General features: G+C 37.4%; 9 protein-coding genes across 11 annotated transcripts in view; 7 read left to right on the forward strand and 2 right to left on the reverse strand.

The window, feature by feature from the left end:
• LOC133520015 (uncharacterized) overlaps nt 1–2,431 on the reverse strand; it is a 6,890-nt gene extending 4,459 nt beyond the window's left edge. The window contains exons 1-2 of the mRNA XM_061854257.1: nt 1,772–2,431; nt 1,286–1,507 (exon numbers count right to left, since the gene is read on the reverse strand). Of these exons, the coding sequence (XP_061710241.1) occupies nt 1,286–1,507; nt 1,772–2,020 (471 nt within the window). The 5' untranslated portion in view covers nt 2,021–2,431. The remainder of the gene's footprint in view (nt 1–1,285; nt 1,508–1,771) is intronic.
• Nucleotides 2,432–2,628: 197 nt separating this feature from the next.
• LOC133520021 (integrator complex subunit 12-like) lies at nt 2,629–5,080 on the forward strand. The gene is made up of 2 exons (XM_061854270.1): nt 2,629–3,198; nt 4,535–5,080. Exons 1-2 carry the CDS (start codon nt 2,770–2,772, stop codon nt 4,814–4,816), a joined length of 711 nt encoding a protein of 236 aa, XP_061710254.1. The 5' UTR covers nt 2,629–2,769; the 3' UTR covers nt 4,817–5,080.
• A 3,986-nt stretch (nt 5,081–9,066) lies between these two features.
• LOC133520020 (doublesex- and mab-3-related transcription factor dmd-4-like) lies at nt 9,067–16,688 on the forward strand. Its single transcript, XM_061854269.1, has 5 exons — nt 9,067–9,823; nt 13,819–13,989; nt 14,331–14,428; nt 15,115–15,280; nt 15,970–16,688. The coding sequence occupies exons 1-5, from the start codon at nt 9,650–9,652 to the stop codon at nt 16,249–16,251; spliced, it is 891 nt and encodes a 296-aa protein (XP_061710253.1). The 5' UTR covers nt 9,067–9,649; the 3' UTR covers nt 16,252–16,688.
• A 6,225-nt stretch (nt 16,689–22,913) lies between these two features.
• On the forward strand, nt 22,914–24,612 carry LOC133519455 (protein THEM6-like). The gene is made up of 3 exons (XM_061853461.1): nt 22,914–23,256; nt 23,645–23,859; nt 24,359–24,612. The coding sequence occupies exons 1-3, from the start codon at nt 23,118–23,120 to the stop codon at nt 24,593–24,595; spliced, it is 591 nt and encodes a 196-aa protein (XP_061709445.1). The 5' UTR covers nt 22,914–23,117; the 3' UTR covers nt 24,596–24,612.
• A 3,057-nt stretch (nt 24,613–27,669) lies between these two features.
• On the forward strand, nt 27,670–30,530 carry LOC133519457 (protein THEM6-like). Its single transcript, XM_061853462.1, has 3 exons — nt 27,670–28,000; nt 29,135–29,349; nt 30,246–30,530. Exons 1-3 carry the CDS (start codon nt 27,859–27,861, stop codon nt 30,474–30,476), a joined length of 588 nt encoding a protein of 195 aa, XP_061709446.1. The 5' UTR covers nt 27,670–27,858; the 3' UTR covers nt 30,477–30,530.
• A 6,207-nt stretch (nt 30,531–36,737) lies between these two features.
• Nucleotides 36,738–46,689, forward strand: LOC133520012 (glutamate receptor ionotropic, delta-2-like). The gene is made up of 9 exons (XM_061854253.1): nt 36,738–37,856; nt 38,412–38,539; nt 38,640–38,733; nt 39,225–39,381; nt 40,038–40,259; nt 40,470–40,578; nt 40,804–40,988; nt 41,829–41,933; nt 43,332–46,689. Exons 1-9 carry the CDS (start codon nt 37,147–37,149, stop codon nt 43,428–43,430), a joined length of 1,809 nt encoding a protein of 602 aa, XP_061710237.1. The 5' UTR covers nt 36,738–37,146; the 3' UTR covers nt 43,431–46,689.
• A 100-nt stretch (nt 46,690–46,789) lies between these two features.
• Nucleotides 46,790–58,419, forward strand: LOC133520013 (glutamate receptor ionotropic, delta-2-like). 2 transcript variants are annotated; one of them, XM_061854254.1, is made up of 9 exons: nt 46,792–47,800; nt 48,260–48,384; nt 48,753–48,846; nt 50,583–50,739; nt 54,604–54,825; nt 55,723–55,831; nt 56,081–56,265; nt 56,905–57,009; nt 58,004–58,419. In XM_061854254.1, exons 1-9 carry the CDS (start codon nt 47,103–47,105, stop codon nt 58,100–58,102), a joined length of 1,794 nt encoding a protein of 597 aa, XP_061710238.1. In that variant the 5' UTR covers nt 46,792–47,102; the 3' UTR covers nt 58,103–58,419. The 2 variants fall into 2 exon arrangements, with proteins under 2 accessions (XP_061710239.1, XP_061710238.1); XM_061854255.1 differs by lacking the exon at nt 54,604–54,825 and having other exon boundaries at nt 46,790–47,800.
• A 1,309-nt stretch (nt 58,420–59,728) lies between these two features.
• On the forward strand, nt 59,729–83,063 carry LOC133520014 (carboxypeptidase E-like). The gene is made up of 8 exons (XM_061854256.1): nt 59,729–60,116; nt 60,193–60,389; nt 60,749–60,904; nt 62,002–62,168; nt 62,292–62,446; nt 77,346–77,606; nt 78,185–78,327; nt 80,566–83,063. The coding sequence occupies exons 1-8, from the start codon at nt 59,897–59,899 to the stop codon at nt 80,707–80,709; spliced, it is 1,443 nt and encodes a 480-aa protein (XP_061710240.1). The 5' UTR covers nt 59,729–59,896; the 3' UTR covers nt 80,710–83,063.
• Nucleotides 83,064–83,948: 885 nt separating this feature from the next.
• Nucleotides 83,949–119,933, reverse strand: LOC133520017 (uncharacterized). 2 transcript variants are annotated; one of them, XM_061854262.1, is made up of 12 exons: nt 119,773–119,933; nt 94,533–94,654; nt 93,528–93,636; nt 92,760–92,875; nt 91,273–91,385; nt 90,126–90,204; nt 89,558–89,688; nt 88,204–88,320; nt 87,593–87,738; nt 87,093–87,169; nt 86,221–86,311; nt 83,949–85,904 (listed from the first exon to the last, which is right to left on the reverse strand). In XM_061854262.1, exons 1-11 carry the CDS (start codon nt 119,830–119,832, stop codon nt 86,224–86,226), a joined length of 1,158 nt encoding a protein of 385 aa, XP_061710246.1. In that variant the 5' UTR covers nt 119,833–119,933; the 3' UTR covers nt 83,949–85,904; nt 86,221–86,223. The 2 variants fall into 2 exon arrangements, with proteins under 2 accessions (XP_061710246.1, XP_061710245.1); XM_061854261.1 differs by having other exon boundaries at nt 87,063–87,169.
• Between the last annotated feature and the right edge of the window lie 1,963 nt (nt 119,934–121,896).

Here is a 121,896-nt window from a genome sequence, read left to right on the forward strand (position 1 = left end):
TTATAAAAAAATATAAATAATTTTTTTTTAAATAAAATAAGCTTTATACATACAAAGGTACATATACATATATGTATAGTAGTGTCTGATCGAAGGATGTTTTTTTCCGAAACCGAAAGTTCGGTTTTGGTTATAGTTTCGGCCGAAACCGAAACTTTTATAAACGTATTAAAATTGCGGAGTAAAATATCAATGGACCATTAGACCTTTCTTTTTAGGCGTATGCACAATGAAATATCTATAATTCGCGTAGATGGTACAAAATAAAGCAATTTATTTATATTTATTTATTTAAACTTTATTGCACACATACAGAAAAATTTACAAATGGTGAACTTAATGCCAAAAGGCATTCTCTACCAGTCAACCATTGGGTCACACAGAGACATTTGTGTATGTTGGTGCAGGAAAAAATAACAAATAACAACACTACAACAATTTCAATTACACAATTTAAGTAAAAATACGTCAAATAAAATGAATTATGAGTTTAATCTTAACTATCTTAAGAGATCACAAAATTTACTAAGCGGACACTCATACTTACACCTCTTTTAACCCTTTTCCAGGCATAGTACTACAATTTCAGCTTTAGCATTGCGATTTAAGGTTCAAATTAGATTACACTTTCACGATATGTTACTTGTCTTCAAATGAATCATCAAAGCTGGATTAATTGGAATATATTTGGATTTTTTGGGAAAACCTTGTAGATTGGTGCGGCCTAGAAAAGGGTTAATCTGCTAATTTAAAACAATTGTTGTATAGCTCACTACTACTGCTACATATTTGTTCCCTAATAGTCAAATATTTTACTCAATGGACCGAATTGATTTGGAACATTGCATGTTAGCTGTGCAATCATAGTGCACACTGCACAGGCAAGTATTAACTGCAAAAAATCGTAAATATGTTCAAATTCTCCAAGTCAAACGTGAATCAAATAATAATAAAATATTTAGATAGCATCGTAAGATTGAAGATTTTTCAAAATACCGGCACAGAAGCGACCCGGCTAATCCACAAATCGAAGTATTCTCATGTGGCTATTAAAATCGAAATCAAAATTCACAAGAAAGCAGGCGTTAGCATAGCGTAGGCACACTTTGAAATTGATTTTAATTGTGACATTGTCACGCAAAAGGTCACTTACCATAAGGACGAAATTTGCTCGTATTCTTTATATGAATAACCTTTCAGAGCATCCTTATGGCAAACGACAATGTGGTACCTTTTGCTTCAGAACAAATAAGTTTGTAAGAAATCTAGAAGGTCATAATATTACCTTATATTCCACCAAATAAAATTGGATGTAATCATTCCACGCCATAACTATTCTTTCGGAAACACTAGGCTTGTAAATGGCATTCTCCACATATCCCACTGATCGACGGAATATTTCCTCAGATAGACCTACATTTGGATTTAGGTAATCATTTAAAGTGGTCCATTGACTCTCGTCAAATCGCATTTGAACTGAAACTTCAACTGAGTTGTCTTCATTTTTCTGTAAAAAATTGTATCTAAATTAAATAAGGGTTCCGGTTTTTGCCATTTGGCTACGGAACCCTAAAAAGCATGTATGGCAACAAAACCTTACTTTGAGGCTAAACAAGTAATGTAAACACTCAACAGAGTCAAATGTTAGGCATGCTTTACAGAACAATATAACCTTGTATTTAAAAAAGTAGAGGAGTGATAAGTTTAATATTCCAGAAGTCCTTTTGCAGTGTTATGTACATTACGCTTTAACAGAAAAGTTACTGCTTACTTTATATTGCCCTCCTTTTAATATAATGGCTAGCATTCGTTTAAAGAACCAGTCTCTCATCCCTGTACTTGCGGATTCTGTAGGCCTAACCTGAGGCAAAGACATCCTTAGATCAGGTGTAACATCAATATTCTCATTTTGTTGAAGTATTGCGTCATTTTTATTGTGCCAAGGGTCTGGTCCTTCTTGCTGTACAGTTTCAAGTGGGTAACAACACATACAAATCGTTACTAACAATGGTATCTTCATTTTTAGTTAGAAGAGTATAAACAAGCGATTCTGTTCTAATAAATAAGATGTGATGTGAATGAGTTTATTTTTGAAATGACGTTTGTTTAGTTTACTGACATCTGACTGACATATGTTCGTTTTGTGGATATCCGGGCTATAACCGCGAAAATCGAAGTTAATCAATTATGGGCATTTATCTCTGTCACTCAATCAGAGTCTTAGTGAGAGTAAAAGAGAAAGATCCCCACAATTTGCGAATTTCGGTTTTCGCGGTAGGCCCCCTGTTCCTTGCCTCTACTTCCATATTTTAGTTGTGTACGCAACATGTACGCAATGACGCAAATAGATCGAAAGTATTTAAGGTACACCTCACGCCGCTTTGTGGCTTTCTTTGGTAATTTATTGAATAAATTGCACGTTAGGTAGATCGGATAATAGTGAAAAACAAAATCAACTTCACCCTTGGTATACCCATATATATTCCTAAAATATTTAACTTATAATTTTCCCCCACGTTTTATAAAGATGCTTAAATATAATAGAATGTCTCTTTTGACGTTTTACTTACTGTTAAGGTGACATTGTCAAATTTGACAATTTAATTTAAAAATATATACTAGCCGTGCTTATCCAACCTCGACATTGGCAGAATCATCAACACCTTGATGGAGCCATAACACGAAAAATTTATTGGATTGAGCTGCAGAGAGGCAACATTTATTATTATTTATTATCCATATAAGTACAATACAAGAGTTTCAGACGAAATGTCTTCAATTGATTTTGATCCATCTATAAAACTGTGCTTAAAGCACTTACACTCCAGTGCCTCAGATTCGACTGAGCAACTCCGGCTAACCCTCGATGATATCATTCGTCAGACGTATGGCAGCGCAAAAACCTTAGCCAATACATTGCCTAAGAAGTATTTGAATGAGGAAAAATTAGAATCGCCTCGGATGGCGAAGCATAAGAGCGAGAAAGCGTCGAGTTCGAAGACGGTACCTATACCGCAGCAGAGTCCGCAGCAGCTGCAGATTCCGGAGCGGGAGAACGACGACGGGTCGGTGATGGACGGGGAGCTGGCTTTCGACCTGCTGGAGGAGGACCTCACGTGCGCGGTGTGCCGGCAGATCGCCGTGCAGGCGGGGAACAGGCTGGTGGAGTGTGAGGCTTGCCATGCACTCTATCATCAGGTAATTTTAAAATATTTCGCTATGAAAACCAGTGGCGGATTTACCCTAAGGCTCAGTAAGCCAGTTATTAAGGACAGCAGTCTATAATGATAGGTGCTGAGAAAAAGGTGGTTAGTACTTAGTACATGGCCTGGGGCCTACAACCAAGTCTGCAAATGTTAGTACTTAGTACAGGGCCTGGGGCCTACAACCAAGTCTGCAAATCTGCCACTGATGACAACCTTATTTGATTATCTTAAAGCCTCTTGTATTTTCCACTCCAATCCAATTAGCCTTTATTCACTGACTCGTTTATCATTCTGTTATGTTACTTTGGCACTATTTTTAGTTGTCACTAGTCAGGTTGTGTGTATGTTAACATTAAGTATGAGTAATAACTTTGAAATAAAAATTCTAATAATTACTCAAACGGGCATATCAAATGTTAGAATGCACCTTGAGTTTTCAAAATGAAGTGCATTGGTTAAATATTTTGTTTATTAGGATCACCAACAGAAGATACAATTCACATACTATAATTTACATACTAAAAGAGCACATTTATAATTGATCCCCAACTTAAAGGCAATCACAGCATGCATTATTTAAGTTAAGATTCAGAATAAGAGCTTAATATAAATATAAATCTATTTCAAAGATTTCTAGAGAACATCAAGCTTTATTCACCTAAACCTACCAACATAAACAAGTGTCTGTCACTCCGACTAGTTTACATACATAGAGATACAGTATTGGACCCGGGTACATCCTTAAACTACGCCCAAAAGAGAGGTACGGGCATTGAGAATGTCATCTTGCTGTGTGTGATAGAGCACAGTGTAGCGGATGTCATTCCAGATATAGATCGGAGCCCAACTGGGGAAGTACCTCTACACACAGTACAGAAAACCGCAGCCAAATAACACTAGACCCTACTCATAGTGTTGTGTTCCTGCCGGTGAGTAAGATTGCCAGAGCTCAACGAGGGGCGGGGGCTGCTAGGGTTGGCAATGTGTGTGTAACTTCTCTGGAGTTGCAGGCGTACATAGGCTATGGAGACTGCTTACCATCAGGTATGCTTGCTTGCCACTGATGTAGTATAAAAAAATACAGTCGGGATGACAGAATGAGGGGTTCTTATGGAACTTTCAGTAAGAGCTCACCTTTTTCTTAATTCCCCACCATGACGTTAGTATGGTTTATGGTGGGTAACAAATAACCAGACTGAATTACATAGGTTATGTATGGTACGTTGTCAGGAATCTTAAAACGTGTTGTATGTACTTTCATATCTTTACAGATAATGACTACATATCAGCCACTAAAGTACCATAATCATGTTATGAATTTGTTCCAGGATTGCCATAAACCCGTAATCAGTGATAATGATGTCAGCGCAAGTTGGCAGTGTGCATCCTGCCTCGCGTCCCAAGGCTTTGTCACTAGCTACACCAAGATATCATCAGCCTCTAAATCACCCACCCATGTTTCGGGATCCACTACTCCAGTTAAGATCTCTTCTGGAAGCTCGTCATCTAAGGTTGTTACACCTAATATTAATATAATCTCGGCTGACAAAAGACTGCAGATTATGAAGAAGAAAGCAGCAAAGCAACATGAGAAGAAGAAACATAAGTGAAACAGTTTGATTTAGATTTTAGCTGAATGCATGTAAGATATTGTTTCCTTAATTATTGTAGACATACAAGTAAATATGATTCTTAACTCATTATAAAATGTCAATTTATGATTGCAAAAACAATTGTATTTAACTTTACGGCATCTGAATAGGTTAACAATTGCAATAGTTGCCATCATCCACCATCTCTAATTGAGTTACATATAATGTTTATCACGCAATTGATATAATTAAACAGACAATAAATCAATTATGAATTATGAATTATGAATTAAAGTAAATGAAGTAGTTGCAATATAAAAATTTACCTGACCTACTTTCTCCCTTCAGTCACATCTAAGAGCTGTGTTAAAACATGCCCATAATTTAATCCTATTTTGCATTTGCAAAAGAAACTAAACTCTAGTCTAAAGTCTGAATATTCTGAATTAACACATTCAGTGCCAGCGCGAGCTCTGTGCTACGAGCGTAGCTACGTAAACACGGGTAAAACCTGTTAATTTTCCAAAAAAAGGAAACAATAGTATTTTCTGCCCTCCGGGCGGATAGCGTCAAATTTGTTCCCGCTGCGCTAAACTAAGTTACCGCTTTCCGCCTCCGTCGAGCAGAAAAATAATATGCACACCACGGGAGGAAACGTAAATAGGACATTCCATCCCGCGTCGTGTTTGCAGACGCCGCAGATGAGTATACATTATATGTAAAATTTGAGTTCTAGGGGTGGGGGGCTGCCTGTACCTGCCTACGTCCATGTTTGTAATGGTTAATTTTCAATATGGTCAATTCTAATTAACGTTCGGCCAGCACTGGTATATAATACTTTTTCAACGAGTCATCTAAAATAATCCTTTCTTTTCTATGAAATATAAATAATTCATGAAAATTGGTATAATATACATAAACCAAACCTTACCGATCGATTTAGATAGGTACCTACTATACCTTAATTATGAACTCAAGTCTGCGAATTTAGGATCCAATCTTTCTAATCTCATGTAGAGAAGAATGAATTCAGCTTGGAAAATGGAGTAGTTATTGGACTTGCTTGTTTAACAAAAAAAATCAGATATTTTTTGTAGGTATAGCAATCTGTCAGATTTATATAATGTACCTATATATTCTCATTTCATTATTTATTTTATTTTTCTTTTCCTTTTGTAAGAATTCGATATGTTTTCTGAAAGAGCTACGTATGATTTGATATGAATGACATATACAGGTATACATATATATTTTATAAAATTTCTATAAAGAAAAGTAGCTGTTGTATGTAATTGCATGATTTCTATAGTAATCTAAACTGTATTTTTTTTTCTTATTTAATACATGTTATTATATTATAAGATGTAATGTGTTGAAAAGATGTGTCCCGCCGAGTTTCTTGCCGGTCCATATTGGGATAAGTACCCTCCTCCAATCGAGGGTGGATTTAAATCTTCTCGGGTCAGAGGTGTAGGGTTAGAGCCGATGTACATTTATTTGACGTTCATAAGCACATTGTAATATGCTTATTTGAATAATAAACTATATTTTCACCACACCAACTGGTAAAGGCCCTCTTGATTGTTCAAAAACGAATGAGAAAGTTGCATTTTATCCACATGTGGGGCAAAGTAATCAGATGCAAATTTTGAGTTGTTTCCTTATATTAGCTAGTAGAATTGACTTTTAAATGATGATTTTGAATGATTATTTTTTTATTACGTTCATTTGGATTTGATTTCATTTGAATTTTTTGGTATTTCATAGTTAGTAGTTTCATCGTGTTGGTGTGGTGAAACATTTTGTGTTTCACTCGGAGGCAAAGTTTGTTTAACCCTCGTGCATTGAAACCCTCGCAACGCTCAAGATTCCACTTCTCGAACCACTCGCTACGCTCGTGGTTCAATTTTGGAATCTTTCGCTTGCTCGGGTATCAATATTAGCACGAGCGGTTAAACAACAACTTTGCCCCCTTGTAAAACAATTAACTATAAAACAAAGTTGTTGTTTAACCCGTCGTGCTAATATTGATACCCGAAAAGGCGTAATAAAATAAATAAATAAATATTATAGGACATTATTACACAAATTGACTAAGTCCCATAGTAAGCTCAATAAGGCTTGTGTTGAGGGTACTTAGACAACGATATACTTAAATACATAGAAAACACCCATGACTCAGGAACAAATATCCATGCTCATCACACGAATAAATGCCCTTACCAGGATTTGAACCCGGGACCATCAGCTTCGTACGCAGGGTCACTACCCACTAGGCCAAACCGGTCGTCAAAAATGCGAAGATTCCAAAGAACAAACGTAGCGAGTGGTTTTAAAAGTGAAATCTTGAGCGTTGCTAGGGTTTTAAGACACGAGTATTAAACAAACTAATATAACTTATATCTGCGGCTGTAGTACGGTAGCATTTTATCACTTGTCACTATTAAATTATATTATAATTTATTTCAGACATAATACACGTGTAGCCCATGTATGTGTTAGTAACTTACATAACTATGCCTGATGTCACGTGTCACGTTCTAACGAGTATGTAAGTGCGAAAGTGACAGGCATATTGACAAGTGATAAAAATGCGACCGTACTACAGCCGCAGATATAAGTTATATTAGTTTATTTAATACTCGTGTCTTAAAACCCTCGCAACGCTCAAGATTTCACTTTTAGAACCACTCGCTACGTTTGTTCTTTGGAATCTTCGTATTATGGAACTCTGCTTGACTGGGCTTCCCTTTGACCGGCAGCGGCAAAGACGTCAACTGACGCGCGCGGCTACCTTTGCATCCGACATGGTTTACGATGGCCTACCGCACACAATACCGTCTTCGGGCCCCATCCTTAGGGGGCCTCGAAGGACAGACAGTAACAGTATATTTGATTACCCATGAGAAATACGAGTATAATTCATATGTGCCCAATAGCTCCAGTATAGTGTAAGACGGCCTTGACCGCACACCGTGAGCTCTAGAATAACCTCTTTCAAGGAATAGGTCGAATTACCAGTCGCCCTGTATGTATAGATATGGCGGATGCTTGGCGCGATGTCCTATCCTATCGATACTAGGTATTGTAGCTAACTGTTTAAGCCGTGGGCTCGAGTAACCCGACAGATTTTAAGAACGCATTCCTGAGGTCATATTCAGGAGCAAAAAAATGTTATATGTAACTTTTGTTCAAATCCGTTATTTCTTTTAACATCTTGGCGGAAAATAAACATTACAACTAATGTTTTTTCTTTATTTATAACTAAATTTTGCGAGTTTCCTATAAAACTTTAATGTCTGTCAGTAGGTGCTTATGTCTAAATCAAGTCACACAGTGGCAGCGTCGCACCCAAAAGGAATTTTTCACGGTGAAGTATTACTTATTACAGAAACAAATTTTCAAAAGAACATTATCTCTAAAACAAGACCATTATCGGAAAACTTGGTATATTTTAGTCTATAAATGCGGCTAAGAATACATCTTTAATATCTGTCGGGTTATTCGAGCCCACGATGTATATACCTACGGTGTGTACAAAGTGTAGGCGTATAGTACGTATAAACTTCATTTATTTCAATGATAAATTGCAGTATAAATTATTCTTATGTTAATCTACATATGAATTTATATCATGATCGTCAATAATTTGGCATGCAAACATATGATTAGTTATATAGTAGCAAATACGTATTAGGTACCCTACCCTAGACACGGACTAAATATTTCCTCCGTTGGAGCTTTTAGCGAAAAGCTAATGATGAAAAGAAAACAAGGTTGAGTGAATGTTTTTTTATTTTTATTTAAACAATATCACATCACGTTTACGATGAAACTTAATCCAAAAGAAACAGCTTCCCCTATTACGTGCGTCCAATCTCAAAAATACGTAGACCCCATTGGCTGTTTCTCAGATGGGCGGGTCGGGATGCTGTAACATGTCATGTGTTTGAGACTTCAGTTTTGTTACAGTGCGTTAAGGTTCATATTCATTTGTTACATTTTGGAAACAAGGAGATAAATTGCTACGCCTCCTGTGTTCTCTTTTTTTTAGGAAACACTTTTAGAGAGATCTCTGTGAAGATATTAGTTTCGGGGCGGAGTGTCGTGGGCGCGGGTTTCAGCTCAATAGTTCTGTTGTAATAAAACATTTGCAACAATAGGAGTAAGTGTCTAAATTCGTCATAAACAGGATTGTAAGCGCGATTAGTTACTTTAAGTAGGCACCTAATTAGTGAAAATTAGATCGTCATTTGTGATTTCTTGTGATACGAGTACGCTAGTTTGACGGTAAGTTAATTTTAATTTTGTACATGGTTTAAGTAACTTGATAACAATACCTACGTTTCATATAAAATATCATAGAAATGTTACAAAAGTGTTTGGTATCCAGTGGCTGGGCCAGGCCCGCTGGGCTGCCCTATGTAATAAACACAACACATGAGATTTTTTGTTCTCGGCGCCTTCTAGAAACGTGGGGCCTGCGCTGCCCTTCGCAGCCTGCCCCCCCGGGCCATGGCCCCCTTGGCCCTAGGATAAATACGTCCCTATTTGTATCCAATAGGAACCTACCTACTCATTGTTTACTTATAAAGAAATTAATTATGCTCTAAACCTTAATTACAAAATTAGTCTTTAAAAAAGCATTCGGACCGTTCAGCCTTAAGAGGAAACTATTAGGCTTAGAGATGAGATCGGCTCTTCACGATGTTTTTATTCTTAACAGAGCTGCTTACTGTTAGGTAGGTCAGGACCTACTCAATTAGATAGCCTACCTTACCTACCTAAAAACCTCTAAGAAGCATGACAAACTAACTAGTCTCTTTTTAACTAGCATTCTAATTAATAAATATGAAACCAGGGATGCTAAGCGGCGGACGGGCGAGGGTGCCAAAATGTGCCCGGTGCCGCAACCACGGGCTCATATCCAGCCTTCGAGGACACAAGAAGGCTTGCCGCTACCGCACCTGCCAGTGCCCGAAGTGCGGACTCATCAAGGAGCGGCAGCGTATCATGGCGGCTCAGGTAATGTACCGCATCAAATCAATATCAAGCCTTCGAGGACACAAAAAGGCCTACCTATACCTACTGACGTTGCACGAGGCGGCTATGCTTTTGCTTTTGACGCGAACAATTTACACTACTTACTTAAAACTTACAATACAGCAGAATTTTGTAAATTATGAGTATTTCATTATTGATCTGTTTCATCTGGAGACTCGCCTTAACGGTGGCCTTCACTATTCCCAACAGCGGTGAACTTTTATGAGGCTTAGCATTCGCTATTGGCATAGATACTTATATCGTAGAGTCGGGTCTCGACTTGAAGTTGCAAATGCATTGACAGGTTGGTGCGTATGGGGTTCAGGGTATCCGCAACATGCGCGTCCAGTATCATACCTACCCCGAATGCGTCAATCTTTTTCCACTCGCGAGACATAATGAATATAATGATCCACGTCTCTGTATCATAAAGGAGGATGTATAATACCAGGACCCACATCAACTGCATTTAAATGTCAATAGATATCCTTCTTCCTTATTTTATTTAGGCGAGTCATAGCGTCCTTGGCCATCCCAATGCATCTCTTTATTTCTAGTGCACAACTGCTGCTGGTTCACTAGTGCATCCAGGTAGATGTAGTGATGCACAGTTTCCACGCCCGGAATGTTCCCCGTCTGAGGCATGTGTTTATTGAAATTGAAATCATTTATTGCATATCACATAACAGGTACAGGTGTTCTTAACTATAAGGCTGTTCATGTGACGCCCTGTTAGGGCACAGCAACATAGTTCCACATAGGGCTACATACTAATCTATTTAGCACGACCTTTGTGTATTCCTGTGATACTCAATATTCGTCAAGCTAAGGCTACTATCAGAGTCCTGAGATGGAAAGCAATCATCAGTATCTGATAGGACTCTGATAGTAGCCTTAGCTTGACGAAAATTGAGTATCTGATCCCTTTGGCCCTTACTGTTTACATATTCTGCCTGTTCCTCTGGGATCTGGTGATAGAGATGGTGGCAGAGCAGTTCATTGATGATATGCGAAAGGATCTTTTGCATACGAAATCACGGCGATGGTTATGTAATTTCCGAAATCCTTGGTGGAGGTTCTTTTTTATGGAATGGAATGAAATTAACACTGATTCTTCACTGATCCTTGGTCATTTTCGTGACCTGTAGACATAGTTCACTAGGTTTCATACATCCAAGAGTACTGATGTTCCTTTGTGCCCCAGATTTTTCAACAGTTCTCCTAGAATACCATCTTTTGCCAGTGACTTTACACTTTTCAGCGATTTGATAGCGCGTTCTGTGTTCTACCTATGAGAGCAAAATATCCAGCTCGTTAGTTGTTCATTGCAATTCTTTGGCGGTTGATTCAATGCTATAATAATTATAATGGTACCATTAAACCATTCACCCATAGCATTTACCATTTCATATATGGTAAAGATACCTACTAGTAAAGCTTCCAAGCTTCCATCTCTTTAAATTCTACAGCAGACATCTGCCGTCTCAACGATTAAGATAGACATGTAGATAGATTTGTTGAATCTCACAATGTTAGCTAGTCGTAGAATAGGTTTTAACTTAAATTGCATGTACCTACTTAGAATTATAAGATTCAATTTGGGTTAGCTTAAGCTCCAACTTATCGCCGCTTATTAAACCAATTCATTATAGGTAAGTACATAGTAGTTTGGTGTGTGATAAACTTATTATTATATTTTTTATAAAAAGGATCAACTCGATACTCGTGCAGCAAGAACATATTGGTACGCGCTTTAATTTATGTTTTAATTGTTTTACCTTGTTTAATAAATTTCCCGAAATTTCGAGATTTACAGGGACTTTGATCGCCAGTTCCGATACCGGATGAAAGTGCTCATTCCCGGGGAAAACCAGTGTCGGGAATTCCCGGGTACATGCCCTAGGCAGGCCGCCCAAGTCAGCAAACCCTCCATACAAAAACCTCAAAAATATTCGCTTAATTCCGTAAAATAAATTAAATTTTCTGCAATAAATTAATTGCTGCGTTGCTTATTTTATGCAAGGTGCATTGGGGTAACTTCGGAAGCGGGATAATTTATAAAACCTCAACAATCGACTAAATCAGAAGTGCCTCATACTTTGGCAACACTTGTTTAAACGCTATTGCAATGCTTGTATCAAGATTTCTTCCTTGCTTAGGTATTGTTACGTGCGTGATATTGGCAAGTTTCTAAATTCCCCGTTTTTGTTATCCCAAATGCACCTTGTAAATTAATTATTAACTGTATCCAATTCTAGCACAAACATTCCCATTCCGTCATATATACGGAAACATTACGTTAAAAGGTATCGATATCCGGTACAAGAATACGTCCGATAAAAATAACACCCAATTCTAAGGCGTTAATGCGTTTTAATGTAGTGAAATTGAGAACAGCTAATGCGCCGTCAGTTTATTTGAACAAGTGGCACATGTTTACCGGAGGAGACAGGGATATCGATCTTCCCCATATCGGTTTAACACTTGACTTACAGCCGAATCAACACCGATTAAACATTATAATACTAGTTTAAACATTTGCGTGTATAGGTATTGTAAATGTGAACGATATGACAATGACATGACGTGATTTTGTAGAATCTAGGTGGAACACTAGGTACCCCAACCAGTGGTGGGTCGTTGACGGTTTTCGCTTCAACGGAACGAAACGTTAACTTAGAAAACGTCAACTAGTTGAAAAACTAGTTAATTTCGTCAACTAAGTTTTTGGCGTTTTTGCTTTAACTGAAGAGTAAAAGGCTTTCGCGTCAACGGAATCTAGTCAGTTGAATTGTCGATCAACGAAGTATCTTTCAACCAACGTCGACTAATTCCATCTCGTTTTCGAGCTCTTGCTGTTACGTCTTTGCTTCTCGCTCGCACTGGCGTCAAAGGAATCGGGTTGAGCTGAATCAATAAATGAAAGGAATGTTGATCTCAACTATACTGCAATGCCATTAGCTTAGCGTTCCATTTCGATTACGTTTGTACGTTAAAATCGTCAACTAGTTGAGTCTGTTACACTAAACGTTTCGTTCGTTGACGAACGAAGAACGTTTTATCAACTAGTTCGTTGAATCAACGACCACCACTAACCCCAACCTAATCTATGTATAGCGGACAGTGCACCATGTCAGTCTCGAACGATCTCTCTGAATAGGATCAGTTCAAGCTAAATCCGCACCAACTTGGTAAGCGTCAGAGTGTGGAAGTCCCACCTTGCCCATAAAATTCACGTGTCCGTCAGATCTGCCTGGCAGGTGTGTGTTACCGACATCTCTGGCAATGGATTGGATGGACACTGGCGCGAATTCTGATGTGTTAATTAATTACCTAGTTACACTTAGTTACAGTCATATTACTCACACAAATTGATTATATTTCTTACCAAATTGTTATTTGTCACAAATTGTTTACAGTTTACCAGTAAATGTACCTACCTGTTACCAGATAGAATCTAACCTAACCAGATTTACTCGAGCTTGATTCCGAAATGCGATAGTGAACGCATATGGTATTCCAGAGGCGTCCAGTTATTTGATTAGCGCGGATCGAGTTCTGTTTGCGGCCGACATCGGCTCCCGAGGGGTCACCGCGCAAACATTTATGTTTGTCATTGATTTTCCGCTAAATTAATTTATCAACGAGCCGGGATTCTAATCGAATTTCATCGGTAGGGATTCATGGTGAAATATCTCGTGCGTAATAGTAGCCGAGTAAGCAGTTGTTTATTTATTCTTTCACAAGTCGGTTTTCGCACGAGATTAATAATTACAGAGTGTACACATTCTGAAAGCGTAGTAATTATATAGTAACGCAACTTGTTAGTCAGTTAATAAGAACCAGGAAAACTATACTCATCCCTTTCTTTTGGGTGCTAGTACTAGCGTAAGACGAAGACAGTATGATTATTTCTGTCTTTGTTTGTGGGCCAAACTATACCATCTAATCTAATCGATCTCTGTTCTTTCTGACAGGTAGCCTTAAAGAGGCAGCAGGCAGCGGAAGACAAAATAGCCCTGCATCTGGCCTCCGTTGAAAGCGGGACTGCGCTGGAGGCGCTGCCCCCTGGCCGCATATACGGCATGAGGGTCACCGGGCCATGTCCAAGCCCTGACCAGCCCGATTCAGCGGCCGATGACCACACGGTAAGGTTCCGTCCCTGTCAGTAGGTCGATCCGAGACCTGGACAGCTAAACGTCGCCGAAATTGGGCGACATGGTTTTACGAAGTCACTGGTCGCCAAGCAAAAAGCCGTTAGAATCCTCGCTTAGAAAAGAAAGAAAGAAATACTTCGATATTTACTTAAGCGAGGTTTAGACTAGTAAGACCTTGCATGCAACTTTCATTACATACTTACTTTTCAATACATAGCGGTATCTGATCAAACTTTTGAATGCAATTTACTTTAGTCCAAGTATCTACTTCTAGAAGTGTGTGTACGAATAATCATCGTATGCACTTAATTTACGTATTATATTGTCCGTAGCCTATACACATCGACAGCGAGACGAGCGATTCTCTGCCCGACTGCTGCGCGGCTTCTCCGGATTCCTGCGGCAACACCTCAACCTCTCCGAGGCCACGGTACGATTTCGACTTTTTCTTACAATACCTAAAATGAAAAGATTTTTTACAAGCTTTTATTAAATGTGTCGTGTTATCAGACTTTTATACAAATTGGTAGGTTTGAAGAGCTCGTCATTCTGGATGGATTAAACACGAAATCCAAATTTGGGACAACTAAATGTAGTTATGTAAATTCCCGTTAATAGCGTAACTAACTGAAATATTTTGGAGGACAATTATGGTGCGCTTACGTTGTACAGAATAGAGAACCAACTATCTATCCACCAAATTTTATCAAAATCTTAGACCTTATATAATGCCTTAAGGCATTAACTCCACCATGTGTACCTAATGTTTTATGTGCAATAAAGTATAAAATAAATAAATAAAAATGAAAAAACGACAACCAAATAAAAAAAATAGTCCATTTAGCACATGTGGGTAAAATATTGCAAGCGACATTTTGCGCCATTGAGCTGATGTGATGATGGACACCGGTATTGGCCATAGGAACTCGTAATACGTACATGCTCTTTAGGGTCATCTCGATCGAAATTATATGTTTTTTTTTTACAAAAAACATGAATATAGTTTCTTAAGTTTCTATAGCCGCATTATCAGAAATGAATATTCCAATCTGTCCCGTATATACCAGCTCAATCACACGTTTTAGCGCCTCGCACTACCTATTATATTTTATACAGTGTTAGTGGCAGCGAAGAAGCCGAGGCAGAAGCTTCCGTGAGCACAGCAGGTCTCGAGATGCTGAGCAAGTTGTTCCCGGGCAAGAAGCGCTCAGTGCTGGAGCTAGTTCTACGTCGGTGCAATCACGATCTGCTGCGTGCTGTTGAGCATTGCAATGTGCAACATGTAAGTGACTGTGTTCATGTTACAAATTTCTACCCGCTATTTCTATGTTTATACTACTTGGGCCACAAATTGGCTCATCCTACAACGCCATAGGGTTGGTCTTTGACCCTTATACTCAACATAACTTTAATTCTGTGAAAATTAAGTCCGTACTTATATACTTACCTATATATATATATATATATATATGTATCATTGTCATTAATGAAGCGGGTATTTAGGGTTCTCAAGGGTCGGCAACGTTTAAGGGGGAAGAATAGCTTTTGAAATCGAACGAAATAACGGTAATTTTTCTATGTAATTCTATTTTGGGAGAAAACGTTTTCCACTTATAAAATTGATTTTGATGTCGATCGCTTCAGCATAATATATTCTAGGTTTATAGGTATCGCTTTTTTGAACAAAAGGGTTTTTGTTTGTAGATTTGCAAATTTTGAAAAATAGGAGAACCTATAAACCTAGTTTTTCATTGTGTCAATAACATACTTGAAAATATTTGAAAGCCGAAAAACGTTTTCTCCCGAAATAGAAGTCCTTCTAAAGTGGCTCCTATGATGTTGCTTATGTCGACGAGCGACGTTGACCGCTTTCCATCAGGCTCGTCTGCTCGTTTGCTGTCTAAACTGTAACATAACATTAAGAAAAATGTTGCTATTTATTCTCATAAACTTACAATCGCTTAATTTCAGGCCCAAACCGACAAAACATTACTGGCCAGCGCCGGTGCAAGCACCAGCTACGATTCCGTATCGAGCTCCGAAGAGCGCTGGTCAGCTTTTAGACCAGTCGGGCCGCGGCCATTGCTACAGCAACTACCTGCGTTAGTCATGGGCCGGGTCTGTGGTTCAGAGTGGTTGGTGCCCCTGCCTGCGCTGCCGGCGCTGTCTGGACCTCTGCTACTGCCATTGCAGCATCAACCTCCGGTGTGCAACCCCTGCACGCCTGACTGTAGGCAATGTAATCGACACTAAATTGGATAAGTTGTAAAGAGGAAGCTAATTGTCTGTATTTATCGGGAACCGACTGTTTTCCGGCCTGTCGGACCACGGCCATTGCTGCAACCACTAGTACCTGCGCTAGTCATGGGTTGAGTGACTCGAGTGTGCTGCTATGAGGTAGTGTTACCTACCTCTGCCTGCGCTGCCGGCGCTGTCCGGACCCTTACTGCTGCCGTTTGCGTTTGCCTGTTTGCAACCCCTGCCACCAGCCTGCCACAGAATAAATTATAGTACTCCTGCGGCAATGTTATTTAATCGACATTAAATTTGATAAATTTTAAGTACTTAATTGAATTCAAATTTAATTTTAATTATTAAGATAAGATAATTATTAAGGTTATATATTTAGGCTTATTGATTATTTTTAATGCCAAAGAAAATTGCCAAATATTAGTTATGTATGTACTATAATTAAGGAACTACTATAGGAATATAATCTTGTTTTACAGTATAAGTATTAACCTGTATTTTAATAACATTTATCGGTTATGCAATTTATTACAGCTTAATTAAATGTATTAGATGTTACCTGTGTTGTTTTTACTAATATAAATCCTTTAATTTTAACAGTATCCTATACTATAATTAAATAAAAATCTATTACTATAAATACAGGGTGGGCAAATAAGAGCGATACACTTTGTTATTAAATTTTAATTACATTAAGTGCAAAATGTATTACTTAAATGTTTTTTCATAAATATTTATTATTCAAGGTTGGCAATTATATGTATAAGGAAAATAATTTCTGCCAAACGTCTACCTCTAGCAGCAAGCAATTTTTTCTCAAATGTTTGTGTTGTTTAAAACACGGTTTTGTGCTCGATTATTTTCGGGAAAAAGTGACAGTAATTGGCACCCAAATTCCCCAAATTTTGCAGCTCCTGACTTATTTCTATGAGGAAAATTACGCGTCTATGCTAACAAGACGATGAAATTTAAACAAATAAAACCGACTATCTGACACAAATTTAGTAAGATAACGCCGAAAATATGCTGAAAATTACGATAAGGCCTACATTTGCCTGCTGTTAGAGGTGGACATACTCGTATGTCAGACATTATGTTCCGCATGTATTTGCCAATTGCCAACCCTGAATAATATATTTTTAAAACAATACTTAATAATCTTTGAATTTGATATAGTTAAAATTTAAAAACAAATTGTATACTTACTTGTTATTTGCTCACCCTGTATAGATACGTCTGTTCTACCGTTCTATATCTGAAGGCAATAAAACGGAAAAAAATATCGTTATTCGAGACGTATACTTATAATTATACTTAATTATAATTAAACGTACCTACGCCAATCTACAGAGGGCTACCGTGAATATGCCCGCAATTTGCGAACGTCGGTGTAGTGTTCGTGGTAGGCCCTCTGATGTGCAAGTTGCGGAGTTTCCAAAAAAATTGAGTAGTTATCGATTTTTCAGAAATATGATATTATGCAAATAGTTTGTAAATAATGTAATATAGGCTAAAACTAAATATAATTTACATGCCTAGATTATTGGCTAAATGTGCTGAACTCTTAAAATTGTATGTTAACATTAACACCTTATTTCTGCACCTCCTATGTTAACGGCACCAATTATGAGACATTTAAGAGAAAATTTGGAGTCTTTTTGATATTTCACCGACATCTGTAAAATTTCTACCGCTTTATGCTTTAAAAGTTGAATGTCCAATTCGTCCTTTATGTTTTCTATGTATTGAATGAAAGCTACTGCAATTGGTTTCAATATTATTAACAAATTAAAACTATTCTTTTTTGCTCCAGTCATGGGATGTATGGCGCCATTAATTTTCAAACTAACAAATATCAATGAAATATTAAACTTAAGCAGCTCTTGTTTATGGTAAAATGTTGCCAGCGATTAAAAACTGATGGTAAATACTTGTTTTACACGATTTGCCCAAACCATCCCATTACTGGTGCCTGTTCCATTATAGGGGTATTTACATTTATTATATATTTCTAGCAAATAAAATAAAAACAGGAAACAAAGCAAACTTTCATTTTGAAAATAGAATATTTATATTTCAATTAAATTAAATTACGCAATTGTAGTAACTTCCCTATCCACGCTATAAGCTGCCGTCGTCATGATCCGTCGTCAGAGGTTGTTGGTGATCCAACGGCGTCCAACCGACTTCATCCATTTTAGTTTTAGTAAATAATATTTACAGAAATGAACCGAAAATACCGCTAAACCAAATCGTATTACGTGAAATACATCAGCAGTGTAAACAGCTAATAAATACAAGTTAGTAGTGCAAACTATATCCCCTCGCGCCGGCGGCGGACAGTAACAAATCCGTGACAATAATCCAAATGGAGAAAGATCCCCTTAAGTTTTCTTAGTGTCAGGACCACACCAAGAAAACTTGTCACCAGTTTATAGGTGTGGGTAACTTAATAATGTTAGTCGAAATCTAAAGCGTCATATTAAGAAGTCGCTTGATTGCATTTTTAGGTAGGTGGGCACGCTTGTAGTTTTGTCTTTAATCAAATAGATATAAAAAGTCGAAAGATATTGCATGTCTTTCTAGCTGTAAATTATATTTAACCTGAGAAAAAATAAATTTCACACCATACAAAAAGCTCACTCCGTCACATTTTTTGGGGATAAAAAACAAGACAATGAAAAGAATTTTGATCCAGGTAACTTTCTAACTTTGAGTCTCATTGTGACTAGCTGTAGCTATCATGGTTTGTTATCGTAGGTAGGAAGGTAAGTGGGTATGACATCAATCTCAACACACACTGATTGAAAAACTTCGCCGTAAATACTATGGTACTTATTTAGGACAAGAAGATCAGCGGCGTAGCGTATGTGTTTGCCGCCCGGGGCCGATCAGAAATTTGCCGCCACAATTTATGATCAACATCACTTAGTCAGGTCATAAGTTCTGTCACAAAGATTTTTACTGATAAAAAAGATATAGATACAGTTTTGCATTAAATATTCATTTTTTTATACTACGTCGGTGGCAAACAAGCATATGGCCCGCCTGATGGTAAGCAGTCTCCGTAGCCTATGTACGTCTGCAACTCTAGAGGAGTTACATGCGCGTTGACGACCCTGACACTCCGCACCCTCACTGAGCTCTGCCAACCTTACTCACCGGCAGGAACACAACACTATGAGTAGGGTCTAGTCTTATTTGGTTGCGGTTTTCTGTAAGGTGGAGGTACTTCCCCAGTTGGGCTCTGCTCTAGATCTGGAATGTCATCCGCTGTTCTGTGCCCTACCACACAGAGCGAGATGACTTTCACAATGCCCATACCTCTCTTTTGGACGTAGTTTAAGGACGGATCCGGGTTCAAACATATGTAATATTCGAAAAAGAAGTTATATTTTATTTTATTTCGCGTGTATTCGCATCTAACGACAATCCCAAAGTAAACAAGTAGTAAATAAAGACGAGCTTTACATAAAAAAAAATGCATTTTTATCAGTATAAAATAAGCTTTCAAATCATGTCCAACTTTTTTTATTAAAAGCTTTGTATAACATTTTATTTGTAAAACTTGTGACCTCACTAAGTAGTTAATAGACAAGACAAAGTTAGTTGGAAAAGGTAAAATACAAAAAATATCTTCAAAAACTAAAACTCGACTACTGAAAATTTGGCTCTTAAACTTATGAAAAAAGAAAAAAAAACATCTGAAATAATCACACAGAAAATAGCGTATATTTAATTCTTTTACATAAAGAAATGCAATGTGACATAATTTATTGAATTACGTTCATACAGTGTATACAATTACACTGTATGAACGAGAAACCCGTCAGATTTTAACCACGTATTCCTGTCTTAAGGAGCAAAAAAAATTATTTGTATTTTGATCAAATTCGGCAAAAAAAAAGTGTGTGTATGTGTTTTCTGCACACGACACGTTATTTATTTTTACATGTTGGCAAAAAAAAAACTTTACACCGAATAAATAGTAGTTTTTTTTTATTTGCACAAAAATTTTGCGAGTTTCCTTTAAAACTTTAATGTGTCTTAGTAAGGCCACATAGTGCTGGCGTTGTCGCAGCCATAAAGGCGTTTTTCACTGAGTTATTACAAAAACGAATTTTCACAAGAATTGTCATTATCTTTAACAAGACCGATTTTAGAAAACTTTGTATGACATTTTAGTTTCTAAACATGCGACAAGACCGATTTTAGAAAACTTTGTACTTATGACATTTTAGTTTCTAAACATGCGGTCAATAGTACACTTTTAACATCGGTCGGATTCCCATTGTGTATATTCAATATTCACAAAAATATTCAAAGGATTGGTCGTGGTCGTTTGCTACGGTCATAAGCTTTAAGAGGGAAGTATAAAGCACATGATCGTCCATACAAAAAGATAAAACGTTTTTCCACTTCTAAATATTTTCCATTCTCCAGGATTTTGTAGTATGTTATTGAGACAATGAAAAAACTAAATTAATAGGTTTTCCTTTTTTCAAAATTTGATAACAATAAGTAAATAATTCTTTAAAAAAAAAACGAAACCTATAAACCTATAATAAATTATGCTGAAGCAATGGACATCAAAATCAAAGTGATTTGTTAAGATTTAGTTAGTGGAAAACGTTTTCTCTCGAAATGTAATTTCATAGAAAAAAATACCGCTATTTTTCCCTTCAGGTAAAGGTTCAGATGAGAATGTTTTCTTATTACATACGTTTTAGAGTGCGATTTTCAGTAGTCTGCCTTACATTGAATTATTAATTATGGGGTTATAATTTCGTATTTAATTATTTTCTGCCCTCCGGGCGGAAAGCGTCAACTTTTCTCTCGCTGCGCTAAACGAAGTTGCCGCTTCTCGCCTCCAGCAAAAAATAGACAAATTTAAATTAAATTAAAGTCATTTTACATTATTTTTGTCGCAGGGCGCCTTCTGTACAGCAGCAAAGCGCCCAATGCATCAGGTTACGCCCGATGCTTTTGCATGAGGGCGCCGAAAGCGCCCGCAGCGCGACACGTACGCGTACGTCGAGCTACGCCCGACACTTTCAATATGACGGCACCGAAAGGCGCCCGGCATTGAATCGCGCGTATCGCGCCACGTTTATCGGGCTACGCCCAACTATTTTTGAACGAATGATGGCACCGAGGGCGCCCGGCTGTAGATCGCTCGCAGAAGGCGCTGTGTTAAATTTGATGTGACAACATATAGGGTTATAGGCGTGTTATAGGTTATACCTATAACCAGCGGACAAGCGTGTAAGCTCGTCGGTGATTTGGAACGCACTCCGGTAGCGATTGGCCGCCCCCGCACACCCGCCCCGCGCCGTTCGCTTCCGGTGCGTTACTTCGTTTCGTGGCTTGATTTGAAAATATTGATTTCTTAATTTTATATTTTTTTAAATACCGTTTTTTGCCGCCCCCTCTTATGTGCCGCCCGGGGCCGTGGCCCCCCTAGCCCCCCCCTCGCTACGCCTCTGAAGAAGATATTACGTAGTTTCCCGAACGCTGTCCATTCGATTGGAGAATTTGGACAGAATTTTTAACCATACCAGCCGGGAATGATATATACTTCAAACACTGATGAGAAAGTTGCATTTTATCCACAGGAGTGGCAAAGCAATTGTATATGCAATTTGTTTGCACCGCACCGCTTGCCGTCGGCAGGGTGTTCATGCTCACACCCTAGAATCTAAATAGTCGCGCACACGCACACTGTGCGGTTTAAGAGGAACTTCCTCCCGCGGACACTCCGGCTGTGGAATAAGCTATCTGCCAAGGTTTTCCCGAGGGTCTACCTCTACAGTATGAGGTTCTTCAAAAAAGGAGTGTACAGTGTTTTAAAGGGTAGGCAACGCGCATGTAACACCGTTGGAGTTGCAGGCGTCCATATAGGCTACGGTGACTGTTTACCATCAGGCGGGCCGTATGCTTGTTTGCCACCGTCGTGGTATAAAAAAATTGTGTTCTTTCCTCATTTTGTCTGGTGGAATTGGCTGTTAAGTGATGATTTTGAATGATAAATATATATAACAGAGTTCATTAATTTGGATTTGATTTGCAATGTTTTACAGATTTCCTTGCGTTGCATGATGTGGAGAAAAATGTTGTGTTTCACTTACAATAAGTGGCAAAGTTTGTTTAACTCTCGTGCTTTGAAATCCTAGCAATCGCAACGCTCACGATCCCATTTTCGAACCACTCGCTAAGCTCGTGGTTTAATTTTGAAATCTTTTGCTTGCTTGGGTATCAATGAGGGGTTGTCGTTGTACCACAACTGCCGTCTGTTGTGTTGTTTCTCAGCAACTAATAGTGCTATATGATATAAATGATGATAATTACTATAAATCTTTTTTGTATATAACGTCGATGAAAAACAAGCATACGGCACGCCTGATAGTAAGTAGTAGCCTATAGACGCCTGCAACACCAGATATATTACAAGCGCGTTGATAACCCTTTAAAAACCTGTACACTCCTTTATTGAAGAACCCCATAGGCTCATACTGTAGCCCCTCGGGGAATCTAATCTTGCGCGGCTAATTTAATAAAGAAAATAAAATAAGTAACTACTTATAATGTATAAAGTTTGCACCGGCACATGTAAAAAAAAAAACAGTAAAAAATATAGATATAGGTAGTTAACAATAATACCAATTGTCTTAATACAACATCTAACGACAGTCGTAATGACTACTTAGTTTTTCGTGTTGGTTTTTATGAAAGTTTAAACAAAGATCAATGCCGATCGGCATTTCCATGCGTTTTACATAATTCATTAACCCACCGCTTGTAGTAATGTCTGGACTCGTTTGAAGTCAAAGTGTACACATAATTGGACACTGTTTACGTAATTTAGTAAAATGTGGTTCTTGTGTTTGCTTTATATTTTTTTCATGGTAGTTTGTGACGCTAACTATTTTATTCGCGCGTATTTTACCGTGATCGGCAGCAGATTGTTTAACAGCAAAATAAGTATCAAAGATACTGCCACTATTTATGGTGAGTATTTTCCTGTTTAATTATTGGTTAAAGTAGCCCTTAGCCCGATAGCCATAGTAGGTAATTGTACCATCTGAAAGAGGGGCATGTTTATCCCGAGAAAGCGTCAAAAGACATTTCTATTTGTTGTCGTAATAAGTGTCCGTGTCATGCCACGGCAGAACTCTCTTTCAAGACGACATATTAAGGCGAGTGCGAGTGCCGAGTGCATAGCATCAGATTAGGTCACTTACGGTGACCCTCCTTAAACCGCCAAAGATACACCCTTAAATAGGACCACTAGTCGACTGAGATACCTACGAATAACTGGCACATAAATCACATAATAGATAGGGCCCCAAATTACTAATTAAAATTACTTAAACTGCTTCTCTTTTCTATGTTTAAGGCATTTGCACACTACAAGATTGCGACATCACTTTCACTAGTATTCGCCTAGCCAGACTAGTGAGAGACCTGGACTTTGCCCGCTACCAGTTCTATGACCGCACGGGCATATACCAGCGAAGCCGGCAGCTGCGTATCAAGTCGTTGCAGGGATGCACACTCACTGTTACTTCACAACCTGTGCCGCTGTTTCAAATATACAAAATAGATACGAAGGTAGAGAAGGATTTTGTAAAAAGCTACATTTTATACTTTCTAATTTTTTCTCACTATACCGGATGCCACAGGTAAATCCCGAATTTAATAACTTAGCTCTCCTTTCTCCTTCTGAAATGAATGGTTTCTACAAGACTAAAGTATGTATCTAGTTAAGCTGACGGGTTTTGATATAATTATGGTAGTGACGACATAGAGGCTATACAAATTTTAAATGCCCGTCCGCATATGAAAAAACGCAATATGGGTAAGTACCTATCAAATGAAAGCTAGGGAAAAGACATAAAAAAATTATAAAAGGTACAAGCAGTTGGGTTTTTGTGTATATAATAATAATTCCTTTTGTTTAATCAATGGGTAGATTGGCGCCTGTCATTTTAGTAGTTACTAAATTTTTTTAACGATTTAAAAGTTGTACATTGTATAGAGGTGACACCTGTCATTCTATTCAAGTAAAAAAACAAAAAAGAATAATTATGCGCTCTTCTTTTGTTTTCAGCTCGTATACTGGGATGACCGTTCTCTGTTCTTTGAACATAAAGTCATCACCACAGGTGACGGCAAAGTTCGGTCGTTTCTCGTCTCCCGGCAGCACGCTATCGGGGAGAAAGGACATTCCACTGAGGCCCTTCTCGAGGGTCTGAGGGAATCCGAGGCGAGACCGACGTGTCCTGATTACATTCAGCTCTGGCTGAAAAGTATGGAGACATCTAGTAAAAAGTTAAGAGCTTATTAAGTATATTATGTTACTCATTTAATTTGTTTTTTTTTTTATCCGATCAAGTCCTACCTGCCAAATGGCAAAAAACGGAACCCTTATGTATTCGTCATGTCCGTCTGCCTGTCCGTTCACAGCCACTTTTTTCTGAAACTATAAGAACTATATACTGTTCAAACTTGGCAAGTAGATGATTAAGATTTTCACACAAAAATATAAAAAAAAACCTATAAATTTTGGGGGTTCCCCATACTTAGAACTGAAACTAACCAATTTTTTTTTCATCAAACCCATACGCGTGTGGTATCTATGGATAGGTCTTCAACAATGATATTGAGGTTTCTAATATAATTTTTTTCTAAACTGAATAGTTTGCGCGAGAGACATTTCCAAAGTGTAACTTCTAAAATAAGAGAATGATACAACTAAAAAAAATATATGATGTACATTACCATGCAAACTTCCACTGAAAATTGGTTTGAACGAGATCTAGTAAGTAGTTTTTTTTAATACGTCATAAATGGTACGGAACCCTTCATGGGCGAGTCCGACTCGCACTTGGCTGCTTTTTCTCCTTGTTGAAGAAACTTCTCCGAAAGATAGAAAGAAAACGAATAATTTCTAACGGGATGGAATTTGGCTCCAACAGCGTGAAAGCAGTAAAGTAGTAACCTTCTTACGACATTGACAATTACGGTATAAACTTAAAATAACTTGAAACGAACATTTACTAGAATCGCGACTTTAAGGTCGTAGGGTACTAATCAAATTAACAAATGACTAATTTAAATGGAATTGTATTTATTGACAATAACAATATACATAATGAATATATACAGATGATTACTATAACTAGCTTATATCTAAAATAGGCCCTTGAGGCATTGTACCAAGGATGCTGGCGGCATTTCCTCGTTGTATCGCAATACTGATACGTTGTGCGAGGAAGCCGCCAGCTCTTCGGTCACCAGTTACGTCAACCAGACGTTTCGCGATTTCTTCAAAAAACTTGTGCGCGCTGGGACCCCATGGACCTAGAGTTTCAACGCCAAAAGGTACAAAATGGTACTCTCTACCGAGGCTCTTATATTTATTACGTTTCAAAATTTCGGCGCTTTCCGCCGCTGCGCCCGCTTTTACATTAGTCCGTTGGAGGTGGGACGGTGCCAGTGTGTCTACGCAGGTAGCATCCCACACTAACATCCGTCCCAAGCTCCAAGGAACCAAGGACACCCCATCAGGCCTCTTGCCATCATCCCTGATAATGCCAGTTGGCTCAAGAAGAGCAGGCACATTGATGGTGGCAAGAGATCGACGAATTATGTCATTAAGCGACGCATGTCTTGAAAAACGACCTGCACTTTTTTGACAAGATAATTCGTGGTGTCCCAGTCGGTCCACGTCCGTGCCACAAGAGCATATATGTGGCGTACATACCGAAACCCCGAGTCGCAAACCAGTCGCCAGTCTTAGGGAGGTCGGATCCAAGAAAGTACCAGTATTAGGTGAAGGATGGGCATGTAGCCAGTAGCCGGCTTCCCGGGCTCCGACCGCCAAAAGTCTCGCGTGATCTGGACCTGTACAGTTGTTTAGAAGAGTATTGTAAGTTAAATCACAGTAAATATTATCCCAGCTCCTTTGTGATTTTGGGTTGTCTGGAAATTGTTTGCCCGGGTAAGCAATTTTAAAAGCATTTTTAGCATCCTCAAAGCCCGTAATCTCATAGTTTGTGGGCAAAGCCCTTAAGATATTTCCTATGAGACCAGACGTGCTATTAATGGATGCCAAAAAGGCTGGGGAAGCCACACTGGAAATTTTGCGAATTCCTAAACCTCCGAACCGAATAGGGAGGGACGCTTGAGACCAGGAAGGCTCACTCAGTTGAATGTTTAGAATCGTCTCTAAACTAATTTTGATCAAATCGTCTATAGGCGACAATAAATTTTGATGTTTCCAAAAAGGACAGCAGCGGAGCACATATGTAAATTTAGGGACAAAAAGACAGAATTTCAGAATCACAAGAGCATAATGAGGGCTAATTTCGAGTAAACTATTCGTGTGACTTTTGAATTTAGATATAGAGTTAGAAACATAATCAGGAAAAGATTCTTCAAATATAGGAGAACCCAGGAGGCAAAGAGAATCCTTGTCTACCAATTTTATATTAGGAGCCAGATCGTCAAATTTGGGTTTTAAGTCGGTCAAAGTACAAGAAGATTTGTGAATAAAGAGTTCGCATTTGCTGAAATTCAAATCTAAACCAATATTTTCGAAACTGCTCCTAACAAAAGACAAATCCGAGAGCACAGTATTCACGTCGCCTCCTAGGGTTCCGTCGTCTAAGTACCAGACGTTGAATTTTGATTTTAAATTTTTAATAATTGGATTTATAGCCAAACTAAAAATTGCTGGCCCGAGAGGGTCACCCTGCTGACAACCAACCTCAGAAGATAATTCATGTGATTTGTACATTAATTTAGACGAGTCTGAATAACAAAAGAAAAGGTAATTGTACAGTTCCGGAATTTTGTCCTTAACTTCTGTCAGCAAAGTGTCCCTATTAACCGAATTAAAAGCATTTTTAACGTCAATTTTGACTACAATTTCACAATCATCGAATGAAAGGTAGGTCCTTAGGGCATGGACGGCTGCCTCGCACCCACCTTTCGTGCCAAAACCTAGCTGTACTGGTTCAAAAAGTGACTGCAATTTTGATCTAAAAATGACTAATTTACTTAATTATAGCTGGTAACCATAATTAAACTTGTGGAATTTTCCGATTTTAATTTATGCAAACGTATCTGTTTATACACATACCTACCTACCAGCAACACATAAAAATGTTATCGGTAAAGTAGGTACATTTACATATATATATATATATACCATACCATAGTATATACGATATATAACATCATTAAAACTATTAGTCAGTCAAGGGCTAGGTCCCGTTACGTCGAATCTGCGCCTAACTTCATGCATGGGTCCAACCGGTTCAACGATCTTGCTGCCACTTCACTGTTGTTGCGTCTTCACTTATTCCTCAGAACCAAAAGAACGCAAGAAGATATACACTTAAAGTGATTGGTAGACCTTATTGTATGGAGCTAAGGTCCAATAGTTGGTTGCGTGAGTTAATATACATAGTTGGTGCGTTGTTCTTTTAGCATTCCACCTGCTTACACTACACTTTAGCCGGCGTTCGCATACCGAGCTTGCTATTTCTGCTAATCAAACGTCACGTTCCAATAAACAATTACTTTTTGTACTTTTAATTTAAAATGTTGTGTGTGATAACAGTTCTCATAGCTCTAGCGTATATGTTCTGGGATGTGAACTACTTTCTTCGTATCGCTTTTACCATCGGAATTGGGAGGCTCTTCCAAAAGAAGTGTGGCGTAAATGATACAACTACAATTTACGGTAAGATTCCCTTGTTACTACTTACTTTAAATATGCATAAGTATTACAAGTTAGCTTACTTAAGACTTGTATGTTTACTTAGTCAAGAATGACTAGCATTTTTCATAGGAATTATGACAAAAAATACATTTAACGGCTGATCTTGCTATATACTAGTAGATGGACGATTATAATATACCGGTTTTCATAGTCAACTATGTTGTTTTATTTCATTTCATATTATATTTGTACATCAGGTTAGGTACCAACCTATTAGACATTTAGGACTCATTGCTAACAAGAATATTGGTTTATGTGAATATTAATGATCGTGTTATAATGAAAATATTAGAAATAATTATTTTAATTATTTTGTGTTATAATGTAAGTTTTCTTTCAAGCGGATGTTACGTGAGCATTTACTAAAACAAGAGCTCGGATAATATCCATCATTATTATATTTATATTTATAGTATTTATTCTATAAATATCTGGTAGTTTATATATTGTTATTATTTATTTATGTAGTTTATAAGTATGGTTTGCTTTTTTTATTAATTCATTTTTTTTTTACTCTGCACCAATTCTAGGTATCTCTGTTTGGCCCTATGGTTGACTGGTAGAGAATGCCATTTGGCGTTAAGTCCGCCATTTGTACATTGTTGTACATATTTTGCGCAATAATGTTTAAATAAATAAATAAATAAATATCTAGTTCTCACAACGAACCCTGCCAAACGTAGGTAAGTACATAATATGCATTGTCATAATGGTGCATATGCTTGGTCAATCACATCATTGGTGTTTGCTAATGAGCAATCATTAGGTACCTATATCAACACAGTCCTTACCTATTTATTATTGCTATTGTTCTAAGTGAGAGATGTCGATAAATTTATTCGCATTACATGTTCCAATGACTTGCTGAAATATGTGCGGAATAAACGGCATGAAAGAGCCAGGTTATGATAATACTCGTAAAAGATAGTTAATTATAAAAGGTAATTTCTTAAACGAGGTGAGCACGACTGCGGTACAAAAGCGTGTTAAAGCAGATAGAACCAAGAACAAGAATATGCTTTTTGACAAACATTACGAGTAGTCTCGCACGATGTGAGAATAAACCCTACAATTCCTTACAAATTCCTTTTGCAGGTTTCTGTACAACACAAGACGTGGACATCTTCCTGCGACACATGAACAATGCCCGCTACGTGCGCGAGCTGGACTTCGCGCGGTTCCACTTCTACGATCGCACGGGGATCTATGAAAACATAACCAAAGCCAACGGGCATGCTCTGCAGGGCGCCTCCAGCATTCGGTACAGGAGGACCATCCCGATCTTCACTGCATATAAAGTCGAAACTAGGGTAAGTATAGACAAGAGAACCAGGTTACTCTACAACGCCAAACGTCTCCTTGGCACATCTACAATGAGCTCTACTTCACGCAGTTCCACTTCTACGATCGCAAGGGCATCTACAGCACTCGTAACCATGGCCAACGGTCACGCAATAGTCCAGTATCCGGTACAAGAGGACCATCTAGATCGCCGCGTATAAAATAAACACTAGGAAAAGCACAGACAAGAGAGCCAGGTTTCTTTACAAAATAAGATGTGGACGTGGACAATTTGGACATCTTCCTTCTTAGAGGTGTAAGGGTTGCAACGTTGCAAGCAACAAGACGGGCGATAGGCCGATTAACGGTCTGGCTGCTTATAAAAATCTGCCAAACATTCAGTTATAAATTAAATAACCAGTGTGCATATTGTTCTGTGGAGTTGGTGGCTGAGCCCATATCATCGGTGCAACTAAATACCACAGACTTCGCTGGCTCGGTCAACTACTCAGAATGGGGGAGGATCGCGCAGTCAAGGAAGCGTACTTGGGGTGACCAACCGGCCGTCGACCGATCGGGCGCCCCAGGTACCGCTGGTGTGATGTCGTGGAGGCGGACCTGCGTCGGCTGAATGCCAATTCATGGCAGGAACCGCGCTGGATCGGGACAGGTGGCGTTCTCTCGTTTCGGAGGCCAAGATTCTTTTTGGATCACTGAGATAAAGCAGTACCTACCGTACATTTTAACAGCCATCTCCAAGTTCCATTTGCGGTTAAGTTATTAACTTAATTAAACTATGCAAACAATATCATTGATTGATAAGTAAGATGTACCTTTTGAGCACTAAGCGTTAGCAGAAGATTGTATGAATATCAATAAGGATGCATTCTTGTCAGTTATTATAATTACTATTATTACGTTACAGTTGGCATACTGGGACGACAAGACCCTTTTCATCGAGCAAAAGTTCATCACTTTGAGCGACGGCTTCGTGCGAGCCATCGTGCTGTCCCGGCAGAACCTCATCGACGTCAACGCCGAAACACTCTTCAAAGGCATCCCCGGCGCTGAGCAGAAACCGACATGCCCTGAGGAAATCACGCATTGGCTACAGTCTATCGAGATCTCAAGCGCAAAGTTAAGGAAGAAGGATTAAGTAAAGGCAAAGGGCAAAACAATGTTATTTAATAAAATTTGTAATATTTTTAAAGATTTGTTTAATTGTCGATTAGGTCCTGAACTTGATTAACCTTTTGAACGCCACGCCTATCGTACGCGGCGCGTAATCGTGAACCTTGTCGGTACGCATGAAGGTTGATATTGGGCTATACCTGCGCGCGTCATATGACGTCTTTGGCGGTCAAAAGGTTAAATGCTGAGCCTAAATCTCACTGCACCCACCTTGAAGTTTCTCTGTTTTGTCTTATGGTTGACTGGTAGAGAATGCCTATTGGCATTAAGTCCGCCTGTTGTACTCTTTTTTATGTGCAATAAAGTTTAAAATAATAATAATAATAAATCTCAGCCATGAGGGGTCTATCAAATGTGTAGTCGCCTACAACCGGGAACAACCAACAAGTCGAGGAAAGATTAAGCACATCATCTAGGGTGTAGCTAAGATAAAGATAACACAAATGAATAGGAACTCTTATAGTTTCGCCATGTCCGTCTGTCTCTCCGTCCGCGGCTTCGCTGCGTGATCATTAGTGCTAGAAAGCTGTAATTTGGCATCGATACATACATAAATCAATCATAAATTTTTAAGGTAGGTACCTTATTTTTTTTTAATTTGTTTGCTATAATCATATGATATGATGATGATGATATATGATAGGTCTTTCAAAATGAATAGGGGTCTTAAAAGAAACATTTTTTGACAAAGATATTGTTTTCGGAAATAAACGGTCCGAAAAAAAAATTGACCCCCCCTGAAACTTTTGAACTATGGGTCGAAAAATTATATTAGTAGCTAGTATATATAGTATAAAAATTATAGTTATACTATGCTTTTAATGATAACTATAGCGATCATGATCGGTTGAGCCCTTTTTGAGTATTTTTGCTTGTTACACCTAAAAGCCCGTGTTCAAGGCAGCCTATTGTGACAAAAAGGTAACCACGGAATCTTACACAGCATGGCACGACATGCTCTTGGCCGGCTTTTTTATACTTACTTTTTGTTCGGTTTCTTAAAATTTGCCACATCTTGGATAATTTCCAGCTGTCTGAATATTTAAGTAGGTAAAGCATAAGTAAACCCACATCTAATTAATCAAAAAATATTCTTGTCGATCGGCTGACAACAATCCCAACACCATATTTATTCAGTGACACAATGACACAACCCATCGTGTCCGCTTACAAAATACTCCGAAGTGTTTTAGTTCAAGCTTTGTTATTTTAAAATGACTAAAACGAAATAAATACACCTAATTAAAAACCCAGCCGGCACCACAAATGGTGAAAGGTACAAAATAACAGAAGGTATCGCATTTCACCGACGCACTCCGGCGGTGCGGGTTGGATTACTGTTTACACAACCTGCAAATCATGAGCACGGATTTAGGGATCTAGAACAACTTTCACACAGACTATATTAGCCTCTACGAAATTGAAATTAAGGGCGATGTTAGTAAAACTCAGCCAAAATTGCGAGGTGATTCCCCTTTGCTGACAAAATAGAGATGAATATCGTTGCATGCTTGAAAAGAAAATAAACGCGTCACATGACAAGCGACAAAGGTTTTTATTGCGATGAAAATAGGGTTTAGTTTGTGATTGTTTACATATGTCGAAGTGGCGATGAAAATGAAAAATGGCTAGTCTAACGTTGTGCGTAAACATTAGGTTTGGGTAAATTAACTTTATCATTAGTGTATCAGGTACCATCAGCAGGGTAAAATTTAAAAAATATCTTTGGTATGGCTTTAATAATCAACAGTCTTTGCTGTCATTCCTATTTGTCCCCTCTCCATATATGGCGGTAGTCACGTGGGGCGGGGACAAACGGGAATACACCATATTGCGCGATCATAATAGGTAGGGTAGGTAATATGTATACGTAACAAGGCGGTCCAATTCTCTTTGATCTCTAAACCTTCGTCGCCGTAGGTAACTATTTTCCGATTAAAAAGTTTTGTCTGCGTAACGCCCGAGGAGTAGCGCGAGTTTTTCATGCCCTTTATTATTAGTTCGGTTGTGTGGCGGCACCCGGCGGCGACCACACACACGTCGAATAAACGGCCCGGATAATCTTGATATTTCGTTAAATGCCATTATATATTATTATTACCCAGTTTCAAAAAAATATTAGTTAAGTGTATTTCATTTCCATACTTTTTATAATATTTATTAGTGTATACCAATTAGGTTAGATTGATTATTGCCTCAATTTCCTGTGTAACATGATATGACTCATAATAAATAAAAAATCTGAACACTGGCTTGGACTGAATAGTTTTAAATTACGAATTAACTTCTCAAATATACCGGCATTATACAGGCTGTTTGGTATATAGTTTGCCAAATTAAAAGAGCAGATCGGTTGAGTCATTTGCTATCGTCTCATGGCTGCATGCAGGAAAATCATTTGTTGCTTACTTTTTTAATCTCTCACGTAACAATTTATAATTTACAAACAACATGCGTACAGGTGGAATAAAAACCTGGCTAATTTGTTTTCTAATAGGCATTACAAGCTAGCAAATGACTTTCAAAACACCCATGCTATAACTGGGACATTATATTTTAAATTGTACACCACTTGTTTTTTAGATTTAGGAATTTATATGTTATTTATACTCAGAATCACGAGCTCTTTCGATCCAAATAGGAAAAAGAAGTGTCCCAAAATTTCCATATTTTTTTCGCCCCTTTCATTCCGTTACCATCATACAAAGTCAACGAAAAATGGAAATAAATGTCCAAATATAAAAAAAGTGTAGTATGCGACTAACTCATTAATGACTTACTAGTATGTACATACGTCTTGAGCCCTCGTACTCGTATGTCGGAACGCGGATCCAGGTAAACCTTTTAGAAAAAAATAATTCCGGCACACGAGAGGTAAATTGTCTAATGGTTAATATTAATAGGTTAACACTAGTAATCGTGTATATTTTATTTATAATGCACACATATTTTGCCATAACGTAGCTCGTACCATATATAATACCAACTTATTACAATATTAAAATGGTAATTATATTACTACCTATTTATGTTATTGGTAATAATAATCTCAGCAAAGATCAAGATTTGTTGATGCGTGTATAATTATTGGTGGCGCTAACCGCCTGTGTCTTGTCGCTAATCATAACAAAATATCCATTAGCTTTAGTGGCCTGTAACTCGCTTAAAGTTTTTTTTTTATAAATTAATGTAGAAAGACAGAAAGAAAGAATCAAGGTATTTTTTAAACTAATAAGGACAAGAGGACATAACATACAGTGTGTCCTTAGCCATTGGATAAACCGTGAAATCCCACGTAGGGTTACTTTTAAGTGATGCTCTTTTAATCAGAACAAATGATTTAAAAAAACAAAACAGAAAGAGACTGTATTAATCAATGGCAGGGTTTTTTATAGTTTGTTCGAAAATGTTCGGCAATGACAATGATAGCATTTGACAAAAGTCAGAATCTTATTAGGGTCATAAATAAAAAAAACAGGCCAAGTGCGAGTTCGTTTTACTCGCGCACCGAGGGTTCCGTACAAACTTTGAATTATCTCGTCTAACTCTAAAGGCGAAAGACTCTTGATCAGAAGTATAATTAGTATACTAAGTATAATTGTGTACAGCGCCATCCGTCGGCAAATTCTCTACTTTCCATAATTCTCTTTCATGTGAACCGATTTCAGAAGTTGTTATTTTATTTGAAATAAGGTGTCTTTAATATAATCTCATAGAAATTTCAAGAAACACACGTTAAGTTGGTTAAATTGCAAACTTAATTCGGAAATGATTTCTTGGTAATTAAAAAAAAAGTTTTCAAGATAGAGATCTTTTTTCCTGAAAATGTTATAATTATGTTAATATTATGTAAAAAAATCATAATTTTTCTTCGATAAACTTGGGGTTAACGGAGATGGGAGGGGGGGAATTTTTTCGCATTTTTCTTCATAAATAAATTTGTTCCACTACGAAAAATAATAAAAAAATGTCATGGAACATTCAAATTGAGCTCTTTCAAATGATACCCTGACTTTGAAATTTTGCCCCTCTTCATATAGCTTCGTCGTTTTTTCGAACCCTCATAACTATTAGTGTTTGGATTATAACAGATAAACAAAATTCTCGGGATGTAATGTCAATAGTAGACTTATTAAGCATAAAACATTTCAATTGCATAGCTCTCATACTTTAGACTTTGTTCCTATCTAAAAAAACCCCGATTTCGTCACTAACTCACTCACTCACTGATGATCATCAAAATCCTTAGGGTACTTCCTGAAGTCCTAAATAATTCAAACTTGGTATGTAGGATAGTATTAGTGCACAAATAGAATAGTTTTCAACCCCAAAATCACCCCGTAAAGGTGAAAAGGGGGAGGAAAACGGCGTTAGGGGAAGAATGGTTTGAAGTTTGTATGGGGAATCAGTAAAAAAAGCAGATTGTATAAAAGGTGCCCCCAGATTTCAGAATTTTTAATAGTAAATCACCCCCAACCCTTTAAATTAGGGAATGAAAGATTGTCATAAGCAACTTTTTTTTTAAAGAAGTGATATCCCATCAAAAACATTTTCATGTAAAATGTTGCCAAGACGAGACCATAAGGCTCGCACTGTCAAAAAGTTATCAGATGTAGAGCCAAGCTTCTAACTCTACAAGCCCTAACTTCACGAACTCTACACCTTAGTCAAAATATGTGGCATATTTCAAATCGATAGCTTAAGTGGTTCTCGAGATATTTAGCGATGTGACAGACAGACAGACGGACGGACGGACAGAGTCGCTCCATAAGGGTTCCTTTTATAGTTGTGCCGTTCTCGAGAATGTGCTCCGTTTACTATGGGGAATGTTCTCGCGCAAAAAACATTCCACTATTCCAGAGCGACAACTAGCAAGTGTATACACACGCACTCCCGCCCATCGCAGCGCGACAGAAACATAGCTTCAAAAATTCGAGATTTGAATTATTGCTTAGAAATTGCACTTAAATCTCACACGTAAAAGACCGCGCATGAGACTCTTTACAAAGAGCTGAGGAGCAATGGGCCGCTATTAAGCCCAAGGTAACTACTCACGGGGTTTTGATGTATTCCCATTGGTCCCCGCCGGGCACAGATGGGAATAGGTGACTTCATATAAATAATTCCCATTTCTCCCCGCCCCATGCATGGGGACGGTCACGTGGGGTGGGGCGGGGACAAATTGGAATACACTCTACTTACATTAAAAAAAAATGGGAGTTCCTGTTTAAGGTATAATTATTTACCGAGAGATAATCGCATACCTATACCTCCATGAGCGTAAGTTGCATATGTAGGTACAAAGTCTAACAGTCTACTTACACTTTAAAATAATGGAAAACAAATACCAATTTGTATTATTAATCGCTCAAATTGCTTTAGTTAAACGTCCTTTGTTGGACGGTAAACTTTCTAAATACCTAACCTAAGTTCTGTATACCTAACCTATTACATAGGTATAATATAGATTCCTGAAATTGAGTTCACAAACCTCAACCAGTTGCAATATACGTGGAACCTAAATAGCACTGATCTCCAATTATGTGCGGTTTTTACTAAACTATGGGTCAAGTTCAAGTAGATTAGAGACAAGCTGGAACCAGCAAAGTAAAAAGCAGTTGATCTATTGGGTTTAGCACACAACACAATCGACAGCGAAGTATACGACTAAAATTAATAAAGAATTCATTACGAATATGCAACAGTAACTGTTACCGTGGTGATAAACTGAATCATTTGCTGTTTTGATTCACTTACAAATCAAAGAAGGAGAAATTACACAATAATATTACTTAGGCCCACTTGCACCATTCCACTAACCCGAGGTTAACCAGTTAAACCTGGAGTTACCATGGTTACCGGTACAATTTGACACTAGGTTAACGGTTTAACCACTTAACCCCGGGTTAGTGGGATGGTGCAAGTGGGCCTTAGGCACGTATTAAACACGTGGTTAATCTAAGACGTAGTCATGCCGTAGCATACCGTGGCAGGGTTGCTCACGCGTTTCGTATGTATCAGGAAAATCTTCGTAGCACAAAGGTAACACTGGCAAATCACACGCTCCTAAAGAGTTAATATTAAGACAAAAGTGGACGACCCGCCCCAAAATCGCCTTTCCATTGAAGCGTAATCCCTATTTTCCAAATATTTTGAACCAATTTAATGTAAGTATATCAACAACAGCTATGCCCCTTCGTATGATTTTTTTAATATATTTATTAGTGCCTATTATAGAGTTCGGAGCATTTAAAAATTTCTTTAGAAATTATTTTTACGCTCCTAACTCGTATAGTAATCAGAATGCTCAATACACATAAAAGAAGAAGAGAATGCTCAATATACATCCAATTGTGTAAACATACTTTCTATAATATAGAGGGAAATGTGGACTAAGTTTGTACCTATGGAGAAGCGGCCGTCCCCTTTCCTCTTTACAACATTTGTTTTAATATGCTTGCTGAACCTGAAACTATTAGTGACGTTATTGCTTTTTAAATTGTTAGCTAAATGTTTACGTTAAGTGCTTTCTATTTGAGCTGCAATAAAACTCGTGTCGTGGAATTTGCCTTTACAATAATGGCAAGCCCATGCATCTATAAAATGCGGCTATATCAGAAGTGCATTCGAAATAAATGGTCAAGATGTTGATACCGTCAACCATATATTTTCCCATTGAAATATTACTAAACACAATAATTAATAACTATTTGCAAACGTCTTTTTGCTTAACGTTTGTCACTGAAACAGAATTAATGATTAACTTACCATTAAACATGAGCTCTATGAGAATAATACCTAATAATTCAGAACTGGTACAGCAAATTTTGGAGACATCGGAAAAAGCTTGTACCGATTACATTATACAAATGGATGAACCTCGAAATTTTATGATAGCTTTTGACAAGGTCAATCATGTTGGGGATGTAAGGAGAAGTGACAAAAAACTCATATTTCTACCGCTAGAAGACGAATTTTACAATCCAAGTGTCCTTACTGATCTTTTGTCGCTGAAGGAAACTGGTTACGTTCCTAATATTTTGTTAATAACACCTACTGGACAAAAATCATCAGACTGTAAAATATACGACATGATAACTCATACATTTGTCGGTGCCGAAGAACAAATACAAGATCCTTTGTACTTGGATCGTTGGGATTCTTGTACCGAAGGGTTTGAAAATGAGGTAAATTTGTTTCCTCATGACATGTCCAATCTATACGGCAAGAAGGTCAAAGTAGGAGCATTTACGTATAAACCATACGTATTATTAGACCTGGAGCCATCTCTGGCTCCGCTAGGCCGCGATGGTATAGATATACGTTTCATAGAGGAGTTTTGCAGGTACTTAAAGACGTTACAATATTTGCCACAACATAATTTGATTTTAATTTATCTAGGTATTTTTATTATTATTTTCGTTAGCTCATATTTAATAATAAATAAATATTATATAGGTCATTCTTACACAAATTGACTAATCCCCATAGTAAGCTCAGTACCCCTAGTGTAAATAAATTCGATTTCCAAACGTGACGTACGCGTTTGCGTTTAGTCTCATTTTGTATTGAATTTCGAAAGAGCGCGCCAAGCGGGACGTTTTGGAAACTCAAAATCCTATACAAAATGACACTTAACGCAAACGCGTTCGTCACGTTATGATGTCGATCAAAGTTACACTAGGGGTACTGAATGCTTGTGTTATGTGTACACAGACAACGATACCTATATATAGATAATATATAAATACTTAAACATGTACATAGAAAACACCCATGACTCAGAAACAAATATTTGCGTAAAAATGTGTGTATTTAATTTTATTGCATTTTTATACCTATACACCGAATGGAATTTATGGTTTTTATAAAAAGTATCACAAATATATAAATATTTTAGGTGGATTAATTGTACAGTGGAAATCGTGAGACCCGACGACGGACAGGAGTGGGGTGAGATTTATGAAAACAACACAGGTATCGGCCTAGTCGGAAATCTGGTCGAAGATCGAACTGAAATTGGAATTAGTAAGCCTTATTACCTACTAGTACTTAAAAATCTTCCTCCTTTGTATATCTTTGAGTTAAAATAAGTGCCCCACCTAAAATAATTTTCGTTTAATTCCAGCATCGCTCTATTCCTGGTACGAAGAATACAGGGCATTGGATTTTTCAGCTCCAATTATTAGAACGGCTGTCACTTGCATTGCACCCGCACCTAGGTAAGTACCTACTTTAGAATGAAATCTGTACTAGATTAGATAAAAAAATTGAGTGATTTTAGTGTCGTGATCCTGAATGTCAAAAATGAGTGAAGATGCGGGTCATAGGTACTAAACAAATTTCCACATGTGAAACATAAAATCGCCAAAAAAAAAAATGTATATAACATTTGGGGGCCCGAAGTAGACGAAACGTAAAAGCCCAGGAGTATTTATTATTTTCTGGATTTTTATTCGTTCTTTTGTTAGTACCGTACCATCTTAATACATTTTTGTCATTCGCGACCACGACCCCAAAATCACCCAGAAAACGGCTGTATAAGTGTCGAATCATATCAGAATTAAATAAGAGTTCATGTAGGATAAAGTGATTTGACATTTATTTTTGTTCTGTCACGACTTTAACTCTGGACCTTGCGTGAATTTGGAAAGTTGCCGTGCACCGACACTTGAGTCAGCAAAAAATATACAGCCTAACAATATTTTTTCAGGATTTCGTCAAGTTGGGACTTACCACTGGTGCCATTCTCCTGGCTGATGTGGATGTGTTTGATAGCCACTTTCTTCTTCGCTTCATTTGCCCTTTTTGTAGCGCAGCGGTCTACTGACGACATTTTCTTCGTTACATTTGGAAATATGATAGGTCAGGTTAGTATAAAAATGTTATGAGAGGAAAATATTTCTTACTTTCTTTTATTAACACTTATAGTAATGATTCTATGATAGCTCTCTCTGTTAATCATGATAAAAAAAATACAAGGTGCTCACGGTCACAAAGCCACAACATAAATCATGCAAGTGGCAGTCGAATAAGGCGCTAAAGTCAAGACAAGTCTGCAAAGATTTTAATAGCACACGCAGTACAAGTGTTGTTTATACGTCATAATTTAATAGACGTTTGACGTTACAAATAGGGAGCGTGCATGAACTGTAGGAGGCAGCACAGGAGCCGTCAGATTTTTGGCGCGAGGCCTAAATGTGAAGAAAACACGTGACGTGTAAATGTACATGCATTGTACATGTATGTTTATGGTTCCGATTCAGGCCACAAGATGGCAGACCCTCCATACGCGCACGGTCCCTATAACATTTGCACTGTGTGTGCTATCATATCAAAATGTTTGCAGACTTGTCTTGGTCTGACTTCTATCGCTGACATTGAAATAAAAAATTGACAACTTTAACGCATGTCAAATTTGAAACAAACTACTCTCGTTATTATTTATAAATAGATTTCATTTTCTATTTAATTTTCATTCGTCATCATTCGCCTATTCACAACCTTGCGTATTTTCGTTTTTTAGAGTCCCGGAGACTCAAGTTCCTGGCGTATACGTAGCATCTCCGGCTGGATGCTAGTGACAGGCCTAGTCATAGACAATGCGTACAGCGGCGGCCTGGCGTCCAGCTTCACGGTCCCCAAGTACGAGGCCTCCGTAGACACGATACAGGATCTGGTGGACAGGAAAATGGAGTGGGGCGCTCCTGTAGACGCTTGGTTATATTCTATGATACTTTCTGAAGAGGTACGGGTTGTTTGAGTGATTTGCAGAATAAATTATATAAAGGCATTGTTTGCTAGGCAATATAAAGGACCAACGAGGCTGTGTATTTCAAACTACTTCTATGAAATTGAAAAGTCCTTCAAAATATGTTGATCGTACTCATTGGAATTACTGTTAAGCTGTGTGTGATTGCATGAAAAACAATTAAAATATACCTAATTTTATTTTCAGCCCCTAATCAAGAGTGCAATAAGTCAATTTAAAGTTTATCCACCAGAAACATTGACAAAAAAGAGCTTTACACGGAGTATGGCGTTCAGCATTGAACGCCTACCGGCGGGTAACTATATGTCTGTCAATAGATAAATAAGTAATCATCATATTTCTATCCTGGTGCCGGCTTCGGAAACTGAATCCCATGAATTGGCGTAGGCACTAGTTTTTACAAGAGCGACTGCTGTCTGACCTTCCGATAGAATACTTTGTATGCTATGGCTGTGCAATATTTTTAAAATGGCTTATTTGCAGGGTTTGCAAATAACGTCTGTCTATCTATGTTGTCTAGGATCCTTCGCGATCGGCGAGTACATAACCAAGGAAGGAGCCAAGAACCTCGAGCTGATGGTGGAGGACATGTATTACGAGCAGTGCGTGGTGATGACGAGGAAGAGTTCACCGTATACCGCCAAGCTTACCGAGTTGGTTGGTCGTCTTCAACAGTCTGGGTTGTTGCTGTGTTGGGAGACGCAGGTGAGGATTTAGACACAAGTTAGACTCAGGTGCTCATTTAGATACAAGGCTCGTTACCCCCTTCTTGGTCAGTATATAACCAAAGCAATACCGAATAACCTCGAGCTGATGCTGAATAAATGTACTACGAGCAGTGAGTGGTGATGATGAGGAAGAGTTCACCGTATACCGCCTAGCTTACTGAGTTGGTTGGTCGTCTTTAACAGACTGGGTTGCTGTTGTGTTTGGACCTGCAGGTGCGGATTTAGTTAAACACGGGTCGGACTCAGGTTATGATTTGGACACGAGGTTCTTAGCCCCCTTCTTGGTCAGTATATAACGAAGGAAGGTACAATGAACCTCGAGCTGATGCTAGAGGACATGTACTGCGAGCAGTGCGTAGTGATGATGAGGATGAGTTCTCCGTACACCGTCAAGCTTATCGAGCTGGTTGGTCGTCTTCAACAGTCTGGATTGCTTCTGCGCTGGGAAACGCAGGTTAGAATTTAGTCACAGATAAGTCAGATCACTAAATTACTGCATAAATCATGCAAATGTTACTTATTCTCGTTATTCTCCGATAGAGCAGAAATTTTTCAAGCATCTGATGACAAAGCAATTATTATAATTCAAAGAAAATTTAAAAAAAAACACATGGAGGTGATCTAATTATGGTACCTACTAGAGGGTGACCATTAGTACCTCATTAGAATGTCTGATAAGATGGAAAGGCCTATGACAACGTGAAGATGCGTTAGAATCGTCTTGATGATCGCATTGTTTATAGAAAATAATAGACGGCTATAAAAACGTACATCAAAAATTTAATATTTGACAGTCTTATCTGAATTTATGTTACAGATCGCTTTGAAATATTTGGATTTCAAAGTGCAACTAGAAGTAAGACTGTCTAGAACAAAGAAAGACATAGATGGAGTTGAGCCGTTAAACGTAAAACAGCTATTGGTAAGTATTAAAAAAAGGAACTGCCTTTAAAAAAACCAACCCACTGAAAAGTACTAAATCATTTTTATATACCCACCCCTATCCTTGTCCAGTCTCTATCCCGTCGAAAAGCAATTTTCTGCCAAAAAGTAATTAATACCTAATAATAAGAAAATGAATAACCATCCTGATAATTACTTAATTTCTTAGCGGTGCCAAACCAACAAAAACATTATTTGCTGCCAAATAGAAAAAATAATACGAGTAGTTATAGTAGGAGTGCAAGAACTTAATGAAATTAATGAGTAAACTATGATTGTCTTTTTTATGCAAGTAAGCGCAGAGTTATTCATTGTGTAAAATTTTGTTCTCTAAAGTTTTGGTTTGGCACCGACTTCAAAAACTAAGTAATTACCAGGATGGTTATTAATTTTCTTGTTATTCGGTATTAATTACTTTTTGGCAGAAAATTGCTTTTCGACGGGATAGAGACTGGACAAGGATAGGGGTGGGTATATAAAAATTATTTTGTACTTTTCAGTGGGTTGGTTTTTTGAAGGCGGTTCCCTTTTTAGGGTTCCGTAGTCAACTAGGAACCCTTATAGTTTCGCCATGTCCGTCTGTCTGTCTGTCTGTCTGTCTGTCTGTCTGTCCGAGGCTTTGCTTCGTGGTCGTTAGTGCTAGAAAGCTGAAATTTGGCATGGATATATCAATCAATAAAGCCGACAAAGTCGTACAATAAAATCTAAAAATTTAATTTTTTTTAGGGTACCTCCCCTACACGTAAAGTGGGGGTGATTTTTTTTTTTCGCTTCAACCCTAGAGTGTGGGATATCGTTGGAAAGGTCTTTCAAAACTAATAGAGGTTTTCAAGAAACATTTTTTGATGAAGTGAATATATTCGGAGATAATCGCTCCGAAAGAAAAAAAAAATGTGTCCCCCCCCCTCTAACTTTTGAACCATAGGTCCAAAAAATATGAAAAAAATCGTGGAAGTAGAGCTTAAGAAAGACATTAAATGAAAACTATAGCGGACATGATCAGTTTAGCTGTTTTTGAGTTATCGCAAAAAGTTTTCCCTTCATAGTAAAAAGACTTACTTTAATTAGGTACTGATTATGCAAATTTACCTATTTGTTTAACTCGGGTGAAAGGTACCGTTTCATCCCTTGGTTAACAATTTACTATACTTTAAGCTCCAGTTTAGCTTATTGTGACGGAAGAGTAACTACGGAACCCTACACTGAGCGTGGCCCGACATGCTCTTGGCCGGTTTTTTAAAAAAGATATCAAATGAAGTTATTTTGGTTTTGCCTTTTTTCTATTTTTTATTATCTTTTTTATTTTATTTTTAGGGGACAAAAAACAAGGCAACGAAAATAATTTTCACCAAGTTAAGGTTTTTTTTTTGTCTTTCAGGGTATCTACTTGCTTTACTTTGGAGGACTCTCTATATCAATCGTAGTTTTCATTGCGGAATTGCTCATTAAACGCGGTAAAGCTGTAATAGTTATATAAATTACATAATATAGAATGTGATTTATTTATATTTGTATCTACATATGATGAACGTTTATATTAGTTTGCACTTTGCCTGTTTGGACAAAATAAATCCAAAATTTTCATTGCTATTTCTGAACATTTGCTCTACATGGAATGGTATTAAATGACATAAATGATAATGATTGAATTATAATGACGCTAACTTGTATTTACTTTTTGAAATACTAATTATTTATTGTTGACTTTTATCTTTATGTAAGCATATGACATTCGCATTTTTTTCTATTTATATGACATTTGTATCAGAATAAGCTTGAATTGATGATATTGTTTTGTTAATTTTTAAATGATTTAATGTGTAAAATCTAATTCATGTGGAGTGACTTGGTTCAGCACTGTATACTTACACGTGATTTTAAATCACAAATAAGTTAAATTGATAGTTATTTGTTTTACAAGGTGGCAAAGTTGTTGTTTAACCGCTCGTGCTAATATTGATACCCGAGTAAGCGAAGGATTCCAAAACTCGAGAAGTGGCATCGTTGCGAGAGTTTCAAGGCACGAGGGTTAAACAAACTTTGCCCCCGAGTGAAATACAAAATTTTTCACCACACCAACGCCAGGAAAATACTCATCATGAAATAACAAAAAAAAAAACAAATCAAATCCAAATGAACGTAATAAAAAACATCATTTAAAACTTCATTTAATAGTTAATTCTACCAACAACATAAGAAAACAACTCAAAATTTGGATCTCATTACTTTGCCCTACATGTGGATAAAATGCAACTTTCTCATTAGTCTTTGAAAAATCAAGAGGGCCGTTACCAGTTGGTGTTCTGAAAATGAAATGTCATAGTCTTAAAAATTATACGTTACCAAAAATACAAAAAGATGATGTTATTTAAGATGAGGGCTGGTCATTTTTGTCTTTGTACTACTAGCTAGTATGTAACACGTATACTGTACGTCAGTTAATATGTCTGGTAACTTTACCCGCTGAAATAAATATTGGATAATATTATTTTCTGTGCGTTGATATATGTCAATCGAGAGGTTACCCTAAAGAGTAAAGTAAGGGTTACCTGAACAAACCGAAACGTCTGCATTGTACCATAAATTAATTGGATGTAGGTAGGTCACTTCACTCACTACCAGAACTATACTTTTAATGTTAAGAAATGTTGTTTTCGATGTACGACATACCATAGTTATTTTTGCAACAAGAGAGAAAAGTTGGTTTTTCTTGTGAGTGTTGATTTTGAGTCCCGAGTAAGCGAAAGATTCTATAATTGAATCACGAGCGAAGCGAGAGTATACAACTTTTCACCTCAGTAGTGAGATCATATTAAAGGTTAAAAAAATTCAACATCAACTAAAGTTAACCACGTTTATTTACATTCATGAATGGAAGGCATCATCATTATGATGAAAGCTTCTAGAAATATTCCTGTATTCATGGCCTTCACTAAATTAAAAAGCTACTTTCTCTCACTCCCTGGAGTGACGAAAGTAGGCTTGTTCGAGCTGCTGAGGTGAAAAGAATATGGCAATATATAAGAATAAGAATATATATGAGGAGGCAAGTGTCATGGGGCCTGGTACAACTCGCGATGGTATTTTCAGATAAAATATTATATTTAGCATAGTAGTTTATTTATTAATTAAGAATATATTCAAGTTTTATTTTAATGATTATTGTCTATACCATTAATTTTACGCAATAAGCAATATTTAATAAGAATTTGGTACGTGTTCAAAATAGTCTTTCTCGCAAACGTGTACCTGCCTGCAATTATACCTAGTTATGGCATTTACGACGATGCTGTCAACTAACACCGTTCATTTGATTGCAGTGTCTTGCCGAGTGAGCATTGAATCTATTTTATTACGGCATATCGGTAGTGATTATTTAGTAGTAGTAGTTAGTATATCAAACCACAAAAAGTGATTAAAAATTCTTTTTGGATCGAATTAGTGCGAAAGCCTAAAAAATTATAATTTAGAGAAATATCGGTAGATAAAACCGACTCGGGCTTCACTTATTATTAGGTAAATAAGTATTAGTTATCCATAGGAGTAATTTAGTGTTATTTGATCAGCAATTTTATGTTTTATTGTTATTTGATCAAGATAATTTTGTAAATAATCAAGTAGACTGAAACGATACCCAATCATATTAAAAAGACATACTAATTGTTATTCATAAAATTTATTTGATGGGCCAGTGTAAACGAAGTGACTTCAAGCCCTTCATTCACAAACCCGCTAAGATCTATTCCCCAGTATAAATTGACCGGTAGATTCGTAACAATTGTGGGTACGCGAAGATCATAAGATAGTGGCTACTTTAAGCGCACTCTGAACGATGTTGTCAATGATGGTTACTAAACAGCTTCAATTTTCTGAGTACATAATGATATAATGAAACATACTATTACCTCGTCAATAAGATACACATAGCTTAAATAAGTAATAAAACGGCCAAGCGAAATATTTCTGAATTTTCACGTGGGTTCCCATAAATTATTATATTTATTATGATAGTCAAGTTAAGATAGTGGTTGTCGTTGTATTCCCACTGTCGATGTGCCTCTACAAATCTATGAGTGGCCCTACGAGCGTAGCTAAGCAGTGAATGAGGAACTCGTGACACATAGAATTGTAGGGGGCGCATGTACACGTTTCGCTATAAGGGTGCTACGAGCTACGGCGTAGCTCACGAAGCGTTTCTTGATAAGTATACATATAATATTTTATAATTTTTACAGTACATATGGTGCTACTTTATAGCACTAGTGCGAAAATTAGCATATTACGTTACTGTGTCGAACATTTAAAGGGCCATATGTACTGTAAAACGTTGTACGTTACATGTGCGAATAGGCAATTCGCAACTCGTGTCGATTTAAAACATTTCCTTCGGTCGTGTTTCAATTTATCGCCACTCGTTTCGAATTTCCTATTTTTCGCACTTGTATCGTAATGTACTAATATGTTATTGTCAGAAGAGTAGAATATTATTCTAGGGCTGATGTTTAGTAAAATAAGATCTTTAGATTTAGAATTAATTTACTTATTGTATTATTAATACATTTATTTTAAACGTTGTTGCACATAAAAAAGAGTACAACAGGCGAACTTAATGCCACTAGACATTCTCTACCAATTGTACCTTACTTAAGTAAAATGTATATGCAACTATGGAATTATTGGATTTATTAGTTATTTCTCGAATAAGATTCGTCGGTCTATATGTTAAGTTTTATGTCCAGGCTTTTATCACTAGACAACGGGAATTATTGTAATTTACGTTGTAAAAAAAAAAAAAAATAGACGCAATAATCCCATAGTATAGCAATTAATTTTCGATCTTACAAAATCTGACTAACAGGTATAAAAATTTAGGATAACATTATTTTAACGCTTTATTTTAACTTTCTTTACTGCTAACATATTGACTGTTGAACCTTGATGTTTTTATTAAACCCGTTGCAATTACATTACTTACTCACTGTTTGAGTTCATAAGTAAACACGTGTTGTTGAGTTGTTTACCTGAACTTATCCAATGGTATATCATTAATAATGAACGTCACAATCTGATGCTTATAAAGGTCTAAAAGTTTAGTGCTTTTAAGAAGCACGGCTGCTTTCTCCGACATCACAAGATAATCTAAATCAAGATGATAATGCCAAGTAAACTATTCCCCGTTGAAATATTACTCAACATATTAATAAATGAGCATTTACAGGAATATTTTTGCTTAACGTTTGTTACTGAAACAAAATTAACCGTTAACATTCCTATAAATATGAGTTTAATGATAATACAGCCCAACAATTCAGTACTTGCGGAACAGATTTTGGATGCGTCGGAAAAAGGTTGCTCTGACTACATTATTCAAATGCATGAACCTGAAAACTTCATGATAGCTTTTGAGAAAGTTAATCATTTAGGAGACATAAGGAGAAGTGTCAAGAAACTTATATTTTTGCCCGTTCAAGATGATATGAACAACAGAAGTGTTCTTACAAATATTTTGGCGCTAAGAGAAACTGGTTTTGTAGCTAATATATTGTTGGTAGTACCTTCTTTACAAAGCTCAGGCGACTGTAAGGTATATGACATGATAACTCATACATTTGTCGGATCCGATGAAGATGTACAAAAACCTTTGTATTTAGATCGTTGGGATTCTTGTACAGGACATTTCGAGAGAGGAGTGAATTTGTTCCCTCACAACATGTCGAATTTATACGGCAAGACGGTTAAAGTTGCCGCGTTTACGTATAAACCATATGTTTTATTAGACCTCGATCCATCTTTGAACTCTCTAGGCCGCGATGGCATGGAAATGAGAATTATCGATGAGTTCTGCAGGTATTTTTAATGTTTCATTCATATGTTTTACCCCAATTTTTCACATCACAAAAATTTGCTAAAATAGGACGCCTTTTTTCATATAAATTGATGTCGTTGTTGATTTTATTTTCATTGTAGTCTTCTGTGCATCTTGCTCTTACTAACTGGTACAAAAGAGATACGGCTGCGAGTAATAAGATATCAAATCTTTGTATTTAAGTATTTATATATTATATATATCGTTGTCTAATTACCCTCAACACAAGCCTTATTGAGCTTACTGTGGGACTTAGTCAATTTGTGTAATAATGTCCTATAATATTTATTTATATTTATTATTATTTACATTATTAGTGCGTTGCCATGGTAACCCATACGACTTCACAGTTCATCGACTGTTAATATTAGTCTAGTACCGTTCGAGAAATGGGCCCTTGGCATGAAAACTGAGCGTGGTCCAACACTAACTCATTTTAGGTGGGTGAATTGTACCGTGGAAATAGTAAGAGATGACGAGCACGAGTGGGGCGAGATTTATGAGAATAATACGGGCGTCGGGGTTCTGGGCAATGTGGTTGAAGATCGTGCCGACATAGGGATAAGTAAGTCGATTCCATTATTTATATAGGTTAAGTAATTAACTTTTAGGAACATGTAGTATTGGAATCCTGCACAAAGGCTTCTACTCTTCCTTCCTAATTTGGATTTGGCCTGCGATTTTGTTAACGAATAATTTGTATTATGTTTCTTAGTTAAACGATTAAGATTTCAGTCCTAAATTAAACCACCTTCTACTAAACAATAAAAAAAAAAACAGCTGTTGTTGCAGCTGTAGTTGGGTTTAAGTATTTACACTGTTTACTTGTTACAAATGCAAGTACCTATAAATTATAGAATTTTGGTTTTTGTAAATATGTTCTTTTTGCGCTTTATAGTTTTTAATAACCTGTTATGTTACTCTAACTTTCAGCGGCGCTCTATTCCTGGTACGATGAATTCAGAGTGTTGGACTTTTCTGCTCCTATTATTAGAACTGCTATCACTTGCGTCGCACCGGCACCAAGGCAAGTAAAATTAACATTTACAACATACTAGCTTGTGAAGACTCGTAGATATAAGATAATTGCCGTGCCCTACCAGGGCCCATGTGAAATAGACTATTAAGTAACACCTGTGTGTGTGTATGGATGCAATAAATATACGAATGAACGAATGACTCTCTTTATTCTCCAAAAGCTTATCAGAAAGTTGTATTTTATCCATAAGAGTGGCAAAGTAGTTTGGAGAATTTTTGAGTTGGCTGGTATATTGAGTTTTAAGTGTGGGGAAATTTTTAGTGTTTCACTCGATTGCAATGTTTGTTGAACCCTCGTGCCTTGAACGCCGCAACGCTCAATATTCCACCTTTCGGACCACTAGCTACGCTCATGGCTCGATATTAGAATCTTACGCTTGCTCGGGTATCAATATTAGCACGAGGATTTATTACACAACAACTTCGCTCCCTTATAAAACAAGTAACTATTATAGAGAAATATGAAATAAAAGAATTTTCTGTCAAATTATTTAATAGTATTTATATTTGACGACCGGTCTGGCCTTTGACGACCGGTCTGGCCTAGTGGGTAGTGACCCTGCCTATGAAGCCGATGGTCCCGGGTTCAAATCCTGGTAAGGGCATTTATTCGTGTGATGAGCATGGATATTTGTTCCTGAGTCATGGGTGTTTTCTATGTATTTAAGTATTTATAAATATTTATATATTATATATATCGTTGTCTAAGTACCCTCAACACAAGCCTTATTGAGCTTACTGTGGGACTTAGTCAATTTGTGTAATAATGTCCTATAATATTTATTTATTATTATTATTATGTCTGTCTTTTACAAATTCTCGGGACCATGGGGTCCCGGACATTTGGAGGGCGTGCGTGGGGCCGAAGCCAACACGTAGAGGCCCCTTGTAATAAGACAATTTACTCTAAATGTAACGTGACACCAACCGACGATTATCCCTGTTCACACTATAGCAGTGCACCCAAGGACAAGCCCCGGTTAGTGTAGGACTATTGTAAAAAAAAGGGTACCAAAATAAACCGGGCTATTGGGTTGAGTTGCAAGTGGACTGGTAACCGGGACTATGGAGATTACTATGGCACCTGCCCTGATCATATGTTTTAAAAACACGACAAAATGGGCAGGTGGTGACTTGCCAACTCACAATATGGGTCCCCGAAAACGGCCGCTCGCACAGAGCGACAAGGGGACAACATTGCGTGAGCGGCTCAGGGTGTCGAGAGGTGTACGCCGCTTTCTACCCAGTGGCTGTAAGCAGCCACTGTGCCAACTCGCGTCTTATGCAAATTTCACTTCCACCCTGCGAGCATATAGCTCTGACACCCCACTCTGGACGGCCGGTAAAGGCAAGCCAGAGGTGAGAGTCCCGCGGCCCCTGCTCAGTGTTCACTCCAGCCGGCCAATCAAGGCAAGCCGGAGAGAGGGGCCTGGCCGACTCTCGGGGGTATGGGACCCAAGGGACGTCACTTCCCATTCAGCTCGCCACAAGCTGCCCTGGGGGCTTATTATTATTATTATTATTATATAAATAACTACTATGTTACCATGAAATCAGATCACACTCCTTCATATACATCAGCTAAAAAAAAAGCACAAATAGAAAATTATCAAGTATCTATTCGAAAACATCAAGACAAGTTTCCATGGGAAAAAGTACAGAATGTAGCAATTTTCAAAAATTTCCTTCTCAAATAGTAGAATATGAGTTTATATTTTTTTTTAGAATTTTGACAAGTTGGGATTTACCCTTGGTGCCATTCACGTGGACGATGTGGATGTGTCTAGTGTTTACCTTCTTCTACGCTTCGTTTGCCCTTTCCATAGCCCAGCGCTCTACCGATAATGTTTTCTTAGACACTTTTGGGATGATGATCACTCAAGTAAGCTGATTTTGTACGCAGAACTGTTTCTATTAGGTAGATTTTTATAAAATAGTTTAATAGTTTTAAGTTGGTGTTTAAGTCGCGTGTAAGTATCATAAAGTTGCTTTTTATGTTCTAGACAACTACTGGTTTTCCTGAAAAGAGTAAGTAGGTACTATGTGTTTTTGCTAACACAAAGTAGTTCTTCAATAAACGATTGCTGTCCCTTTTTGGTCCCTATATTTGATTGACGCATACACTGCCTGCGCGACCTTCTCGCTACTCTGGTAGCAGACAGCGCGTTTTTTCCGCTATGTAGCGAAAAGCACGAACGAACAGAGAACTTAGGGGTCGCGGCAGTAGATGTGTTAAGGGTTAAACTAGGAGAAATTGAGTTAGTAGCTCAAATGAATTAAGAGCGGCTGACCCGTTTTTCATACCGCTGTGGCTTACGCATTTGAATGCTGTTGTGTACAATTAACAGTGCCGGATTAACCATTAAGCAAAATAAGCACTTGCTTAGGGCACCACGTCTAGGGGGGCACCAAAATCGTTGGCAAAAAAACGGGTAGTTTGTACATGAACCTTTGTGCGTCGTGTACAGGGCACGTAAGCGCGTCTCCAACGCAGGCCTTTGCCCCTACGAGGAGGCCCATTCCATCAAGCTTGCAATATGCTGATTTTTTCCTCATACTTTACCCATTGGTTCGTGGTTGATTTTTGATTTCCAGAATTCTGTAAATCTGTCAGCCTTTGGGCCAAAGGGCCTTACAGCTTAGGACACCCAACGTAGAGCTCAATTTTAGAAAGCTATTTGGCTTCAACCCTACGTGGAGCTTGTTCGTCAGCCTTCTCGGAGTGTCGAATTTAATAGTAGATCTACACTTTTGTCTTAATTTATAATTATGTCCTGTCCGAATTTCGCTCTCTTGCAACTCGGCCTTCGGCTTCGCACCGAAGTCTTAACAGGTTTTCGAGGATCGGAATTTGTCACTCATGCTGCCCGAGCTCTTGCACACCAAATTGGTTTGCGACGTATTGCACAAGGCCAAGCTGCAGAGCCGCGATCGTACGAACTAATTGTCAAAGTTGTATGATAAAAAAACTGATGACGGAATCAAAGGCTAAAGTGCCGGTTCGGGGCCCCACGAAGGTCGAAAACCAAAAGCATACGGTTTTATTTGAACCAAAGGTTTCCTTTAGCAGAATTAATCTTTGTTTTCCTAAGATGTAATTTTTGATTCAGGTTTATTTCAGCTTCGGCGAAGTGGGTCAGTCGGATGATTTTTATAGATTAAACTCTCCTATGTCCTTTCTGGGGACTAAACTAATTATCTCTATACCAAATTTCAACTAAATTGGTTCAGCGGTTGAAGCGTGAAGAGGAATATTAAAAAATCAATGAAAATTTTACATGTTTCCACTTCGAAATGGTGTCAATGTGATACCATACTCGTAAATGAGTTCGGCATTCCCGATTTATACGAAAACGATACCAAACATAGCCTACTAGATTAACTCATGTAGATATCAAGATAAAGTTGAGAGCCCACCCCTCTCCTCTAAAGATGTACACTACAAAACTTGGTGGCTTCACTTCTTAACTAAATCAACCCTTGGGTCCTAACTCCTAGGGGCGAATCCTGCCAAAGGAAATCCTCGGTTCGAAACGCCTATTTAATCGGCTGCAACTAACTCTAATCAAGTGCCCGTTTGAGCGAGACCAAATGCCGAGCAGCAGGAGAGTCATGATCACATTGGTTCGATTTCCTTAGGTCTTATTCATACTCGGCTTTTTACTTTATGCAAAAGTTGGCTTTAAGCCTCACATAAACTTGGTCATTTGTCCAAATCCAGGCTTTCGTCTCGCGGCTGGGCATTATGCCTTGTTTACAATTCGCCATTGGTTTTTTTTTTTTTTTTTTTTTTTTTTTTGTTATAGCGCGCCGCCATCAGACTCTCCAGGCGTCTAACCTTATGAAGACCTCAGCCTTCGGCCTCATTCACACAATTTGTCAATTCCAAGTTCTGCTTTCTTGCAGCGTGGCCTTTGGCCTCATACATAAAAGCGCCGATCCGACCGCACTTTCAGCCTTATGAAGAGCTCGGCTTTCGACTTAGTTTTTTAAGACACTTGGCCATAGATTCTTGCCAGAGCTCGGCCCTGCTGAAGCTCGACCTTTGGCCTCACATGAATGCGCTTCTCAAAAAACCTCTCTTTGCAACCCTTTGTGGAGCTCGGCCTTAGTCCTCGCTTACACTGGGTATTTTTTTCAGTCAGTTACAAAACCCAGCTCTCTCGCAACTCCGCCTTTAGGTCTTGCTTGGAAGCGCCAAGTGGACACTCCGGATCTTCAACCTTATGAAGAGCATGGCCGTTGGAATCGTTTTTTGACTATTGCCACCATTGGTTTAATTCCAAGCACTGCTATCCTGCAGTTCCGCAAGATTGCCCGCCACGGTAGAAACAACTGAAGGTCAACCGCGAACTACTTTCAACGTGTTGTCTCCCCGTCGCACGTACGAATTTACAATTGCCTCTGGGCCTTAGTCCTTATGTAACTTTCGGGTTACTTTTAGTCATGTTACTTCTAGGGTTTAATTGTGAAGTGAACCAAAGCAGGTTTTAATCACATAGTTAGCCGGAAAGGCAAGTACACAATCATAGATATAGGTAATTTCAGTCATTAAGTTCACGCATGCTTTGATAAAGGTGACATTAGGATGGCGACTGCACCAGCATTACTGTTGCAACGTTACTGCTGCAGCACTGTCAATTTCCTTAATAAAATAAGTAATGGATTGAAAATACAAATTGCAGCAGTAATTCGACCATGAACGTCATTTAATTTACCAAAAAAAAATCAATGTTGTCAATGTAATCTGGATGAGCCTAGGCAGACGGGGCACCAAGATCTATAAATGCTTAGGGCATCAAAATTTCTTAATCCGGCACTGACAATTAATAGAAAAAAACAGCTAGGATATTCACTTTCTGACGCCCTACCGTTTTATGGTTACCCTGAACCTGAAAACAAACAACTTTTCCAACCATCCATTTGCAAATATTAGGTTTAACGCTAATGATGCCATATAAAGTTTTTTAAGTTTGTGTGCCTGAATTATATGGCACTGAGGTACACAGTGCCCCCGATCGCGGCGATAGCTTATTCTGATAGCGGAAAATAGTCATTTACCATCGTCATCGGTTGGTGGTTTATTTTATAGATAGATGGAGTAAGGCATGTCATAATACGTTTCTACTCATTTGGGTCATTTATTTCTCGACACAATGATATCAACATCGAAATAAAAGCTTGTAAAATAATTCAAGTACCGTCAAACTAGCCAACTTTGCCCGCTTTTTTTTTTAGAAAAACACGGTTTAAAAAAAAAAATCTATGAAAGGCTAACGATTTTTCTCGCCTACGAGTACCTATTGCATCCATTGTAATCATACGCATAATGTTGTTTGCATAAAGATTTTTTAAACCACTTTTTTTGGCTATTTTGAAGGTGAGTAAAGTTACTTACCTACTTAACTACGCAAATCTCCGGTTTCAAAATTTGACTGAAAGATTACTAAAACATATTAAACCAAAACTGTTTATTATAAAAGCCGAATACGGATTTAACTTTTTATGACATTTTCTGGCTCTAACCTTTTCCGCATATTCCGAAATTAATGCAAAACTTACGCCTTGCGATGCTACTTATAAGTGATAATCCCTATGGCATATGCTGCACACTGCTCTACTCGCTAGCGATCCAGTATCACTAATTAATTAAGCGTCTCCCTCGCACTTCGGGTTCGAAAATTATTTTAATTTGAAATGGGAAAGTCACCGCTGGACGTACGTACTTATAGGTAATGCTTCTCAGACTCGCGAGGACGCAACTTCATGGCGCATACGTAGCATCACCGGCTGGATGCTAGTGACGGGCCTCGTCATAGACAACGCCTACAGCGGCGGCCTGGCGTCCAGCTTCACGGTCCCCAAATACGAGGCCTCCATAGACACGGTGGAGGACTTGGTGGATAGGAAAATGGAGTGGGGCGCTACGCATGATGCTTGGATATTTTCTATTATGCTGTCTGAGGAGGTATTGTTTCGTTGGTTTCTTGACATAATTTTGTGTATTGCAGAGCGTTATTATCGCAGTCGTAAACATTTTTCAGTTGGTTCTAGTTCTAATATATGTAGACTTACTAGAGGGACTATAGTTTTATTGTGCTTCTAGTACAGCTTCGAATAAAAGGCATGCCCCGTTTATTTATATTAAATATTTGCGTTTAGCCGTAGCTGGATCTGAAATTGAAGTTATCCTTAACTTTCAAGTAAAATACTGATATTTTTTGTCCTCAAGGGTTTGATTCCTCCTCATCTGATTTTAATAACTGTTTATCAATTTTATCATGGATATGATCTAATAAGCTGTTAACAGTGACATTTCTAGTTGAAATGTGTGTCTTAGCATGTGTATCTATGTGTGACTTAGAATACCTATGTATGTATATATCCGATATCGAGCAGTCACTTTTTGCCATAGAGAAATAAGAAGTACATAGTGTGCTCACTCCATACATCAGTTTTGGTATCAAAACGCTTACTCGTATTATTTTCGTAGTCGACATCTAGCATCGAGTAACCGGAACTCTATTTTCAACTCCTAAGTTTACTCTGGTTATAATATTAGCTGAAAATCGTTGAGCATTAGACTTTTTGTTTGACGCGATATCTATCTATTGTCGAGTAGCAGTACTGAGAGTTCTGCTACTTGACGCTAGATATGTAGACTACGAAAATAATAGTATTTTTGGTAACAAAACCGTTGTATGGAGTGAACACTCTTGGTCTTCTTAATTCTCTTTGGTAGGTGCATACTGTTTATTTATTTAATCGTTATTGCACAAAAGATAATACAAACGTTCAAAAGGCGGACTTAATGCTACAAGTTTACTAGTAAACCAGTTATAAGTATTTTGCCCTTGCCTTACAGCCTTTGATCAAGAGTTTGCTCAGCCAATTTAAAACTTATCCAGCGGACATATTAAGGCAGAAGAGCTTCTCAAGAAGTATGGCTTTTAGCATTGAACATCTTCCAGCAGGTAAGCTGAGTTTGACTAAAGATCGGACATCCGTTAAGATCGTATGATGCTAATTCACGCCTAAATATTGCGGTGATTATTTTTATTACTGGCAAGGTGATTTTTTAGTGAAGGCATCGGCTTAAGCAGGTGAGGTTTCGCCGCACAAAAATGGCGCATCATGTTACCTTGCCAGCATTAAAAAAAAAAACAATCAAATCAGATTTGGTATGGCCGAGTATTTACTAAAAATATTAATTTATGGCCTAGGATACTTCGCGATTGGCGAATACATAACCAAAGAAGCAGCGATGGACCTCGAAATAATGCTTGACAAAATCTATTACGAACAGTGCGTTGTGATGTTGAGGAAGAGTTCTCCGTATACTGCGAAACTCAGCGAGTTAGTTGGTCGCCTTCACCAGTCTGGGCTAATGCTGTCTTGGGAGACGCAGGTTTGGATCATAGTAATACTTACACAGATGTGACCCATATGGTTTTTCGGTGAAGGAAAACATCGTGACGAAACGGGACTAATCCCCACAAGGCCTAGTTTTACCCTCTGGGTTGGAAGGTCAGATTGCAGTCGCTTTCGTAAAAACTAGTGCCTACGCCAAATCTTGGGATTAGTTTTCAAGCGGACCCCAGGCTCCCATGAGCCGTGGCAATATGCCGGGACAACGGAAGAAAGAAGAAGGAATAAGGCCTTTATAAGGGCATCTGGGACTCAGGAGGCTATATACACTGTGGTCAGGGAAGAATTTGATGAGAGCATGCAAGAAGTGGCGACCCGACGCAAAAATCTGCGCAGGGGGCGCCACTAGCACATAATTAGGCCCTATCACTCTTGCATATTCGAGCGATAAAGAGGCAGATAAAGAAATGTCAATTTTCGCGTTTCGTGGTGGCCTCTAACAACATCAATGTCATAGTAAATACTTTTCAAAAAACTATTATAATATGTGGATGTGCTTGCTCTCTGGCGGCAGAACTTTGCAGTAATACCCCCTATTTGGTGCGATGGTACAGCTAGCTGGTACTGCCGCTGAATGTACCACCTAGAGACTATCTAACCTTACCTATATTTATTACAGGTGGCTTTAAAATATCTCGATTTCAAAGTACAATTGGAAGTAAGGTTGTCTAGAGCAAGAAAAGATTTGGAAGAAATTGAGCCGCTAAGCATAAAACAGCTTTTGGTGCGTACCTATTTTTAATATAGTCTTGAACTACATTTATAAAAATTAATGAGGCGCCATTCATTTATTACCGTGTTTGACCTGCTCCTAAATCTATGCACGAAAAAATAAGAATAGGCCGGCCTCCCCCCGTTTAATATTTATTAAGTAAGAATCTAAAGGGTAAAATGAATAAACGTTTGGTTTTTATATTATTTTTTCATAGAAACAAGTTTAGGAGCTTTTATCTCATCTAGCTGGAAATCGTTTTAATACCTCCATTTGGTCCTAAGTGCGTGTGCATAAATGTTTGATCCTTTTCAGTTTTCTTTGCTTGAAGCTTGAAACGCTACGTCCTCTGGAAAATTACTCCCAAGGCTCCAAAAATTTATGCACACCTTCGGGATTGGGCAAACTCGGATTACACTCATTCAGGCCTAAATGAAGGTATTAAAACGATTTCCAGCATGCTGGGAATTAATTCCTCAAAACGCTTTATTCGGATCTAATTTTATTGGTCTATTAGTAGATAACTGTGAAATATAAAGATGGATATAGTTCGTGTCATCCACGATGACGAGCAGATTTGTCAAATCTGACCTTTACGAGTCTAATAACACGACATTACGAGTCAAGGCACGCGTCTTTGTGAATGACACGATCTATTGGCTGATTATATGAACTTGGGAAGAATCGGTGAAGGCTGAGTGGACGTCCGACTTTCAATCCGGAGGTCACGGGTTCAAATCCTGGCTCGTATCAATTAGTTTTTTGGAAGTTACGGTGAAGTGAATCATTGTGAGGAAATCTGCATACATAAGCGAAGATATTCAAAGGCGTACCTATGTGAAATTACAAATACGCATTGGACCAGCGTGGGGAGAGGACTACTTAAATCCCAAGCCCTCTCGCGAATAGAGGAGGCCTGTGTGAGTGTGGTGAATTAAAGAAAAATAACCGAAATGTCTTAACTATAGCTATTCGTGTAAATTATTATTGTATGTATTTTTTTCAGGGCATCTACATTTTTTACTTCGGAGGAGTGGTAATAGCACTTCTTGTTTTCTTCGGGGAATTACTCTCTAAGTGCAGCAAACCTTCAATAGTGTTATAATTATTACCTTATATTATCCTCCTAAGACCCAAGGACCTGCCTATAGTACTCTCCTTATTCAGGTCGAGGAAATTTAAATCATATCCAATTGGAGCAGAGTTGCATTTGTTTTGTTTCGTTCAATTTTCAAACTAAACAAAATTCAACTCTATTCCCTGCACTATAGCTTCTAATTTCAGTGGCAATTTTGGAATTTTAATTTGTATGGAGGTTAATAATATGAACCGAGATTTATATGTATATACCTACAGTGGAATATAACTAAGAGAAACAGGGATAGCATAAAAACGTAAATAAAATAAAATTTTATGGTGTTATTTATTTTTTAATTGAACTACTTTAATACTATTTACTAGTTTTGTATACCGAAGCAACAATCTTTAGATTTTTCCTACACGGAATAGTGAAATCTAGCGAGCAATTAGGTAAGCTAACAAAAAATTGGGTTATAATCATAAATCTTAAGAGGGGGCGTAAAGCCAGGTAATTACAAAGGAACAAAAGATATGCCGCGCCGCGTGAAACTTGCGATGGTAGATTTAACTATCGTGCCTGTTTTACCTCAATATCTCAAAAAGTATAGGTAAATTTAAAACTGGAAAAATGTACCGTCTCACCCAAAGACTTGAACTCATGACACTGCATCTAATGAGAATGAATTTTTACCACACTGAATAGTGACATCTAGCGTGCAATTAAGCAACTAAACAATAGCTGGGGTCATTGTTCCGAGAAAAATCTTAATAGCGCGATTCAGGTTTTTTTCTACACGAAATAGTGACATCTACCGAGCAATAAGGTAACTAAACAAAAGCTTGGCGTTATGGAAGGTGGAGGTAAGGAATGATTATATGCTCTTTGGTGTTTACTTTCTATATACTTACTTTACTCTTTGGTGTTTACCGGTGTTTACCCCCTCGTGCAGTTACGGTCAGGGCGGCTACCGGGAAAATCGAAATTCGTCAATTGCGGGCATTTTTCTCTGTCACTCTGATTACGTCTTACGAAGAGTAAAAGAGAAAGATCCCCGCAATTTGCGAATTTCGGTTTTTGCGGTAGGCCCCCTGTACATACGCAATGTGCCAAATTAAAAACACGTTTTAACATTCCTGACAATATACATATACCGAAAATTATTTACGTAATTTAGTCGGGTTATTTGTTGCCCACCATAAGGTCCAGAGGGCCTACCGCGAACCACGTTCGACGTGATGCCTCTCTGTCGCACTTGTAAATTCGTGCGAAATTGTGATAGGGAGGCAACACGTCGAACGTGGTTCGCGGTAGGCCCTCAGAAGCCATACTAAAATGTACAGTGGAAAATTAAAAAAAAAACGAGACTGTGCAAGGACTAAAAATCATAGCGCTTTCTCTGCTACTCCTACTGAAAGTTCCATAAGAGCATCTCGTTCGATCGTCTGCCGGCTCTACTATTTCATCTCTATACTTATTGTACCTCTATGGATTTTTGTGTGTTGTCTAAGTTTGATTACGACCGTTTTAATAATCCCTCGAATAGCTTGGAAATGACAGCCAGCCTGCAGCCAGCACGTGATTGGTTAATCGGCCGTCAAGGGTGATAACGTCATACGTCAGTGATATCGACCAACTTCACTTCATTCATCGTCTCGCTACGTCGTCAGTCAGTTTAGTTTTGGAGTCTTTGTAGGTTGTCGTTCTCTGTGAGCTTGTACGTAGGCGGGAAATCGATCGATACAGCGATATCACTAGGCTGAACGAATAACATGTTGTGCTTTGTTTGAAAATAAAGTAGAATCAACTATAACGATAACAATGGCAAAGTTAATAGTGCTTTGTGTTGCTGTATTTCTAACTGCGAATGCCGAATTTACTTGGAGACATCATAATAATGAAGAGTTGCCGTTAATATTGGAGGAAGTTCATCAAAAATGTCCAAACATATCGAGAGTTTACGCTCTTACCGAGCCGTCGGTACAAAATGTGCCTCTTTACGTGATAGAATTCTCGGATAAACCAGGCATCCATCAGCCTTGTAAGTATTCGAGGGTAGTTTTTTTTTTAAATTGATATCGACTTTTTCTGTAACTTTTGTGAATATTTTCGTGTAGATAAGCCTGAAGTGAAGTATATCGGCAATATCCACGGGAACGAGGTGCTGGGCCGCGAGTTGCTGCTAGGTCTGGCCCATTATTTGTGTGACCAGTACATGAACCGCGATCGTCGGGTCCGAGCGCTCATACACAACACGCGCATCCATCTGATGCCTTCCATGAATCCTGATGGATGGCAGTTGTCAACGGACACAGTAAGTATATTAAATTAATTTGATAATTGCTGAGTGTATTTACTAGTCTGGAAGCATTTGTCATTAATATTAACAAATTTTTATGTAAACAATTCTTTTCATAATTAATTAAGAGATTCAATCAACAATCAATATGTTTTGTTAGAAAGCAATGTCTTAAGGCAAAATAAATATTGTGCTTAAGTTTAATTTTTTTTTAATGTGTATTCTATGATACTTTTTAGCTACTTACATGAACTTGTGATTGAAGTTTATTATAATATAAAAAAAAAACACATTATTCTTACTAGAAATATTCTTTATAAGTTTCCTATCTGTAAGTTATATCACTTTTGTTAGTATAGTATGTTTTATTTTAGGGAACCCAGGATTATCTCATTGGTCGCTACAACAATCACACTGTGGATTTGAACCGGAACTTCCCCGATCTGGACGCCATCACATTTGAGTTTGAGAGACAGGGCATCAACCACAACAACCACTTATTGAGAGATGTGACCCGCCTTGCTGCTCCAGTGAGTTAACCATTTTTTTTCTTCTTCTTATTTTTCCTTGTTGTATCCTCATAACTGAGGGATGTGATGACTGTGGACACTCTTCACCAGTGCTCTCCAAGCCGCTCTATCTTGGGCCCAGTGTATGCTTGCCTGTAATCTCTGTCTGTGTTTATTTTACTTGCAGTGTATGTATGTTTGGGTCAAATCTTTTGAAGAAGCTAGAGCTGTTTCTGCTTGATTTTTCTTAAAAGGCACGTCTACACTGGCTGGTTTGTGCATGAGGAAATTGCCTCGCGCTTATGCTCGCTCTGTGTGGACCCGCCTAAATACGTGTATTATAATATCAGGATGATATGCTCAAATTTATCAAAATAGGCAAATATATAATAGGTATTGAGTTCTCTGAATGATTTGCCGCAGTAACTTAATCTATAATATATAGATAACATCCAAGTTTTTGTAGTAGGTGAATATTTCTCATCCCAAGGTACTTGGATTTGAATTTGAAAGCATATTATGAATATTGTTTAAATATATCCTTACTATATCGGCTTTTATATATAGTACTGTATTGTATTCAAATGTGCTTGCGTGATAAGATAACGCAATAATGAAATTATTGATTTTTTCCCTTTGCGAATTGCAGAGTGATAATGACAGTAGACATGTGCCTTGCCGGATATTAGTGGGCGTGCTAGCATTTCGAAATGAATGTTATATTTTTGATAAATGCTCCTAATAGAATGGGCTTTAAATACATACTCATAGATTTGCACAAAAAATTGTAGTCATTTAATCCGTTTTGCAGGATGTTACCCCAATAGCCTTGAAATATGGTTAATGGCAATATGAATGCCATATGCTTTTGCAGATGGAGCTCTTCTATGGCATCTGGCAATATAATAAAGCTTTGAACATGACGTCAAAGTTTACGCACTTAATATTTAGAATTTAGATTGTTTTACGAAAGTATACTAATAGAGACAGCACACAGGAATTTTGAAGCCCTGAAGTCACGTAGCGGATACCTAGAAGTGGATAAAAGTTTTTACTTTGTAGGCGAACTACCTAGCTTACAGACATTTCGCATCCTACGACTATTTTATTTGTTTTAGCTTGAGCCCGAGACTCGAGCGGTGATGCGATGGATGATGTCCATACCATTCGTACTGAGCGCGGCCATGCACGGCGGGGATCTCGTCGCCAACTACCCGTACGACGAGAGCCGCAGTGGCGCGCCCGTCTCCGAGTACTCGGCCAGCCCCGACGATGATACCTTCAGGTTTGTTGAGTCACGCATTCAACGTTTAAAATAACTGAGCCGATTGATTTTAAAATCAAATTAACCTTTCAACAGATATGAGATCATCTAAGGCCGTCTTGTAACTCAAGCACTTATTTACAGGGAGCTAGCCCTGACGTATGCGATGAATCATGCCGACATGGCGTCCCCGCGCCGCCCGGGCTGCCACGCCACTAGCGCCGACGACTCAGCCACCTACAACTTCGGCAAGCAGGGCGGCGTCACCAACGGCGCTGCTTGGTACAGCCTGAAGGGAGGTACGTTACATGGCGTGTAACACGCCAACTTGGCGTCACCAGGGGCGGATTAAGAAGGCACGGGGCCCTTAGCACAATAGCTCGCGGGGCCCCCTCTTTTGAAAAAAAAAGATTAAGTGCGAGTCGGACTCGCACCCCGTTGATTCAGTACCATCACAACATTTTTACGATGTCTTAATTTTTTTCCACTCGTTCTCGATTGGTTTTTAACATATTATGCAGTGTATTTTTAGGGTTTCGTAGTGACCTAGAAACTCTTATAGTTTGGCCATGTCCGTCTGTCCGAGGGTTTGCTCCGTGATCGTTAGTGCTAGATAGCTGTAATTTGGCATAGATACATAAATTATGCAATGCGACAGAACGGGTAAAATAAAATCTATAAAAAAAATTAGGATATCTCCCATAAACAAAAGGTTTTTTCTTTGAATTATTGCTGATTTGACCCTGTAGTGTGGCGTATGGTTGGATAAGGTCTTTCAAAACGAATAACGGTCTCCAAAAACCTTTTTTTTAATAAAGTTATTATTTTCGGAAATAATCGCTCCGAAAGAAATAAAAAATATTTTCAATGAAAACTATAGCGAAAAAGATCGGTTTCGTCGCTTTTGGGTTATTGCAAAAAATCTTCTCTTCTTACTAAAAAGACGTACAAAGCGCTGCAAAGGTGCCCTTATGCTTGTAATGTAATGTAAATGATACTTACTAATAGCCCCCGTTTAGCCTTTTTTGAGTGAATGGAAACAATAATAAATAATAAATAAAAAGAAAAATTAACGGAGCCCCTACACAAGTTATGTTTTTATGTGTCTGTAGTTCGTGTCATCCACGAAGACGCGCCCCACTCCTCCTCCCAATCGTCTATAGTACCTGCACGTGTGGTGTGCAATCTTTTACTAGTTGACCGAAGCGTAGCGTAGGTCTACGTTTTGACTCGCGCAATCTGCTTTCGTATGTCCGGATGTTCTCCTCTACAGGTCGCAATTCTCAACCGATTCGCGTGAAATTTTGTGACCATATTCTATGATCAAATAGAATTTTTTTGTCGATCCAGTTTTTGAAATTTTTTCAAAATGGCGGAGTCATGGCACGTCGCGCCTAAACAAATAGCCGTATCGATATCATAAGAATTTCCTCCTTGTGAGACATGGTTACAGAGTGATTTGCGAAAAATTCAGATATTTTAGAACGCTGGTTTAGGGGGTATTTAGATATTTAGGTTTTACTCGAGAATATATAGCCTAATTTCACCGTGTCACATATATCCATTCGTGGCTCAATTGGAATACACTAGCTTTACAATCATGAGGTTCCGGGCTCAAATCCCGAACAATGAAATCTTTTTTGTTTTTTTTTGCACTTTAATTTCCTATTTTTTATTGACTAAGCTTTGTAAGAGGGAGAGAGAAGAGGACCCTGGATCTATTCCCTGAATTGTAACTTTTTGTATTTAAATTTCGTATTGTTGATCAAACGAGCACGAAGCGCGAGCAAAGCGTATTCGTTTCAGTTTTATTGTCTGAACTTTTTTTTACAGTTGTTAAAGTTCAAGGAGACGGACAGTTGCCCAGCCGAAAACGGGTTCATGTAAAAAAAAATCTGAGCAGTTTTTGCATTAAGATTAATTTATCAACTTTGGCTTTGCTATAGAGACGTAGTTGTAGATTTGAATATTGATATTATATTAGGACTAGAAGTTTAAATGTAAATGTATGTTATATTGCTTTAATAAAAGAAAATTATATATCATAGCTCAAAGAGGGAAACGGTTTTCTAACATATTTCCTGCGTGCAGTCGCCGCAGAAAGTTTCGGTACGGTTCGTGGCATTCTTTTAGAAAATTTTGGTGCATATAGATTACTAAGAGCCAGCGATGCTTGCTATAATCTTGTCTACAAAAATTCAGGCCACAAATTTGCAGGAACACAGTGTTCCGAAGATTTATTATAAATCTTCTGTTGATATTTTAGTCAAGGTATTCGATGTAGCAAAATGATGTTTTAGCGGATTAAATTGCCAAATCCTATAGAGATAAAACACTACAGAGTGAAGCTCTGGCCCTTCTTCTGTCGACGAAGATGGAGGTGGTTCTACTTTTACCATTCAGAGGATGACCGACTAACTGTTGTCGTTTGGAAACGGGAAAGGGAGTATTTTCCCTTTCCTTCCCATTTTGTAGGCGTTGGCAAAAAGAATTTGAAATGGAGGTGGACTGTCAAACAAAATTTTGTTGCTACAGTAAAATTGCTGCTATATCTTTCGACACATGATAAAAATTGTAGAAAGCCATTTGACTTTCCTTTCCTTGATGATCTTTTTGATCCTTATTCGTTTACTAATATATGATAAAATTGTTAAAGACCTAAAAGTGGCGCCATCTAATAGATAAAAGGCCAAATGTTTGACAGCATCGTTTCAAGCGATGGCACCATAACGTTCTAAAAGTTTTAATCATGTGTCCAAAGATGGCAGTAAATTTACCTTAAGGTGGTTCGACTAGGTTACCCAAAGCTTAAACCTCACTAGATGGCGCCACAATTGCAAATTTTGAGTTTTAATTTTTTTGTGGAGTAGTCTTGGTATTTCTATACTGTAAATTATGTTTAGCGCACTCTTTAAATAAATATTGAACTATTACAACAAACATTGAACACTTCATTGTACAAAAACTACCCCTTAATGTCGACAGAATGTTTCTTGACTCTATTTCTAAGTATCACTCACACATTCAAACAGTCTTACTGGGATCCTTGTAGTAGACAATTTGGCACAGCGTGAGTAGGCTTCAATAGCGTTGCGGTATGTACGTGGAAATACATGCAAGAGGATGTGGGTTCGAGACTCATTAATTATTTTTTGTTATCAGTATTATGAAGTACCTATTATTAATAAATTATTTTATGAGAAATCTGAGCGTTTTCCATAAAAATATTATAAATCTGATTCTCACACATCATGATATTTTTGGGTTCTTCCAACTCAGAATCACTAGCATAATCAATCCTCGTGCTAAAAAAACCCGAAAATTTGTATTGAAATTTTAGTTTTACACTGAAATTTCTTTCACACTAAAATGTGACGTAATGGTATGGATATTTTAGGATATCTTTTTTTAATGCTAGGGTGGAGAAGATTCTAAGTAGAATGAACCTAAGAAAGTCCAAATTTGTAAGTCAGATTTTCCGGTATTTTTTTCAAAAAAAAAGGCTTTTTGTTCTAAAATTAAAGCAATCACTTACTGCCCAGCCTTGAAAAAAGTAGGTACTATTTTACAGTAGAATAAAAAAAAAATTACGATACATTTAATTAAATTACAGTGAGTTACAAAATTGCATGGCCTTCTATTTATAACCATTATAAAAAGAAATGAGATATTTACCATGTTTGTTTATAATATTGATTTCCCGATATTTTGACACAACTAGAAGTTTCACACAATGCCTAGAGATAGAAAATTATTTATTTATTTTATTTATTGTCAATTTCATTCAACGGATCACATCATATCCAATTTATGTGTTTATGTATTGCATTGTTTTCTGCCTAGTAGGTTATTAAATTCTGTTACTGCAATAATCTTTATCTACATAAAATATACAAACGAAAGTTTAATAAAGTATATATTAAAATGAAGTACACAAAATCAGGAATTACATATGACAATATCATTCAAAATCGCCCCCTCTGGCTTTGACACAGGCCCTCAAACGACGAGGCCAGTCATCAATAGCGGCACGCACGATTGTCATGTCTAATTCCGTCACTGTCTTAACTATGGCCCGCTTGAGGGAGTTAAGATTTGTGTGGGGTTTAGCACAGGCTTTCTCCTCAATAACCTGCTATATGGCATAATCCAGGGGGTTAAGGTCCGGGCTGGAGGACGGCCAGTCTTCGTGGGCAATAAAGTCAATTTTGTTCCTTCGAAACATGGCTTGAGTTGTTCTTGCCTTATGTGCAGGAGCTGAGTCCTGTTCAAAGATCCATGGCTGGTTTTGAAATAGGGTGTGGCTTAAGGGCTTCACTATTGGTTCGAGAACGGTTTCCAGTTTCCGGTTTTCACACCTTTTTCACAGAAATGAATCTGTGTTAGCCCTGAGTATGACACACCCAAAATCATGTTTGGCGGGTGCCCACATTTGTGCATCGCAATAGGGTTGTTTCCATCTACAAATCTTAGGGCATAATTGTATCCCAATAAATTCTTTTGGATTATAAGAACATGTTAAACTACTTTTAGGGGACCTGTAATGACCATATTTTTGTAAATATTGAATTTAAAATATCTTTTGGCACACGTCACGTGACCAAACTCGAAACGTCATTGAAGATTCTGATGACGTCACAACTCTCGGATTGACACTGTTGACAGTTAGGCGATTAACAACAAATGACAAATATCAGTTGACAGTTCGTATCTTCTACGTGTGTATGTAGTTATGTGTCAAACCATAAACTGTGACGTCACACAATTTTTGGGCGCGAAAGCATCTGTCAAAATATATTTTGTTAATTTAACATATTTAAAGCCGTTTTTAGTATAAAAGCTGAATTTTAAGGCAACTTTTAGTTAATATAGAAAGTAATACAAGCGTTTCAAAAAATTGGAATACGATTCTCTTTTAGGCCCCAATTCATTATAGATACGACGAGATAAGCGTTATGTGTGGTATATAATTATAGCTCACAAATCCACCACATTATGTCATTTTTTATTTTTTTCGGTAGCATTTGTTTTAACGGAAATAAAGAGGTTGCAAATCGAGTAACAGAACTTCAGAACAGTACCCCTAGTGTAACTTTGATCGACATCATAACGTGACGAACGCGTTTGCGTTAAGTCTCATTTTGTATAGGATTTTGAGGTTCCAAAACGTCCCGCTTGGCGCGCTCTTTCGAAATCCAATACAAAATGAGACTAAACGCAAACGCGTACGTCACGTTTGGAAATCGAATTTTATTACACTAGGGGTACTGATATCATTTGATATTTACCAGTCGCTTTTCGGTGAAGGAAAACATCGTGAGGAAACTGGACTAATCCCAACAAGGCTTAGTTTTACCCTCTGGGTTGGAAGGTCAGATGGCAGTGGCTTTCGTAAAAACTAGTGCCTACGCCAAATCTTGGGATTAGTTGTCAAAGCGGACCCCAAGCTCCATTGAGCCGTGGCAATATGCTGGGACATCGCTAGGAAGAAAGAAAGAACTCGAGTAACAGAACTTAGTAACCAACTAGGTATAATAGTTATGATGTAAATGTCCATATCATGTTGGAGTCATATTATATGTATTAGCCAACTAATTATTCAAGATCAATACACTTAGCTCCCTTAGGTATTCGCCTAAGTACAATCTCGGGCAAAATTGAGTTTTATAAAAGTGAACTAGTTTCTAGGTCATATTTTCTATGAATTGGTCATTTTTGTAGACTCCAATTACAGTTACACTTTTCTTGGTTTTTCGCGGACCAGAATATCGATGATTTTTGTAACTTGATTTAGACGTTGCTATCATTTTCAAACCAAAAACACATAAAATCACAATTCAGAACATGCGGCAGCGTTGTTTTCTATCAAGTACCTCAAGCACCAGGGCGGCTACCGGGAAAATCGAAATTCGTCAATTTCGGGCATTTTTCTCTGTCACTCTAATTACGTTTTAGTGAGAGTAAAACAGAAAGATCCCCGCAATTTGCGAGTTTCGGTTTTCGCGGTAGGCCCCCAGGTCCTGTCAAGTTTCAGCAGTGTTGCCAGGTGAGCGGAAGAGAATTATCGTACTTGAGTGTCAATATTATTGTACCGTTGAAAAAAATATCGTACGCCAATCAAAAAGGCAGCCCCTAAAAATGTCTAGCAAAATAAGCTTAAATTTCGAATTAATAATAAAAAAATACAATTTTCGTCTAAATTGCGCAAAAAATCTGTTCATGTTTGTGTATTTTTGGGATAGACTCAAACGGTATACAGGAAATTGTGACATTTTAAACTTTAAACTTACACCAAGGAGCCGAACACCCAAAAGATACTAATTTTAGCCTATTTCTGAGAGAAAGTGTCATATTTTGCTTCAAATTACTAGACTTTTAAGGTGGCATCATCCAAGGGCTGAAATTATAGTACTTTAGTGTACGAGAATGCTCTTTGGAACATTACGTCATACCGGGGCCCAAATTATCGTACATGTACGACAATTATCGTACGCCTGGTCACACTGAGTGTCAGTGTCGACAGAGTCAGCTAAAAACGCGTCAAACATCGCAACGTCGCGCCGATGGCCGCTCGAGACATGGAGTGGCAACGTCGCAATGTATTTGTACACGACATTTGTCACACACACATGAGTAAAATTTATAAAAATATAACGTTGATTATTGCATGATTTCTGTATGAAACAAAGTGTTTCTATTAATTTAGCGCAAATGAATATTCGAAAGTAGATAGATGCGCAACTATTTATGTAATAATATTGCGTAATTAATTAATAAATAGCGATTGTTTTTTGTATGAAAATCGAACCACCTTAATGAAAATTCCTTTTCCGTGCGGACTCTTTAAATTTTGATATACGAAAAAGTATCTATAAAAAATTAAGAGCAATTAACATTATTTAGAGGTCGCTATAAATGAAACAATACTGCTATACAAAATAGTATGAAAATAAATTGACCCATCAATAATTCTGCTTTGGAAATGTCTTTAAGGGCTCTTTATTCGTTTTATTTATTATTTATAAGTATGCTAAAATGCTAAAATGGCGATCGTTTTTTTTTTGTTTTAGGTAACTTTGCATTTTTTTATTTGTATGAGGATATTGCAAATCACAAAATCATAGCGACCACCTAATCATTCGCAAATGAGTTCATATTTGGCACATAGATTACTGTTCTATAAAAATCCTTTCAACTTTTTTCTACATACAAAGTTGGACCATCCTATTCGATAATTATGTTTTTTTGTCAATTTAGTTTTTATAAATTCTTCTAAACAGCGGAGCCATACATTTATTCAGTTTTAAGGGCTCCTCTACACGATGGCCCAGCGTAGGCCAATCTAAGGGACATAGCTATGCGGTGAAATGAGATAGCAATATCACTTGCTCCCTCTAACGCAGTGGTTCCTAACCTTGTCAGTTCTGCCACCCCTATGACTAACTAGGGAACCCGATTTTACCCCTTCTCCCAGTAAATATCAGTATTCTTTCTTACAGGTCTAATTTCTGTTATATTTAATTGAGCTTATTACCTCCGTAAAAGACCAAATTTACCACTACGGGGGTAATTACCCCCAAGTTAGGAACCGCTGCTCTAACGCATAAATGCATCCCTAGGACTTGCCTACGCTGGGCCATCGTGTAGAGGAGCCATCAGCTATGCTCGCGAGGTCTACAGCTCACAGAGCTACTAGTATAGTAGTTCTATCTATACACATTAATTAGTAGACATAACTACTACATTGCCAAAAAATTGCAGATTTGTACTTCCCCTTCAAACCTGAATTACGAGATTGTGTTTAAAAAAATATTTCTGTCAATTAACTGTATATTTATGGTCTAAATGAACGATTTTAGGAAAAAAAAATTTTTTTTGATTTATATTTTTCTAGATATTTTTGCGTCCATTGTAATGGACAGGAGGACTTAACTGTTGCTTTAATTGTATATATGTATTAGTTTATGTGAGGTTTTTAAGTTGGGCATTAAGGGTACTAAAATAATATGTAACACGTGTTTTTTTAATATTTTTTTATTATTATTTGGTATAAAAAATGAAAAAAAGCAAACTCATTATGTGTTTTGGTGGAATGCTCTAAAACAATTCCTTTCACTTACAAAACACAAATGTATATCGCATTTTAGGCAGTAGACATGTGTTTTGCCTTTACAGCCAGGTTTTTTGCACCTTGTAGCTTCTTTTTTTTGTCGTATTCTGGTAAATGGTCGACAGTGTCGTACTGTATTTCACTAGCTGGCCTAAATTCGATACACCGGCGACTCTTCGGTGTACTAGGTGGTGTATTTATTGGACTGCTGTTTCCAGAACTAGATGGACGTCCTCTTTTTCTTGAAAGAAGTGGTTGTCCCATTTTTATTAGAGCTTCAGCTACTCGTTGTCGGAAATGCAGAAGGTCTAAAATATCTTTGTCTAATATTTTACAAACTTGACAGTCTTCTTTATATTCTAACCAGCTGTTAGTCACCGCCAAGTCAATCGCGTGAAATATCATTCGCAACGTCCATTTTTTAGACCTTATAAAAATGCGGTACAGGCTAAGTAAATGGTCAATTTTATCAACGCCTCCCATACCGTTGTTATATAGTCGTACAAGTTCTGGACGTGGAATTGATATGTACTCTTTCGACACTTTGTTCCATCTTCGCGCCTCATCTTCCTCTCCGATCCCAACAAAATTAGATGCAAGTATTACAGCTTTGTTATCCATCCATTTGAGGACTACCACATCTTTTGAGCTATTGGTAACTTGTTCTGAGTATCCTCTTTCTTTTGTTGCGCCTTCCCTGTCAGTAATGAGGGGTGGGTTTTGAAATCTGTTTTCTATGATCGTTCCTCCTGCATATATTTCTCTTTCACGCAGATCTCTCAGCAAATTGTAGTTAGAAAAATAATTATCAAAGAAAAGGAAATGTCCAGAGCAAGCTATCCGTTGAGAAAGCTGATATACATACGCAGCTGATGCACCGTAACGCAAGACATAATTTTTATCTATATTTGTTGTGGCTCCTTGATAAATAATGAAGTCATAGACCAGCCCGCTCTTGCCACAAAGCATAAAAATTTTGATACCCCATGGCTCTGGTTTTCCTTTGACATATTGTTTGATATTCAGATTCCCTCTAAAGGGAACAATCTGCTCATCAACACTTAGAATTTGTTCCAGTTTCAGCTCTAGGCACCGTTCCCTGATCGAATCGTATAAAGGTCGGAATTTGATTAGTCGGTCACTGTTTCCATTTGGAATAGAACTGTTGTCAATAATATGCAAATTATTTCTCAACTGCATAAAACGGTCCCTGGGCATGTTTTCTAAAAATACTTTCATATCCAAAGTTCTATCCCAATACATTCTAATTCGTGGAAACTTTAGATTTCCCATAATAATATGGAGGGCTAAAAATATTTTGTATTGTACATTGTTTGTAGTTACGGACGTTTTTTGTGTTGGCATATAAATTGGTATTAAAAACTATTTCTTCTAGCTGAGACTCCGGAATATATTTATTGAAGTATTCTATCGGTGCCAATGGTGATTCAATTTCTGATATTGGTGAAGATGACCAGACAAATGCAGGAGTTTCAAATTGAACACGCTTTCTCCATGTGATATCTGGTTTGTTAGTTTTTTTATTAGTTCTATAATTATTTGATCCACTCACTACTGATTCATCCTCCTCTTCGATTTCTTGTTCAACTTCCAAGTTTTCTTCGAGTGGTTGTGGTTCATTTGGGCGTACAATATCACTACCCACACGAGTTGACGTTGATGATGCTGGCTGTATAATTTCATCATCACTTTCTTCGTCGAGGTCTGACAGCGTACCATTTTCTAGAAGATCCAGCAGACTGGCAACGTCTTTGTTTCTTGATAAATCAAGTACTAAAACACAGAAAAAGTAATAATATTCAGTAACATAATATATTACTTGTACACTTTTTTATTTACAGTCGGATCCTAATGTCCATTCCAGTGGACAAACAAAGTTACTCATATTTTGCCAGGAATATTGATAAAAGTTACTTAGATTTTTAGATAAATACAAACATTAACGTCCAACCTACTTGAAAAAAATATGTTATATTCATAAACAATCAATTTGCCAAAGAAAATAATTGAACAAAGTTAGCTTACCCGTACTGCGTCTACTCATGGCTGCCGTCAACATTCGACTTATTGTTTCGATATACCCACATAATTTTTCTTAGAACTTGATGAAGCATAAACAATTCACAATGACTAAAGAGCACGGCTAAATGTTTACATTACCTTTAGAACAACACTGGGTCACATTACAAAAAAATATCAGTAATGTCCATTGATATGGACGCCGGGTCTGAAGGGGATTAGGAAGAGCGGGGCGCGTCTTCGTGGATGACACGAACTATAAGTATATGACGTCATTTAAAATCCAGAGTATTTTCCTTATTTATTAATTTGAAAGAATTCAGTTTTATTTATTTTTTATTTAGATTTTCCGGAATTCAGATTTATTTATTTTTTATTTTATTATTTAGATTTTAAAAGAGCCTAATCTTAATGAAGTTGTGTTATTTTATCATAGTTCCTTTCTTTTATATAGATTTCCTCCTTACCTTCGGTTTTCATCATCAGATCAGGTCAATTTTGCCAAATTTTGACAAATGGTCAAAAAAATAGTTTGCAGATGGTTTGCAGATTATGAAAACAACTTACGAGTATTGCAAGTTAAATAAAAGCATGTAGGGATACTGTTTAACAACATCAATATTATTCAGTTTAATAAAAGCTTGTAAAAATAGGTGAAAAGTGAGTCGGACCTAAGAAGTGGGAACTGATGGCTAAGTGAGCCAAAAAACAAGGACGAAGACTGAGCCCGACGAGCTGAATATCCGGACCACCCGATTTCCTAGCGTTCCCGTGCGAAGCTGAAGGCAAAGCTGCAGGAAAGCAGAGCCTACAATTAAACCAATGCCAGAGTGTGAACGAGGCCGTAGGCCGAGCTCCGTATAAGGGCAGAGGCCCGGAGCGTTCTATCGCGTCGCGCCACCATGCAAAGGCTGAATTGTAAGAGAACAGAGTTTGGAAATGAACCAATGTGATCTCGGATCGCCTGCTGCTCGGCCTTAGTTCTTGCTCGAAAGTGCGACTTGCCGGGATGCTTTGGGTATCGGGCCCTATGTAGGGCTTTACATCCGGCCTATGCGTATGCAAAGCCCTGCATAGGGGCCCGCTGTTTTCTTTTTAAACATTTTGACAATTAGATCATATGTATCAGCTTTGCAGCAACTCGGCATTTTTGGGCGCCCGGCCAGCCGTAGAGGAGCGCGTCCTTTGGCCTACTACGGGCTCAAAGCTGATCATCATTAGGCATTAGCTGTAACTGTAAGGTGCAATTTGTTATTTAAAATAATAATGAATAAATAAATCATCCTTCCTTGCTTTTCACTAATATGTTTTTAAACACAGTATCTTCTTTTGTTCGTTTCCGAGCTCTGCTGTTTCTTGCAGCTTAGGCATGCACAAAAGTTTTGAGACACTCTGCACCTTCGGTTTTATGCTAAACTCTGCTCTTGGTCTTTGCGTAAGCCTAAAAATTCTTTAAAGTTGGTATCCTCATAAAGAAAAATAGACAGGATAATAACAAATAATAATAATTGAACAATATTGTTACTGACTTACGAAAAAAATACATTGTAAGTAAATAAAATGTGGTAGTACAGGATCCGCGGAGTGCGAGTTCTACTTGAACTTGGCCGCTTCCGCGTGCCGAAATCGCATGGTCAGGGTCGGAGCGCGGGGCCCCCCTAGATGCGGGGCCCTTAGCATATGCTTTTTCTGCTGTTCGGTTAATCCGCCACTGGGCGTCACACGGGTAACGCCACAAGTGATGGCTCCACCACCTAGATCTTCGGCAAGCAGGGAGGCGTCACTAACGGAGCGGCGTGCTACAGCCTGATGTGAGGTATGTTACATGATGTATAACACGCCAACATGGCGTCATGGCGTGACGCCTTAAGCGATGACTCCGCCACCTAGTTCGGCAAGCAGGGAGGCGTCACCAACAGTGCGGCGTGGTACAGCCTGAAGGGATGTAGGTTATACATTGGCGCGTAACACGCCAATTTGTCATCACGTGGGTAACGCCACAAGCGATGACTTCCCCTCCTACAACTTCGGCGAGCAGGCCGATCTCACCAACGGCGCGGCGTGGTACGGCCTGAAGAGATACATATACGTTACATGTTGAGTAACATGCCAACTTGGCGTCACGCGGACAACGCCACCAGCGCCAACAATTCCGCCACATACAGTCACCGTCTTAACATCCACTTTTCTATACAGCTACTATGGCGACGTGGGTAATACTAGGTACTTATGTTGGGGACTTACTGTGTCGGTGTAAAGAAGAGTACATTTATTTTAGACTCTTAGTTCAAATGAAGGAAGAAGCGAGGAAACCTTTTCAGATGATCCGACAGTCTTTTAATACTGTTGTTTAATATTGGGTAGGTGAATATCTATTCAAAGCACATTTATCAAACTCATTACTCTGCCATGAGGAATTTTCAATAATGGTTTAAAAAAATTATGAAATATGTATAGTCTTACCAGAATTATTTCTAATACGACTGCCTTGCAATTGTTTCTACCTATATGTATAACAATATTAAATCAAAGTAACAGTTAAATTACATTATCGATATGTTAGGTCTAATTAAAGATAATTAAAGAATTTATTTATTTAAAGAATTTGGCATTACAAGATATGTAGTACATTAATCCCCACACTAGGCTCAGCCTGTAACGTGGGAATCTCAGAGAAGTATCGAAATGGTATATTGGTAAAAGGAAGTATATTTACCATAAATCAACATCTAATGACATTTTTCATGGGTTAATAATTTTAGACCTTTTAAGATTACCTTATCGCAGTTGTTATTAAAAGCATTTCCTTCCTGATGCAAAGATTATCCATAGCCATTCAACGTGACAACGCGGCGAGTGTCATGGGTACTTTTGCGTCGGGGGGGTCGTTGGGTGAATTTTTAGTGTAGGGCGTTATTTAGGTTAGTAGTAAAGACCTAATGTCAGGTACTCTTTAGTAGTTAAATTTCTAGTTTTAGTTTAGTCTCAAGTGTTAGCTTAAAAATTAATGGTTAAATTAATTATTTATATTTTAATTTAATTTTTCTTTAATTGTGTAATTTGTAATTTTAATTGTTCTATGTAATAATATAATAATATTGTTAATTGATATGTGGTGTACAATAAAGAACAATTATTCATATTTTCTATTAAATGATGTTAAAGCATTTTAAACAAAGAGTCGTCAAGTAACATTCACTTGTGCAGTGGATGGTTCTCAAAGAGTCTTGTAGCAGGAAGTATCTCGGTTCTCACATAATAGATTGCTTCACGTGGACACTGACATTTATGTGCTAGCTCACAGACATATCTAAGTACATAGATTTCGCATCCGTCGTGATTTGTCTGAAAACCAATTGCATGACTTACCCCTGGAAGTTATTTATGTCAAGTTACTGCATCTCCAAAGAAAAAAAAACGATGTCTGTCAGATGTTTTTAAATATAGACGATTAAATTGTTTTTCTCCATTATGATAAACTTTCTAATTAAAACAAGGCATTTGATATTACATAGAAAAAAACTTCATTCGAGATTGGGCAAAATCGAATTGAATTCGAGTCAGTCCACTGTACCGATTCTGCAAGCGCCAGTGTGGCAGTGCCACCATAAACGTCAAATTCTTATAAACGATGGCGTCTATGATGGTCCACAGAGTTAGGGCGTTATTCATAAACGCCTGTTAAGTCTAACAAACTCGTGATATTAGTTTGTCTGTGTTTTGTATTTGTTAGAGAGGGACAACATTTAATAAATGTTTGCAAAGATTTATGAATACGGGGATTACGGGGGTTAGTTTCGCAGACGAACTGTGTGTCGAAAATGTCATCGCAAAAATAGAGTTGTTGTCAAGCAGTAGCTAGTTTCCGTGGACTACTCAGATATGTCTGTGATTGCTTTACATGACGACTTGACATTTACGTGCCACCACTCGTTAACCATGAGTAAACTGGTTTAGTGATGCTAATTTGAGAATCATTGTCCGCTATTGTTTTGCAAACACTTTTTTTGATGATAGTTATCTTCAACTCACATATGTGACATTGAATATTGTTCAAGGTTGATGTAAATCTATGAACAACTACGTCACTTTGCTATTGCACGCTTTTAAACAACTTTTTGTAACTAGGTAGGTATACAGTGCGTAGACCGCGCAATTGAATAATCTAAAATTAGCCAACCATTTGTTGTCAATGGATTGGAGGAGTAAAGTACCTACTTTTTATATTAGATTTTTTTCTGTAAAAAGTAACAAATGCATCTTCGGGAAAGGGGCGACATGTACTATTAAAATCCACTTCGCTTTATTTGCTCAAATATTCGTGTTGCGTTAGAATTGATAACGCTCTTGATTTGTTAGAACGAGCAAAGCGAAGCGCAAGGGCACTACCTATTCTCGAAGCGCTTCGTCGTTTTTTTGAACCCTCATAACTTGGGTTTGGATTATACCAGATAAACAAAATTCTCGGGATATAATGTCAATAGTGGACTTAATAAGCATAAACAATTTCAATTATAATTTAGATTTTATTCATATCTATAAAAAAACGATTTCGTCACTGACTCACCTCACTCACTCATTAATGAACATCAAAACCCTTAGGGTACTTCTTGAAGCTGAAATTGGGTATCTAGGATTGTTGGGTATGTCTTGACAGACAGCCAAATGGATGGACGGACAACAAGGTGATCCTATAAACGTTTTGTTTTTCCCTTTTGAGGTAGGGAACCCTAAAAATGACCAGCCTAACGTTATTTTTTTGTATTTTTTCCTTATCTGGTCCGTTAAAGGGTTAAGCTCAAAAAGCAATGAAAATATCGATGCCTAATCTTAACTGCTGTATAGAAGTTGTAGGTATGAATGTAAAAAACGCCGTAAAGTAAGGCATTATCTTGCGTTCTCGAATAATCGCGAACATCATAACATCTCACAAATTAGTATTAAAAAAAATTTAAATAAGGACATTCATAAGGCATTTCAAATTAGCATTTCTATTCAACGACTGCAAAGTAAATAGGTACTTACCTAATCCAATTGAAATATTTCAGGCATGCAAGATTTCAACTACTTGGCAACGAACGCCTTCGAAGTGACTTTGGAGCTCGGTTGCGATAAATATCCTAGTGCGGATAAACTACAGGCCGAATGGGAGCGAAACAGGGAAGCAATGTTGGCTTACTTGTGGAAGGCGCATACGGGAGTGAAGGGTGTGGTGACTGATGACTCTGGCTTTATTCAGAACGCTGTCATCTCCGTGGTGAACATTACTGGACCGATACCGAGGCCTATTCGACATGATGTTACTACTGGTAAGTTTAATCCCATCAATCTTTCTATCTTACGAAAATATTCTAGTACAGTTGCGAAAACAAGTGTTTAGACATAGGTACCTATATATTGCAATGTTATTGAATCGAGCAGAACGTAAATAATCCCATTGAGCCGTCAACTGTAAACTAGGCCAGACAATGCCATGACACAGGCTGCCATCGTACTTATGTAAGCTATTGTCAACCGCTAATCGAGGAGATTGTTCCGACGCTAACTCAATTAACTAGTAACTGACCGCTTCCTACTTTTACGAGGTTTACGTTGCCGCAGGGCCCATAGGGAAGCCGCAGAAGTGAAGAGAGTTAGCTAAATAAAATTAATCAGTCCTGATAGTTTGGTATTTTAAAGTTCAACAGTCATTCTTTATATTTGGGGAAAAAAGGAAAAGATTACATTATTTATTTATGATTTGACTCGTACTCGTATACAATTTGTATAAGATTAACTCTGAATTTCCAAGTTTGATGAGTTTCATAATAATCAAAATCTCAGATAGGAAGTATTTCGCTATGGATCTTCATTATTCTATAATTATAACCAAAAAAATTGTTGCCAGGTGCTTTCGGAGACTACTACCGCCTCCTCACACCTGGCCACTATGAGATAACCGCGAGCCACCCCGGCTACTTCTCCGTGTCGCGAGTGGCGACCGTGCCTCACAACCAGAACCAAGCGCACATTCTGAACTTTAAACTAGAGGTGAGTATTGAGGGTTCCTTTCAGGATTCTGTAAAAGTAAATGTAACAAATACATTTATTTTTAACGGCTTCTTAGCCTAGTCAGTAGTGACCCTGGTTCGAACCCCGGTAAGGGCATTTATTTGTGTGTTTATTTATTACGAATATTTGTTGCCGAGTTATGGATGTGATCTATGTATTTATCTATAGTATAAGTAAGGTAACCAGTAAGTGTGGCATAGGGACGAGTGTTGCTGGCCTTCACATTAGGGCCTATTTTACAAATTGATTAGTGTTTAGTGCGAGTTTATACATTGGCCACTTGCTACTTCTGTTTAGTGGCAAATGTATGAACTCGCAATAAATACTACTGAATGTGTAAACAATAAACAGGCCCAATGTGACGGTCAGCCGCACTTATCCCGAGGCCAAACTTATCTCTATGGAACTTATGTAAAACTTAGTTTGGGGCTATGCGTACAGCGCGCTTTTGGACTAATTTAGACCTCATATGGAGTACTCCTGTCACCTTTGGGCAGCTTGGTCCCTTCGAATCAGTCCAAAAGCGCGCTGTACGGATCGTCGACGATCATAAACTCACACGCGGTATTGAACCTTTAAGTCTAAGGAGGAAGTCTCGTTGTGTGTGTTCTACCGCTTGTACAATGGGCTGTGCTCTGAAAAATTGTTTGACATGATGACATGACATCCTAACACCTTGGGACCTAAATGGTCGAGTACTGTGCGGTTTACGAGGAATTTCCACCCGCGGATGCTCCGGCTGTGGAATGAGCTCCCTTCCTAGGTTTTCCCGAGGGTGTACAGTATGGGGTTCCTCAAAAAAGGACTACAGGTTTTTAAAGGGTCGGCAACGCTCATGTAACAACTCTGGAGTTCCAGGCGTCCATAGGCTGCGGTGACTGTTTACCATCAGGCGGGCCGTATGCTTGTTTGCCACCGTCGTGGTATAAAAAAAAGTTGATCTGTGTAAGATTGTCCCCAATTATTTATTTATTTGCCAAATAAGACACCCTAAGATGCCGAGTTGTACTTATTTTTACTAGTTTCATTTAGTTTCAAATGTTACAAATTATTTACTTTCAGTGGCGTAATCATTTTAATATAATACTTATAATTCAGATAACACAAATTTTGAACAAGATATTATAATTGTATATTCGAACCACAGTTTAATAAACGAACGCACTCAATTAAGAATAACGATCATGATATTGAAGATTTACGCACGAACACCTACCCACACATAACGCCCTAGCTTTTTGACGTAATTGCGTTCGTGTGCGTCACAGAATACCTATAGGTATTTATGGGTACACCCCGTGATCGTTCATGCCTGAACTAACCCTAAATACAATTTATATTGGCGAGCTTTGTGTTAGGCTGATTTCTTTTGGCCAAAAATACAGTGATTTAATGAAGATGTGTGGTAAGCCAGAGCTAAGTGTAAGACAAATTCGTGTTTCGAATTCAGCAGTTGACACTGTACGACTCCGTAAATTTTACGGTTTAAACTACTAGTACTTACTGATTGTCAAAAGTTCTACATTTGACAATTCACTTACCATTAACGTATGGGTATGGCACCGTCACGTGTCAATTGTCAAACTCGGGGTTACGATTTGGGTTCCGTAGCTATAAAGTCAAAAACGTCCGTCTTCCAGTCTGTATGATACAGCTATTTTACTAATTTATTAAACTTTGCACAATTTCACCAATCTATGAATCTTTGCATAGGCTTCAAATACGAGGAAACTGAAATACATGTGTAATACACACAAAAAACTAGGCTAAGTATAAACTTTTAAATAAATAAATATTATACGAGTAGGACATTATTACACAAATTGTCTAAGTCCCACAGTAAGCTCAATAAGGCTTGTGTTGTAGGTACCTAGACAACGATATATATAATATATAATTATAAATACTTAAATACATAGAAAACACCCATGACTCAGAAACAAGTATCCGTTTTTGATGAACATCACACAAATATATGTTCTTACCAGGATTTGAACCCGGGACCATCAGCTTCATAGCCAGGGTCACTATCTAATAGGCCAGACCGGTCGTTTGTTGGACTTTTGTTGTATTTCTTGAGGGTACTTTCAATTAACAATTTAGATGAAAGTATCACACTTCATAGAACAAGTATGACCTACTTTCACAGCATGAGAAATGAAAAATACATACGGTCTTATAAGCGCGGCTAAATATGTTTTGTTCAAATTGCTCCAGCCCACAACCAGCTGGTTCGACGACGAGTTCATGGGCCCGTACCCGCGCGGGCTGCGCGAGGGCCAGCCGCGCATCTACAAGCGCTCGCTCTACGAGAAGGTCGTCCGCTCCGTGCTGCAGCCCGACAAGCATTCCACCAAGTAAACCAACCACAGCACGGTCGCGTTCATACCTACCCCTCATCACAGACAGTACAGTGCCACTAAACAATGGAACGCCGTTCGATTTCAAATCTTACCAGTAGAAGATAAGACATTAAATGGAATAACATTTCAGTTTGAGTTGTGCTACTGTACTTGAAAAGCAACATTGTATTCTTTTAGGTATACTAGTTTCTGTGTGTTCTCTATTTAAGGGATGTATTTTCAGTAGCGGGCAGGGCGGACATGATAGAGATGACGAAATTTTATTATAAAAAATTCGTCAAAGCTAGTTAGAGACAAATGAAGGCACAGTACAAGAAGTGTCTTAGTGTACTGAGATGAAGGGTATAAACGTGATCGTGTTATTCCGGATCTCACTCGCCGCGACAAGGATGGGAGGCAACTTTCAAGGAAAGGGCAATAATAATATATGGTTGGTACATTCTTAATGCAATTTCCTTTCGGCGACATTTATCCGCGCTCATTCTTTTTCAAGTTTTAATGTCAGGGCTAGAGCAGCCTATAATATGTGCATTGTTGCAGCAGAGTAATAATAACGTGCAGAAGTGAAAGAAAAAGTCTTACAGTGAAGTTCCACTAGATAGTGCCACAACTTTATTTATTTTAGGGGTACATTTGCATTGTTTTTTTCTTTAACTTAAAGTTGCTTTTAGTAAATGAAGATATCTTTGCGCATTTATTCGATGCTCTCGTCCTGTGTTTGTCGCAGCGCGAGTTTTGGACATGTTAGAAAACTGATTTTCGCCATTATTATCAAATACATTTTAAAATAACATATTTATCTCTTTCACCAAAAGTCAGTTTGTATTTTGACTAATTTTAACCCTCTCATTGCCAAATATTGTAATGGATTTACATTTCATAACAGGTATTTTATTTTATTTATAAGAATTTTCTGGCATTATGAGGGTTATAATTACTTATTATTTAAAACTTACTTGTATCACAACATTTGATCAGACATAACGTACATAAGTAAGCAAATATTGTATTTATCGTACTACTAAAGTGCCATAAATAGTAGATGATTTGGTTATATTTTAGAGTATATAATACAAACCCTGGCAATGTCACAAAGATTTAGAGCCTACATGGTGTTTAGATGTTTATTGTTGCATGTTACCAGTAGTAAATATTTTCTAGTCCTCAGTAAAGTACCTTCTCCTATGTATAAAGCTCCGTTAGGTTAGTGGATGTAAGAGTTAACCCTTCGAGCACTGTTGTTAGCTTGTTCGATTATTGATACATTATTAAGGCGGGGTATTTTTTGGTGGTATATTCGATGTGATTTTCTATCTAGCAAACTTTATGTAACGTGTAGATAACGGTTTTCGTTAGTTAAAGTTACGAACGAATGATAATACCAAACGTAACATAAAGTTACGAAATACGAAAAACTCGAATATACGAGAGTATAACTTCCCCTGATGCTAAGAGCAAATTCTTATTAAATAGTCCGCCAAGTCGTCTGCCGTTACTATACAAACTGCATGCCTTAAATGTTTGGATCAGGGATGTCACGAATGTCGCATTCGCGAATGCGAATATCCAGGATGCGAATGTCCGAATGCGAATACGAATGTCCAGGATGCGAATGTCCGAATGCGAATACGAATGTTAGGATGTGAAGTTGTTATTATCATTCCTAATTAGAAAATAATCTGTTAGTGCATAAAACATAAATGTACCCTTAGAACGAAATGTTATAGTGTTAAGAAATGCTGTTGACTGGTCAAAATGCATTACGTGAAAACAGTTTTCGCGCACTGCCCATACGCGGGTCGATGAGACAGGACATGGTCTGTGCACATTCGCATTAGCAAAACATTCGCTTCATTTGATGCGAATGCGAATGTCGAGGCGAATGTTTAAAACGATGCGAATATTCGTGACATCTCTAGTTTGGATGTCTGAAATTTTATACGTACTTACGAACACTAGCAATAGGGAACCCGAAAATGACATCTATGCCGATAATAAACTAGAATGACAGCAGTCATCAAGGGGTTAAGTAGTTATTAGTATTTTGTTGAAAATAATGAGATTTGTATAATTATTAATTTTATAACCTTTAAATATTGGCAGCTAAAGTTTTCTAAACTATTTATTTTTAATGTTTTACTTTTTTATATCTATTCTATAATTATTGTGAGATGTATGTACCGTGATATATCTGAACTCGAATCATTCCTCTTAACTCGACCACTTAACCATTCCTCTAAATATAGTTAATTATTGTAATGTAACGTGTAAACTTGTAGGTAATATAATATTTATGTAAAATTCACAAGTGTTTGACACTAAGTAATAAATTAAATATGAGATTTTGTGTGAGCAAGATTATTTTATTTGTATTTCATACCCTACCTTCAGTTATTGGGGAAAAAATATATACAAGGTGTCTAACTACTAAATACATATAATAGTATGTCGTGGTCAGATGTTAGGATGGATCAGTTCATGATGTGGCAATCATTTCATGAAATGATCGGTTGGCCGCATCATGAAAAATTCAAAACTAACCTAACCACATCATGAAGTGATCAATTCTAAAATTACATTTTATGTTATTATTAAAATCTATGATCTGGCCACGACATATACCTATATGAGTGTACAGATTTTTATGAGGTCGGCAACGCGCATGTAACACCTCTGGAGTTGCATGCGTCCATAGGCTACGGTGACTGCTTACCACCAGGCGGGCCGTATGCTTGCTTGCCACCGTCGTGGTATTAAAAAAAAATTTTAAAAACCGGCCGTGCGAGTCGGATTTGCGTTTCAAGGGTCCGTACATTACACAATTTTTAACATTTTTAATATTACAAATGCCCAAATGAGAGGGCCGAAGGCCGAGTTCCGCGTAGGGCCGAAAGCGCGGAGCGTCCGATGGGTGCGCGCTTCCCGCAACTTCCCCAAGTAAATAGCGAAGGCCGTAGAGAGAGCTGCATGAATGTAGTGTTCAAACACGGAACAATCATACAAGTACCTAATCAATCAATAGTACAAAAGTACCATTGCGGGTGTTTGCCACATATAGTCTAGTCCTATTTCTTTTTCTTCAGTCCGACTCAACTGAACCGAACAGAAAGGTACGCTTCTGGCTTTCGGCCCAACACGGTGCTCGGCCTTCGGCCTTGCGTGTATGCAAAAAAAGCAAATAAAGCTTTGTAACCTATGGGCACTTTTATTTAACTTCAGGTGATTAAAACAAACGGGCAGTGTTAAGAATTTTATTGTCACTCTCTCTTGGTTTAACACGAACACATAGCACACATTAAACGAGATTCAATCATAATTCATTATTCATTAAAGTTTCATTTACTCGAGGAAGACGGATTGAGCACATCGCTATTCATTGTTCAAGTCTCTTTCGAATTGCGTAACTCATAAAATCATAACATAAAGGTCTAGTTTCACATAAATATTCACAAATAAAAGGTCCTTGTACGAATTTAGGAGGCGCCAAACTTAGTCTACTACAGAGAAGTCTAATTTTTAATCACTCTAGCCGTCTAGACATTAAAACTTGCCAAGACAAATGCATATGCTTAAGTCTTGGCAAAAGTAAACAATTCAAAAGTTTACAAACATTCAGTAGCGGCCTTAACCTCGAGGCCCTGGGCGGCCCTTGTGAACATGTGACCGGTTGATGCGAGGCCCCGGGCGGCCCTTGTGAACATGTGACCGGTTGATGCGAGGCCCCGGGCGGCCCTTGTGAACATGTGACCGGTTGATGCGAGGCCCCGGGCGGCCCTTATGAACATGTGACCGGGTTGATGCGAGGCCCCGGGCCGGGCCGCTGCCCTGCTCGCCACCCCTTAAGGACGCTACTGCAAACACTTACAGGTAAGTTTTTGAAATTATAAGTCACAGAATCAGGAAGAGATGTCATATAGCTAATATCACTCACTCTTACTACATATTTAGTTACACATTCTATGACAGGCAATACGACACATTAAATATCCTAGGCAGCTGAGGAAGTACTAACTACTCGTGTAAATTAACACTATAATTCACAGTGTATGATGTGGTACAGTTTTAACCCACGCCTATACACATAGGCGCGCGTCTTTATACTAGATTAATTCTAATAATTACATTTATTATCTATACTGGTATAACAATCTATAACTTATTCTAAGTACAACCGTACTGCATTACTTTATTTTAACTATGAGATAATTTTGGACGGATTCGTTGTATCAAATTGCGTATTAAATTCGAATTATTGCGGTCATAATAATGTACCAAATATCGTTATGTTCTTTAAGGTACGTGGAAACAAAATGGCACAAGATAAATTCATTTGAACATACAGAAGTACCTTAATGTTCTAGCTTAGGTAACGTTACAGACTACATACTGTTATGTTAAAATTTGTGAATATTATTCAAAGCACCACTCGTATTTTTAACCTTGTTATTAATGATTCATAATCGTATCTTCACCACAATCGGAAATTTGGCCGAGGCGTCCGACTCTTTTTAACACGCTTCTAATTAGGTCGACCTGTATGTAACTAACTATGTAATGGAATCTAAGGTAACTAATTTAACCATCTTCCAAGGATCGTAGCTTCATGAAAATTGGCAGCTGTACGTAGTTCTGGTGACAGTAAAATAATATGGTATTGTCGAACTGATCTAATGATGGAGCCGGAAGATATGAACTGGAACTTCATGGTGGAACATCGTATCATAGCTGTGTTTGGATTTGTTAGAAAAGTCTTGTAATGAACTTTGACCACGATTAGGTTTCAAGGTTTGATGATGAAGCCGGAAGATAGGCACTGGCATTCCGTGATGGAATATCGTATCATAGTCGTGTTTGCACTTGTGAGAAAGGTCACGTAATGAACTTTCTACGTACATTTATAAAAGCGTGTTTTTCTAGTGTTTTTTAAACTATTAATTTATTCTATGACGGGTGATCGGTGATCGCGTGATGATTTATATTGAAAACTGAAATATCAGACGCCTCGGCCTGGTACCGGACAGTTCTAGCGTGAGTCAAGTTAGCATCAAGAAGTGGATTTAACTTATGTTTAATGTTTAACATTTTTCTATGAATTAAGAAATGGTTCCCTAAAAATCCAATTATTTTACATCTTTTGTATCTTTAGTTTCTTCACCAACTTGCTACGTTCCACTCGAGATTTTCGTATAGATTCTGAAAAAGAAATGTTTATCATTAGAAAACAATATCAAAACTACAATTAGATGTAAAACAGACCAGACAGACGGATTTGGCGCAACCATAAGGGTTCATAGTTGACGACAGAACCCCAAAAACGACCTATGTAAGCCTATTTCGGTATAAAGTTACAAATATCCCCGGGCATCAATCAAATATCACTCATGTCAGTGTGTCACAATAACTAATTGTAATTACCCAAACATAGTTAGGCCTTGATCACACGTACCGAGTACAGTGGCGAGAGAGTACAAGTACCCACGTAGTTAGTAAAATATAATCATTAGATTACCTTTTAATGCCTATTCCGATGCATGCCGGAGTGCCGGCTGCCGGGCCGGGATTGCACTATCGCGTAGTGGTCACTGTTGTCCGAGACAGACCTGCATTAACAAATAAGCCATAAGAATTGTGTGCAGTTCTCAATATTGTGGTCGCAGTGTGGAAAATAAGAAAAATTTAGGTAGGTAGTAGCGTTGGCGAGTGAATGGCTAGCATTAAGCTTAGTGGTCAATGTAATATTTAGTTGTTCTGTACAGTTTAGTCTTAGCTGGTGATTTAGCTAGTTAGAAGTTAAGAATGGGATTTAAACGTAATGACTGTGAATAAATCTCGAAAATCAGTTAATAATGGCGAATTCGACATGAATATTATATTTATTTTTGAGTCTCGCAATCAATGGCATGAGTAATTAAATAAGTTGAAAATATTGTTCTGCTTACGGAACATACATATATACTTAGGTACCTACTCAAAATTGTGTTTATTGCATATACTGCATATATTTTATTATTGTCATTAGGTATTAGTGGTATTACTATGTATGGATTTTCTAAGTTTGCCTACTCGAAAGCGAATCACCAAACGACATGTGTAAAGATATAGCTAGTTAGTATGACTGACTAACTCCTTCCCACCTGTGTTTGAAGTTTTTTTCATGCAGCTAGTAAAATATAGCCATGCCTAAAGGCCGCTTAACCCTTTGAACGCCAATAACACTTAAGTAAAGGTGTCATATTGAATGTTCCGTCGTGCGTCTTACATTGTTATACTTAATCATATTCTGGGGTTTTGAGTGCGGAATAAAATAATAATATAATGTAAAAGTAGAGTATGGTTATGTATGGGTGTTACCTCGCGGAGTGTATGGTGGACGAGGGGTACCTGCTGCCGTACTGGCTGCCGTGCCAGCTGCGGTACGGGTCGTAGTCTTCCACCACTGACGGGTCCTTCTCGATCACCTGCAAACATTATGATATTTTGTAGGCAGAGTAACGTAAGGGCCCTTATTTCATACCACTGAGTTGTATTGAAATACCTATTACCTAATAGGGTTATTATTAAAAGAAGGTGCAAATCTAGGATTAACATAGGTACTGTTAATAATAAAAAGTCAGGTTAAGAGGGTAAGGTAACTGAGAATCGGAGTTCAACAGGAGTTGGTTGGAAATTATAGGTATTATAGGCGACTGATATTTATTATTTGATAACGCAATGTAGCACTTCATTGATTTCCGCAACGCTATGCAGGAATTGTCAGTCCTGGCGCAGGAGCATGTAATGGCTGTGCAGAGGAACCAGTTGATGACACAGGCGATGGCCAGGTACAGCCACGGTCGGATGTGGTGTCTCTGTCTGACCGGTGTATTAGAGAGCGAGCTCACGTCAGTCCTGGCGCAGGAGCACGTCATGGCTGTACACAGGAAGCAGTTGATGAGCAGCATCACTAGGAACATGACTCCGAGTGCGATGGCCAGGTACAGCAGCCACGGCGGGTGGATGCTGCCGTCGGAGCAGCTCAGCTCTGCCACTGTGTAATACGACATAATCGTGTTAGAATAGTTTAGAGCCATTTTTATATTAATGTTCATTAAAGCTGGATTGAACCTACAGTAAAACCAGTAATAAGAAAATTTTAAAGAGACCACTACAACAAACACAATACAATACAACCAATAATACAACCTTAAGTTATGAAGGTAATCAGATCGCCGCAATTTCAAGAGATATTTTTATATTGTTCCCTACGGCCTTTAAATCCTCCTCTTGATATGACACAACTTATCTGTCTCAATTAAATAATACAAAATATGCCAAATCACTAAAACGGGGGACAATCAAATGAATAACCACTCTCTTGCTGATTGTAGCGCTAGTTACGTAATAAGAAGTTACGTTCTTAAGAAATTATATTTAACACCATGTATCCTGATGCATTACTGTACTGTACATGTATACAATAAATACAAATACAAATAATTAAGTAAGAAAATACCTGCACTATCATTGGGGTCCAGTATGAAGACCCCCGTGGAGGCGGTGAAGGTGGTTTCTTCTTCACCGACTACGCCAACGCCATCGTCCACGTTGCAGTCCTGCACCGGGCAACTTCCTAGAAAACAGCATAATAAATTCATGAATATACTGCGTGTATTTTTGACCACAAACTTAAACCAGACTTAGGTTTTAGTGGTATGAAATGATTCGTAAAGAAAGTTTTAACCACAACAGTATAATTCATTTATATATTTTTTTCGAGCGGCAATGTATTTTGTACATCGTGTTCACTAGTGACAGTTGTGACGTCGCGTCATTAATGCGACGTTTTGAGTAACAAAGTAGTGATACATTGCTTGGTGAATTAATTTATAGTTATGGAAGAATAAATGTTGTCCATTTTTTATAAAACCTATGAAAAATTGTTCATTAACCTTTTGAACGCCAGATGGCGAAGGCATATGCCTGCCGTGCCCCGGACGCCAGTCGATCACGATTATTTAAGTGAAATTGAACTTTACGGAGTCCCGCATAAGTCCCTATTGCATTGGCGAAGCTAACGGCTGTGGCCGTCGTTGCTGTCCTTGCCTAGACTTTCCGATGACGCCCACAGCCGTCTGTCCGCCACATGATAACGTCCACAGCCGTCCTCTAGCGAGAGTGTAAATTCACTTGCAGTAGTCGCAGTGCATCTCGCTTGCATCAATACAAGCATGAGCGAGATGTAAGTTTTTAAAGTAACTTTACGCAGTCACTAGCGTAAACGACCGCAGCAAAGTCAAGGTAAAGGCACTTGTGAATAACCACCCAAAAGGTCAGTTTGGTGTAATAGCTTATTAAAAATGCTATTACCCTAAACCCTAACGTCGTTGACCGGGTCACCTTCATCAAGAAAGTTACGCAGGAAAATGCTTAAATATGTACAAATACGAAAGGTTGATGGGATACTGAACCTACATAGAAGTACATATTGGTATAGGTACAGAAAACCCAAAAGCATAGTAGAGGTACATATTATAATAGAAACGTTACGAATTACATCATTATGAATGATCATTCTTTTATTATGTTTTGCATTACGGAGACTTACATAAAGGACATATTGAAGTAGTGCCAAAACACTATTAAATAGTCTTCTTTTCGTGCATATTTTTTTTATAAATCTAATTAGGTTTATTTAAGGTACCAGGGCATATGTAGTTTTGAAATTCAAATTGATGTGGTTTTGTTACGAATAATATCCCTTATTCTATAAGTAGAACACCGTAGTATCATAATCAGGATATTTACAGTTTTCACTTCTGTCAGATTACGGCCTTGTATCTTATCTTATTATTGAGTATTTATAGTACCTTTGCAGATAGAGATGTCGCACTGGAAGTTGATCTGCGAGGAGTCGGGGAAGCGGAACATGGCGGGTATGAAGAGCTCGGCCGCGCCGCTCGCCGGCCGCACCACCACTGACTGCTGTTTTATCGGACACCTGAAAATATTAGCATATAGCATAGGTACTCGTATTTACTATTACCCTTCATTTTTAAGAGAAGTCAAGAGTCTCGCAGCACAGAACTAGAGTGCACACGTACAGCGGTGCACTAGACTAAAGTAGTTTAATTACAGTAATACCTAAATAAGCATATACGGCCTGCGTAATGGTAAGCGTAGCTTATGGAGGTATAAAATTCTAGCTGTCGCATTGCCCACCCTTTTCTACCCTGTACCTACACTCCGTTTCTTAAGAACCCCACCATACTATATTAGTCCATTAAGAAAGTGACAAGGAGTTAATTCCACAACCGGAGCGTTTGCAGAAGGAATCTCCTTGACTGAATAGTTGTCGACGTTTTCGAAAGCAAAAGTCAGCAAATATTGCAAATAAAAGCATTTAGTAATAAACTTATTTAAATAGCATGATCTTACCCTCGCTTATCCAGCAAGTCCACTGTGTTGTTCTTCATGTTGAACGCGAAACAACTCTTCATCTTGATGCCATGAGCACCTGAAATTGGAAGTACATATTAAGGGTTAGGTAACCATTTTCAAATATCCAATCAAGTCGCTATGACCTAGTTGTAGAGGTTGTAATATTTTTAATAATTTAGTAATTAATTAGTTTTCTGCACAGAAATATAGAATAATACGCTTAAGGATAATTGAAGTGAAGTGGAGCTAAGGGAAACCATCACGTAATATAACCATTTCATGAGTGCAAAAAAGGCAGACTAGAAATGAAAAAATGTGACCATTTTTAAGTTTCATAAAAACTTAAGGTCTTGGAATATAGTTACAAAAGCAAAAAATAATATAGTTATATTTATAAAAAATAATATAATAATATATTTTTAGAGTTTCGCTCTCGTTTTAAGACTAAGTGTTGGATTGCAATGAAACTTTGCACATACCTACAGTGACATGAGGTATATCTATGCCTTGAATTAGTTTATATAGCTCCAGCATATAAAAAACACGAAATGAACCAAAAACAAATTTCGAATAAAAAACATAAATTTGCTGTATTTTATTTAACTACTGCTTATGGTATGGTACCTTATCCTGTTGTAAGTACAAACTTTCAAAGCAATCTAGCTAATTGTTTTAAAATGAGAGCGTAATTTGTAACATTTGCGCTTACTTGTAAAGCATGCTGTGTACAGTTGTTTTGGATCTCGTGCCAGTTTCTAAGCCCTGATATGCACTTGTTTGTTTCATGATATTGTACGAATTTTGTTAAGTGTATCCAATAAAGTAAAATAAATAAACTAATACGTTTGTATGAATAACCGAGCTCGTTGCGGACTCTTAAATACGGACTCTAAGATTACCAACCAAAAGTGTGTACTATTCGCTGATGACATTTCGCTGCTGTTTAGCCAAATACAAATGAAACACAAATGCCTAGACACTTTTGTCAGAAACAACCTTCATTTATTATTAAAATTTTATAATAGCGTACGTCGGAATGATAAACTCATCCCGCCAGAACTGATACTAAAGATCTACAAAAAAGTCCCATCCACAGCTCAATATTAATATACATATACCCAAATACTAATAAGTATGTATTTACCGTCAGGCTTGCTCATCTCCGCTCGCAGCGTGTAGGGCATATTGAAAGCGGCGGTCATAATCTTTTTGCCATTTTCGTTCAACATTCGTAGGGACACTCGTGAGGTTTCGTTTCTGCAAATAAATTAAATTATGAATGTAGATTATTCGTTATGAGTGAATTCACGGATGCTGGCTGGAATGAAATAAAGTAAAGGTGGCTATTGCAGTAAGTATCCAATATATAGCAGCAGGTTATATGGTAACATGGTTAATATGGTTTGTTCCTGGTTCGTCGTATTCCTGTTTCGTCGGATTCCTGATTCGTCGTTTTCTTGAACAACAAACCGTTAATATGACCTATATTCATACTTACCTACGTTACATTTAATTACCGAGTTAAAACATTCCCCGCTGAGCTACGGTCGTAGCGCTACGTCGTAGCTGATAATATAGGTTTTCCGGTATGTAGAGGAAATTCTTCGTAGAGGCAAAATGACAACGTGTCGTATACTGATTAGCCCTGAATGGGTTAAACTCCTAGTAAGTTACAAATTGATTTTAGTAACTCCTTACTTTGCTATATTTCCAGATTTTTAGTTTTTTTGTACTTTAAAATGCCTCGTATGACCTTGTTAATTTAATATATTTTTAAAAGTTTAGAAACCGCGTTTTCCTTACTCGCGTAAAAGTTATATTATCGTCTACCTACGCAACGCAACAGGTGTTTAAAGTTCAAGAGCGCTGTACATAAATTCTTGTTTCGTTACAATTTTCGAGGACAATCAAAGTTGTTAAAATAATTTGAGCGTTGAGTGTTTACGTGACAATGAAAGTTTATCACAATTACCACTTCGTATGAACCTCAAAAAAATATTATGTAGTCCGTAGCGAAGTTTTATAAAACGTACCTATCTACTAATTAAAAATATTTAAAGATAAAGACCAGCTGATCAAGGTTTAGGATTATTCGACATTTCTCATAATTATAGACGATAGAAGAGACCTCAAAAAGAGATTTATTATTAGTTATTATTGTGGTGTTGTGGGCCTTTTTGAGTGCCACATAGACCAAGCACTGATATATAGTGGCCCTTTAAAATTCATTATGAATGCCCGTTGAATTCAGGAAATCCAAGATTCTTTGGGCCATAATGTTCTGTACCTCATAGGGTTGCATTACGTTTCGCCCTAAGTACTCTAAGTAGGTACTCCTTTTTGACATTAGTGGTCCACAGGAACAGAAAAAGGATTTACCTACCTAATACTTTTTTGGTAAAATGTATGACTTTAGTTGGTTTGGGAGACATTTAATCGAGTAGATGTAATTAGTTACCTACGTACTTGCTCAGTTTTTACTAAAATGACAGTTAATCCAATTGTATGGTTAGTACAAAATTACTACAAAAACAGGATAATCGGGTACCTACCTAATAGTACACAGGCCAATCCAACTATCATTTTAGTATTTGTTTTTAACAGAGCATCTTTTGTTAATAGTGTAGATACCTAGCATTCCTGAATAAGCCCGCCTTCCCGCATGTGATGACGTAGAACTTGTCGTCAGCCAGCTCTAGGGTGCGATGCACGCGCACTGCGAACGGCAGGGACCGCTCGTCTGTGCGCTGTAACATACCAAATACACATTAAACTAAGTTACACACCAAATCGTACGATAGATGGCGCTATTACGTAATTGAAGAATCCTGAATAGCGCTATTGAGATGTTTCTTGGAATAATGACCACATCAGACTCTATTTGGTTTAAGTAGTTTAGTGCATAAATCGCGAGGCGCTTTTCCGAGAACAAAATTCCTATATCCTGAATCGCGCTATTATGTTTTATGTTAATAGACTCATACAGGTTCAGTTTGGTAACCAAAATCAGTGATTTGATAAATCGAATGACTCGAATGAGGTAAATCGGTCAATATAAGTTGTTTAGTTTAATCCGCAGGCTAATGTGTATGCGGGTAGTGAAAGTGTAATAAGACAAACAATCTAACCTTTCATAATCTACGGATCTATTGATTTACCTATATTACTGAACAAATGCGTCATTGTACTTTACCTACTGAAGTTTGGTAATAGTTTATTATAAAGGTAGGTACAGGTAGGTAATCAGTAATAGGTAAATGTTATACAATCAGAAAATCGTATATTTTTTTGTGAAAGTAACTTATATCGCCTAAATGTTTCAACTACATTTCAAAAATGTCCTTAAGCTTTGGGCTGCAGAAAAAAGAAATTAGAACCTATACTATTTGAAGCACTTACGTTGTTCCAGAATACTCCGCAGTAATCCGGCGAGCCCTGTGCCGCCATCAGGCTGACGTCGAAGCTCATGGACTCTGAACCGTTGCCTTGTGCCATGCATGCTGGTGTTCTGAAATATATTTACATGTTAGGCGTTTTTAGATTGGATGCGAATGCATGTCGCTCTGGTGTGTGCGTGGTGTCGAGGTGTAAATAGGTTTTTATATTATTTATATTTTTTATACATATTGTCTATGTCCATTTGACGTCTTCTATGTATAATTCTTTAATTTTTTAGTTGTCATTAAAATCTAGACTGGAAAGCTTGGTTGTTTCGTTCTGCTCTCCTAAGCTATCCTAAATTATATCTATTAATGTCCACAATTCCCGGACACGTGGGACATTCAAGTATATGTGCATTAGTGTGGTGAATACCGAACGTCTTAGCGAATAGTCTAAGTGACAAAGTCTGGCTCAGGAAAAACGGACATCTCGCTATTCGTCTAGTCATTGGAATCACAATTTGCCTGCATGTGTAACTCCGAGGTCATACATACGAGTAGCTACATTAGGTACGCCGTGGCCGACAAGGGAATACTTTTTTTCTAAAGAAATGAACTTGATAAATGACAATCCAGCCAAATCTCTGCGATATGTATTCTCATTTTGTATAAACATTTACATTAAATGTGACATTATCGTTGCCATTGCCAGTCCTATAGTGGTGCACTATAACGTGCTGTCACATCTATCTATTGTATATTGATAGTCTAAGTGACAAAATATTAAATAGGTCTCCTGCCGATGCCGTCTACAAAATGTATTTCGGAAGCAGAGCCCATATTTCGCTATCTGTAGGCGCTAGATGAAGGAGGAGGTAGACCTTCGGAAAATATAGTCCACCCAATCCTACAATACATATCTATTCCATACGCCGCGACTCCAGATTTGGAGATATGTACTCTGTTCTAAATTTAAGAAGAAAGCCTTCTGTAAGATGGATGTTTTGGAATTTGTTAAAATTACCTGAATTCTCGCGCATGAGCAACCCCGTAGAACGGCTGGTTGAAGTTAATCTTGACGGACATTACGCCCGTCTTGCAGGTAGCTGTCACTAAGGGGGCGAACTCGATGCTCCCTTCGGTGCTCTGTAAAAAAAGATAATTATATCCAGTAAAATGTTCTGCTATTGAAAACACAAATAGAGGATATGACAAGAGTTTGAAATTATGTTCCACTGTTTTTGATAAAGTTTTGTATATTGTAAAGTGACCGAGACCGAAGGACCGAGGAGTGATGTGTAAAAAAGAGGCATATTCGAGTATTATATTCAGCAATGGGTGGATAGTAGGGGCTGAATAGATTGATAGAGATCTTGTAAAGTGTCACTATGGCTAGGCGAACCTCAACGGTGCAGAATGCTGACAATTATCGTAATGGCATACTCTATGACAGCATGATTGGTATATATGTCGGCGGCCGATCATAAGATCAGGCAGATCGTAATGTTCCTATGTAAAGTTTTGACGGTAGCCCCGTTAAACCAAATATAGGTAGGATAGGTTCGTTAGGTTGCTTCCGGAGGGCAAACTCCAGAAATAGTACGCAGGCCTAGGTTATTCCCACTAGTTACCACCAATTTGTGACCAGTGGTAACTACTGGGAATTTTTTCCCACCTTTTACCAGTGGTAACTAGTGGGAAAAAAAATCCCACTAGTTACCACCAACTCGATTTCTAGCTAGTACTGTAAATATATATTTTTTAACTTAAAGTTATATTTGCCGTATTTCTAATTATTGGTTATCTGCGTTGTAAGTTACCAAGTAATCGATCTTAGAAAGGATTCCTAAAATGTTTTAGGCCAAAATAAAATATGACCATTGCTAAGTATATTTTTCAAAGGTAATTTGTACTAGAAAAATATACTGAATGGCGTAATTGTGCAAGAAATATCTGTGATTTCATAATAAATATTATTTCTATGATTATATTATATTTTTAGTAATTAAAATTGTCATGTCCGAGGCACAACGGGACATTTTAATAGGATAGGTCGACGAAAAAAAAGGGAAAAGTGTCCAAGGAACAACACCCCTGATGTACCTTGGACACTTTTCCCTTTTTTTTCGTCGACCTATCCTATTAAAATATATAACCCAATCCTTTAATTTTATATCGTATTTGATAATTTATTAATGTATCTTATAATATTCGGATAAACAACAATTCTACAGCCAAAAGATTTTTCTAAAAATCATAAAAGAAAAAACTGTCCGAGGTAGAACAGCTTCCCCTACTCTCTTTTTAGGTAGACCAAGGGGTCTAGTTTTTGTTTCATCCATTGATGAATTGAATGCTACACTACCACCAATCATATCGCGATCTATTATTAATCCAGCTAAGACACTGGGCTATTTTACCTATAGATAAAATCAACGAAACACGAGAGCCCCATATAAAATAATGTGCTTCGTTGGCAACGTATTATTGAGTTGTCAAACATGCTCTAAATTTACGACGCTCACTTCGACCACAATTGCATCAATTTGTCATTCGCGCATGCGTTGCAAGTCATAGCAACGCATACAAGGATTTCCTGCTCATTGCGTCCACCTTCCTTCTATGGACACTGCACACGATTGTGTGCATAGATTGTTTTTGTTCACTACGCCTTGTGCGTGTAGGTAATTAGGCAATTTGATTAATGTCTTAACTCACCGACAAACTGTTAGATTGGAATCTGTATTAAAGTCAATGCATCATCGACCAGTACTACTAGCGGGGTTTTGTTTTTAAAACATTTCTAACGTGCTTCATGTACACTGGTACTGAAACTGTCTTAAGTTCTTAACATAAATGTTTACAAATAAGTACTTGCAATTCCGATCTATATTTCGTACTTCGTACTATCGTATAAGTACTTGTACTCGTACAGGAAATGTTTAGCTGATTGATATTATCATATGCAAACTTCTACAAGCTTTATTTGGTTGCAAAGTTTGTCTGCAGGGTATTTTTCATTTCTCATGCTCTGAAATTGGGTCATTGTTGTTCTATGAAGTGTGCAGAAAGTGATTCGTGTTCTAGGGCATTTTACTTTCCAAGTACGTTTTTTTACGAATAAGCAATTAAAATTTGAGTTTAAATGAATTTGTTACTTTTGATATGTATTTAAAAATTACATTTAATGGGAAACATACAGCACATAATAAAACAAAATGGTAAAAACTAATCTAAATTAAAATATATCTAAATAAGGCAAATTTAGATATTTATACAATTTCTATTCTGATATTTAAACTCTATAAATAACGATACCTACTTTTACCTAAATTTTTAATTGAAAACACCCTCAAGAAATACCTAATATAGAAATTTATACTTAGTCATGGTTTTTAAATACACCTGTATTGTATTTTCCTCGTATTCGAAATGAAAAGTAGAGTGTTCAACTCGGTTGATGAAGGGTGAGTTCGAGCCAGTGTTGGGCATTCAGGAATAAAATCATGATTGGAATAAGAATTTATAAGAATAAAATCACGTTGATTTTATTCCCGTCAAAATTATATCAATAACTCCGTCTGGAATAAGTTTTCGGTGAGGAAATTGAATGGAAATAAATTATTCTTATTTAAATAAAAAAAATCATGATTTTTATTTGAAATAATATTCCATGAATAAGAATTGTAGCGTGAGAATTTTTCTTAATAAAGCCGATGAAGCTGGTATGTAAGTATGTATGAAGTAGGTAGGTATAGTTTGGATGGACTACGGACGAACGCAATTTTTTAGTAAAACCAATGGGTATAGGGTTGTATGGAGCCGCCGCTACTGCAAAATACATTTGTTTAAGTTATGATGACTGGATATATTTTCATGTTTCTAAATTAACTTCGGTGCTTTTAGTGTTCTTGTTGCTACCGAACATTTATTACTGAGTTATTACATGGTCTTTTTAAATACCTGTTATTTAAATTTTCTTCTCATTATTAAACGGCAATAATAACATGCTCAAAGATCTTTTGAAGAGCCGCCAGCCGCAGGTGTTCAGTAAAACATCAAAGTGTTTGCCAATAATACATGGAAATCGTACCAAAAAAGAGGTGTTGCCTTACATCAAATGAGGTAGTTCTGTTTTTTATATATGTTATTAGTGATGAAATAGTAATAGTGAAGCCCTGGTGGCCTAGCGGTAAGAGCGTGCGACTTGCAATCCGGAGGCTCGTACCAATGAGTTTTTCGGAATTTATGTACGAAATATCATTTGATATTTACCAGTGGCTTTTCGGTGAAGGAAAACATCGTGAGGAAACCGGACTAATCCCAACAAGGCCTAGTTTATCCTCTGGGTTGGAAGGTCAGATGGCAGTCGCTTTCGTAAAAACTAGTGCCTACGCCACATCTTGGGATTAGTTGTCAAGCGGACCCCAGGCTCCCATGAGCCGTGGCAAAATGCCGGGACAACGCGAAGCAGAAGAGTGATGAAATAGTAATGACAAATCCAAGTTTTCGACCTCGAAAGCCCTTCGGATCATTGTGTGTATAATATACAGTAGGTACAGTGAGGGAACTTGTTATAACTCGCATCTCTTGTATATCTTTGATGGACCACGCTTGTTTTCTGAATCTACAGCACTTCTTTTGCACCCAGCGTATGTGGTAGCATTTCTTCGTCAACCTGATCAGGCAGGTCGAAATCGTCATCTCATGGTGGTTTTTCAATGTCGGCACACATCTCCGGTCTGGTATATTCTCGCAGGATTGACCATCGCTGTAGTTGCAAACAGCTGAGCATTTGAGTCCTGCTTCCCTGCAACCACAACTGCTGGTACAACCTTTTTTTGCAGTTACAACCTTTGAGAAGCCGTAGAAACTATTTGGCTCACTAAGACTATTAAGATTATATTGTCAATTAATTGAAAATTTTATCTTCTTGAAAGTGTGCATAGTGACTTTTGTCGTAACTCCGGTTCTCGGTGGATTAATAAATAAATAATAAGTCCTAAAATTGAATGTATTTTACAATGATCCTAAGGTCTTTCGAGGTCGACAACTTGGATTTATTATTACCATTTCATCACTACCAACATATGAAAAAAACAGAACTACCTCATTTGATGTTAGGTAAAATGTACCAATTCTATGGACTACAAGACACATCGAATGAGCCGAAATACGGTGTCTTTATTTTGTTTACTTTAGGAGTTCCTTTGGCCATCTTCTGACTCCATCATATTGCACAGTCACCAAATCCACCAGATACTCAAGTATACGAAATTTGAGCTAAATGGAATGTCAGGAACTGGTAGTACATCGACTCGCAAGATTGACCTAACGACAACTTCAAACTTCATTCTTATTCTAAATAACATGTTATTCCACTAAAACCTTATTTAGAATAACTCCATTTCTGGAATAATTATTCCGTCTTTTATTCTTCATTTAAAATAAAAATTGCATGATTTATTCCATTTCATGTTATTTAAAAATAAAAAGGGATGGATTTATTCTTATTCCATTGTGTTGGAATAAGAATAAAATTTCTGTTTTTATTCTTATTCGAATTGATTTTTGCCCAACACTGGTTCGAGCGCCAAAGTACCTCGACTGAAATGAGTATATTTTATCCCTTGGTTAACATTCTACTATAAGGTATCTTCTGTGTTTCTGTCCTTGTTTTGGATATTCCGAGATTATAATGGTATACATACACAGTTTATTATAATGATGTTCATTAATACTTACATTATTGTTATCTGGAGCGAAGCGGTCTTTGATGACTACGCAAATTATGCATAAGGAAAACCTACAGTTTAATTGACTAGAATACATAACTGAATAGATAATACCACTTGTCATGTTATCGAGTAAACCGCAGCAACTTGAATGACAGAACATAAACATAAACGAAACAAATTGCTATTCTTTGCTCGCTTGACGGCTCAAGATGGTACTAGCTGAAGAACATTGAAAATATACCTTATTTGTTTGTAATAATGCTCAATTCTTGTTGCTACGATCTTTGAAATCCATCTTAGACCGAAGCTTGTAAATTAAACAAAGGTTTTACCGAGTACTAATACCCATTAATTACGCACAAAGTCAATCTTTAGTGTTTCCAAGCAATGATTTTGTTGTAAACATTATTATTACCTATACCTAGTTTCCTGTAATCCTGCCTTTGTACAGTCAAGTGTAAAAATATATGCACACATACCTTATTCAAAAATATACATGTTCTATAAAAAAATATATGCTCTTATGTTGGTAGGCGATTTAGGAACTAAGTATGGGACATCTTGAACAATATTGGATCAATTTTAGTATCTGAGATATAGAAACAAGGTTTAAATAAAGGTTTGTAAACTTACGTGAACGTAATGTAAACTTATCAAGGTGTTAAACTTATCTGATTGCTTTGGTTTTTTTAGTTAGCAACCAATTTAACCACTAGGAAGCGCTCCATGGTAGCTATGCTGACACCGATGCCTTGCTAAAACTTCCAAGTTTGGCGAGATGGCATAAATCGATTGTTCGAAGGCAAAGCGTGATACGAATGGATTAGCTTCGCCTTCGGGGCTGGCCCACGCAAGTCGCTGCCAGTCGATCCATCTTGCTAACGTAGCTAAGAATGTTCATTTCATTTCATTTTCATTTCATTTCATTTCATTTCATTTCATTTCATTTCATTTCATTTCATATCACAAAATCAACTCTTATGCTACCTCTCAATTGTTTTAATAGCTATGTGCACTTTACCGAAAGTCTGTCTTCTACGTATATGCATAGAGAAATAAGAAGTAATAGAGTGCTCACTCAATACATCAGTTTTGGTACCAAAATGCTCATTATATTCGCAGTCGACACGTACTGCTACTCGACAATAGATGTCGCGGCAAACAAAAAGTCTAATGCTCAACGATTTTCCGCTAATATTATAACCAGAGTATACGGAACTCTATTTTCAACTCCACGCTTACTCTGGTTATAATATTAACTGAAAATCGTTGAGCATTAGACTTTTTGTTTGCCGCGACATCTATTGTCGAGTAGCAGTACTGAGAGTTCCGTTACTCGATGCTAGATGTCGACTGCGAATATAATAAGCATTTTGGTACCAAAACGGATGTATGGAGTGAGCACTCTATTACTTATTATTTCGCTATGGTATATGTTATCTATATTATGTAAACTTGCCTAAGTAATAATATTTTCGACAAAGCTAGAAACTAAGTTCTAGACCAAAACGCAAAAAGGTAACGCAATACACATATGAAAATTCTCTCTTTTGACAAAAATGAAATGAAAGCCGCCTTCTTATACGTCTACATTTTATAAGCAAAGGTCGTAATGTTCGACACTTTACTGTTCCAATGTAATTTCTTGTCGTCTCTGACCGTGACCTGCTAAAATGTCTAAGAGGATAAAACGTTCAAATATATCTAACGTACTTTGATGGAATCTACGTGTTATTTGTATTTTTTTTGTGAGATATCACCACAATTAGTGAGGTAAAAATACCCAGAAGAATCGTAAGTGTAGAAATAAACGCGATTTTTGAAGTAATATAATAAAATAAATTTGAAAATCTTTTTGCCCATCTGTACATACAGATGAACAATGAATAAGCCCTTTACCTTTACTCTAATATTTGCTCCAGGAAACGGGCTGACGCGGGTCGCGGCCTAGGGCGTCGCACGCGCACGATCTACACGATCTGCCTGATAGCTCCAACATTACTCTAAACTTCAATTTATTTCCAAGCAATTGATGGCCATTCTTTTGCGGAAAGCCTTAGGTTACTTCCTGGATTGAGGAGATAAACCTCTATAAGTAAATTATTGTCCGAAAGGTTATCTGGACGAGATCGTTTATTATAAATTGTACCAATTGTCTTATTATAATAAATTGAATTGTATCAAAGAGAATTGATTGTAAAAGAGAGGTAAAGTCTAAGAAAAAACGTGAGTTTGACATTCAAAACAGATGGCGCTGTATTGCGCCATATGTTTTGCGGTCACTTAATTGTCAAACGTCAAGTTTTGACAATCAGAGCTACCGCAAAATGCATGGAGCTGTACAGCGCCATCTCGTTTACCTGTCAAATTCGAAGCACGGAACTCTTAGACTTTACACATCTTAATCAATCTATCTTTGATTGTATTATCAATTTTATGTACTAGCATAAGTGATGATATGAGTAATTATACCACTTAGAGTACAGGTCGAAAGATAAAATTAAATAGGCATAATAGTAATGCCTAATATTAAAATCGTGTTTAATGTCTACCTAAATAATGAACAAAAAAGTAAACCGTAGCTGCTGTTCACGAATTTTATTTGTTAGTTTAAAAAAAACATACTTGTAATATAGAAATGAAACATCTGCGAACTATAATAATATAAGTATACGATAAACTTCCACCTTTGCATTAGATAGGTACATTGTTCGTTTTTTTCATTACAGGTAGGTTGAGGGAAGTTATTCCAATATCTTGTCAAGTCAAGCACATGCGAGTTGATCGCTTAAACGACCAGATTAAGAGCGCCATTGAATTATTTACAGTCGTTACAGGTTTATAAGGCTGTAATTGATAATTTTACAGGTGTAAACCAAAGAGCATATAATCACTACGTAAACCAGTGACTGACACGCGCTTGACCAAACGCGTGACGCCATGTGAACAGTGTTGCCAGTTGGACACGCAAAATTGTATTAACTTGTATTGTAGCTTGGCCATTGGCTATTTTACACTGGTTTTCCGCCCGTACTTCGTTTGCAGAAAAACTGCACGAGCAAGGATACAAAGAGGAAAGTTATGAATAACGTCTCCGCGAGATAATGCCCTCCCGGGAGGATGATTGCCGTTGTTATGATTATGAATCTCACGACCTGTCTTATTCCTTTATCGTATTCTGAAAGAGCAGACAACGTAAGTAATATAGTAATAGTATATAGACCATCCCATTCCATAATTCGAGTCGCTTATCTTCAAACTCGGATAAATCCAATCTGTGCGGTTTAAGAGGAATTTCCTCTCGCGGACGCTTCGACTGTGGAATAAGCTCCCTGCCGAGATTTTCCCGAGGAGCTATTACAGTATGGGGTTCTTCAAAGGAGTGTACAGGTTGTATATCTTTGGTGTTGCAAGCGTCCATAGGCTACGCTGACTGCTTACCATCTGGCGGGCCATATGCTCGTTTGCCACCGTCGTGGTATAAAAATCCAACTGTTCGTTTTTGGGATTTTGGTAGTAAGAGGCAAATAAGGCAATACTAATAGAGTAAATATTTCCTAAGAGAGTAGGGTGGATTTATCCGAATTTGAAGTCAAGCGACAGATTTGTAGTTTTGATTCCGTGTATTTTTAGAGGTTTTGACATCTTGGTATAATTCACCCGTTCGGCATCAGCCTATGCTCGATGAATGGCCTATTTATCGAATACAATTTAAGTTACGTTAGATACATAACTATTTCAGGAAGAAATATAAATAAATATAAAAGCGGTTAGTGACTCAGTTACTTATTGCTTATAAAAGATGATAACATTGAAAAGTGCAGAACAAGTTTTTTTTAAGTATATTATAAATTTCGAATATCTTTCGCTACGGAATATGCAGCCTAGGATTGAGAGCAAATTAAAATTTTTTAATCAACTTCATAAGAAAATGTACGTATGTTCATTTCCTTATTTTATGTTTTTTAAGATTAAAGGTAGTAGTGACGTATGGTATAAAACATCCATAACAACATCCTTTACAGGAATATTCATGTTTATATTTTTGGAAAGTTGGCTTTTATAGATGTTTGTGAACGGACTGTACATTAAATTGACAGGTATTGTAGTGTTGGCTTAAGAGTAGGTAAGTAGTAAGTGATATAGGTAGATAGCATAAATCCCGTGAGTAAATACAAAGTAGTTTAATAGCTTTTTTAGCATTCGCATTCTTCTTTTTACGAGTTTTAGGAGCGCTGCAAGGTTAATGTTATGTACAGTCGACGTCAAAAATATGTCTACACTTTTCACCTTACTCCTTTGTAACAAGCCAAAACATGTAAACATTTTTTTCTTCGACTGTACCTACCTCCTTTTACATTTTAATAATATTATTTTCATGACATGATGAGCATGAATATGAGTAACACGTCGTTTAAGTACTTAATGTAGCTAATTTTGAGTGTTTTACGTCAAGTTCTTATAATTTATATTTGTTGTGTCTAAGATCACATATTTGACAGTTACGAATTGACCCTTATATAGGTTGTTTATTTAGTCACCTGTAATAATTTTATTATATTCAATATAGGTCATACTGAGCAACTATGGGACCAACCCCGAATACGCAAAAAAAAATTATTCTCCCGTCAGACGTGCGAATCGGATGCAGTGTGCCATGCCCCTTAGGACAAAAAAAGGTGAAATTTCCGTTGAGTTACGAAAATACCATATGTTTTTGTAACTCAATTGAAGATTGTGTGTAGCATACGGTGAAATCGCATTTATGTCGTTGTATACAACAAGGAAATCTTAGGTTGCGCCGGCTATATGCAACAAATTAATGGACGGTTTTTTATACTTCATGTCTATTTTTTTATTTATTATACCACGACGGTGGCAAACAAGCATACGGCCCGCCTGCTGGTAAGCAGTCACCGCAGCCTATGGACGCCTGTCTATCTACTAATATAATAAATATTATATGTAAAATAGCATAGAAAAGCAAGATTTTCATACCAAATATCGTAGTGACTCTAATTGCACTGAAGGACGGAAACATTTGACAGTGAATTCAAATACTAAGAGTCGTTGTTAGACTGAGATAACGAATTACCATGAAATCATGCCAGTATATTTTTGTTATTGTTATACAAATAAGTGGCTTACCAAGACCAACTATTCGTTCCGCTGACACAAACACGAAAAACTTATCTTTCTACGTCGTTTAACATCTGCGACAAGCGACAACTTGACAACTTGTAAGAAACGATTGACTAGATGACTAGAATAGATGCTCGTATTTTGTTGATCTTGTCTCGAGACAAATTCAACTTGTTTCAATGGTGACTTGTTATATGGCGACTAACTATACACCTGTAACCCGGAGTATTTGGCGTGTTTATTTTTAGCGGCAATTTCTGCTGCTGAACCCGCGCCTTTACCGTGTGTCTTAGATGGGGTGCAGTAAATGTACTAACCCATGTCGCATCCCATAAAAGACACCACCCCTCCGCCAGGGGATTAAACTAAGGTTAGCTCGTCTTACCGTCCGAACCTGGTGGTTCCGATATGCACGGGATATTGGCCCATTGCCCGTTGCACGCACGCCGTGCTTTAATTTAAAGAGTGCTGGCGCATCTTTGGCAGCTCAGTCAGTGATGGCCATTCTCCTCAACCATCATACCACAAATACACCGGTGTGCGTTGCACACGTTGCATCCCATCTTTAGCTCTAAATTAAAAACAATGTTAAAAATTCCAGCATCACAACTTCAGTGGTTAAAGATACCTGCATTTACATGAAAAAGCATAAGCTATTATATACGCAAAACGTAATTGTTGGCAGACTATTCTTGATCGTCAAATTACGGAATAAATTGTTAAGTTAGGTCCATTTGATAGCCAGTAGGGTAAATTAAGTGCATTACAAGCAAGATCAGCAGTTCTTATAACCAGTCACAAATAAAATAAAAAACGGATTGCTATTTATAGCCATAAATTAGCTGTGCTGGGGCTTACCTATTCGGTACGTAGAGAGACATAATACGAGTAATGAAGTTTTCATGCATGTCAACAATCTTTGTTTGTTTCAAAATTAGAGGTTCCGAACCAAGAAATTAAAGTTTCTTTTTACGGTTATAAATACTTACCTAATTTAATTGGTGACCCTAACGTAATTAGAACGTAGGTACCTCTAGGCCGAGATTGGTGGGCTATTGTTGTATAAGTATATAATGTAGAAGGCACCGCAGGTCGTGGCAGTTTACGTTAGCATTGTCAAAGAAGAGGCCAAACGAGGTCAACGGACGACCACCGGGGCTCAGGTCGAGCGACCGAAAGACGGGGCAGATACGATACCGGAACATATATTTAGTTAGGGCAGGGTTATCTAAATCTATACAATACAGGGCTGCATGCATAAATGTAGAAAGAAAGCTGCACTAATTGATTTTTGCCTCCACAAAACGTGACAAGCCTTCAAAGAAATTTTCATTTCCTTGATTTCCATAGTGGACCTTCCATTTCATTTATTTTGGTAGCGATTTGGGTTTCTCTCTAATTTAATTAACGTGAACAGGATTTACGAAAAACTAATTTTAAAATGAGATATTCGAGGCAATCGTATTCTCGAGGGAGGTTTCCTCTGAATAACTTTTCTGTGTATATGACGCGTTATTTTTAAGTTGTCTATTTATTTACTACCTAAGAACCTAAGTTTGTTCGAATAAGTATTCTCAAAACTAGTCCTATGGTCTGTACATGTATATCTAAACCTATAGCCAAGTATTTTATTAGTCACATCTAAACCTACAACATTGCAATCACTTGAAATTAAATCGTAGGCCGGCCCGTCGGCCGCATAACCTGTTGTGACAACAATAGTCAGCCGAAATGTTGAAGGCCGCTCTATACGCACAATTGATATACCGCTCATTTCTTAATCGCAACAAGAATTAACTTAAAAAAATTAGGAGCGTTCAATCCAATCCGGTGATCTCGTTTTCGCTATCTGTTTCTCGGCCAATGTCGTCTTTGTTTTAATGATTTCGTTTTTTTTATTTAAAAAAAGGTTCATCATTTTGATTAAGTTTTACGCAATATCTTTATCGTGCAATACTCGCCACGGTTATATTGGTGTAAATCTCCGTTTCATGGTTCCCATAGCCATCATCCTCGTCCGATACGAATTGAGCATTGCACAGCATATTACCGGTATAGTAATGTAATGATATAACACGAGCAGCAAACGCTTGCGCAACTGCGGGGTGCCGTTTACGCGCCGCCATCAACTTAACGGTTCTCCTACGATACAATTCAAAATTCGAATCGCAAACAAATAAAAAGATTATCATCATAACTGTCAAATGGTTCAGCGGATGTACAGAATACGATGTCCTCTTTACGTTTCTTTAAACTACAAAACATATGATTATTATTTTAAGCATATGAACAAAAAGTGGTAGGTATGTAAGTATTGGACCGTTTTTTCTGATTCAGGGATTTTGGTAGAACATTAACGCATGACTTGTATTACTTACAAAAAACGTTATAAAAAAGTGGCTGTGACATAAGTAATCGTACAGACAGACGGACATGACGAATCTATAGTGAGAGTCAGAATGGCGGGTGTACCTAAATAAAATTAAATGAAAACCATACCATATTTTTGTACCTAATTTGTACTATTTAGTACCTCCTTTAAAAAAAATTGTACCTCACGGTACTTAAAGTTATCACCAAAAAACAGGTCTCCCGCCATCCTGACAGTCAGAATGGCGGGTGTACTTTATTACGCTATGTTCCCGTGGTTATTGATAAATTCTATAAAAGCCAAATTTTTGTACCTTTTTTGTACCTTCATATTCAATTATAGTACGAGTCACTTTATTTTTGGTTTCCAAGTTTTACTCATTTTATATTTTGCTTGCTATTACAATTTTGCAGGCGTTATAATTTTTCAAGTTATCGATTTAATTTTTAAGAAAAAACGCTAAGGTACAATTATTTTTATTACCTTTAATGTTTAATCTGTTAAGTTCAAATAACTCAGTAAATCATGTCTTAAAAAAGGCTAGGCGCCAATTCAAAGAAATCTTCCTAAGAAAAATCATTTTTAAGACATGATTTTCTGAGCTATTAGAACTTAACAGATTAAACATTAAAGGTACTAAATCCTGGCGTAATAAAAATAATTGTACCTTAGCATTCAAAAAGGCTAGGCGCTAATTCAAAGAAATCTTCCTAAGAAAAATCATTTTTAAGACATGATTTTCTGACTTATTTGAACTTAACAGATTAAACATTAAAGGTACTAAATCCTGGCGTAATAAAAATAATTGTACCTTAGCGTTTTTTCTTAAAAATTAAATCGATAACTTGAAAAATTATAACGCCTGCAAAATTGTAATAGCAAGCAAAATATAAAATGAGTAAAACTTGGAAAGCACAAATAAAATGACTCATATTATAATTGAATAAGAAGGTACAAAAAAGGTACAAAAATTTGGCTTTTATAGAATTTATCAATAACCACGGGAACATAGCGTAATAAAGTACACCCGCCATTCTGACTGTCAGGATGGCGGGTGACCTGTTTTTTGATCATAACTTTACGTACCGTGAGGTACAATTTTTTTTAAACGAGGTACTAAATAGTACAAATTAGGTACAAAAATATGGTATGCTTTTCATTTGATTTTATTTAGGTACACCCGCGATTCTGACTCTCACAATCTATAAGGGTTCCGTTAAAAAGGTAGTATCAATCATAGGTACGAGTGGGCCAAGTGCTCAAAATGATTGCTGTTTACTGTACATATACACCACGAGTAGCTGTCAGGAGGTATAGAATTTTTTTTGACACATTAGAAGAGCTAGGCGTTAAAGCGTATCGACAATTTGACACGATATATCCACTTCTGCGGCTACGTTGAAGTACAGTTATATTTTCTTAGGGGTATTACACTGGATATATGATCTTCTGGGTGATCTTACTAGATAGGCTCAGTATTAGGTACCCTGTGTTGTAAAGTAGGGATGTTATTAGGTCGTAATGGCGCATGTGGCATTAATGGTGCGGAGAAACGACCCTAGCAACATTTGCATAAGTACTTGAATGCGGAACTAATTTGCAAATCCCTTTGTTAAAGCTTTCCGAATCAAAATTCTCAACTCTCAAACACTTAAAGTAAGCAGGAGTCACTTATTTTATTGCTGGCTTCGAATAACTTTTGACGGTAGGTATTTCGAGGTCTAAATTGGGGGAGGAAGTTACTTGGTTTCTCTATTTGGTCGAGTTCTGACCGCTACTTTGGAATAATACCAAAAGGAGATAAATTTGCTTAATTAAATAAGGAAGAACGTAAACAACTTCTAAAATACCCTTTTAGGAGTGCTCCCAAGTTAAAATGTCTTTCTTAGTGTTTAAATGATCTTGGCGCTGAAATAGCTATAATAAACAAGAGCTAAAGACTCTGCAGAGCCTGCGGCATCCGGAGATTACCTACTATTAGACTTAGCATTATTGTATTTGTAACAGCATTTATCATTAAGTGGCATAGGTACCTACTTATTAAGTACAACATATATACGCCGCGCCTTGAGTCGCACTGTTCGGCGTTCAATTGAAATATTTACGTTTAAACTGACACCAAAAACTAATTTCGGGGACAGTACGCAGCTGAACAATAACGCTCATGGTATAGTATGTAAAATGTATGAACAATTAATCATAATTTTGAGCAAAAAATGCAAGTCGTCCTATGAGACATGCTTCATCTAGTTTTAAATAGTGTACTATGCCCGTCATGTCCTAAACTTTTAAAGGGCAATGGACACTGCATTAAGTCCTTTAATAGCAATTCTATGGCTATTTAACGGTATGGTCATCCAGGGAAATAAAAGCTTCATTATAGCCGTCTTAAGGAATGGGTTGGGTCATAAAAATAAATCTCAGACAACTTGTGTTTTCTGTTTTCTTTTTATTTATTTTTTATACTACGTCGGTGGCAAACAAGCATACGGCCCGCCTGATGGTAAGCAGTCTCCGTAGCCTATGTACACCTGCAACTCCAGAGGAGTTACATGCGCGTTGCCGACCCTAAACCCGTCCCCCCTCGTTGAGCTCTGGCAACCTTACTCACCGGCAGGAACACAACACTATGAGTAGGGTCTAGTGTTATTTGGCTGCTGTTTTCTGTAAGGTGGAGGTACTTCCCCAGTTGGGCTCTGCTCTAGATCTGGAATGACATCCACTGGCTGTGCCCTACCACACAAAGCGAGATGACATTCACAATGCCCATACCACCTTTTGGACGTAGTTTAAGGACGTACTCGGGTCCCGGGTTCTGTGTTTTATAAGTACTTAAAGGTAAAAGCTGGCGTCTTGTTAAATACTGGTGCCAATTACCTTCTACAGTACTAGCGATAGTAGTCGGATAATTGCAGAGAAAACGTTGAAGTTCCGTTAAAGTATATTTAATAAAGTGACACAATGAATAGAAACTCTCTAACGGGTGCTAACTGCTAACAACATCAGGTACTTGCCAGTCGGCTTAGTTATCAAGCCGATGGTGATCTCGCTGATTATTTCGACACCTTTAATTACTTATTAAATAATTCCGTAACCTTCATATTTAGTAGATAACGCCATATCTCCGAGTTCACCTCACCCAGGACGCCATCGACCACTCTCGGATTATTGATACAAAAGAAGGCTTATCAACAGGCTTAGGAGTTTTACTAAAGAGAGCTATGGAGTCGATTAACATTAAAATGTTAGTATGATTTTAATTTTAATGTTAATATCGACTCCATATCTCACTTTAGTCTTACCGTGCTATGAAAACCCCGAAACCTGCTTATCAACTTATGGCGCTATTCATAAACGCACTAAAAGTCTGAATAAATAAATATTGGGCATTCTTACACAAATTGACTAAGCCCCACAGTAAGCTCAAGAAGGGTTGTGTTGTGGGTACTCAGACAATGATAAATATAGTATATAAATACTTATATACATAGGAAATATCCATAACTCAGGAAATAATATTTGTGATGAACGCACAAACAAATGGCCTTACCAGCATTTGAACCCGGGACCTCCAGCTTCATAGGCAGGGTCACTACCGACTCGGCTAGGAGGCCGTCAAAGTACGTCCGTCCATGTTTTAATTAAAGTTTCGTTATTGTCTAAAACAGTATTTTTCAACCTTTTTAATACGTAAACTCCTCTTGGAATATACCAATTTTGTATTTGGCATGAAAAAAAAATCGGTCCCGGGGTACTCTCTGCTGTTAATAATCTGCAGGGCCCGTACATTTCATGCCGTTGATGTAAAAAAACGTATTCTCACATACAGGCAGTTTTTTATAACACTACAAATTTTGATAGCTAACATAAAAAATACTTGTTACACTGTTAAAAATAAAATTATGTATCATTTTATAAACTAACAATCTATTATTTTGTTGTTTATACAGTATATTACACAGTAAGATGAAAGTTAGATGTTTCTGTACTGATTGTCAAGTATCTATATCAGTTGACTGAAGAGGTTGATAAATGATTAATTATTGCGAAAAGACTAATTGGAATCATACCCTATATAGCGTGACGTCATGTGTCCGTCAACGGCATGAAATGTCCGGGCCCTGAAATCTGTATTGTTTTCTTTTCTTTTTTACTAAAGCTATGCGTGTCCCTGCGACCCCCTTATTCTAGAAACCAAGTGTTGAAATTGAAATATGCTACTCTATAGAAAATCATACGTTGATGAAATCATCAATTTGTTCTAGGAATATGACAATTTTGCATGATTTGGCATGAACAAATTTTTTACCCTTTGCTGTTAGTAATCTGTATTGTTTTGTTTCTTTTTTACTAAAGCTATGGGAGTCCTTGCGACTCCTTTATTCTAGAAACCAAATATTCAAATATACTGCTCTACAGAAAATCATACGTTGATGGAATCATTTTGTTTTAGGCCTATAATACCTACTTATCAATCGAAAATCGCCACGGCAAAACGGAGTAGACATACACAAAAAAAAATTTGTTGAAAAGGGTTCGCGGTGTTTTATTTTAAGATAAATTTATGCTAAGCTGGCAGCCGTTATATAAATACGAATGTGAGTTAATTTTGCGACGGACATTGCGTTTTGATGTAACTGGGCGCTGCGCTGCGACCGGTTCTGGCGGCCCCAATATCTTCGTTGCGGCAGTGGGCGACTCTACCGGGCCGCGTGTTGCGCGAGCTCGGGCTAGTTCTCTGGCGAACCAGTGTGATGTGATCTGTATGTCTTCACACTGGAGGAGAATCGCATACGCATAACGCTGTCCACTATTAGACATTGCGTAAACATACTCGCAATGTGAGATGCTCGTCTTTAAATATGTATATTTGAGCAAGCAAGATGCACTTGCCTGATATGATTCGAACTTTAAGATACGTCAAACATTTGCTACAGATATGATATGGATTAGATATGTCAGTATCAAAAGTGATGTTTCTGTAAACAAAAACGTCACTTTTGACTCTGGCATATCCAATCCATATGGTACCATTAGGAAATTTTTGACGTAACTTAAAGTTCGAATCGGGCCGTATGAGTGACTTGTCTAACACATTCGCTACGGCGTACGTATGATAAAGGTAAGGATCCAACAATTTCAGGGCAAATCTTTAAGCGTCTTAATTCGTTTTCACCATATTAAGTACTACTATGGAATGTAAATGGGCTACCATCTTTTATTTAGATAAAAGTAAAGTCTAAGCATCATCTTATGACAAGGATAATGAAAAAACGGCGAATATATTGTCCGGACTCTATACACGGTCGGAGGGCACATCTTCGACTCGTACGAGCTAGGTAAGCGACTGGAATGTCACTCCAGTATGTGATGTGAGATTCGTGACGTAATTTTAAACCTATTATACAGAAGAACTTGGACATTTCACGATTCAAATGCTTATTATTGCGTGGGATTGTTTCCGTAACAGGATCGATATTAATAGCCTCTTATGTTTAAACATGGGATATTAATTGGTGTAGGTAATCAAGAGCAAATCTAGTTTTAGCAATAGCTATTTAAGAAAAAGTTTACTTAATTACTTACTTACTTTATAGATACTTTTTTTAAGTTTAAAAAAATTCTGAAAACTGTTTATTGGCGTATAAAATCATCTCTTTTTTGAGAGTTTGTGTATAATGTAGGCTATGGCACTCTTTCATTACATTACATACAAATTGATTGACAGTTGAGGGTAGGTACAGTCAAGGTATTAAATATCGATACGGATAAAGTGACAAAAATATATACGCACTACCTTAATATATAGGTAATAAGGTCGTATATACATATTTTTAGTACTTTGTCCGTATCGATATTTAATACCTTGACTGTACGTAAACGTACGTTGAAAATACATACTACAATAGGTTATTTTACCTAAGCCTAACCTAAATATCAACAAAGGGGGTTGCTTCGTGGATCGTTTTGATGGTATTCCTGATTTCCAACAAGTATTTAATGGATGTCTACAAATTTCTTTTCGCATATGTACATCTGTAAGTACTTTACGTAAAGTCGCCTACCCAAACACGGTCCTGTTTTGAAGTACAAAGATTTCACGGATACTGGTGTTTTCTTTGCGACCCAGTAACATTAGGGTTAATGCCAAAATAATGTCAATATAATGTTATAAAGAGGAATAACCACTCAGTAGGCCGCGATCTTGAAGTGTGCTAATGAAAAAGTAACAACTTCGTATTTGTCAGTTTCGATCACATAATATGTTTCCCACGGAAATAGCGAGGTATTGTTAGACTGTAATCCCCGATTGCGAATAGGAAGCGGTCAATGATGGAACATTAGCGACGTAGGTGGCGCACGCGCACGGAAATGTGCACATAATGACAGGGCGGTACAGCCATACGTCTTCCAGGACACTGTAAGTGTCATTTGAGCAACAAATATTTATCCTGTCTGGATGTTGCGATAAAGGAAATTTGCAAGTATTTCACGTGCATAATGATTGATAACTAATTTCTATTTATACAATCGTAATAAAAAATATGTATACGTAAGTAGGTACATAGGTACCAACTAAAAAAAGGAAAAAAAAAACTAGTGCCTACGCCAATTCTCGAGATTAAAAACGTAGGCAACTTATGAGACTAGGAGTTGAAACTTTCTGCAATACTTTAGCTTTTAGGATTAAAATTTGTACCAGAGGGCCAGCCGAGCCCTATTTACAATTTAAATGGCTCCCTAATATGTATTTATTGGCTACCCTGTATTAGATGCATGTAAAGTGCATCATTTTATTATTTCAACATTTTTACAACATTTATAAACTAAGTTGTTTTTGTCATATGATCCTGTCTGAGTTTTTTGTAAAGGATCTCACAAGCCTTTTGTAACATCAGATGGTGTCCGAAGACAATAAGTCACAGACACGCCCGCAAATCAGATAAGCGACCAAAAACATCTTTCAAATGGTATGACGTGAATAACTTGGTTACATTGTAAAAGCTTTGTTAAATATCAGGTATTGAGCAAGACTCTTTCTATTTGTGTAAGACATACTTCGGTTGATTAGCGATGGTTGATTAATGTTTTAGAACAATATTTGTAGTCGACGGTTTCCTCATTGGTTCCTTAAACTCGTTTTTTATCAGAAATATGTATTGAATTGCGTTGCTTGCTACTACTTTTGTTATTCACCAGTTCGCAAGGTATATCTTAGATTAGGCAGTGGTGAAATGGGTTTCATCTGTTATCCTCGATGTTTGAATTATGCTTGCAGCTTAACTGCGATTGGAATACTATGTGCGTATAAAAATGGCATATCAATTTCTTCAGAGTTTGTTCATCGTTACAAACAAACAAACATCTATAAATGCGCATTGGAATTCTGTTTGTACGTTTCGATAAACTTTGTTGTTAGATGCTGTCCATCTGTTTCCACCCTTAGAGATTGCAAAACGTTTCGATAGAAATCACATAAGGTACGCTTTTGTTGTGCCGGAGCACCTTTGGAAGGCGAGGCGAAGCTTCCGCGAGGTGTTATCGCGATCGCCGCCGCCGCCGGCGCAATCAGAGCGTTGCGTCCATCGCGCATGCGTAACCAAAGGCGCTATCAATTACACATCGAATATGCCCTCTTGTTTTGCATTAACATTTTGACTTGAGTAGGTAAGTGTCTATGGTGGTGTTTGTTGATAATCAATCATCTATGGCCCGCCCACGGGGCAAGGGCCGAGTTGTTCCATTTTTTTTGTATGTATGTTACTCGATATCTCCGAGAATCGTGAACCGATATTCAATTTTTTTTTATCGAACAGGTATAACCCCGAGATGGCCCCGTTGGTACCAAGTCGGGGTCTGATGATGGGATCTTGGAGAAATCGAGGGAACTCTTCAAATGTTTTATTTGAAGTCGGTTTTTTTGCTTTGAATTTCAGGGCGTAAATAGGTACACACAACAATTCGGAATTAAATGTATGCTCTCTTGTTCTGACTTCTCTCTTCAGATATTTATTTCTTAATATTAAATATTACTTAGGCACACTTAGACCATGGCATTGCCTTGACTTACTACTGAATTCAAACTCCGATAAGTACAAGTTCAGAGAGGTATGTACACTGCCAATTTGTCATATAATATATAACAATAAGAATTATATAGGTAAGGAAGTTTTGCCACGAGTTTACATATATTTGACGTTAACATTTCCCTTTTCTACCTAGTCTATCTACGCCATCACACAGCTTACCTAAGTTTTAAAAAACCTACAACATTGTTTTAACCTTGAAAGATAATCTCAGCAATTTCATTTAATAAATCACATTCACATCCGCAAATGTCTCTTGTATCAACCTTCGAAGGTAATTAAGTAAAACGTTTAATTAAGAAAAAACTAATTTGCCCATAATTTTGAATGAAGTGGTAAGTTGTAAAAGAGGAAGATGCGGCCTCGGCGGCGCCGGCGTCGGAGGCCGAGCGAGCATGTGGGCTAGCTAAACAAACGATTACGTTATTTCCATTGACTTAACTAATAACTACGTTATGTTATACAACTTTTAATGCCTTTTATATTTAAAACAGCATTACAAACTGACCCATTTAACAAAACGTTTAACGTTACTACTTAATTACCATTTTCAAGCCATAAAGTATGGTTAGAATTTCCGTTTCCTTTATTCGTTCTAGTAATAGTACTTAGAATTAATTTAGCGGAGATTTGCATGTGCGTATAAAGTCAACTAGTCTCGCGTCAATAACTTAACAAGTTTTATGACATAACTGTTAAATTTACACGGAATGTGAATTGAGTTTGTCATTGTTTTTAATACCGTCACTACGCAGTTGGTTCTCGTACCTTGAACACAACATAAGTATGCAGCGCTCGGCCGTCTTTCATTTGTCATCAAGTTATGTGATGTCATGTACCGAGGTGCAGGGCACTTATTCCACCTGCTCCCTGAACAGTCGTCTGAGGCAGACCAGTGTAAGAGTTATCTCTGATTGCGGAATTTTGTCACGGATCTCGGGGTTACACTTATGTTGGCTAGTATAAGGAGAAGAGAGTGAGGCAAATGATAGGAATACCGAGCCTAGGGCGTCTGCCATACAACGTGAGAATAATTTAATGACCGTATTCGGTTATTGTTGTATTCGTATATTTAAGAGAATGACTTATAACCAAGGACAGAAGGACCATTTTAGTTAGGTATGTTGTAAATAATCTGACAATGGTTAGAATTTTGTTACAAGTGATTTACTTTGACAAATTAATAAGATATATTTTTTCCTGCAACTTCTAATTTCAAGCGAATTACTTACAAATACCTACCACAGTAATAATTACGTTTTTGTTTGGTACCTAGGTACCTACTTCTTGTTCGGTCTCTATTTGATGGTGGGTATGATGATCTCTATCTTAAACGAGTCGTCTTACTAAAACATGTTTTTATAACGCTTTAATAATTAACAAAAAAATAAATGACGTGGGACAATGTTAAGTAGCAAGTCATGTTTAGGCAATTTGATTAAAATCAAACATCAGTTCTTAGATTTCGTTTATGCGTGATACGTGTCCGAATCTTGGAGGATTTAACAACTGGAGACGCCTTGTCTGTAATTTTCTGTACAAAACATTCTGCGGTTTTTTTACGGGGGAGGGGCCCGTCAAATGTATGTTACGTACAAATAGCCATGTCAGATAAACGTCAGTTCATACAATACATATGATCATTTGCCAAGGTTTTCGATAGAGGGGTAAGCTCTTACCTCCTTATTCATAAACGTGTACTAAAGTTACGATGCCGCTAATCATCGTTTGTCCTTTTCCGACGTATTGGTATGATGGAAAGGGACAAACGATGATTAGCGGCATCGTAACTTTAGTACACGTTTATGAATAAGGGGGTTAAAGGCGACTCAAGTTGTTAAATCCTCCAAGGTCCGAATAGAGTAGCAAGTCAGGGTCACACGCCGAAAAATAATATAATATACAAGCAGTACTTCATACTTCAAAATAATAAAATACGATATTTTTTTAAATCTACATATACGTACATAGTTACCTAACTACCTACCCAATTTAATTGTGATCCAAAGATAAAATCTCACTCAATGACGCGCTGAAAGAAAAATTGCCTGAATAAAACCTGTGGCAAAAAGATCGCGATAATGAAACATAATATTTGTGAAAAGAATCGTTGGGAAATTTCATTTCCTTATCTTTAACTTTATTCCCTCTACAATGGACACGAAAATTTTCGTATAAGAATAAGAAATATAAGAATATGCCAATCTTCATTTTCCAAATAAAAGGTCTTAGCTGACAGCAGGTACGAAGCCCGGTATGGTGTGGGCAGGGCAGATTTGTATTACCTTGCGTCATGTCTTAAGGCTGCGTATTTACTCGGTGACTCAATAATTCGACTCACCATATGTTTCCATGAATGAACGGTTTGTCATACTACTATGTTACCTATTTCCGTGACTATTACTTGAATATGTATTTCCATTTGTATTTATTGCCATTTGCTTATTGTAATTAAATACATGTGCGAGTATGTCGTTGTCATAATATCGGCTGAGGTTTACCGAATTAACGGCTCATTTCGTTACAAAATTACGTATTCTTACTGCTTGGTAAACTTGTTTCCTTTGTACCTACAATGTGTTTGGTTATGTAAGATTGCAGTTATTTTATTATATTATAACGTTATTGCATGGTCTGAAAATAGTTCTTTAAGGGCACATGACTAGAGTCGAGGTATAAAATTGTACGAAGTAGTATTTTTAATCTAATTACCAATAATTTTGCAGTCCGTTCCTAGTTCTGTTTTCGATGGAATTTAAGAATGTTAATATCAGTGAAGATTCATTTGTATGCAGCTATTATTAGGAGAAAATTCTCGTTATAATTGCTGCCACATTTCTCAATACCTTTATAAGTATTGATATTATCAAACATAATTTGAAATAGAGGTGTATTGTCAAAGAAAACTTTGTAGCGACGTAAATTTACTGCCATCTTTCTACACGTAATTAAAACTTTTAGAGCGCCATTTGACTTTGATCTTTATCCTTATTCTCTTTGATATTATTGAAATTTCAATTTTTTTAAAGTTGTGATATCTGAATATCGTATTGAATGCGCGTGGGATGCGTAGGTGTATCCTTGCCACCCGTATTGGCATGGCATTGGCGTCAGCCGCCAGCCTTATAAGCCTTTTGGGGGCAGGGCTACTTCATTGCAAAAACATTTCGAGCATTTGTTTTAATTGCCGCGGCGGGAAAATCTAATTCGTAAAGTGATATCAACAAACCGGTTAGCATTTTTTATTTACCTGTTTCTTTTTAATATAATTCTGTTTATGGATAAGTTTTAGCTAAGATTTCCGAGAACTCTAATTTACCTGTCAACTTTAAGGATTTGACATTTTGATGGACAACAACCACCTGACTGTGATTTAGTACCTGCTTGCCTTTTGATGGTGACGAGAAACGAACATATGTCATAGAGAAATAAGTAAGCTTAGAGTGCTCACTATGTGCATACATCAACTACCTTACATTTCCAATACTAATAGGTTGTATGAGAGGTATGATAAAACGTACCTATTCAAAATTCAAACTCTCTTAACCTTTGGTACGCTTAGGAGCAGATCTGCTCCATATATATTCAACATAAATGACAACGAAAGGTTAAAACTTATTAGGGTTTTTATCTACGTACTCGTATGGAGTAAGCACACAAAACTAACTTATTCTTCTATGCCAATATACATATTTAGAAATAAAAAATGAATATGAAGAGTTATGATTTCGAAGTCAAGTGATTTATACTGCGAAGGCTTAAGCAACTCGTTTGTCAGGCCTTACCCTTGATTCCCTCGTATTGAATATTGCAAAGCCCCAGGTCCCAAAGGACGAATATTAAACAATGCGGTGTGGAGGCGTATAAATTATGTACGGGTATTTATTCAGTCGCAGCTGATCAGCCTTCCTACCTTATTAACATACGAGCAATGCCGAGCATCCGAGCCCATGAAAATAAAACTATAAGTAGATACTACCGCATTATCTATTCGTGATCTTTGTAACAATAAAATAAAATGAAAAGAAGCTGGCAAAGCTTACAATAAGAAATGTCTTTGCATGTTTGTTGTGAGCTTACTCAGTCGGTTTCGTATACATAGTACCTACTTTGTTATATTAAAAAGTATTATGCCACGAAAACCAGAATATATCAATTCAGAAAATGACAAGGTCCTAAAATGACCAGCAAATATTGGTAAGTATATGCTTTGTTGCAGTGATATCTAAGGTAAAATGTTTTATTCATAGAGTATGTTAATATTATCACATCATTAGAATACCATATTGATATAAGAGTATACAGACACACGCTTAAAAATACTTATGTAGACATTGGTTATTGGAACAAGGACGTATCGTGATTATGGTATGAAGTCATTCTGGTGATAATTTATAAAAACCTGTGGCTACGCTAAACGGTCTGGTAAATATGGAACTTTCTCTCTTTATTTTTCAGTGTTAATGAATTCATAATTATCCTAATTATTTCTGGATGGCCTTCACCTTCACAAATATAATTAGATTCTTATTAGACCCATTAAACCACCAAGAAGTATGTGATACGAGTAATAAAATAAAGGTACTAACAGAATTATTATTGTTCTTGATAAAAGATCGTAAAAAGTTTGTCTCAAGTTTACGACGTACTTATTTACCTCTATAAGATACATTCTAAGGATTGTAACATTTATGTTAGGTAAGTACAAATTTTAACGACTTCTACAGACGTAACTTCTAGTGTAACAATACGGAATAATATGTTGTATAAACTCGTATAAATCGTCAGATAATAACAACGGCATCAAAGTTCAAAAATCTTGCACGGCAATAGCATGGCTCTGACACATAGAGCGGAGTATTGATAATGAAGTATTGCCTCAATTGGCAGGGCCAGGAACGTAAACAACAAAACAATGGTGAATACCTGCGAGCGCACGGTCGCCAGCAGGACGCTGGCGAGGACACACGTTCCATAGAGCCACATGTTGACACTTGACAGCTTGTCACTAGCACAGGTTAGCGCGGCATCGGCATGGCGTTCGGTCGCCGTGCGGGTCTGAGCGCCACTGCGCGCGGAGCCTCACGACCGAGAACAACAAACTTTACTTTCTGTCGGAGGCTGCGTCTACATGCAAGGTTTTGTGGATGTTTATGGTTTTGCTAGAAAATAAACAGATTCGTAGCTTGTTTATATTTACTTTTAAAATTATGTACTCGTAATTCGTAAAGTATGATAGCGTCTTTTTCTGTAACTTTTATCCTATAGTATTTACCGAATGCTCCTGATTCGATAATTTATATCGTTTTTCTCTGCTTTCCCTTTTAAAAGCACATATATTGGTTTACGAAAACGAGTTTCGTATGTATCTACCCGCCCCCATTGACATCTTATTTTGAATAAGTATTTTGATAACAAGAACTCTAAAAGTGTACCTAGTCATTGGTAACAGATTGTGAAATACTATGGAAATGATGTGGAAATGTAACAATCGACACAAAAAGTATAGTCAACAATGAAATCCCCAAATCAAGGTCCGAAATCATTCGTCACAAAAATGGTCGAAATAAATCAAATAAATATTCAAAGAATGTTGTAAGTAATATTTGAAGCTTAACACTTAAGTACAAAGAAGCAAGGGCCCTTAGCACGCAAGGGCGAATATCTACTACATATAATGACGCCAGCGAAGTCGGCATTAATAAAAATGTCGCTCCAAGTCACGTTCTTAACTGTATTTCTGGGAGGAAAGGCATTTGCATGAACTGGGGTTTTCTTGCGAACTTTTTTAAAAAGATATGCAGGAAATTCTTACAAAAAGGCTCAAAGAGGATTTTATACAAGGTAAAGGTTAAAGAGAAATGAGTTACCGTTTCATTACGTTGGCTACAGTCCCCTTTTACATGAAACAAAGTCGCTCCTTTAAGAGTAAAAATATTTTACTAAAACTTCATGAATTATTGCACGCTATCATTGAACTCTTGAAGATTTAAGATTTTATATTATACGTTTATATTAAACGGTATATTATAATCCTGTATATTTTCAGTAGAGAAGACAGTTATCACAGTAGTCACTTAGTAATCTTAGTATAAGATCTATTTAAGAGAAATGGGGCCAACGGTGCCAAGTCGCCTTTTTATACAAACGTAGTCCTCATTTTCCGCTCTGGATATTAATTAATATCATTGATAATATTTTGACACAATTTGATGTGTATAAATCACAGCTGTAAATCTTGTTTTTTTTTTTAATTTTTATAAGAGTTAGAAGCATTAAAAATGCACATAGAATTTGTTTTTCTAGCCTAATTCTTATAATAATCAAAAAATTTGAAAAAGTAACCAATCTAACGAACTAGCCAATTTACTGTGTTAATAGATTTGAAAAACTACTTTATCTTCCGGTTGCGGAACTAGATGTAGATTGCCTAACGAGTACTTTAATTTCCTCAGCATTGCTATTGCCATCTAAGTACGTAAGTATAGTAAGTTACAGTTCTCAAAGCTAAAATCTTATAATCTTACGTGTTTGGTTGTTAAGGCAGACAATCGATTGTTTATATGTGTTGACTCTAGGTACTTTAATTAAATGGTTATTGTTTATTAATCTGGATTTGTATTACATCAGCATAACTTTAAAAACTATATAACGGACGTCGGTCTTCTTTTATTTGTCCTTACGGTTTCCGGCAAGGTTCAGTGGTTTTTGACATCGTCATTTCAGCTCCAGTGTGCACGCGCGCCCGGCACGCAACGCCGCGCGCGGGCGCAGCGGTTACGACACACGCACACTCGTGCACGCGCTCTGCACGGACGCACACACCTGCGCGCCAGGTACCGCCAGACCCATCTGATTATCCTGTTCTACCTTTTTTCCTACTTTAGAGTCAGCCTTGGGCGACATGGCGAGTATTCTCGGGTTTTTTGGTTTGGCAAAAATTTGCTTTTATTTATTTTTAAAACAGAGTAAAAACGTAGGTAGGAGTTTATTTGCTCGTTATCATTTTTAATTGATTTTGATTTAATTTCAATTCAGAAACCTTTGCTA

The sequence above is a fragment of the Cydia pomonella genome, chromosome 7 (assembly GCF_033807575.1).
Source record: "Cydia pomonella isolate Wapato2018A chromosome 7, ilCydPomo1, whole genome shotgun sequence".
Taxonomy (NCBI): Eukaryota; Metazoa; Arthropoda; class Insecta; order Lepidoptera; family Tortricidae; genus Cydia; species Cydia pomonella.

What these genes read in the sequence shown, in the direction of transcription:
- LOC133520021 (XM_061854270.1), top strand. Translation starts at nt 2,770, where the DNA reads ATGTCTTCAATTGATTTTGATCCATCTATAAAACTGTGCTTAAAGCAC. An exon ending in GCCATGCACTCTATCATCAG is followed by an intron (nt 3,199 to 4,534) that starts GTAATTTTAAAA and finishes AATTTGTTCCAG; the next exon opens with GATTGCCATAAACCCGTAAT.
- LOC133520020 (XM_061854269.1), top strand. Translation starts at nt 9,650, where the DNA reads ATGAAACCAGGGATGCTAAGCGGCGGACGGGCGAGGGTGCCAAAATGT. An exon ending in CAGCGGCCGATGACCACACG is followed by an intron (nt 13,990 to 14,330) that starts GTAAGGTTCCGT and finishes TATTGTCCGTAG; the next exon opens with CCTATACACATCGACAGCGA. An exon ending in TCAACCTCTCCGAGGCCACG is followed by an intron (nt 14,429 to 15,114) that starts GTACGATTTCGA and finishes TATTTTATACAG; the next exon opens with TGTTAGTGGCAGCGAAGAAG.
- LOC133519455 (XM_061853461.1), top strand. Translation starts at nt 23,118, where the DNA reads ATGTGGTTCTTGTGTTTGCTTTATATTTTTTTCATGGTAGTTTGTGAC. An exon ending in AGATACTGCCACTATTTATG is followed by an intron (nt 23,257 to 23,644) that starts GTGAGTATTTTC and finishes TCTATGTTTAAG; the next exon opens with GCATTTGCACACTACAAGAT. An exon ending in TATACAAAATAGATACGAAG is followed by an intron (nt 23,860 to 24,358) that starts GTAGAGAAGGAT and finishes TTTTGTTTTCAG; the next exon opens with CTCGTATACTGGGATGACCG.
- LOC133519457 (XM_061853462.1), top strand. Translation starts at nt 27,859, where the DNA reads ATGTTGTGTGTGATAACAGTTCTCATAGCTCTAGCGTATATGTTCTGG. An exon ending in TGATACAACTACAATTTACG is followed by an intron (nt 28,001 to 29,134) that starts GTAAGATTCCCT and finishes TTCCTTTTGCAG; the next exon opens with GTTTCTGTACAACACAAGAC. An exon ending in CATATAAAGTCGAAACTAGG is followed by an intron (nt 29,350 to 30,245) that starts GTAAGTATAGAC and finishes ATTACGTTACAG; the next exon opens with TTGGCATACTGGGACGACAA.
- LOC133520012 (XM_061854253.1), top strand. Translation starts at nt 37,147, where the DNA reads ATGGTCAAGATGTTGATACCGTCAACCATATATTTTCCCATTGAAATA. An exon ending in TTGGAAATATGATAGGTCAG is followed by an intron (nt 39,382 to 40,037) that starts GTTAGTATAAAA and finishes TTCGTTTTTTAG; the next exon opens with AGTCCCGGAGACTCAAGTTC. An exon ending in CTATGATACTTTCTGAAGAG is followed by an intron (nt 40,260 to 40,469) that starts GTACGGGTTGTT and finishes TTTTATTTTCAG; the next exon opens with CCCCTAATCAAGAGTGCAAT.
- LOC133520013 (XM_061854254.1), top strand. Translation starts at nt 47,103, where the DNA reads ATGATAATGCCAAGTAAACTATTCCCCGTTGAAATATTACTCAACATA. An exon ending in CATTGAACATCTTCCAGCAG is followed by an intron (nt 55,832 to 56,080) that starts GTAAGCTGAGTT and finishes TTTATGGCCTAG; the next exon opens with GATACTTCGCGATTGGCGAA. An exon ending in TGCTGTCTTGGGAGACGCAG is followed by an intron (nt 56,266 to 56,904) that starts GTTTGGATCATA and finishes TATTTATTACAG; the next exon opens with GTGGCTTTAAAATATCTCGA.
- LOC133520014 (XM_061854256.1), top strand. Translation starts at nt 59,897, where the DNA reads ATGGCAAAGTTAATAGTGCTTTGTGTTGCTGTATTTCTAACTGCGAAT. An exon ending in TGACCCGCCTTGCTGCTCCA is followed by an intron (nt 60,905 to 62,001) that starts GTGAGTTAACCA and finishes TATTTGTTTTAG; the next exon opens with CTTGAGCCCGAGACTCGAGC. An exon ending in TCGACATGATGTTACTACTG is followed by an intron (nt 77,607 to 78,184) that starts GTAAGTTTAATC and finishes AATTGTTGCCAG; the next exon opens with GTGCTTTCGGAGACTACTAC.
- LOC133520017 (XM_061854261.1), bottom strand. Translation starts at nt 119,832, where the DNA reads ATGTGGCTCTATGGAACGTGTGTCCTCGCCAGCGTCCTGCTGGCGACC. An exon ending in TGGCGACCGTGCGCTCGCAG is followed by an intron (nt 94,655 to 119,772) that starts GTATTCACCATT and finishes CTTTTTTTACAG; the next exon opens with AGCACCGAAGGGAGCATCGA. An exon ending in CGACATCTCTATCTGCAAAG is followed by an intron (nt 88,321 to 89,557) that starts GTACTATAAATA and finishes GCTGTTTTCTAG; the next exon opens with GAAGTTGCCCGGTGCAGGAC.